This window comes from Paralichthys olivaceus, chromosome 5 (assembly GCF_024713975.1).
Source record: "Paralichthys olivaceus isolate ysfri-2021 chromosome 5, ASM2471397v2, whole genome shotgun sequence".
Classification (NCBI taxonomy): Eukaryota; Metazoa; Chordata; class Actinopteri; order Pleuronectiformes; family Paralichthyidae; genus Paralichthys; species Paralichthys olivaceus.
The window spans coordinates 9,345,247-9,449,485 of record NC_091097.1 but is presented as its reverse complement, the minus strand read 5'-3'; the positions used below and the strand labels follow the sequence as shown (position 1 = coordinate 9,449,485).

The 104,239-nt window shown below is 39.3% G+C and overlaps 1 protein-coding gene and 1 long non-coding RNA gene across 2 annotated transcripts; one reads left to right on the top strand and one right to left on the bottom strand.

The window, feature by feature from the left end:
• Nucleotides 1-27,918: 27,918 nt before the first annotated feature.
• Nucleotides 27,919-75,927, bottom strand: LOC138407751 (uncharacterized). Its single transcript, XR_011241091.1, has 3 exons — nt 75,392-75,927; nt 34,245-34,306; nt 27,919-28,233 (listed from the first exon to the last, which is right to left on the bottom strand). It is a non-coding gene; the product is annotated as an uncharacterized lncRNA (long non-coding RNA).
• Nucleotides 36,402-103,870, top strand: elfn1a (extracellular leucine-rich repeat and fibronectin type III domain containing 1a). Its single transcript, XM_069525145.1, has 3 exons — nt 36,402-37,076; nt 79,390-79,486; nt 98,161-103,870. The coding sequence occupies exon 3, from the start codon at nt 98,535-98,537 to the stop codon at nt 100,905-100,907; it is 2,373 nt and encodes a 790-aa protein (XP_069381246.1). The 5' UTR covers nt 36,402-37,076; nt 79,390-79,486; nt 98,161-98,534; the 3' UTR covers nt 100,908-103,870.
• The last annotated feature ends 369 nt before the right edge of the window (nt 103,871-104,239 follow it).

Here is a 104,239-nt window from a genome sequence, read left to right as displayed (position 1 = left end):
TGGCCGACACATGAAAACACTCATCAGGATCGTGTTCCTTTTCATGATTTTTCTTTTTTCATTTCTGCAACAACTTGTCTCCATCGCCCCGTTAATGACCCCATTTTATAAAGATTTGAGAAACACATCATACTTTGAGTCGCCACACATAGTGATAAACAACTTATCTATTTGAGTTCTTAAGGAAAAAAATCTGGAAATTGGCAAATTCTATCTACAAAATCTGTGTTGTACATTATTGTGCAGACTTTATGAGCAGATTATAAGAACTGCTTCAATCTTAATGATGGACAAACAGACATCCAAACCAAATGTCACTTAATATTGAGAGATTCTATTTATTTGTTGAAATTTATGCTTTTTCTGTTTTGTCAAGACAAATGTAACATGTTTGTTACAGGTTCATCTGACCTGAAGTCTGTTCACTAAAAAGCTCTCTCATGTATAATTGATGCCAAATCATTATTTTTAATAGTAATCATCATTAGTAGGCTTACTAACTGCGTAACCCAGATTTGACACAATACGAGGGTTACTATGCTTCATGTAATGTGTTGTACATTGTACTAAGTACATTTCTCGTTGGAGATATACAGTAAATATAATATACAGTAAAATACAATAATTATAATAGAAAATACAGACTTGCATGTTAAAATAATCCTTTTTTCAAGATGTCACTTTCACTGCAGTCAACATGTAAGTGAGAAATATTTGTGTGAACCAATTTATTGGAACATCCACACTGAAGGGAGAAGTAAAATATATCCAGTGACAGGAACGGAGGTGAGAACTCTGAGCACTATTAATATTTCCATCATGTTGAAAGTGAAAACTCGTCCTTTGGTTACCTAATATTTATGTTAGGCCTTCACCACCACCATCAGATTCCTTTGTATTCAGGTTAGCAGTATGTGTGCTGTGCTTGACCTTGTTTCTAGATTACTCATCCTTAGTCTGCATTGTTTTTTGCTTATGTTTTTATATTAAAGGAAATGCTATATCTTAACCGATTCAACAAGAATTTTTGAGTAATTAGCAGAAAAGAAGACTTGAAACAAATTGTCCTTATTAAGTGCTGCACTAATTTTGTTCTCTCACACTTAGCAGCAGTATTTGGCCATCACGTCTTGTATTTGTGATGATTACTCATTAGCGGTGACCTTCCCTGTCTTGACTCTATCTCTACATGTCCCTGCATGTTTGCTGTGCGGACTGAGAGCCAGACTCTGCCAATTATGAAAATATAATAGTTAATACAAGATGTCATCAGAGTCAGGAGTTATTGATGGGTTTCAGCTGACACTGTCTAAACAGTTGAGCTTATTTGGTTGATGAGTTCATTAACGGTAATCAGTTTCAACTGCCTCTTGACACGTGCATGTAAATGAAACACACGTAGTGCACACTATAGTGTTTTTAAAATTTTCCTACAAAGGGATCACTTGATTAATTCAAATAACTTGGTTAACTTGTGCCACTGATTATCTGCCTGGTTTGTGATGCATCACCTCATTAGATCAGAACAGCCAGAAGGCATTTATACAAGTCTGGCTGAGAAATTACATATTCTAAACAATTGAAATTGATATTCAGCAGCATGATGTGCAGCAGTATAATTCCTCAGTGAATTATTAGATGTATACTAAAACATGTTTGAAACTTCAGTTTGCTAATTGCATTAAAATAGTGAAGCTGAGAAAATAATTTTATGTCAGTGATACACTCCAGTCGCAGAAGAAAAAATAAAGTGCACTTTACTTATTCTGGAGGACAACAGAAAAATTGCTGGGGAGAAAGCATAAAAAGTACATCGCTATGTATTTTCATAGATGGTAATGGGGAAGTTATTTTTTCCTTGACGCCTCAGGAGCTGGACTCAAATGGCATCCATTAGTTTTCTACACTTTTGCTGAGTAGTCCCATGGAGGATTCACCCAATACCTTCAAATTCCAGTGGCACAGCTCAAAAGCCTCTCAGAAAGACGGCACTGTCCTTCAAACAGATTGTGCACGTGAGGATAAACACACTGATGCAAACTGTCCACAGTCTGCACTATCCCAGCTGGCTCTGAGTGAGAGGCGCGGTACACCACAATTTACTGATTTAATGAATTACTTATTTTATTATTTTAAACTCTTGTCTTGTAATGGGATTGTCATATTTTCTTCATTCCCTTGCAGGACAGTGTCCAACAGGCCACAGATGAAGTGACTGCTTTAAATCAATGGGGGGTGTTTGCTTGTGGACATGATGCTGCTCGGCCCTTCAAGACTGGAGCAAGGCTACTCCATGTGACGCAAAATCTTGTGTATTGATATAATGCAGTACTGCATCATTAATCATACACTGATTATATTTCATATTTATACAAGAGGTTATTTTACAAAGAGCTGCCAATAATGGGGCAAAAAGTACAACATTCCCCCAAATTGATATGGATTAGAACCATTAAACAGTTTAAAAAAGAAACACTATGAAGTAAAATCTTGTCAAACTTGTACATAGTTAATATTCTTCTGATGAGACAGTTTGATGATAAAAGTATAATTTAAAGTTTAAAGTTGTGCTAGAATCACAGGATGCTCTGTGTCCGATACATCGATTATGTGTAGATAATTGAGTACATCAGACAAACCAGATCATATGGCAGATAACCAGCAAAACGCAAAAGAAGCAGGCAAAGGCACAATAGAAGACAAGCTGGCAAAACAAAGATGATAGAATTCAAGGCTGCAGCGTGGAAAGCACAATGGACAATCTGGAGAGGACCTGAGTGGAAACAGGCTGGTGGTGTAAAGACTAAGAGCTGATTAGGGAGATGGGGGCAGGTGAATAGGAGGGCAGGAAAGAACTGAAGCTGAGAAGAGCAGAAAAGCTGTGATTACTGCGAGGCACGAGGGCGTGGCAGGGTCTGAAATGACAGGAGAGTCGGTAAGAAAGGCAGACAAAGAATGAATAGACGCACAAATGAATTCTGACACGTTCAAGACCACGCCATGGCTTTATGGTCCGAATTTTCCCACATCTGAATGCACGCAAGACTGAAATATCATCACCTAAGGCAGAGAGGTGTTATAATAGAAATGTGCGCTTATATTCAGGGAGCTGTCTTGGAATCATTTCCAATACAATGGTTGTGTTTTAATTTGGTGGTGTTCATAATTCCCTTTATAACTGGCCTGTTGTTTATTTTAGCACAGGCTCAAATAGTCATTGATTAAGTTTACATGGACACCAATATTCTGATGATCAAGACAATAGCCTGATCACTACCATGTAAACAGAATTTTCTGATTGACAATTAACAATAATTGAACTCAGACATGGGGAGTATCCAGACCTTAGTCAAGTTATGTAAACATGTATACATCTTAATTGCATTATAACGTCCTTTTACAGTGTTTGCAGCATTTTGCGTAATTGACATACAACACTAAGCAACTACTTGAGGTCCTGGGTGTAAGGTGGAAAAATATAAATGGTATTCAGATAGCATCCATGGCAGAATAACATCACAAGTATATTGGACATAATGTTGATGTGAGTCATAATCAGACTGTTACATGTAAACAGTAACATGAATGGAATGCTTCATTAGCAACTCAACATAATCGAATAATGTCCTTTTCTGACTAATGTCAATGGTCATCATAATGATGTACATGTAAACAGTCATTGTCAGCTCATAGAATCTGGACAGTTGTAGTGTCCACTTTGATTTGTGTTCACTGAAACACCAGGCAAATCCACAGCAGCTCACTATAGAGCTGTGAGAAGGTGGCTACATATTTAATGACTCTGTCTTTAATTGAACAGGCCAATCCCTGAAGAGGTGGAGAATGGAAAGCTTTTATAGGTGGCGCAGAGTGAAACACTCCACTACACTCGGACTCTATAATTTATTGTAATTAATTCACCCTGTAAACAAACAAACATCGAAAATTACAATTATGCAGGTTAATGAAGAACATTGTACCAAACAGTGCAGCTCCTAAGATCTCTCACATCCAAGCTGGGGGGGAGGGGACGCTGTTTCATGTTGGATCAAAACATACATGATATGCATATTTCAGAGAGCTGCGAGTTCTCACACATGCATTACTGCTAAGAGGGCAATTCACATCTGAATACTTCATGTGACGAAGTGATCCCATTTGTACGTCCGCTGCACATTCGGCTCAATGCAGCCGGAAGATTCAGTCAGCACGAGTTGAACCACAGAACAATCAATGAATTAAACAGGACTCGAAGCTTCGGTGAGAACGGGGCGCTTTTAATTTTCTCTCGCCCAGATCAGCCTCTGCACAGCACTCAATTTATCAGTAGTCTATCAGCGCTGCTGCCTGCAGGCAGAGGCTCGTCACAGGGAGCTCTGTTGTCTGTCGCTCGTCCTTGTGTACGAGTGGAGAGGAACTGAGAAAGGTTTTTTTGTCAGCAGACAAAGAAACCTTTTAATCACAGATGTGGTCTCGAAAGAGCGCTGTGGCAGCAGGTTCATAATGTTTGGGCCTCTGCAGGTCCTCATCTAATATTCTTAAAGGTGGGAAAAATATTGTGTGCTGATTTTGGGCTGAGCAAGGGAAATTAAATCTGTAATCTGCAAGCAGCCTCAACAAGCATTCTTCATTTTAGCACAGAACTTCTTTTCAGAGCTGTTTTTCCTTTGGTTGTTGTGGTGCCGGGACTTTCAGTGCTGCTGTTGTGTGTTATTTTGCATGATTTATCAGCAGCAGGATGACTGTTCACACACACACACACGCACACACACTGAGGATGGTGTCAAGACTTCACCGAAAAACAAGCAAAAACAAGAAGTGAACTGAACGAGGCTTACTTCACAGATATAAGACATTAAAGGGATAAATTCCCTCATTACCTACTCATCAATATGGCGATGGAGAGGTGGGTGAAGTGTCTTAGTCCACAAAACACTTTTGGAGTTTCAGGCTCACAGTCGAAGTAACTGGTGACTCCTGTATTGAATTTGGCTGTTTAGCCCACTTTTGTGGAATCAAACACTTCACCCACCCCTCCATCATAGTGGTGAGTAGAGAATGAGTAAATTTTAATTTTTCTATGAACCATCCCTTTAATGCTAATTGAAAATTAAGACGGTTACATTTTGCCCATTGTCACTGATTCCAGTGGCAGGATTAATCTCACATTTGGCTGGGGATCAGTTTGTTGTTTAATGGATATGAGACCATCTGGGTATTGTTTTTCATGAGACATAATGGGCACAATATTTTACTGAGACATGGCAATGTCTTTGTAGGCGACCCACCCTAAATTCATTCATCAATCTGGATCCCTGTGTTTGATGACTGGGTGGCATTTGGTGAAGACTGAGTGCAGGTACGCTGACAGGTCTGTGATTGTCCCTTGGCATTATTTAGAACAGCAGGAGACTCACAGATACATTGCACACACCTGAGAAAAGGTCACCGGGAAAATGGAGAACAGTGGCAAATTGCCTCTCCATCCCATTACTGTTCTCTGTTACAGCGATATGTTATCCACACTGCCACACTGGAGGGCCGACGTGAACTATGGGCTCTGACTTGGGACGAGAACTCTGACTGCGTTACATCAATCTGGCCCGGGTGTTTTCTACTTGTCAACAAAGTCTTTGTTTTGGCTCCTCGGGGGAAATCGGAGCAGTAGGAGGCCGTGGAATAATTTATACAACTCGTTCAATGTTTGATTAAGTGATTACCTCACATCCAGGTCTGGTTATATTGATAATTGTGGGTTCGTAATATTGGAAGTGACATTTCTGAACATGAATGAAGACCAGTGGTGTGTGTTTAGACTTTAAGGCTGTTATTTTTCTTTCCTGTTAAGTAATTAGGCTGTTAATTTATTTTTTTTGCATTTCAATTCTTATGTTGCTGATGGAAAAAAGTATAATAAATTATAAAAGCGATTTTGCAATCACAAAGATGAATATCCCTCCTCTCTCACTCCTGACGTTTGTAACTGATCCATTCATCTGAACTGTGAAAGTGGACTCTGTTTAAAGCTGCAGTAATACACACTTTTCAAATAGGATTTATTCAAACATTTATAATTATCATATTTAATATAGTAAGGGATTCTTCTGTTGATTAAATATGAATGTGTACTGCAAAAAAAATCTTCTGTGGAAGTGATTATATTGATGTTCTATAGTGGAGTTGCATTGTGGGCAACAAATCATACAGTCATACTCTATAGCTGTGCCCCAATTCAGTGGCCACATCTGTTGTCTACTAAGGCCACGTCTTCGTAGTCTGTGAAGGCCAAGCCGAAAAGACACAGTCTGTTCTGTTGAGCATGAACTACTTGCGTCACCAGCTGGTCCCACTCTTAGTAATGCATAAAGCTACTTTGAGCAGCTTCACTTACTGCAGCTATGCCCACATAGCTTCATCACCAGCGTGCGATGAATCCTGAGATAGGTCAGCCGGAGAAGGGATCCACCTGTGGAATGTAAGGACACATTTGTCTGCCATGTCTGAAGGAGCCTTCAGTATCAATGGGACAGTATCATCGGTCTTCAACTGCAGTCTCCGAAGGACACAGCCCCTGAATTGGGACAAAGCTGATATGTTTCTCAATATTTCACTGCTACTTTCTTTCTCCAGCTATTTTAGTCTCGATGACATCCATCCATTCTCCATGTGTTTTGCTCAGTTGACGGCCTTACTGATGCCATATGTCCTCACTGCTTAACCTGTCATAAGAAATCTGCAGCTACTATATAAGTAGAATTGACTTGACTGTGATGCACATGATACCAATATCGTTGTTCACCATGACGAAAATGTGATATTTGTCAAAATGGGCAAAGCTGTTTCTAAAACCATCTATTGCTATTCAACTTGGATGAGTAATGATGCTGTTGCAGTATTTTTCATTCTCAAGATTTCCTGCTTTTAAAAAACAACTCTAAGGTCAACAATTAATCAACGTGCCCTTTAAAATCGGATTTACATCCTAGTTTTTTTACACAAAAGTTAACAAAACACAACTTATCTCATGGCCCATTGCCATTCATGAACGTCATGAATAAACACTAACCTACATTCAAGTCATCTTTATGGACGCTATGATTTTATTACTCAGCAAATCAAGCTCCCCACCAGCCTGATTTTTAATTCTCCGGCAGCGCAACGCTAAATTAACATGACAGGAGCAATTTGGAGTGAGACTGCTCTGCCTGTCATCGTTCACAAAGGCATCAGAGCATCATTGGAAGTGGGTGAGCCTGTGTGTGTGTGTTTGGAGGTGTGAGGATTGAGAGGTTAGTAGCTAATGAGGTTAGGGCGGTGTGTACCTCTGCGGGTCTCTGTGGTGTTGGCTTTGGTCGAGAATCTGTTTTGAAAAGTCTCCCAGCAAAGCCTTGAATGTCCAGGGCTGTGTTTCTTTGAGTGTCCGGGGCTCGTCAGGCACAAAGAGCAGAAACCTGCCAGTTTAATGTGCTCACTGAACAGGAACATTGGGTTTGACTTTGACTGTTCTTATCTGCCTCTAGTAGTTTCCCTCAAACATTCTAATTTAGTCTCCACTGAAAGGCATTTTTGTTATTATTTTATTTAAATGACTGCCATACTAAAGGAAATACACTTTAAGAGAATGCCTTATTATTTCACTGGGGGCAGTAATGGTTTCTCACTATTTCATATCATTTTAACCGAGAGCCCTAAGACCACATACAGAATGAGGAGGAAGTAAACAGACATATTCTGTCATGTGGAGGATTTTCCACACAACAGAAACTGATGAATAAAGACTTACAAATATTTACATCAGCATATCACAGTTTTATCTGTCAGAATTACTTTATGAATACAGGCAATATCTTTAATATAGTTCAAGTTATTGTATGTCCACATGTTTTTATTAGTTGCAGGTACAACATGGGATGGAATAAGATGTTAGTGAACCTCTGCAGCATATTTTAGTGATATTTGCAAACTGCATGTTACAATTTCCTATGGAAGGAAAAGGAAGGGCACATTTTGGGTGGAGTATAACTTTAAGGTACAGACAATATTATCTAATTATTCATTTAAAAGTACCCTGCAGCTTGATCTTGATTCATTCATTAAAAATACTGACTCAAAATTACTTATTTTATTAGGACTAGGTGTTAGCTTTGAGGAACTGAATAGATATCATTCCCTCTGTAAAAACTTCTATGACAGACCATCACATCGAAGGTTGTGTCAGCATTTCACTCTGATTCACCCAATAGCATCAAATAAGTTAAGCAAAACCAAAAATCCGTGCGATAACATGGAGGAGGTGTGGTTTATGGCCTTTACTGCAGGCAGCCACCAGGGGGAAATCAAGATCATTTGGCTTTATTTTTGGGGCGTTGTCATGTCATCCATCTTTACTTATTGTCCTACTGTACAATCAGTCTGACGAAGTAATTATTTGGGCTATTTATTAAAAAATCATATGAAACTAAAGTTTGACACCAGCAATGCATAGTTACACAACTTGACCTCAGTCTCCTGGAGGCTTCATCATGGTCGATGCTGCTCTGTACCATTTACATCCTAAGCCAACACGCAGTGCCAGTGTGGGTACAGCATGGTAGTTTCTTTTCGAGGTCCTTGAAAGAAATATTGCATGAATTAACAAATATTTATTATAGTTTTATAATAAATACTTTTATTTATAATGAGAAATCAGTTTTCAGCTACTGATTTAAATATTGTAGAAATAATAACACATATGGTAGAAGAAGTTGGCTTTGAAGATTACTCAAGATTTATCATCATCATCATCATCATCATCGCTGGTCTGTTTGGTAAGATGTATCTCTAACTCATCTTTACCACGGTTTCATCATCCTGAAGCTGTAGGAAAATGTTAACGCTGCCCCGGCTGAAACGGAGTTGAGGGTACCACACAGAGAGATTTCCAATGATAGGACCATAGTCATAAATAATCCATGTCCACAGCCTCCGAGGAGATCAACAAGCAGGCTCATTGCTTTTGTTATCAGTCTTATTTCATTTATTTACTTTTTGAACCAGTACATATTAACCTTTGCTATCGACAGCACCTTCTCATAAAATATTTTGGCATCTGGAAATCTAAAAACTCAAGTCAATCAAAAATTAAAAAGTTTTGCCAAAAGTCTTGTGTCTTGTGAGATTCAATGAGGTATGATGATATTCCTGTCTCCTTTTTATATCGCCTTTTTATTCTCTATTGATCGGTGCAGTAACCCACCGTGTTTATATTCAAAGATACTTGATTTTTCAAAAATCTATTCGAAATGTCCTTTTCTCAATTTTTGGAGCAATAGGTTAATTTATTATAACAGTGTGACTTGGGTCAATACCCTGCAGCTTGTCAGATCAACGGATGCCAATATCAGTTAAGTGAAACATTAGATAAGCAACTGGTCCTTTCTTACATTTATCCACCTTGTTTTTCATCGGATGAGCTTTATACGAAAATAACTAGGAGGATTACTGTTGTAGATTACAGGGACTGAGTCATGTATGGGTAGAACAGGTATAAGCAGAAGCAGACGTGTTGCTATGGTGTTGGACTTGAAAGTAGTCTTTATGTTTGAAGGAACTCAAACTTGCGTGGGCTAAGTCTGTGCAGCTGTCATCCATCCGAATGCTGAGCTCAAACCACATTTCTCCGAGCTTTATGTGATCTAAAATATAATGTCTCAGGAGAAATGAGAGCAGTGTTTGCAGTAATGAAACTGGGAGAATTAGACTAAGTCAATGCTCTTTTTTTCCATAGAAATGGGGCTAAATTATAGGCAATAGTTCTCTGGTTGTTTTGCTGGATCGGAGGCCAGAATAAAATCTTCTGAGATCAAATGCGTCCCGTGGCATTGCTCTATATATTTCCTTGTAATTGGTTCACACATTTTGGAATTCTAATAGAGGACAGCCCTATATTTTAGAAAAATAGGCCTGCAATCTTTAAAGAATCTAAAAGCATCCAATATGGAACGGTGCAACCCAGTTTTAATAAGTTTATATATTATTCTTTTGTGAATACTTTGTCCTATTCCAATCCAACCTTGAGATGTAATTCTGGAATGCAAACAAGATGGATGAGAGGATCCCTGACTGACTGGGTTACAAAGATGCAGCAGTTGTTTACATTGTAAAGGTATTTAAACAGCATCAATAAAAAATGTTTTGCAATTACTTAGAAGGGTTGATTATTGATTTGATGAAAGAACACATCAATGCTGCTTATTGTGTCATGTTTCCAGATAAAGAGAGAGGAGCAAGATTCCAGACTTTACAGAGTTTACACACTGCAATGTCATCTATGAGCACCGGGGGCATGATCCCAAACACAATGAGTTGTGAAAACCAACTCTGTGGGGACCACTGGAGAAAGAAAACAGACTATTTATTATTCTCTCACTGGAGAAGCATGTCCCCCACTGGATGGGTGATGAGGCAGGTTAAGGTAAGAAAAACAAACACACACAAATAGTTTGAATTCCTGGTATTTTTTCAGACACGCATCTCAGAGGGTTGAACACAGTGGCTGATATACAGAGCGAGTACGATGTATGTGACTCAGCTCAGTTCACAAATTGTTTGCCCTCACTGCTTCCAAACTGTGTGTGTTTGCAAGTAATATATTTTTTAGGAACAACACCTGAGAATGTACCCAGCAGATATTGTTTGACTCTTCTGACTGTTCTCAACACTCTGGTCTCCCAAAGTGACTGATAAAAGAAAATGTGAACTAAAAACACCAACGAAGAAAATAAAAATATTTCAAAGTGATGCTGGTTGTTTGCTGTTGGATTAAATTAATGGTAAAATGTTAATTTGATGGGTAAGTAAATCATAGTTAGTGGCAGTGCTAGTGTAAGTAGATTTGTTCGTCTATTTATCTTTCTATTTTTACTATATTTTGAATTATATCCCTGTTAGATCACTTTGTACATGGGGTGAGTACTACACTAGGTAGGCTATGCACATATCACATAGTATGGAGTACATACTGCTGGCTGCATGAACAGAAGCTGATTCAGGAGCAGAGGAGAAGCAATGCCTCAGTGTGACGTGAAATTCAATGTATGTGAGCATTCCTGAATATATTGTATGTGAGCAATTACAGAAGTGCACTGCATCAAAGGTGGTGAAATCGCAGCACAATACTGTAGTTTCACTCTCACTTTAACTGATTGGTTACAGCCGACAGTATACGGCTTCCTTCTCCATAATGCCTCCTTCTGTTGCCGTTCCTCAAAGTCGGATGAAAATTAAAACGATAGAGTCATTGCTTTATTCACAAACCGTTGAAAACTGATCTGACTTTTCGATGAGTGTGACGTAGATTTATGATTTCTGTGTATTACCCTCAGGGATTCAATTAACAGAAGTACTTTATGTGTGGATGTCCTGACGTGATGAGTGTGTCATCAACCAACTAAAACCAAAGATTAACAAACATATAAAAGGCAGGAATTAATGGTAACCCAGTCATGCAAATCAGCGCAGCCCCCTCATGCTATTTTAAGTATGGACGCATCCTAATAAACTCTTGAGCACTTATCGTGATTAACTATTGCATAACCTGAAACTGTGCCAAGGGGTTAAAGCCCAGTTTTAATGTAGTTCAGGCATTACGGGGCTTCATTCTTGGGTTTAATCCAAAAGGACAATTTAAGCAAATTACTGGAGGCACATCAACTTGTCAAGATCCCCATTCCATCAATGAAAGCTAAAAGAACTGTCGCGTTGCTAAAGAGAAATTCATCTCACACATGTAGCCTTTGTTAATTTGCTGCGTGCATATCCTAAAATAACCCTGCTTAACCCCTCAAAAAGAGAAAACAGCAGATAAGTTCTTCTAAGGTAGCTTATTGTACATGGCTGCATTATGTCTATTGTGTTTATGAACTGTGACACTGCTCACTGTGTGGGCTGATGCATAGAATTCAACACGACATAATAACAGTGGTTTGAGCACAATTGTTATTTTTTAATTTTAGTTTGAGACGTGTTGATTTGAATTCCTGCTTCTACTGTGTTATATCGGAAGGAGAAGCGGATAAATATGGCCATGGGTTCAGACAGCTTTAGGCCTAAGAGTTTATTTTATTATTTGTCTTGGAACATTTTTGTGTTACCTTCACTTTGGCAGAAATTTGTAAATAAACATCCACCTTGAACAATCACGTCAGTATTTAACATCTTCCAGAGAAAATAAAGACTCTATCTGAGCTCTTGAGACAAAACAGTTTATATACAGAAATGATTTTAGAAGTGTAATCATTTGAAGGAATAACTTAAGTGAAGGCTTAAATTAGAATTAGTAGAATTAAATAAAATAGAAGCGTTAAACAGACAGAATAGTTTTTATCTTTTGGATGGAAGATCTCATGCTATATATATATAAAGCCCTTGACATATCTATACATGACTACTTTAACTCAATGTCCTGAAAAATATCTGATAAAACTCATCGTACAACAGCAATGAAAGAAAAAGAGAAAGTATATAAGTTAATTTTTGGCTCATTACCAGCATCGTCTCACACAAATGAAAAACACACATTGACTGTCATCTACACAGAGTGTCTGTGTTTGCTGGCCTCACTTGCTCCTGCTGTGTAACAGGAACTAATAAAAAACAACATGTGTGCTCACAGTGCTGCATGGGGAAGGTGATCCATCACTGCAAAAGGGTAAAGTGAATATACTGAAGATTATACTGTTTCATCTGGATTAAAAATGTGCTTCACAGTTTGAGGAGCTAAACCTCAAACATCACAAGCTGCACAAGCTTTTTTGATGAAGTGAAGCTGTTATTTCTGTTCTGAAATGAATTATTTTCTTGATAATCAGAGGGTTCAGTGAATAAACTGATCACAGGTTTGCAAAAAAGGTGGTTCGACTGCATTGATTTTGATACAAATAATGTAGGCGCACTATGCTTGATCAATGGACCACACGTCACAGTGCAAAATGTATTTGAATGAGCCCTTTTGTATTTTTCTAAAGTAAATATAAGAGGTATTGTGGTTTTTAAGCCCTGTGGGAGAAAGTTTGGGCTGCAGTCTGTCTGCAGACTTACAATGTTCTTCTGAAAGACCTCTCGTTTTTCTGCCAAAGAACAGTGCGTATACACACACACACACACACACACACACACACACACACACACACACACACACACACCACAGGTTACAGCAACAGAAACCCAGGTGTCAGGAAAAGGTGGTTTCTACTCTTTTGAATACACAAGTTTCCGTTCATGACCCCTGTTTTAAATTCAGGTTTATGTAGCTGCTATACAAAAGATGAGATTTGACGGAGCTCTGAACCAACACTCACTTCCTGCAGGTTCTTTGTCACATGCAAACCCAGTTTTTTTGGATTCAGATAAAAGCGTAATCTAATACATGGGAGTGCTGTATTTGCCTGCGTGCGTCTGTATTGTCTTTGTTCTTCATTAGGGACGCCCGGGCCGGACTGTTGTCCGCTCAGAAATTCTGGTCTGAGTTGATGGACACTGACTGAGCATAAATATTTAAGCTCTGTGTCATTTCACAAAACAAACACCATACCTATTGTGGGATAATAACATCATAATAACAATAATATTGTTTTCAACAACACAATGGCATTATTTTTTTTCAAAATTGTATTTTATTCAAACGGACAATTTGCATAACGTACAAAGGCAAAGGAGGGATTCACAAAGTGTCTTGCATTGACTATGAGTATTTTATACGTGATCACTGGCATGAAAAGTCAATGGATAAAACAGAACAGATAAAATGTGAGCCAAAAATTCTAAAGAAAAAACATTATTAAATATTTTGGAGAGTTCAAGGATTTCATCCCCTTTCTGTTTTCATTTTAAACTGTGTTTTGAAATCTTAAGTGCATTCATATTCATTATTGAATGTTTCTAATGTGGTTACCAGAGCGGCTTAATTCTTTTGACTGCCACAATCATCAGTGGACGAAAAAAAATGCATATTTTTTTTTTATTAAAGTGCTTAGAAATGCCTGAGGCGCCTTCTAATCTCAAAGCAGCATGTTGTTGAGGATAGAAATATGTTATTTTCAGGTCAAATTTTAATTCTGTGCAAAGGTTCCTATCAAAATCAAAGACCCACAAAATGTGTGTCGCTTCTTTATGTTCTCAAACGGGGATTTTTTTTTTTTTAAAACATTGAAGTTGTCTGATGTCACTGAGTCGGGAACTCAATGGAGCCTTTTATGTTATGTTAACTGCTGACTAATTGCTTTATTCGGCTCTGCTTCACTTACTCAACAGTGTTCACCTTTCCATTGAAACAGCTTTACTCTTTATTTGGGACAGTAAAAATGTACTTACTGCAGTGTACCTGAAACCTTTCCTCTTGCTGTAATATTGAGAGAGAAACTGCGAGTAAAAGTTGAGCAATCTCAACATTTAACTTAAAATAAATATTTAGCTTGGTAGGCGACGTGTGTAGGAGTTAGTTGAATGTTCATTTTAGAAAACTGTTTGGTCAAATACGTTGGCAGGTTTGGCAAATCCTCCCGCTGAACCAGAAGATATTGCTGCAGAGTTGCAGGAAAGCCCATCTGCATAGAAGACAGGAGACTGAATCAGGATGCAAAATGAGAGGACTGAGGTAAGTGCACAGAATAATGCATGTCGCTTCTTTTACCCATCAACAAAAAAAAAAAAAAATGAACAGCAGGAACTCATTTAAAAGTTTCAAACATAGGTGGAGCATGCGGTTCAAAAGAGGAGGTTTTAAATTAAGTGAGGACGGCGGTGGACTTGCCGGTCGGTAACCCTAAAATCCCTGCGACCACATCAGAGCACAGTTTATCAGGGAGGGCAGACAGGAGCAGAGTGTGTGTAGGGGGAGTGAAGTGTGCGGGGTTGGATGAGGTCAGGTGAATCAGGTAAGTCCAAGACCATGGAGGGAATTGAATATGACCATGTCATAGGAGCCAGTGTCAGTGCTGCACTGTCAGTGCTGCACTGTGGGCGAAGTGTCCACGGGGTCAGGGCTGACGATCAAAGTTTGGGGCGGACTACCTGAGTGGATACTTCACAGAGAAAAGCACTGAAAGAAAAACATGCACTGGCTCCCAGATGGCATGAAATGGAGGTGTGCATCATGTGTCATGTGAACACATTTTATTAAGAGATAAGGAGGGTTATATCTTTTAAATGTAATCTGGCAATAATCAAATATTTGATACAAAATGAATCTTGGCAGTTCCAGAAAACACCAAAGGCCCCACACCTCATGAGATCTGAATCTGCATGGGTCCTACATGCAGAATACAAATGAAGCCGAGGCTCCACAGATCAGTATATTATCTTTTTCTCACCAGCGGTAAGGTATATATTTATATATGTGACGATACAGAGTCTGAACAGCCTCAGGAAGTCTCAGTGGCTCCTTTGAAAAAAAAGGGTCCAGCACTGGTTTCTCAGCACATCAATCAAGCCAATGCTGAGCAGCTACTACTGCAGACAGACCTGAAGTATTGTGAAGGTTATGATTCTGAACTTGAAATGAGAAAGAAGAATAAAATGACATAAATAACCTCCCTGAGGTTGCATGCATCCACCAACCAGTGCAGTTTATGTCTGCATATTTTTTCACATACTTTCAAGAATCATAACAGGTCAATATGACCTTTGACCTTTGACCACAGGACTCTAATCGGTTCATCCTTGATTTCAAGTGAAAACACGTCATAGTTGGAAGAATTGCCTTAATGCAGAATTGAAACACAGTATGTTCATGAGGCCATGTTCGTGTTTTGTAAGACTACTGTGACCTTTGACCTTCGACCACCTAAACTTAAAGTGAACATTGATGCCAAAGAGATAGGGCTTTTATAAGGCAACAGTTTTGTAAGTTCCCAATGACTTTGACCTTTCTAATCACGTCATCCTTGGAACCAAGTGAATGTTTGTGCCAGATGTCATGAAATTCCCTGAGAGTGTTCCTGATATATCACGCTCACAAGAAGATGAGGGAATTGTGACCTTGACATTTGACACATTCATCACCATATCTAACAATTTCATTTCTGAGAGAAACTGAATATTTATACCAAATTTGATAAAATTCCATAAAAGTGTTCTATTGGAATATGATATTGTGTTCACAAGATGAGACAGACATGCAGATGGACAGGTGGACGAAAGGACAACACAGAATAAAAAGGCATGAAAAGTCAGGTATGTAACCCTTTATTGTTTTTTTCTTCTCTTCATAACTGAAGGTTTTTTTCCTCTAAATGTCACATATTAAAATTTAAACCGATGGAATTTTGGGCAGGTGTACTTTATACACTAGGAACTATAAGCAATATAATTTAAATGCATTTCCCACAGGAGCAGTGACCAGGGACACATGTAATGTGAGTAACAGCCAGAGGAGATGAGGAGAGACATCACAGCACAGGTCATAGATCAGAAACTCACATTGTGAAATGTGTTCATTGTTCCAGGAGGAACAACCTATCAGGAATGTTATGAGCAAAAGACTGGGGGAACCATTTCATAATATGATATTGTTGCACAGTAAAGATTTACTGTCACCACAATTTCAGTTTTGATGTGATGAACATCGAAATACCTAGAACTCTTCACGAGAACGGCTGTGAATGTCTCTCGTTTCAAACCACAACACATGTTTCACCCAGAATTTTATGTCCGACCATCATCGATGGAAGGAAGGAAATTGCTGTGGGAATATTCCATCAAAAACAAGCTGGTGTTGAATGATCAGCAGCAAAAGTCCTGAAAATGAAAGGGAAAGGTGGCATTGTTTTTGGAAATATGCTTTCTGCGCTGGTTGCCTGGCAACCTCATGATGACAGAAAGAGACTGCAACCCAGCCAAAAAAAATGTCTGGCATATGACCACCTATAAAAACAGAGAAAATCAGTTGCATGAAGGAAGCAAAGATGCTCCTGCAAAAATCTTTCCTTTAAAAAAACAACTCTGTAAGTCCATCCATCCATCTATTGTACTACTTATCATTTGAGGGTCACAGGGGGCTGGAGGTAATCCCAGCTGACATTGGGCATGAGGCGGTGTGCACCCTGTGCTGGTCACCCCTGTGCAGGTAACCACAACTCCACACAGAAAGACCACTCCTGGTCGTCCAGAGGTCCAAACCTGGAACACTCTTTCAGTGACCACTAGTCCACTGGTGCATTTGTGTTAAAATTTTTTACATTCTTCCACATTAAAATAAAATTGTGATAAGAGCAGATAATCTCTTTGGATTCTGTTTTCACTGTATCTTGTTTTTTTATGTTGCTCTGGGATATATTCAGTTTTAGTTTAAAGTTTGAAATAACAACAACTAATCCATACACCTTTTCTTTTTTCTTTTTTTTATAGCATTGTTTATTGTGCATCCCTACAAGTTGTGCGGGTGCCTTAAACTAAACCTCATCCTAACCAAACATGAAAACAAAACACAAAAGTGGGAGGTTCTTGTGCATAAGAAATATAATACTGGCAGCACCCCTGCACTGCACGACCGTGCTGCTGCAGAGAAACATGCAAATCAAAAATAAAATCAACAGGAAGTCCTCTCCCGATCATAAATAATGAAAACCAGTGTTTACACAGTAGAATTAATACAGTAAATATATTTTGATTTTGTTGGTGACTTTTCACTCAGCTTCAAAAAGGTCACAGACTTCAGGAAGGCAGAGCCCGAACAATACCAGTCCGTCACTTTTTTCCCCTTGACTGATCATCTGATAACATGTGATGTAAATACGACAAATAAAACATGCTAAGAAAATATGCTTATCGCTTTCTGACACAGGGTGAATGTCAATTGAGCAAAGTTTATCATCATAATGAATTTAAATGAGAACAATATTTTTTTGGGCTGATACAATTATCATTTCAAATGCCTTGCTATTCAGTGCCCCTCTCACCTGCGTGACCTCCCCCAAAGAGTGAAATGTCCTCTGAATTTTAAATAAGCAATATAAAGTTCCTTGTTGTGAAAAGGTCAGGAGGTCTCATTTTTCATTTAGCCTTTGAGACTGTCACTCACGTCCATGTTATTATTAGCAAACTAACTTTCAAGGTTCGTTGTGGTCTCAGTGCAGAGCTGATGACTTTAAGGATTCATTGAAATGTAGGATCTTTGAATGGAATGAAAATGCCATCTGTGCGACAAACACTTCAGGATTTATTGATGTAAGAAAGAAAAACTGGTTACAACGCAGACCTGAGTCTTTGAGGATCCCAATCACATCCTATATTTTTCACTCCATCTGCCATGTTGATTTGCCAGCTTTCCTACTACTTACTTTTTTTTTTTTTTCAGCACACACTTTGTCGTGCGATTCCAAAGTTTTGCCAAAGTAATATCTTTCAGTGGAACGGAGTGGACAGGGACGACTGTCTCTTTTCGAGAGCCAATTTTCTTCATCACTGCCGGCAGCAAATTTCACAAATAATGTAAATTCAGCACCTAATTGGCAGCACACCAGCTGTTTCTCATCAGAATAATGTATCCGTTTTTCTTTTACGAGAAGATTATCAATCTGGAAGCTCAGGCTTCAGTTTTCACATCACGTCAGACAGTGATTACGAGTACATGGACACCAATATTCCCATACTAATCAAATTAGGGCAATACTCTTAATAAGACACTGCCATGTAAACAGCAATTTCTGATTGCCTTAAAGGGATAATTCACCCAAAAATGAAAATTCGCTCATTATCCACTCCCCACTATGCAGATGGAGGGGTGGGTGAAGTGTTTGAGTCCACAAAACTCTTATGGAGTTTCAGGGGTAAACAGCGTTGCAGCCAAATCCAGTACAAGATGGAAAATAAAAGGATCTGTTGCTTATGCATAATTAGAAAGAAAAAAGCCAAAATGGTAAAGGTTTCATTAAACTTTTGAGGTTGGGGTCTTTCAAACTGGTGGAATAATATTGTACGTAATAGCATCGTGGACGTAGTGACATGAGTCGTAATCGGGCCATGCTCTTTTACATGTAAACAAGAATGGTCGATTAGCAACTTATGTGAACACCATAACTGAAATCTTATTCTGAACAAGGTCGATATTGGAAATATGATGTCCATGTAAACATGCCACAGTCCGAGGTTTTCAGATATAGATCTGGTCTGAACCTGCCTGATGCTTCCAAGCAGCCTGAACAGAGAGGGGGGGGGGGACTCTAACCAACAGGCAGCTCACTGACTGACTGATTCATTTCCTGCCTTTGTTGGTCAAGACAATATAGACTCCATCATATGTCGTCCACCTTGACTTCATCCACCATGCTGCACAGACTGATTATATTTAGATGAGGGGACGTTTTTGTGCACACATGGAGAACCGGAGGGTCTTAGACCACTTGAGTGTGACTTATTAATGATTTCTGAGACTCCGACTCTCACATACACACCAGGGAACATAAAAGGTTAATAGGTATTTTATTTCCTCGCTCTTAAGACAGACAGAGGCTGGAGGTCAGAATGCAATTCTTGCGGGGTATTAAAAAAAATAAGAGCCTTCTGGCATCGTGCTTTTTAAAGACTGAACAATAGCACTAATGAATTGCTGATGGCTGATTTAATGAGACCGCCTCCACTTGCACTGTATCTAAAAGTGAAGATATTCAGCCTTTAATTAAATTCTTGTTTGATTTTAATGAGTGAACATTAAAAAAAGTGTCACTGATCAATATCTGCTCGGTTCTCATGAGAGCTTGATAGGTTTCAAACAAAATTGTCAAGAACCCAACAACTGCTGATTATCTTTAAAAATAAAATCAGGTGAATAATGATGTGCAGGAAAAAATACTGGAGAGATTCAAATATGAACCTGATTATGATGCTAAATGACAAAATCTGTCCAGTTAGACAAAACTTGTGGAGATCAATCAAGATGTTGTTGAAATATATTTTACAGAATCACAAATGAAAACCATTAAATTCATTAAGAACTAGAACGACACTCAGAACAGCACATTCCTCAACACGTGTTTGCTTTTCTACTTCTTATTGGAAGAAAAAAAAAAAAGTTACTAACTAAAATGTTGGATGCTGCAGTCTTATAGCCCCACTCCAGTAGTTTATTACACCCCAACATTCTTCTGCCTTCCTCTATGAATATGTCAATTTTAGGCGAGTCTGCCACAAATGCGATGCTACCAAGCGGACCAATCAAAGCTCTTGTGGTCTGCGTTGCCTCGATGTGTAGTTAGGAGGGTGTGGCAAAGGGCTCCCTGTAGGGTACACATCCATGTGTCTACGGCATAGACACATGGATTCGAAGCAGAGGCGTGAATTGGGCTTTAAAGAGCCTTTTCTAATTACTAAGCCCCACCCAGAAGTTGACAGGATTGGTTTATTAGGTTTGCCACATCACAAGCCTGTCAGAGTGACACCAGCCCAAAAAAGTGATCACATAAAAGGCACTCAACGTCTCTACCCTGACAACACACTGATGAACTATTTCACTGACCCAACAGTTTAAGATGTGTTTTAGCATAAACTCTCGATAGTCTGGATTGAGACACTCAGCATTCCTCAGACATGCAGAACACACTGTACCCACTCACACACACATTTTCACATGAAAATATGAAACACTTAAATGCAAAACACTTCTGACACTCATAGCGTGGCACAGTCACACATAAAGCTTAACGTCACTCTGAGTGGATTTTAGACAGCACTCTTGGGTAATTTTCCTCCACAGCATGAAAAAAACAGTATTGTTAAGTGACTGCACACTTTCCATGCGATGTTGTAAGTTAAGGGATGTGACGCAGAGGGTATACAGCCTGTGTTGTGCTTAATTGCCGTTGCATATGTTGCTCCATCTTTTCTCCCCTTTTGCTTCCCTTTGTTCTCTGAAAAAAATCCTCCCCCACCCACTGTACATAGATTCTATATTTGTTTGCACATGTGCATGTCATCACCTCTTCCCCGAGAATCCCAATCGTATTTCTCGACATTGATGTTAGTCACTTGATAAGTTAATGAAACTTAGCATGTTTGTGTATGGGATGAAAATATATTTTAACTTAATTTATGGTAGTTTGTCCTGCGTGTACAGCTAATTATTGTCTCCTGCGTGCTGTTATTGATTACTGCACAGAAGCATGTTCTACATAATGCTGGTATAGGTTATGGCGATCAATTTACAAAATGAATCACTGGAATTCATAAAAAAGGTGGTAGAAGTGAACTTTTACAATGATGTAGTGGAGCTACTTGTTTATCTGGTCCGCACACTGTGACAAACTGCTCTCCCTTTGCCGCTCATGTTTCTGGGCTCGCTCACTGAGCTGCAGCTTCCTCACAGCATCACTTTAGATTCACACAACCGATGCTGCTGCCTCCTCATTACGTGATTTCAGTCGCCAGAGGTTAACTGCCGTTCACGCTGCCGTCATGATGCTCTCGCGACAGGGGGGCCGCAAGCTGTGTAGTTTTCTGCCCTAATGGAAACAGAAACTGTGAAGAGGTGCGTCTGGCATTTTCCAGAAGGATGAGAATGTGATTCATTCAAGTTGCCCTCTGGACGGTGCGATGTCATTCCGGGTTGTTCTTTCATATTCAGATAACATTTCCAATGTCTGTACGAGCCGCTGTGCGATTTCATGCTCGTACTCAAGACTGAGGACATCAGCCAATTAGAGGAATGATTAAACTGTTGATATAAAACCGCCCTCATGTCCGATCCTCCTTTTAAATCCTTATAGGACACAGGCTGTGGACAATAATCCGACTTCTAATAACATTTACATTGATATTACTCGTCTTCATCAAAATTACAGGCACAGCGGTTGATGATAAAAGGGAAGCATACTTGCTGAGTGCATTAAACCAAAGTTTTCTGCACTAATACATCCCTGCTCACAGCTGTACAGATGTTGGATGTGCAGTTAAACCTGCATAATGTCTTCGAGCTCGGTTGTTCAAACTCTGCTGGGCCATATCGGAGAACTCATAAACCACTAAACTGAAACTTAAAGTGATCATATCCTTGGTGCAGGCACATTGTATAAATACCATATTTGTTAAATCTGTTCAATTCTAATTATACCGTTCAAAATAATGCTTATAGTGTATTCATCCAATGCCACTGCCGTTTCTTGTATTGTCCCACAATCTGTCTGTAGTGAAAGTTGTATATAATGTAGATATCTCAGTATTTGTTATGTTCTTTTTTGTACTCATCACAGCACTTTTGTTTTCTTATCTTATAAATAGGTGCACGATATCAATACTGCATTGCGCCTTACACATTTACAACTTCATAACTAGAAATTGGCTACAAAAAAAACAGCTAGAAAAGTAAAATAATTTTGCTTAATATGTACTTTGGATCCAGTTTGTCTTAACATCACACCTGTATTGACTAACTGTACCAGCTACAACAAAACTTAATTTATCTGTTTTGTTAAATTTAAACGTCCCACATGCCTCAGTGGTTGGACACACAGTAACACAGTCAGTATTTATGAAAGCTGTACACAAGTTTGCCAGGACACTTAGCCAACACTGTTTAGAGTAATTATACTGGCACTTGTATAGTCAGCTAACTAGATAGAGGTGTTTATCTTCTATGAGGCCTCACAGATAATGTCAAAGCCAGTGAAGAGAGGGTTAATGATGTTTGTGCAGCCCTTATGTTTTTCTTTACAGTTTTATGTAAAGTTTGGGATGGAAGCGGCATCGTTTATATTTGTGATTGTATATTTCTGTCACCTCATAAACAAAGAAACTTATTGCAGGAGGATTTCATTTAGCAAACTGAACAGGATCAAATCACGCCTGTGAGTTTTACACTGCGAATGAAATCCAATGGACAAAGACCAGCAGCTTCCTCATTTGCACTCAGGTTTTTATAAATCCTTTAATGAGAATTTTGTTCATTTGGTTTGACCTAGCAGAACCAAACACTCTGAGGCATCCTCTGAAACTTCCATTTCGACTTCAATTTAATGCCCAGGCTGTTAAGGATTTAATGTTAAAAAAAACAAAAACAAAACAATGAGCAAGCAGAGGAAACTTGCGGAGGTAACAGAGAAAACTGTATAATTGAAAATGAAATCATGAAGCCCCCCTAAAGAGACCACAGCAATTTGCATAATAATGAATACTTGTGTGTTATTGTGCATTCTGTCACATGCTGTTTAACTGTGAACTTTGAAAGTTTGTTCCTGGGCTTTAAACCTCTCCGGTGTACCGCTGATGACTTCGCACGGAGAAGAGTGGCAGCAAAATAATATAACACCATCTCTCTCACATCAGACTTCTCTGAAAGTTCATTTGAACACATCTGTTCCCCTGTAGTGTCATCGAGTGTAAATTATGTGGGAGCAACATTTGTTAATGGCAAAGAGAACATTACCCATCGTTTACTTGGACATGAAATGGGTGTGCTGGGCTCTCTGCTCAGGGGACAGCAAAATTATATTCTAGCAATAAATTGAAAGTGTATCTAAATGTTGAATAGCTGTTTAAAAGCCACTCATGTTATTTTTCAATAAAAAACATTCCCATGTCGGTTATTCACTGTGTTGGCGTTGTTTTTTCACTCTTCACCTGGATAAAATATTCAGTATAGAGCTGCACCCACATGCAGATGTTGGCTGTGGGTGGGCAACAAGCAGACGACTTCATCTCCAGAGGTCAGAGTCACCGTGGTCGCCATTGTTCCGCTCTGACCTGCTCCGAGCCGAACAGACACCTGAATCATTCTAATGGCTTCATCATACAGAGCCAAAAGGAAGGATCGCTGTGATTGCACGTGTCTCGCTCTGGTGATATTGGTCTGTGTGGTGGCATCACAGGGTCATGCATGTCTGTGATGGAGGAGACGGTAGATTTTTAACAGACCTGAAAAAAAAAAAAACTGTTCAGAGAGAGGAAAAGTCTCTGTGGCGTCCACAGGGTTTCAGTCTCTCCTGCTAATCTAAGCTGTAAATACATTTCACTATGAGAAGCCTCACCTGAATTATATTTAGGTCAAGGAATGTGTGAATATTAATATAATTCAAATTGTTCACAGGTACAATAGCAAATCTCAAGCCTGTGCAGTGAATATGAAGATAGTTTAGCCTCGCACACATACTAGAAATGCAGGGAAACACATCTGTGTCCTCCAGAGGCTTATTCGAAGACCGATTGCATCACAGAGGCACAACCGGACAGTCCCATTTTAAAATGCTCCTTCAAATGCTGCCAACAAATGCATCCTTAATTCCATCCCAGAGAAACAAAGGCTCCAAAGGGTGGATCCTTCCCGGCCCAACGTATCCCAGCATTCATTGAGCTTCAGTGACAAACTGTTTTTCAAAGAGGTAAGTGACGAGACATTGAATACTAATGTATCACGCTTCAATACAATTATTTAAGTTTCTCGTCGTGTCCAACTTCAGTTCAGTTACTATATGCAAAAGCAACAAGGGTGAGATGGGCTAGTACAGAAATCCTCTGTAGACCAGACCTTCTCATTTCACCTCCTTCATGGATCAGGTACATACATTGAGACACGGCTATAGCCTGGCTTTTTCCAGCTAACTAACTAAATAAATAAATAAATAAAATAAACATAACAATATATCAAAATCAGTGAGCTTTAAAAGTGCTGATTGATCGAGTTACCTATATCGACAGAGCTATCTGGCTATTCCCACCCCTGTTCCCAGTCTTTTTGTGCTAAACTTACCAACCTCTGGCTGTAACTATGTATTTAATGGACAAAATCAAATTGATCTTTTCTTTTAACTTGAGAAATGAAATACTTCCAAAGTTACCTTTCCTTTCAATGATTTTACATCCTACTGAACAAAAAAGGTACGTGAAGAATACAACCTAGCTTTATGTTTAATTTGATGATGGAGCCGGTGGGCTTCATAGATGACTGCCTCCATATGCTGCATACCTCACACATGAAAGCTGCAGGCCGGAAACAAGGCAGGAGCTGTTCTCAGCGGTCCCTCCTACATGCTGCTTCTGTCTCACGGGCTCCCGGGTTTTTGCGTTTGTGGAACCAGACTCATACAGCATTAAAAGCCCTTGCTCTCTTTCATATAAAGTTCTATATTTTCTCCTGCTGCTTTCTGTGACAAGACAATGCATTTAACGTGAATGAATTAGTCTTAATTCGCAAGTCAAACACTCATCTTCGGTCATTCTCTCAGAACTGCACTGGGAAAAAGAAGATGTCTCTATTCGGCTCTGACGTAACGAGCAACTCGCTTTTAGCCGACAGCAAATTATTCACTGGATCATTATAGCGATACCAGCTGCTGCCCTTATACTTGCTGATTTGTGTAGTCGACACCTTTGTAAATACTGCAAGTGGTAGTATTCATAGCTCTTCCTGGAACGCTGAATAGTAATAGTGAGTTACATGAGTTTTTTAAATGTACATTAATTATTAAAGACCCTCCATTTGCGAGCTTACAGTAGCTGCTTTTTGATTTCCTCGACATTTCGTCTTTCATAACGCCAGAGGAGATGTTGTGATTTATTTTTCATTTGGCTTCTTAACAGTCTCCTTTAAGGGACCCCGCGGTGCCACAGTCACTTGATTCGAAGTGTTTTCCTCTGGAAGCAGCTCTCTCAGAAACTGATGTGCGATTATCTCCGCGAGTCACAAACCAAGAATCAGGTGCTGGAAGCAAATTAAAATTTGAAGATCTTCATGTGAGGTAGGAGGCCTGAGAGTGACTCTTTATTGAAACTTTGAGTCGCGGCAGAGGAACATCTGTCCAGCTGCTGCTACGTTTTAATAGTGTTCAGTATCTCTGTGCTGGTTTTTCAGGAACACCAGCAGGATATTAGTGACTAAGGAGTAAATGCATCATTAAATAATCCAGAGTTAAACATTTAGGACCTGAAACGTCATCAATATTTCATGACAAACAGTTGTTTGTCGGCCTTGTGATGGGCTGATTTGTCAGGGACGTACCCCACCTCTCACCCAACGGCCACTGGAATTGGCTCCAGCCCTCGACACTCAAGGCATACGTGGTGTAAATAGTGGATGGATGGATGGATGGATGGATGGAGCAGTAAAATATTTATTCAGAAATGGGAGATAAATCGCAGTTAAATTTTGGGTGTGGCAACAGCTAACATTCATACTAGACTGCAGTATAGGGTTTTATCAAACCAGTTTCTTGAGTTCTGTTTAATTAAATTTAGTTAATTGATTTCTTCAAGTTAAAACAAACAGCTTTTTAAGACTTCTACACACAGACTGTCAAAACTTGGCAACTTCAGAAGAACGCATAACAAATGGTTGTTCTGAATATTCAGGATGACTTGGCCATCACTAAATGTAGATGAGTTTAGTTTGCAGCTGCATTTATAACTACTTTTTGTACTTTTTGCTCTTTCAATCAAAACTGGCCTGTGGATGTTGCAGGTTGTGGTGCAGTGGTTTAACCTACCGGCCTTCAGGAGCTTTGCACATTCTACTTTGTGTGTTTCCTCCATGTTCTGCATTTTCCTCTCACTCTCCAAAGATTGCAGAGCTGCAGGCTACAGACATGCAGGTATGAGAATCTGTCACAGATGCTTACGTTTAATTGAAGGTTATGCTATCAAATTGTTACTATGCCACTGCTCTCCTCTATGTCGAGGTTTCAGAACTTAGTCAACTATAACTGACCAAACGATCAGATGTATGACTGACTCATTTATAGAATAGTATGCAACAGTCGGCCGAACATCCAGTTAATTAGTATTGGACATCAAGAAACAGGTGAATGAAGTAGTTTGTGTTTTGAATGATTTCATTTACTTAATGAAGTCGCAATTGAAAACATTGATCCTGAGTTGCCGAGCAGGCAGAGGACAATCTAATCTAATGTGAAAACGAAGCAAAGCAGGCTTTATTTCCCAGCAGGTAATGGAGCTACAGCACAAACTGTCCAAGTTGTAATATACTGGCTTTATAATGTTTTTGGGAAAATGCATCATAAATAAAGAAATCGTCACAAGAGATAATAATGAATGAAGAGATGTTCTGCTGTCTTTTCGTCTTTAGTAGTTGATGTGAATTGACAGAAAACATAAGGTGATTCCCTGTGCCGCTCAAAGCGTCATTAACTTTGAAGGTGGAATCCTTTCTCTTTGTTTTTTCATGGCTCTCTTGGATGATATATGCTTCAGTGATGAATGAATGTTGAAACATAAAAAAAGATCAATTTCAACCAAATTATGTCAACTACTAATATTCTTCCTCACATGGAGATAAAACTTGGCGGAGAGCTGTTCCAGTGTACTCTGGCAGTGCTACACCTATGAAGGCGACTCTTAACTGCCGACATAAGCATGAATAATTTGTCTAAGTGTCAGTAAGTGGATTAACTGCTAACCAGTCCTCCCTCTTATATAAAGTCAGATGGGATAGTCCTCCCACCCACTCCCCCACAGGTATCACTAATGGACAATGGATGGAAGTTTGAATATCAGTAATGTTGTGTGACAGTATTTTAACAGCATCCCTGTTGTCATCTTTCAAACTGGTATCTTGAAATTAATGCTATTGTAACTTCGAAAATCCAGTTTACTGAGCAGTAATTACCACATAACACTGAAGATTTGGAGATATTTTCTGTAGAAATTAAAATCTGGATGAAATTCTCGACAGAAAAAGAAGCCGTACCTGGCTGCATGAAATGTGCATCATTGTGTATCCATGTGTGAGTGTCATGCTTTTATTGCTTTATAACTTCAATAACACCACCCGCAATAATAGCTGAACCAGCTGTGTGTGAGTGCACTTCACTTGCCCCCCTCTCACCTTCACTGCCGCAGTGGCGTTCGAGGCGAAGGGACTTTTAGACCGAGTTTATCAAAACAATCCCTTTCCCTTCACCATCTGTCAGAAATCAAAGACCAGCTCACCACCTTTGGCCGTCCTCTTTTTATTCAAGCAACTCTGCTGTGCAGTAATGAAAAGTTTCACAGGAACTGAGGCAAGTATTTCTCTAAACACTTTCCAACCTCCACTGATCACACACTTCACAATCGGCTCTGCTTTTTTTCCGCTGTTACGTGAGCTCAGGAATCATTTAGACAACACGGTGTAGGCGGATGTCCTTTTGTCGGTATGCACAGCATCTGTGTGGGCTGCCCGCTGGGCTCGGCTCTCTTATGGATAGGGCACTGGAAGGCCCAGGCTCCCCGGCTGCAGTCAGACAGCTGCAGACTGGTGGGCGCCTCCGTGATAACTGCCTGCAGACAGACACACAAGCAGCAGCTACGATGTAAGGACACAGTTTGAAATGACAGTGAGACTGATGTGCATACAGAGCACATGTGTGCCTCAGTCCACTTCCCTGGCCTCTGACCCAACATCAGACTGTTTACATCCCAGAGTATGAGTCAGAAATTGTGACTAAAAAATCCTAAACCATGTAGGATGAGTTGTGTTTCATCAGAATAAATATACCTTTACCATGAAGCATTTGATTGTGATTTGATCTGGTTCAGCTTCATAAACTACACAGTCAAAAAAGAATTAGGGTCAAATTATTTTCTCTTTTTGGGAAATGTGCTTATAAACTTAAGTATTACTTTCACTCCCTCATCTGTAAATATGAAGCGACAGCCAGCAGCCTGCTTGCTTAGCTTCGCATAAAGGCTGGAAATCAAAATTAATCTGATGCATAACCTCTTGTAAAACCACAACATGCTTATTACGGCTTCATAATACAACAAAAAGCTGGTCATAACAATTTGTTTCCTACATACATCATGTCATAAAACCTTTGTGTTGTGAATGTTTTAATCCAAATCAGTTAATTTTTCAGGTCAGATAAAAAGGGGTTTGAGTCAGAAACTGAATTTTTTGGCATTTTCCAATATGGCTGTTTAAATGAAAATATGGAAAAGACACAATATTTAGGTTCTATGTGAGTCTGACTGCGTTTTTCTCTTTGTTATGTAGATGGATAAATAGATGGATGGCAAATAATAAATCATCAAATACATAGGGTTCCTTTAAAGCTTTCGCACAATGTGTTTTTAAAGAAAAAATCAGAAACAAGCGTAAATCCATGTACAACATTAAAATTTAGAAAAGGACAGAATATATATGAAACAACACTGAGGCCATACATCTATAAATATAATTACAACTATAATATTGTTCTAAATAAAATCAAAAATCTGGTTAAAAGATACAAGGAAATAAGATACATTGGCTTCTATTGCAGGTGAAATTTAAGATTAATTTAATTTGGAGGTTTTTTGCATCTGGTCAAGAAAAGGAAGGAAAAAAGGATGGATGATTCAGTAGTGGCTAAAATAAAACATTCTGAATCAATATGGTGGAGAGTGCTATGTACTTTTCTATTAATATCTATTAATGGATTCTATCTTAATATTATTCAGTTGTTAATAAAGTATGTTAAACTCAGAAAGTAAATGAGATGGTGTCAGCAGATTTTCTACACCTGCAGCATTTTCCTAGAAAATATGGCTCTGACATAACATATCAGTTAATATTATCGGCACCGTCTTTATAGCAGTTCCCATAATTACTACTAAAGAAGATTAAAAAGAACCTGACTGAGCAGCACAGGCTTCATGACCGAGAGGGTTTCCACACTGCGGCGTCTCTGTTGATATGCTGTATGTCTGTGCTGTCTAGTTGAGATGTTTCTCAAGACATTTCAAGTGATGAAAGATGGCGTCAATTCCACAAAATGAATAATTAAGCGGTTATTTTTACCCCTCTGGGGCATGAAGCTGCTGCCAGAGCGAGAGCAGACAGGTGAGAGGATTGCTGACTCTATGAACGATGGCATTGAGTCAGAGGAGCTCATGGTTTCACAGGCATGCAGCCAAGCTTAATAAAAGGCCCAAGCAGCGAACTACTCTGCATTCAAAGTACTCTGAAATTTGAATAATTCAAATAGAGTATTGTACAGTGTGTGTCGGACATCTTGTGCTGCTGTTCTATACGGTGCTGGTCAAAATTATTGGCACCCCTGAATTTCAAGTACATCATTCAGAACATCTTCAGAGACAAATGCAAATTAACCAATTTTATATGACCCGAATATTTTTAATAAGGGTGTTCAACAAAAGAGAATGAAAAAAAAACTTGCATAATAGTAAAATAATACAAACCAAAATTGTCCGCCATGAACAATTATTGGCACCCTCTTGATGAATTTAAATTAGTTCCCTTTTTATACCAAAATTAGCATTAGCATGTTTTTTAAACGCTGGTGAACCCAATGGAAAAAGGCGATTGAATGCTTTCCCATTGCCAGCAGCTGAGTCTGCCTCACATCTCAGCAATGGGTGACATTCTCTTATTCTGCAGGCTACAGTGGACAGAGAGTTTCTGGCAAGCAGGACTTTCTCAGAAAAATAGACAGAGAGCGAGCTGCTAGCCACTGGGCAGACGGATAAAAAGGGATCCGCTCCGTCTCATCCACAGGTTGGTGATTCTGTCGGCGTCTGAAACTCTGACTGAGATTCCTTGGTCGGTCAAACTTACTTCGGGTTCGCACGAAAGTTAGCATTCTACTTGAGTGTCATGTTTCCATCACTGTCCCAATTAGAGTTGGAGCCATTAAAAACCCATGACCTCTGCAAAGTCATTTACATGCAGACAAAGCCATATGTTGTAGTAGAGGTTTTTGTCCAGTGTGAAAGGGGCTTAACACTCACTTGTGTTTAGTTTTCACATGAAAAAAGGAGCAGATTGCCTCCAGTTTATTTTTGCCAATTAGAAAGACAAGAGATCTGGCTGCATCAGAGGTGCTATTATCATGCAAAAGGTGATAACCAAAGCTCTTGAAATCCCAGTTTCAGCAGTTTGTAAAGTTATTTAGAAGTTTCACAGTCTCTTGTTGAGATAAAACTTGATGAGAGACGTCAGCAAGGGTTGGTTTGAATTGTAAAAAAAAGAACAACAAAAAAACAACTCACCACTTCTAGAGAGCTTTGGGCTGACCCGCAGCAATCTGGTGTGGTGGTTCCAGCACAAACTATCTGCTGCATACTAAACAAAGTAGGGAGCCATTACTGAACCTAGCACAAAAAGCAAAAACTTATCTTAGACTTAATATTATCATATTCTGCTCATATTCATTTTCATTTGCAAATATGTCTGAAGATGTGCTTGAAACTCAAAGGCGCCATTCATTTTGATCATTACACAGGAGAATAAAGAAGAATCCTCATTGTTGGGTTCTTAATAAAGAAGTCAGCATGTCAAACCAACTTATTGACACCGGCTTGTTTTAAACAGACCTGCAGAGCCAGCAACTTGCTTTGTCAAATCACTGCGGTATTCACATTAAAATCAGTCCGTCACAGCACGAGTCAGATCATTGTACTTGCTGACAGTTGACAAATTGAACCTACAAGCCTCTGAATCATGCATTCAGTGCAGTCCTCCACTATGTGTAAAATACAGGTCTGACCATGTTTCCTCTCTTGCCGACAAGCTAATGGACAGAGAAGGAGTAGTAGGTAAAAAAAATGACCAAAGCAGCCACTCAGGCACTTACACAATTTAATTATACATGTCTTGCATTGCCTGCCAAAATAACCCCACAGTGTATTCCCCTGTAAGAGTATCGGTATAATACTATTTACAGACACACGGCTCCATTCTCTCGGCCGGGGCAGGAGTGGTCAACCCCAAACCAGAGTAGCTCAGCTGGGAGAGCTGAAAGTACCAACATCAGGTTTTTTCAGCCTCTCCTCCATCCACACCAGAAATAAACCTCATTTCAAAACAGAGTCACGGGGTACAGGCTGCATGTCACAGCTGTTGGAATAGCCGTGTCTCTTTTGTAAGGCTCTGAGTGTGGGTGGTGTGTTTATCCCACCGGTCACGCTGTGGCAGCTACCATGGGGCCTCGGCCCTCCTCGCTAAGTGTTGCCTTAGCTTGCCCACGCTCGGCTCTCCGGCGCGAAGCTGTCTGTCTCTCCTGGTGACCAAGCTGTCAGATATTTTCACAGGGAACATGGAGGAGGAGGAGGGGCACTCGGATGGAGCATAATAATAATTTCCACAAAATTGCAAAGAAAGTATGACCCTCACGCTGTGTTTCTTTGTTCCTCTGTTTGGCTTTTGGAGAAATTAGAAACCTTGACTGCTGGATGACTTAAACGCAGGTGAAGCAAAGTGAAAAATAAACTTCTTTATATAATATCTTGACTCAAGCAACATTTCACCCTGTAGAGCAACAGATAAGAGGATAAAATCTCAACGTGGTCTCGTCTTAGTCAAGAGGTGATTGATGTTTCAACAAAACGTTGCAAATCAGATCAAAATGTACGTGAATGAAAACTGACCCCTCACTCAACGAAGACTGCAAATCCCTTTTGTCAGCGGTTTAAAAGTTTTGGGGAACATACAGCTTGACATGTAAGATGATTTATTATCGCAGTTTATCATTCCTGACTAAATATTTAAATGAATGCAAATGGTACTCCCACAAAGGCTCATGGCAAGGGATCTCAACCTAGTCCCACTCAGTGCTCTACCTAGCATTTATGCAAATGATGCTTCAGCATTAGTTTTCTTAGTGCAGTTAGTGCGGAGCAGGTTACACTGGTGCCTACATAGATATTTTTCCATTTTTATTGCTTTGATTTGTTCTCGTACAACCACTTCTTTTTGTCCACTCAACAGAATTTTAGATGAAGCTAATAAAGAGCAAATCCAAAAACCTCTGTGGTTTTTCACATAATTGCACATTGGACCCTAAAGACTTTGAGCACTGGGTGATTATAATGAGTCTTTATAACTATTTTCTTACATTTTACAAACAATAATGAAGAAAATAAACAGCAGATTATCAGAAGCTGTCCTTGTTAAAAATTATCCCCACTTATTAAGCTGCTTAAACAGTTATAATCAGACTCAGTGCAAAGGCTCATGGGACTTTTAGGTGTCCTAATTAACTATAGCTGTTTTAATTGCTATTTTATTTTTCTGACTTAGTTTATGTGGTTTGTATGTTCATCAGTTTTAAGTTTTAAAAAAAATTTAAATTCTTTGTCTCCCTTAATTCTTATGTTCTTTGGCTGGAGTAGTTTGGGATTATTACTACAGTGTGGTTACTATTATTACTTTTACTGAAATACTTTCTCCAATCATATTTGTAGACCTGATATCTGTGCCTGTATCATGAAATCATGGTTGGTTTAAAAAGATGTGCGCAACTATTTGATTCAAATTTGTCACTGGGTAACGAGTTGGTTTTGTTTTATTTCTTTATTTTAGTGCAGTCACTCCAGGCAGCTGCAGCACACTGTGTGTTTCCTGTGTTTGTGTGTTGCCGTGATGACAATAACAAGCTATGTAACGCTGTGCATGCTGTGAATTGGCAACAAGCGACTGTGAGTGCAGCTCCCCATTTCTCCCACATAACACTGCGTCTCACTAGTAAGACGGATCTCCTGAGCTCCACTGACAGCAGATATTCCATTATATCAACCAGCGGTCACTGCCGACTCCCCTGAATTACTGCCAGCCCTGTTACTTGCCTCAGCACCAAATTGGCTTAGCCAGTAAATGAAGGATTTGAATAATACATTCCACCTATCTTTTCTTCTGCACCCGGACTGACTGGACTTTATTTAGTGACTTAATGTAATAATATAATCTGTTCATTTGCAGCAGTTTCTGTGGATTCATGTGAAGCATTACCAGGCTCCTCCAGAGCAGGACAAGTCAAACTGTCTGATAATGAAAGGAGGATTCCTGTGATTTTTGTCTTCAGGAATTCCCTGGATTCTCTCCGATTTAAGTCTAAGAAACCGTCTCGAAGTTGTAGATGAAGTTTTAGCCTCCTTGTTCTATAACACTATGCATAGTGCTTGAGAAAAACCTGAGTAAAACTGTCTGTAATGGTTTGATCCATTCCCATTGAAATTTGATAAAGGATGGAATGTTTGTTATTGTTTCTGAAATCTTGAGGGCAGTTTAATATTTAATATTTTATGAAACTTAAATATTCCAAATGTAAATATTGGATATGCATGAAAAAGCAAAGTACTAAATAAATAAGATGCATATCGATGAGAAAATTGTTTGTTGTGTATAATGCAATATTCAGACTTTGCTCATCCATTCGTGAAATAGACTTGGAAATCAGAGGCACAATAATTGAGACCAATGTTTGATTTTGGCATTTGATGGGGTTGTTGTGAAATGCAGCTGAAAGCATGTATAGATAATAATGAAATAAGAAATGAATCGCTGTGCTTACTTGTTCAGAAAGGACAACCATCCGTCAAGTTGAACATAATGCAGAGCTTCAACTTGAAACTCCTGAAGGCAAAGTGACAGAAGAAGAGGGTCAAATATTAAAATGTAAACAAACCGATTGCACCTCTGAGTCTACGCAAAGTTTATTCACCTCGTGTTGCATTCGTATGCATCTCAAAACCCACAAACCTACCACATCCCAAAAACTTGCTAAAAGAGTGATGAGCCGCCAGAGTATTACAGTATTAGAAATATATTCCCCTATACACGCTTCCCCTAGCTCTGAGCTATAAATCATTAGTATTGTGTGAACAATGACAGCTCTGTCCATTGGGAATCAAAGCTCATACCTGGACAACATTAAAGCAACTCTGGCCTCAAGGTAAATTCAGCTGGAAAGGTTCATTATAAAACCCCATTAAGCCCATACCATCTGCTGCACTCTGAAAGCTGCAGATTCCTCATGTTGTGTCTGAATAAAAAATAAACAAAACAAAGAGCCAATGAAGAAAACACAGCCTTCTACAGTGCATCCTGGGAAATATTTAGCATGTGAGGATTCAGAACTAAAGCAGAGATGCTGGCGTTGGTCAGAATTCATTTTGCGCTCATTGCTCAAAAGAAGAATAAGAAGGTGCCGGTTGTGGGTCTTGATATATTCCCACTTTTATTTTGTGAATTGTGAATTCAGGGTGTTGTGCAGTGGAGGCACCGGGTACAAAGGCGTCAGGGTCATGTTTCAGGCTCAGCCTGCTGACATTGAGGAATATGGGAGTATCATAGAGTGTGCGTGTGTGCGGGTGCGTGTGTGTGTGTGTGTGTGTGTGTGTGTGTGTTTATCTGTTGTGTGTTGTGTGTGTGTTTATCTGTTGTGTGTTGTGTGTGTGTGTGTGTGTGTTGGTGTGTGTATTTCTCAGTGCTGCAGCTGCAACCCTCTGACTTCCTGGGCCGGGCCGTCTCTGTCCACATTTCACAGCTCCAATGTGACTGCTGCAAAGACGTTGCAGCATCTGTGCCAAGTCCTCACACAACCACTTGCTCCCTCTCAGAGAGGAGCATCTGCAGCCTGGCCGCCGCTTCCCGACTGGCTCGGGTCATCCCCCAGAATACGTCATTACAGAGCACATAGGGCTGCACTCTCCATAAATTAAATCTGGGACTGCATTTACACAGGGAAAGACAATCTGGCTTTAACCCTTGAGGTACGGATCAGCTTTACCTTTATGTTTGCTTGCAGGTTTTCAGCTTCTTTTGTACTGATGTACAGTTTCAATCAAACTCATTGTGAATTCCACAGCAGATTTCAACATGTTGTGATCACATTTGTGTATTAAGTTGTTCATAATTTTGATTTTGATTTTTAGAAGGAAACAGTTGGGTAACCACAAATTAAAACATACCTGTATTTAAACATCTTTGCATCATCCCCTTGCTTCATGTAAGCACCACCTTGCATCACCCTGCGTGTGGGTGCCTGTCCTCATGGGTGGGAATTTGTATTCCGAAGGTTCTCGTGTTCAATAATTTATCATTGATATGTATTGATTTACTATCACAGGGACCCAAGCTTGACCTCTTCAGTGAAGTATGGTCTATACTTCAATAGCAGCCCTGGCTCCTCCCTCTGCCTACGCCCACTCCATTTAACCCTGAAATTTACAGACAGCCCTCTGTCTAAAGGGAGTCATTAATGGTTTCCCTTTATATTAGTGGGTCTGTGCAGTGCCATGAAACATGCCTGTAAACCTATTCATTTAGACCATACATAAATATAATAAAACATCATCTGCTTATATGAATTCACAATATTTTCAGACTATGTGAAGACATTTCCCTTTAATTGGGGCATCATTTAATTACCTAATAGTATTAAATGTAATATAGAAAACACATTTGGAATATTAAGGGGCCCCCTGCTGGTAAAACGAATGCAAGTTTGCATGAGGGGGGAAAAAAGTCTCCTGTCATGCAAAGACACATTAAACATACCCCCCAACCGGACTGTGAAATTGAGCAATTCAAAGGCGTCTCTGGCTTCGTGGCGCAGCCCGTGCACATCCACAGGGAGAGGGAGAGGGGGGAGGAGAGGGGGAGGAGAGAGAGAGAGAGAGAGAGAGAGAGAGTGAGAGAGAGAGGGAAAGAGAGAGAGGTGGGGGTGGGAAGAAAAGTTTGCTCACGGATAAACCCCCGTGACGTCGCTGACACTTTTCACTCCGACTGTCTTCATTAACCTGAAACTGGTCCCCGTCTATTTACCGGGACACGGACCATGGCGCGCTCCCACTTCCCTTGACGCGCCACAAGCGCTGCGTGTTGAAGCCGCCACCATTTATAGCCTCTCGCTGACAAACAATCTTATTATGAGATTTAAACTTTGCCTCGGCTAGACTGGAGGATCAACACGCGCTCCTCGCACTTGTCCAACTGATACAGTAATACCTCCACCCACCACCACATCCACCCAACCCGCCTCCGTTGGCTGTGGTTGGACGCCGGAGTCAGCTCTCGGTGAACCAGAGGCAAAGCGGGTCTGTCCAGCACAGGCTACATATAGAACAAGCGCTGAAAGGAGCTCAGCCTCGAATTAAATCACTCACGGCAAAATGGATCTTTGAGACTCTCCCCTGACGCAGCCGGCCGCAGCTCTGCGCGTCTCCAAACAGAAAACTGCAAACTGGGATTCTTTCTTTCTTTTTTCTTCATTTTTTTTAATTACCCATCATCAACAGAAAACATATACTGTCTCTTTGAGAATGTCTTCGTGGTGACATACGCTGAGCTGCCAGCTTTGCACCGGGAGGAAGAAGCTCTCTGCTCCGCGGTCGTCAAGCAGGTAAGCCGGTGAATTTACACTTTAATGTCGCAGCAGAGTTTCATTTAGAGACGTGAGGGTTTCTCTACTTTATAGTTCGTCGAGCCTGCGCACGAGGGGAGTCTGTGGCTGTAAATCTATAGGGTTACGACGAGGAGGATTTGAACACTGTCGTGTGTGTGTATGTGTGTGTGTGTGTGTGTGTGTGTGTGTGTGTGTGTGTGTGTGTGTGTGTGTGCGTGCAGCAAAGTAAACACAAACCTTACACAACAACGCGCAGCTCAACTTGTGCGCAGAAGTCGGTGCATTTCGTGTGTTGTTTTACAAGACGTGTCGTGCTGACGTGTGGACGGGACTTTGTTTGGCTTCATGTATGTTACAAGTTCCCGTTTTAAGTTTCATCAATGTATATGTTCATTCACCAACATGCCGGTCAATTTCTATGACAGAACCAGATACGCATCCACCGGGTACAGCTCCGGTTAAAGTACTTTACAAGTGGAAACCTCCACTAACACCGCCCGCATGACATGTCGCTTCAGCACCAGGGACAGCTCCACTTCACCTCTAACTTCACCCTCACAGACAAGTAAATTCATATTATTGTAAATGAGACTTTAACTTTTATAAGAAGGTTTAATATGAATAAGACCCTTTTATATAAGTTTCTTGAAATTAATTTTAATAAAAAGCGTTGTCCCTGCTCTGCTATAGGCTTATACTCAGCCCACACAATCACAACATGACAATTCCACAGATCTCTGTATGGTAAAACCTTGCATTAAGTCATGCCAGACTACATGACTCATGTAATTTAAAACTATTAGTTGATTAAGTGTACAACCTATTATGTTGTGATTACACACTCTTGTAGGCTACAGTTGTGCAGTCTCAGATTATATGAGGATTTTGCTGCATCTCTGCCATCCGTCTGAGAAATGCATACTGAATACTGCACCCTAGACATGTTGATGTTTTTCACTTGCACAGAGGGTTCATATGGATTGATGTCTCTTCTTTTTTTAAAAAGGTCTAATCTCTAAAGATGTTTAGCCAACCCTTTCTCACAAATGAAGATTTCCCTGAAGGAGGAGGAGGTGGTGGTGGTGGTAGAGGGTGGGTGGTTACGTGGGTGGGTGGGTGGGGGTGCTCAGTGGTCCAAAGCTCAGGGGTGGAAAAAAGCTGAAATGATGCCAGGTTTAATATAACCTACACCTGCGGTCACAGCCAAAGAAATGACAAGCCTATGGGAACATTCCTGTGGCTTATTCCACTCAGCTGCATAGTGGACGTAGGTGTGCTGTATCACCTCTTCTGCTTAAATAATGTTTTACTGCCTCAGTGGCATTTAAAGCAAGGAAGCATTTAAAAAGAAAAGCTCAAACAATCTGTCTTCCGTCTGTTAACTGCAAGCATTGTATTAACTATCAGAAGTTGCCCTTGTTCCGGTTATTTCAAACAAAAGATCAGCCCCATCTTAGTTGTCAGATTAGTGAATCAACATCCTCCAACTTTTTAATGTCTCGGGTTGTAAGTGTTTGAAAACGTCTTCATTTTGCTGCTGCTGCTAAAGCTGCCTCTCACATTAGCCCTCACATCTTCCTCTTCCCTCTGTCCCCGTCTCCCTTATCTTGATTATGCAGCTGGATGATTGAGTCAGCTATTTTGTATGCAAGTTGCTTTAGCTTGGTTCTTTGTGGAGGAGAGAGAGAGAGAGCGAGAGAGAGCGAGAGAGAGAGAGAGAGAGAGAGAGATGGCAAGAGAGGGAGAGAGAGAGACAGAGAGATCGTGCTGAGGATACTGAGAGAGAATTACAGCTTCTCATGATGGTGTGGAGTGGAAGAGAAGAGGCTGCCCTGTACGATAAATTGCTGTTTGAGAGAGACAGATATCCTATGGGGACAGCGGTTTTGGAAATGTGACTAACCCTCTCTAAATGGAAATGGCAGCACAAATTATAGTGTTGCACAGCACTACCTCTACACTGCAAATCATTTAAACTCAAGCACCCCAAACTCTCTCTTACCGAGATTCTCTGATATAAGCCTATTGTTCAAATTGATAAGGATTGCAGAGGTGACTCATTTTATATTGTGTGTGGGTATACATATTTATGTAGAGTTATGGAGATGGTTTTATAAAACATGGATTCCTGTTTAAAGCACATCAAATCTTAAAAAGTGGAAAAACTTTATTACTGAGTCCATTCAAGACATAAAATCCTTTTTATGTCTTTATCTATCATGTGTTTCTTGTGGTAACTCCAGTTACATTTACAAAGATGTAGTTTGCTTCTTCAGTGAAAAATGAGAGAAAAGAAAAAAAGAGCAGGAACATTTAACAGGCAACGTAAACATGTTTATTTTTGCAAAGTAACCGAGGCTTGGCCAGCGGCACTTTGGAGTGGTGACGCTTTGGTTGTATGGTTAACAATGTGTAAAGTGTAATCAAAGGGACCAGTCAGGGTTTGTAGACAGAGACTGTGAAACATATGGTACGACAGCGCGGCGTATTTCACATCCACGGCTCTTCACAGCCGTTAAACTCAAGCGGAGACTTCCTGCGCCACAAGTAATGAGTGGCGTTTTACAAGAGCTGTTGCACCACCTTGAGCGTCCCGAGTGACACCGAGCTCGGAGCTGTTTAAAATGAAAATGGGAGAATGAGCTGTTTTACCTCAATAAGATTATTATCGTGAAATTAGTCACAGCCCCCTTGTGAGTAAATGAGAGGAGTGAGAAAAAAAGTTTTCCATTTTCCATAGCTGGTGTTTAATGTTTGGGCTGATGAAGAAAAAACCCATAGCAGCAGCAGTTACATTATAGTTACATGCAAAAGCCATTAAATTTTTTTTTTAACAATCTGTATATCAGTTTAGTCCATTAGTGGGGGAGTCTGCAATTTCTGGTTCCCTTCATGTGGGATGTGCTGGAAATCTTGAATTTTATCACAATAATAACTCAGTTCACTGTTAACTCTTCACCATCCCATAACTGTATCAGATGTGAGTTAAGACACAGTCAGTTTCACACAAAATGCATAAAACCTTTGTTGTGAGGTGCTTAAAAAATGCAAAGTAGGAATAATCTTTGACCACAATTTGTATTAAAACTATTTAAGACACTGTGAACACATGCAAGCTCTTCTCTTACAGAACATTAGCTGCTCTACAGGTGTTGTTGCTGTGGGATTGCACTATGGGTAATTACCACTCTTTACCACAGGTGTCACCATGGCAACCACATCTGAAATCTTATGGATGAGGATGAACTTTTATTAAAACTTAAATCTTAAGGATGGGGATAACTTACTAATACATTGTACTATCACAATTTAACAGATGAGAGCTTTGACTCATAAGTCACAAAATGTTAACTTTCATTCCTCGGTGAAGGAGTTTTACTATGTAGTCTCTAAACAGAGCTAAACACCCCTCATTAATTTAGATTTGACAACATACGGCAATGAATGCATAATAAATGCTGCAGAAACACACTTAAGGTTGAATGTTTATGTCCCAGCATTTAAAATTCAGCAGCCAAAGGACAGCACAGTGAAAGGACATCACCATCAATGCCACTGTCAGAGTTACGCCTCAGGACAACAGTCATGAAAAGGAAACGCTATTCACAGTAACTTAACATTCAGCAAAGAAAGGCAATTTGTTGAAGGTTTCCAATATCAAATACAGGCTGGAACTAGTAGATAAGGCTCAAAATACAAAAAAAAACTGCAGCTGTCCTTGGACACGTTCTGTTCAGCTTCTGAAAAAAAAAAGATGCACCTTTGCTAAGATGTTATCTCCGGGAAAGCATGCAAGAAAAACATTAGCACACTGCACCTTGAATCAGCAGCTCATGAGTCATTAGCCGCATATTGCATTCACAGAGCTGTGGCCTACTCTCATCTCAAGACAGAACGTATTCGAGTTTACTCAGGGGAGTTTATTTAATGAAAGTGGCAGTGATGGCCCTTTGGATTCCAGGCGTGTTCCAAGGAAAGAAAACATGGTAGGTAGGTGTAACCATTATTGCTGAGTGCTTTCATTTCTTCAATTCATGTCTCATGCTGATTACAGTTGAGTAGAAAACGAGATGACTGCCACTTCTATGGTGCATGTTCTGTTTCATATTCGCTTAAAGACTGTGCACGAGAAGAAAGCTGGTGACAGGCTGGAAGCATCGACTGCACCACAGATTGTCAGGATCAACCCGCAGAAGTAAGGATTCACTCGAGGGTGTGAATCAGTCATAATTAATTTAGGAGTGCACAAAAATTAATCCACCCGAGAGTGCCAGAAACGTTTCTGTGTAGTTTCCCCAGCCACCTGCTGGCTGCCTTATGATAGACGAAAACCTTTAGTAAACAAGCATCACGAAATGGCAGAGTGAGGCATACTGAACATTGCTCTGTCTCTTCCTTGCCATCTTCTCAGCGAAAGTAATTAGATGCTTGGATGCAAAACACCGTGGCAGTGTATCTGCAGGCACCTGCTCCACTTGATGAATATCGTGCACAAGGAGAGCCCATTAAAGCCAGCGATACATAGCGGTTGTGTCAAAGCTCACTTCAGAAGCCGGATTTGTTTATGTCGGACGACCCAGGCTGCTTTCGCTAAATTCAAGCATTTTGTTACGTCAAATTACACGCACGATGATTAATGCAGTATAATGGGACGCACATTATGGTGTGTTGGTCACCTTGTAATTATAGACGTGGGACTTAAACAATAAATAACAGCTGCAAGGAGTTTAGAGATACAGGAACATAGAGACGGTCTGAAAATGCGCATGGCTGCTGATGCTCTATGTGGCCAGTATGCAACATATTTCCTCTGTGCATTGTGCACTCAACAGCACAAACCAATACACTGCACATAAACACACACCCGGCACAGCAAGGCTTCAGATAACTCCTCCACTCTTATCTATTTTATAAAAACCTGGACGTTTTTCATTAGTTTAAGGGCCATGACACATATTTTTGTTTAATTTGTACATTGGAGTCATTATCATCATCAACTATCTGCAATAAATACATTTACATCTCTAAGAAGAAATCAAGAAAAAACATGCTATGCTGTTAATAAGAATTCCTTGCCATTCGTTTGACATATTATTAAAGTTTTTTGAAATTTTACATTTTGGTTTTATGACTGAATGATAAAATCATCAATGTTACAATGATAGGAACCAGGTTTTGTTTTCCATTTCTTTTGTGATGGGTTTTTTATTCATTCTGAGCATATTAGTACACGTGCAACGACAGAAATTACAATGAGAAAAACATCTTTTGCTGCAAGTCTCTTTCCTTTGTTTTAACATCTGCCTTTAAATGAAACGACAGCTTTGTCAAACATCGTCATTCTATACAGTCACATACTCTGAGGTGCCAATTATGAAGTACTAGCAGTCAGGAAGGCCATATTTAGCCGTCATTAATGTGGGTTGCATATACGATTTAATTATGTCTATTATCCATTTTCTTTTGGTCCAAATGATGCCAGAAAGGAATGAAAACAAAGCGATCTGGTGACTATGCCGGCTTTACCCTTTGTGTTTGTCTGACAACAAAAGAGATGATGAATAAATAGCTGAATATCAGAATTAGTCTCGTAGACTGTATCGTCTAGACTGCAACTGCTCTTCGTTGATCATAGAAGAGATGCTGTCAAAATAAAGACACAACGGATCCTATACTGCAGCGTGATGACGGGAATGATGAATCATAGAACACTGTCCTGTCATTTCACTTCCCTACACAAACAAGCTGCAGCTGATGGGACAGAGGCCCGGGTTCATTTTTAGGAGCTTTGGTGACTTTTTATCTGGTGCGAACTTGACTTTGAACAACACTGAGTCAAACCTGATGATAAAGAGGGTTTTTCATGAATGAAACCCAACAGGTTCAGTGTGAATGCAACGTCAGGTGATGACAAATTATGTTATTCATTAATCGCAAATAATAATAATAATAATAATAATAATAATAATCATATTTGTAATCATTACATATATGATTATAATCATTATAATCATTACATATATATGTAATGATTTATGTTATTGCGTAGAGAGGTCCCATACATTTGTCTCTACATGAGTTCTGGTCCTGCAAGGTCCAAGTTTGAAGCTTTATAAAATAAAACTTAAAATAAAACTTAATTCTAAGTTAAGTTATGTTCAACCCATACATGTGTATATTTTATACATTTGGTTTATAACTGTGATTTTAAATCCAGCATTAATGTGTTTATAATGAAAGAATATCATATTATTTAGTTAACAGTTCAAAAACACAACATGTAAGTGTGCTTTAATTCTTTCTCAATGACCAGATAGACATTGTTTTAATGACTGAGATCTACTTTAATGACGTCCTCGTATTCTTCCTGTTTCACGACACACAAAGAAGCAAACACGTGATAACATGTAAACACACATCCGCTCTCTCTCTCTCTGAAAAGACAGGACACCAATCACATTAATTGGTTCCTCTGGGAAATATAAAAACTCAAGAAGCAGGTCTGCAAAGTCTAAGGTGTTCATAGTCCACTAAATTAAAAAAAAGTTCATTTAAAATTTGATTAACTGAGCTGTCAGTCAATCAAATTAAAGTCAACCGACTTGATATATCTCCCTCTCGACTGGTGTGATTAGTCACTTTGCAGTTTCCTTCCAATTATGAATTTTAAAGCAGCAGCCTTTAAAGACGACAGATGCTCTGTGAATAAAGCCCCTCCCACATTCTTTGGTGAAGGATAACGCTTTTCATCAACACAAGGAAAATAAAGATTCTGTCAGGTCAAAAGGTGCCAAAAGTGTCATCATTATAATCAATAGCACACTCCCCACCCTGTGAATGTTAAGTAACTTCAGTCTTTGTTTGTACACATCGAGTACACTAATGATCTACTGAGGAAATTAACCTGTTCAATGACTTCTGCAAACATGAAGCTTTAATTAACTTGTTTTTATTTTTCATCAGCGTTGCCAGCAGGCAACAGTGTGGGTCTTTGACCCTCAGTATTTCCGTCCTGCACTCTTTGACGAACACTTGTCGAGTAGCAGCTATTCCTCCGCCTCTGCATAGACAAAGATGTCTATTATCCCCTGATGCTGTTAAATGGTTATCCTTGTCTTTCTACATTTTTCACACTTTTGTTATTTATCCTCTTATGCAACTAAATAATGTTTCCCTGATTCTCACACTGCTGCCAGATGTGTCCCATTTCAGTGTCTTTGTGTCCAAAATGAATCATTCAGCCAACACATTTCTGTACTAATGTTAGAGGGGCCTTTTTGTCAAAGGTAAACCTTTCAAACAACAACAAAAAGCTGACTGTTTGGTTTGAAGGCCAAGTCTATTGGGCCCGCTCTGAAACTGAGCAGTTAATATTACTTGGATTTAGAAAATACAACTTGACCTTTCTTCAGTAGAAGTGGACTAACTCTGGACGTGATGTGGGTGTACAAGATGAGTTGGCTACATATTTGGTTAATTAATTAATTTTGTTCAAATAAATTTAAATTAAACAAAAAACTTTATATATTCATCTTTAATGAACCTATAACAGCAATCCCCTGTTCTTGGTGATTCCTATACATATACTTATGTCCATAAAAATGGAGGACATGATGGCTCCCCAAACGTGAAGCCAAAGTGTATCTACCTCCTCCACCTGGTGGCCGGCTGCAGTATAGGTCATCAACTCCACCTCCTCAATGTTAGCAGATGGGAATGGGCCCAAACTAAAAAGTCAAAATACACGTCAAAAGATGCTTTCTGTCATTTAGGTCGTTCTTATCACACTGCTCGTCCTAATGCCAATTTTCCTGGTAGGTTTGGATATAATTAGTTATTTGATTCAATAAAAACAGGGTAAAGTGTCATTTTTGACGGCTGAGACTGTTTTCTTCTTATGTGAGGGCGGGCGGTCCTTTTCCATGGCCATGTAATGCCTATTTCACAAACAGGTATATTTATCTGTGTACTACCTCATCATCAAGGTACCTTGATGGCTTCATATGATGCCTATATTTTTTGTTGCTAAGCAGTGGATTTCAGTTTCAGTCGCAGTTCAAAAATCAGTAATGCCATAATTGTTCAAAACAAACTTAAAGAACTCTGCCACTCCCAACGTTGCCATGTCTCTACTTAATCCAAGCACCGATGTAGAGCTGTGTTTTGCTGTGCACTCAATTGGCCCTCACTGGCTGAACAAACATTCTTTCGGTCTACAATCATCTGAAGTGAAAGCCACGAAAACATGGAGCAATCAGCTGATCAGTGCAGGACTCATCTACACGCTGATGCTGTGTGAAGGTCATCCCTTAATCTTTCCTCACACTGCTGCTAAAACCACATTGTAGTACAAACACCTGATGGATGACTGGAGAAAGGTGATTGCTTCCCTATGAGACAACTCTATACAAGCCATACAGATGACATACAGCAGGGCTCTGCATAACTGAGCGCCTGATGGGTGATGGGCGACCCCCAGCTGACCCGAGTAACAAGGTTACTGGTCAACATCAGACCGTGTTTGTATATGATCATAGCAACCTATATAAAGACATAAACCTATAAAACATCTTTGCAGGAGGATTCCAAGAATAAAAATCACTTAATCATAATCTCATTAGACATTTGATTCAATGATGGTTGTGGAAAAAGGACATTTCAAACACATACAAAATTAATAGAATAATGACTTAAAATTAATAAATATTAATCTCCATTAATCTCAACTTTACTTTCCGTGGTGGAATGTATATTTATATGTAAGTATTGTTATTCAATACAAACATACTAGAGTAAATGTCTGTTACATCTGTAATATGTATTTTTCTTATATATATATATATTTCAATATTTTCTGTTATTTGTACTTTTTAGAGTTAAAAACAAGTTTATTTATTTATCTATCAGCTTCACTTGAAAACACATAATGATCATTTTGTGTTTAATGTTTAATGGAAGTTTTGCACTGCTACTTATACAAAACGTTCATTTTCTATAGATGGCATAAGAGATGCATTGTGCCGTGTACGAAGGATAAAGCTGCACCAGTGATTGCGAGTGACGATTTTCACTTCCTGCATTAACAGCCTCTTGACAGAGGGCTCTTATCGCACAACAATCCCAGCATCTGTTTTACCCCTGAAGTTTTCTGAAAACCAAGTCTCTCCACTGCATATTGTTTTAACAGTTCTGTTATTTCAGGACCATTGATTCTCTAGTGAATGAGGTTTGAGCAAAGCTAAAAGCAAGTCAAGCTACGCTGAATAAGAACATGGCTGCTTTAACGACCAGCAGAGGAGGGCAGGGTGTTAATGATAAGGGTGACTGACTCATCAATAATGTCCATCATCCATATGTCCAGCCTTTGCAACCTGCACACGGCCTTGTTTGTTGTTGTTGTGGGGAACAAAGGTGAGTTTTGTGAGGAAATAATTAAGTAAAACGCCTTTTGATCGCTATTGACTCCTAGAGCGTGCAAGCTGCCAGAATACCCATAATGCATCTCTACATTTCAACTTAAAAGCCCTTAAGCGCTTCTGTCAGGATGGTGTATAGCTTTCAAGTTTTGGCCGGCCAGCAGCTTCGCTTACCTAAGCACTCGTGTCTTGTCATGATTAAAGAGTGCAACATGTTGCAAACTGCGTCCGTGCTATGGCACGTCACTGGCTGGAATAAAGGTTATTCATTTTGAATCTGGCTAAATCTACAGCCTGTCAGTGAGAAAGTGAAGACAGGACATCGTTACCATAGAAACTGCCTCCAAACTTGGAGCAAACATACCAGCATCCAGCATTCACACCATCAGCAGGCCACAGTGCACCATAACACTCATGCTGGAGAGCGTCGCTGCATACTTGATTTACTGTTCGACACCATCGCAAGGTTTTAATGTGATGCAAATTATTCGAAGAGCCTGATTTCTACACAGTCATCTAATGATGCCTCTAATAAAGGCCTTGGTGCTTCATCAAATCACTTGCGTAAGAGACCGTGAAACAACTATTACTACACATTACATTAATTAAGACTCACCCTGTTTGTCAAGAATTCCACTAAGTTACCTACATTTTGATTTTTTTATATTTTAAATGTGTCCTTTACAGAGAAGACTGATTGCAGGGAAACAATGCGAGGCAGAACTCTGGACTTTTAAGGCAATAACTGAACTAAGCCACATCAACCACAAAAAATAAATAAATAATAACTATGTGGCCCAGAGCTATGAAGTCAGGGCTGAGCTGTGCCAAGTTCCGAGAATGCCGCTACCAAATACAACAGATCATGAATCGGATGGGATGCAGGACCTTTCTTGGCAGCTTCCTTTCTGCTTACAGCAGCAAATCAGAAACGTATCAATATTTACCTGGATAACTGCCACGCTGAGAGCCCAAGTCTCTGAACAGCAGCCAGATGAATAACATCTTGTGAATATAACTTATTTCCCCCAACAGCAGATGAAAACCACGGGCAATCGTCTTTGGTGGAAGGAACACTTTTACAAACATACTTTTCAAAATGAGCATCATCCGGGCCGACAGCTGGCGAGAAAAGTGGCCCGTCCCCAGCTGCAGTGCATCAATCTGAAGCTCCACCTGTTGTCTCCTCGCTCACGCCTTCCATTGCTCATTAAACAGCGCTGCCTTTCAGGCCGAATCAGCTCAGCCTGGTGATTGCCCACTGTGAGACTAGAGCACAGAGAGAGAGAGAAAGAGAGAAGGGATCTGCGGCGCCAGATTTTCAGGCCTGTGAGGTGTTATTCCTCAAATAAATATGGAGATTGTGTGTAACGCCTGTGTGCCAATTATGCTTTCCAACTTCTTTAGTAAGACTCTTGGAAATGCATCGCGCACAAAGTGGGGTCCCCTGTGATATGATGTATGTACAAAATAAAAAATGAACAGGAGCTGGAGCAAAGACGCCTGGTTCTTTCAGCGGATTGTTGTCTGTACAAAAGAGGAAGTGTGTTGATCCCTCTGCACACCCACTGCTGAAGTGTCAAAGCCTGAGGAACAATAAGGTTTTCTTCTTATGTGAGGGTGGGCGGTCCTTTTCCATGGCCATGTAATGCCTATTTCACAAACAGGTATATTTATCTGTGGAGTACTTCATCATCAAGGTACCTTGATGGGTTCATATGGTGCGTTGATAAAATAAAATAATATTTTTGGTTGCTAAGCAGTGGATTTCAGTGTCAGTTGCAGTTCAGGGTACATTAACTAGTCATTTTGACCGAGCCTACAAAACCTTTTATGCGTGCTATATCACTGAATATTCAAGGTTTTTTTTAGTTAATGCATATTCAAACATCAAGCACTGTGTTTTCTCATGAATTGCAGCTCACAGGCTCTCTGGTTTAAATGCCAAAGACAAGCCCAGACACAGATCTCTACAAATACTGTCCCATGTATTATTTGACTGTTTACATATCGCTTCAGAGTAATACCTCTGCCACGGCCCAACAGGCCCCTTAAATTCATCCGTCTTAATCCGTAGCCGACACAACAAATTAGATTGTTGAATTCCAACCCTGCGTTCACGTGCTCCTCAGAAGGCCCCGTCTCACGAGTTGTGAAGCCTTTGATCCGACCTCGGTGTGTTCATGTGCTTTGAGGTCGGAATGTTGTGAAATCATGGACGTTGTAAACAAAAATGTGTTGTATTTGCATTAAGAGAATTTGAACAACACCTCTTACCAATATTTGTATAATAACGAAGAGATGAGAAAGCGGATCAGGTGTGTGTCAGACATATAAACGCATAATCACAAAATCACAAAAAGGTCCAGTGTCAATTGCTTGTAAAGGATGGACATACAATTTTCAAAAGATTTCATAAGTTCAAACTAAAATAAAAATGGTATTAATTGGTTCATGAGTGATGATGTCAACAGCGCAGCAACTCGTAAATCAAATTTTTGGTTGTTTTGACTTGATGTGCCATTCACAGTAAATTTATCAAGTTGCAAATTAATTTCTACAATTACTCACACACACATTAATATTCATGCATTATCCACATGTGTCATCATTCCACCAAATTTCTTGAAAATCCGTTAAGTAGCTTTTGCGTGATTCTATTGACAAACAAAGAAACCAGCAATCAAATGGACGGTGTTATAAAAAATACGATCCTTGGCGGAGGTGATGAATTCCACAGAAGAAGCAACTGAAACACTGTCTGACCTCTGACCTCCCCGAGGGAGTGTGGTCGAAAACTCTACTGCATCTGTAAGCTGACAGGGATGTCAGGGTTTCCTGACGCCTTAAAACACCTTTTCACTGAGCCAAGGTGAGCATGTCAACCTGAGGAAATCTGTAAAAACAAGACTTAAAATTACTCTTTAAAGGACAAGTCCACTTTTCAGCCTGGGGCTGAATCAATATTAGAAGTAATCCCAGAGTCCTCTGGATTTAGACACAGCATTCCTCTCCTGTCTGTAAACCTGCAACACCGATCAGAAGCAGGAAGGGCTGCAACCAGTACGATCAAAAGTTAAATAATAATGGAGCTGTTTACTGCTTTTGGAATTTAATTAAATGGTTTCTGCAGTTTCCCGAGATGGGTTAGCTCTGTTGTTGAGGAACAGAAAAAAGAAAAAAACGTTGGCCTGCTCAGGATGAAATGGATAACTGTAAATATATATGTAAAAATGTGAATGGACATTGAACTGCCAACATCATGTTAATGTAAAAAAAAGGCTAATTTATCATGAGATAGAACTGTACATTTCTGAGGATGGATTGTAGAAAGAGACCTGATTGTTGAAAGTGCCAAAAAAAATGAATGAATAAATAAAAATTGGATGCACTCCACAACCTGTCAGAATTTAAAATTGGCTCATCTGCTTTAGACAAAATACAACCTGCTGCCAGAACACTGGCAAACCTGAGTGGAGAAATGAAGCATGTTTGCATTCTTTAAATTCCTGTGCATGATTCTTTTAAAACATTTATGTGATGTGTAATGCTGGTGCGTGTATGTGTGTGTGTGTGTGAGTTCTTAGTTTCATTTGCATGATTTCACTAAACGCATGTCAGACTTTAAATTATAGTCTGCACTGTTGCATATGTATAGCCTCACCCCACAGTGTCATAGTGGAACATAATGGACCACTGCAGGTGCTCACCTTTGTATTTTCTACCTATTGAGTGTTGAAGAGGAATATTATGGTTGAATCAAGAGGCTGGGACATTGTCATAATTTTGTATGCAAGGAACGTGCTTGGAAAAGCAATCTGTGGTCAACCATGGTCGAGCAGGGACCACTTTATACCTCTGCATTGTATCAACACAATAGGGACAGCATAGCTATATGTTCCCTCTGCCACAGGCTGACCTGCAACTCCATACAAATGTAAATACACATTCTGGAGAGGCAACTGCCTTAATCAGCTCAGCAGTTATACAAATCATCTCCTCCATCATCTTCCTTCTTTTCTGCTTTGCAGTTATTTGAGTACCTGTTTTATGTATGTATTATGTATCAGCTCAAAATCGAACATAATCCGCTTAATTTCAGTTGCGAATGAAGAAACACACAGGTATAAATGCGTTTAAACTAAAGGCATCAACACTTGCAAAGACTTTGGTGTGAGACACAGACGATGAAAACCGCTTTGACTAAGTGACACAGGAAAAGCCACAGTGTTCATTTACAGCTAATACACCAAGAACCTGAAGACAGAGGGAGAATCATGGCCCTCCAGTGGTCAAAGGTTTATTCAGGGAGTTGATGAAGTGCTCCACAGTGTCAGGGCAGAGAAATAACTGGCAAATGAAGATTGGAGCAGAGTCCTCACCTCAGGATATAATGCAGCCGGGTCTCTGCTGAGTGGCACTGACTGTAGAGGATTTTCATCTGAATAAAATACAGCTTGCACTGCACAGGTAACAAGTATGTATTATGTGAAAGAGTGTTGTGTTTGCTTCTTCTTTGCTTGGTTTGGAACTTGAACCTCTTCTCACTGATTTGATGCAGAGACAGATGCACATTGTGAACTGGGCTTGATGAATAGCAGGACGAGTCTCTGTAGTGCACTTCTCTATGGGAATGGAGAATAAAGCGTCACGGAGAGGAAACATTCCTAAAAGCAGACACACAGTACATCACGGTACAGTGCTGCACATGAGCTCACCTCCAGGGAAAATGCAGAGTGTTTAAGGGGATATCTGTATAAAGAGTGTGTGCTCTGTAGCCAGCTGGGCTTCAGCTAATAGATTTACAGCATGATGTTGGACAGTCTGAATGTACGGGGCCGCACATATAACTCCCCGCACCATTAAAAGAGCAGAAAACACTCAGGCTCCTCGAGTGCATCATGCAGTGCTGGATGAACTGAAAAAGCTTGAGCAGTGAATATTACTACATTATATACAGTGTGTTTTATTCAAGGACAGGCAGGGCCTCCCTTGACGGCCGGAGTGCCTATTAGCCCTGCGGGTGGTGCGCCTGCTCAGACTTCAATCCTGTCTGCCGCCGGCTCAGTCCCTATGTCAATTCCTCAGTGCTGCGCCTCCAGTCCTTCCGAGAGGGGGGAGTTTTCAAAGAGGAACATCTGTTATCTCACAGTAATGCTGCTGATAGTATTATGACGTTCAACCCTTTTAAATTATCAAGCATGTTTTTTTCTTTTCTTTTTATCAATCTGAAGCATCACAGTGCTCATTTGTTTAATTCTAATAATATCGTGAATGAATTTGAGATAAACTAGCACATGTATTCTAAATGGAGCTGAAAGGTCTTTCCGTAAATCAATAATAAACTCAACCTTTCCACAGTAATTATGCATTTAGCAACACTATCATTCATTTCATTAGGGCAGAATAACATATTCTTGGAAATGACCCGTCAATGCGGGATGTAATGCAAAAATCGGGTTTATTATGATTACATTAATCAGGCATGAAAGAGGTTGAAATTTCAATTAAGTTCCCCTGATAGTCTTCTCAGATATGGACCTGATTAAAGAGAAAAAAGTATAATCCATTTTCACCGGTGTATAAATCCACATCAGAGGAAGTGGATTTGTCCACGAGGAGAAGTCAAGAGCGAATGTTGGGAATGTTGGGCTCAGCATCTTGTTATTAGAGGTTCAGGCTTGACTAACTGTATCCGTTTCTGTCTAATCTGATTTGCACAGTTAAATGCTTATATGTAGTGCTATGCATGTCACTGTACTTTTAATTAAAACTATTACAGGCTTTCATGTTTGATTATTCTTGCTTTAAGGTTTTTTTTTGCTATTCCTCTTTCTTATCTGCTCTGATTATAATTGTTCCACAGTGTAAATGACATTGACAAGTGCCTGAGACTGGAGGACCCACAAGCACCGCACTTTTTTGAAGTCTTTTTTCTTTGACACAGGAACCAATGATAACTTGCATAATTTACTAATAATCTTGTATCCAACACCTTTGCAACACTTTGTAATAAGACTAATATGCAAAGTGGACATGTTCATGGCTTCTCAGGATACAGATAACACGTAATTCACAGCTCACTTATCTTTTCCACATTCATTACAAGTGCGCGTGTGAAACCTGCCTGATTGAGATGAGGTGGGGGTGGGGGGGGGGGGGTGTTGAAATGCATAAATCTTTCATGTGGACGCCGTTCAAAGTGACACCACTGTAGCTCCCATCATACAAAGAGCACAGGGCGATTCGGTCTTTAAAAATTAAAACCGCCATGTACATCAAAGCTTTTAAAGTTTTTTTTTTGTATGTGGATACATCAGTGGGTAAAGGCTGGGTTGATAGCTAGCTGCCTGATGGATGGCAGGGTAATGTGAGGGCGATCTTGGCTGCCGTCCCTGCAGCTAGGACCACAGCCAGGGTTTGAACTGAGGCGAGACCACGCATAAGAGAGAGATGTTTGAACTCTGGATGCCGTTCTGTTTCACCGATTAAAAGTTGAGTTCACCGTGAGAATGAACTCCCTGACACAAAACGACTTTGACCTCGTGTCCCAGCGTTCGTCTGAAGTTTTTCCCTAGAAACATTTTAAACTTCAATTCACAAGTTCTTGTTTTTGTGCAGGAGTCGAATAGTAAATTGCAAAGTGGATTAAATCCTCATGGAGTAAGATTAGCTTCACCTATGAAATGTAGTTAAACAAAAGATGTATGGCAAGCTATTTATGAGAAGGTCAACAATTTCCGAACAGCTTTTTCTTCAACTCCTGCTGGTCCTACTGGACTAGTGTTCCTGTTTGAGCTGTAAAGAAAAGATTCAAAAGATTCAGTTTTTTTAATGCTTATATTGTAATGTAGAATTAAACAGGTTACGGCCTGTGGCAATGTTTTGATCATTTCACTGTTTATGTGTTGGTTTCTTAAATAATGAAGCTGTTAAAAGCATTTGTAATCCGTGTGAAAGGAAAAAAAACAAGATTAAGTATTTTTGTTTAACTATCTTAAGCTCATTACAACCCTCAGTGTTCCATGATCTGTTTAGCTATCAGAGCATTAATCTGCTTAAAAGTTGCAAGTGGTAACTTCTGCATTTATTTTTTTATAGTATATATTTTCTAGTTTTTTCACATCCTTGAACTTGATTGAATAAATAATAATAATAATATTAGTAGATTTTTAAGCAATCATTTTTTTTCAGTTGCTCTCATCGCTGGCCTCCACATTTTCAAGGACACACGGTGAGAGGTGGATGCTGCTGTGCATCAGCTGTGTGTACAGTGTGATACTTTAGTGACATCAAAACAAACCACATTGTTCTTAAACAGGAAGCACATTGATTTTTTTTTTGTAGCTCCCTGAAACCTCTTGAAGAATTTAAGAATCAAAGAGGAGATTCCAGTATTTGTGATATTTTTTTCTTCATGAACAATAACAGGTTGTAATGCGCCATAAAATGTATTTTTTATGAGTCTTTTCATTTATTTATGCTTGTAGTAAAATATAGCAAGTGCAGAATATTTATTGCATGGGATCTCAGCTATGCTGCTGAGAGATTGTGTATTTGTGTTACTCAATTCATGAACATGACTGCTTGTGTTCGCAAAAGAGACACAGTGGATTTATTTGTAATTACATCTTATCCCACGGGTTCACATTCACAAAAATCTTTGTATCTGCAGACTTTTTCAAAGTCATCTTTTTCCCATTCAGGTCCTAGATTTTTGTGAACTGCAGCCGTGTTGGTTTTGGTAACTGAAGAATGAGAAAACACACACTCTTGTGGAATTACATAACAAGTCCTCTCACAAAACTGGAGAGGTGCCAATAGCAGCTTTGAGGGAGCAGCTAGACCGAGCTTCTCTTCTCTTTTTAATGTGCTCTGGATACACAGCCATGAGCCATCGCCCTTCCCCTGTTAGCCTACATACACTAGTTTCTCCTCCTGGTTTTTTCTTGCCTTCTGGTTTTGGCCTCTATATCTGTTCAACTGTTCAACTGTACCCCATAACGTCAGCGTTGGTTTTAAATAGGCAAGTGTGAGGGGCCACTCACCTCCTGTATTGTTTTTATTAAGACACAGTGTAACTCAATGAAACCATGGTGAAAATATACTTCCTGTAGATCCACAAATATATTATATAGATAATAATATATGATATGAATCATATACATGGTAATATACGTGGTAATATCTTTTTTTTTTTTATTGTAAGCGTGTTGCACCTCTACTGTTGTATACTGCACCAATGTCCATACACGTGAGTAAGAAAGATATGAACAAATAACTGGTGAAGATTTGCTTTCCTGTCTCGTCCAGCATCATTATTGCTCTGCTGAATTGTTCTTCAGCTCCAAAATATGTGTTTATCTGCACGCGTATTAGAACTGCCAAGCACTTTGATTGCACGGGGTGCAGCAACCGAGGGCCACACAAATGCCCTGCCACTCCTGTGAGCGTAAGCTATCCCATGCTCTCCTTTGAATTACCTGTCAGCATCGATTACAGAGAGTCAGTGTGGATGGGATCTTGGATTTTCTCTCTCTCAGAATTAAGATAAGCTCCTGCCTGCCTGTTTGAGATGCCCCTTGTTGACCCACCTGTTGAGCGCAAGGCGAGATGTGTGTTCTGCCGCGGTGGCCGCATTATCCGGCAGCTGCACACACATGCACTCACGCCGAGCTATAGCCGCACTCACTGTCCTCATCTGTTCATTTCTCCCACTCGCCCCCGTCCCTCGTCTCTCCTCACCTTTGCTTTCAGTGCTTGTTTTTCTCCCCTCTCTTCTCTAACCCCCCTTGCTAAGCTGTCTGTCTGCTCTTATTCAACCTCATCTCTCTCGCCACACCTCGTTGACAGCGAATTCCAAAGAGAATGTCCTATTTCTGCTGTTATCCAAGCAGAGACAAAACATTCTGCTCATTTAGTTTGTGAAATTGGAAATTCAAATCGTCCGTTTCCTGATCGTTAGGGTGCACAACAGTATCCACCATGTCTTATGAAAACAGCTGATGTCAACTCTAATGTGATACTCCAAGTTAAGTCTGTCTTTTTTAATATCGAAAACTTCAGTTCATATTAGTTATGATGTGTTAGCATCATTCTGTGCTCAATAAATTCAGAAACGTCTTCTGCATGTTTCACCAAAACATGATGCATATTGATCCTTATTTTGTGAGGTAATCACTACTAGACAAACAAATATGTTTCTCTCTGGTTGGATGCAGTGTTTCTCAGGTTGAGAATTAACTAATGGTGGTGGCTGGTTCGTTGTATATGACTGGTGAACATGCAGAGACTCATGCAATTTAAAGGGAGAGAGTAGAGTGTAACCCTGGTTGTTTTTTATGACTGCTATGGTTCCCTAAATGCCTCAAATGCAGACCATGCTCATTTACTGCAGCAACTCTGACAGGAGCCAAAAAATGTGTTAGCAATAAGGCAGTGAGTTGAAACTTCTAGAAAATATAGAATTTGTGCTCCAGGATTTACAATTTGTCTCAGTTTCACACTCACACACACACTGTGTTTCCAGCAGTCAAAGAGAAATCTCTGCTTGAAACTGCCAAAGACGAGAGGGCAGTTCTACAATATCTTTGCAGGGCTTTGACAGGTTAAAAAAATATATTATCAAATTAAATTTACAGGGGAAAAAAGACTTTTCTTAACTCTGATCTAATCTCCAGTTTGTTTCACTAATACATACACAGCTTGATGGAGAAAGAAATTGATTTAAGGATAGAAAAGTAAATCCCATCTTTTCTTACGGGTTAATCTAAAGCTCCTTGCTACAGTTAAACTAGTTTAAACTATTTAGGGGTCATCCAAGTCCATTTTCCATTTATCAATAATGGGGGGGCTCCACACTGCATCACTACGACACTGGAATAAAGAATTGATCCTCTGGCTTTGAAAGGTGTTTTTTTTAATCTATATGGATTCTGATTAGACTTTCTAATATACCAATACAATAATATGTGACTTTGCAGTGTTCCCCAAACCATCGCTAAGGGTTTCATCAGGGGGAGAGAAGCCAGCCTTTAAACACACGCTTTCCATAATTTCAAGCCTAATGTTAAGTTGATGAGAGTTTCGTGGATGGCGGTCAGGAATCTAATATCATTTCAGCAGAGGGCTGATTACACTCTAAATTGTGTGCAGACTTTTCAATACGTTGGGTTAAGTAGATACTTTTTTCAGGGTTTCTCAGGAGATATTTCAATTTTACAAACAGTGATAGCACTTTTCGAAGGCAGAAGAAATTAGATGTGCATTTGTGACGTTCACCTGAACGACAAATTCGATTTTAACAGGAATAAAAGCTTTTTTAAATTAGATTTTTAAATGCATGTGTTTAAAGATTAACACTACCAGGGGAAAATGGGATCTGAAACATTTAGTGTTTGGTGTTTTTGTCTTGAAACATGGTTTGACTGTGAAGCTATTGTAACTTTGTAAACTTTTACTGTCACAATTTCTTACTGATTGTTATTCTTTGTTGTATGAATGTTTTAAGGTTAAGCTTGAGCTTGTTGTGCACATACCTCTGCAAAGGCTGATGGGCCACTATGTCACCATATTGCATATAAGCATAGAAAGGTCAGATTAATCCTGATCATGCAATGATAAAGGAAATAAAAAAATATTTATTGTATGACGCTCCTCCTCGGCTCATACCCCACCCTTTCATCAACTTTCAAGAAAATCAGTCAGTCAGACAAGCAGACAAAGAGCAATGAAAACATTAGGTCAAAACCGCCCATTGGTAAAATGAACCCAGCAATAATATTTTCATTACGTTTGTTTAAATCCCTTTCTGACTTCAGTTTGCACTCTTCAGTCAGCGGGCTGCAGGAGCCCATTGACTGAGGCCTCACATTCACATCCACGGCCGTTATCAGCTCATCTCAAACATGGCAGAGTAATTGTGTCATCGTCAAGCCATTTTGTTATTGTACTTACAGTTCCTAATCCCCCAGGTAATCCCATCAACTTCACTGCGGCTACAACCTCCCTGCTTGAGCTTTTCTGAGCAGCTGTCATCTGTTTCTATTTAACTGGCAAACTGTTGGGACAGATACGAGTTTATGGGAAAGGTGTGATGTGCTCAACAACTTTTTATCGGCAGAATAACTGAGCCCATATGAAGACGTGAAGACTCGTAAGGTGGGAGAATAACAGCCCTCTAATTGGCTTGATTCTGAGATTATCATTGTCCCCATTAGTGCCATTTGTGTACGATGATGTAGACTCAATTCTTCATCGCCTCCTCCTCTCCCCTTGGAAATGAACAATTATCTTCCATAAATTGATTTCTGCCATACGCCCAGTTCCAAATCAAACACACGTCAAATCATATTGCACGTAAAATGATTCTGTCCTGAACTGCTTTCTCTCAGGTTGTGTCACGTTGTATGCCGCCCACTGGACCTCATCCCGTCCTTTGTAAGAGCATACATGTAGGTCGTGAGGATATTCAAAACATTTATTTTTTCATGTTTGCTCACATCTAATCCCCCTAATCCATTATTTGTCATGCTCAGAACACGCTCCCTGTGTTTGAACTTCTGTATTATCCAACGTTACTGAGAAGGTCTTGAAGCTGTCCTTAGCAGCTGATACTCAAAAGCGCCCTGGGCACAATCCACCCCGAGGTTGACACCATTTCTTTGGTGCCATCACTGATGTAATGTGGTCAGGCTGACTCTGAGGGCCAGTGTATGAGCCATCTGTACAGAAAGCATTTTATAGTACAGTCCCTCTGCAACAGGAAAACCCACAATGCTAAAACCTTAGTCCAAACCAGCTGATATCTTTTAGAACACTTTATCCTGACTTTTATCCACAAGCACCTTTAAGTAAGCTATCTTACAAGGTCATACCATCATTGCGTTTCATTCCGTTTGATTATTCTTCACAGTTCTATTTTATTTTTATAAATTTTCCCTCCCTCTATTTATTTACCTCTAATATTGAACTCTTAAATCTTTAATTTAGCTTGAAAAGTATTTTTTAAATGTGCTTTCAGTTTTTAAATGATTTTCACATTTTTGTGGTTTAAGGCACATTGTGAATCCACCTTCTTTAGATAGCAAAAATTGCATCATGACCCAAATGACCCAGTCTTACTTTGATGGTCAAAGTCGTTATTCTTATTTTTTACATGTTTAAAAGTGCTCTAATCGGACTGTGCTGTTAAAAACCAATTGCTTCAGAGGTACACTAGAACATTTTGCTCGGTTTGCTTACTTGCATTCTCATTGAGAGGTGGATACAAATCCAAATTTATATTTGGTTAGCAAAGCTTGGTGTAACAACTGGAAATGAGGGAAAACCGAAAGCCTGACTCAGCCCTGAGGGAACAAAATCCCCCAAAAATATAAGTTCCGCAAGCTGAGCTTCAGCTAGTTACCAAGAAACTGCTCTGTGTCACTAAGGAATGTTAAATTTAAACAAATTTAAACCACATAATTATAAAATGTTAATTTCTGAGCTTTAGATGTGCTAATAAACAGAGTTTGATAACTAACCTTCTGTTTCCCACCTTTTTGCTGACAGCTGTTGGCTGTAATTTAAAATACCAAGAGTGGTTTCTATTTTCTCATTCAAATTAAGAAGGAAAACTAGTATAACATTTGATATTTTGCTTGAACAGATTCAAGTCTTTTTCTTGATTTTTATTCTTTCTTGCCGTATGAGCAGAGAGTTAAAACAAACAGGTGATGAGCTATGTAAACTTTTTTGTTTTTCTTCTGAATCATGTCAATCAGTTTCTAAGATGTAACTCTGAATTACACTGAGATTTTGCTGTAAGTCCTGTTTACCATGTTTTACAGCCTGGTGTTGAGGATTACAGAGAAAATCCACAACAAAGCAGAGCTGAATCTCTGTATTATGTCTTCGGGATCTTGAACAGCATGGGGTTTCTCTTCGTGCAGAACTTCCACCCGAATTTGGAAATGGAGACAAGCATTGTGACAAAAGAGCTGAGATAAAGCATGATGATTGCGGAGAGCCTTCAGAGCTCGATAAAGCACATTGGGGGTGCTGAGCCAGAGGCTGAAGTTGCTCTGCAGCTGCATATGCTCACCAGGTGTTGTCTAAGATTCAGTTTAGACCTCTTTCTGCTGCTGCCTCCAGGCTGTCCAGCTTCAGCAATATAAAGAAAAACCAGCAGCTCTTTCTTGCTGTTTGTTTATCCTGCCTGCCTCCACAGATTCACACCACAGAGACTTGCGCCCTGATCACCACTGTCTGAGGGAATGTTTAATAGTCTGTTACATGCATTGAGTCTGAGCCTCTTAAGAAAAACAATTCACTTGCTGTTGTCACACTTTTCCATTCCCACCTACTCACTCTGCTTGTTTATAAGGCTGGTCGGTGGCTCTCTCGCTGTGTTTGGACATTGGAAGTGCATCAACAAGACAAGCAAAGGTTGAGAAAGGATAACTAAAACAAAATGTTCAAATGTCATGATGTTCCTTTAACAAGTCTAGATGGGATATCAATCCACATACATGCAGTAACTCCTCTAAATTAAACAGCAAAATTCGCTGATGATCAGTGCCTCATAGAACGACACGTGCAAGTGATTTCTGATAACACTGAGGCTAATGTTTTTAATTTGACTTTTTAATAATATCACCCGATGGCATCTTTTGCTTGGATGTGTAGGATGTTACATTTCCTAGAGCAGCCAAGTGGTTTTGTGACATGGGGTTTTCGGGCATTTAATTTAAGTACTGATTTTTTTTGGAGGACAGTCTGCCTCTAACGTAGAGTCACAGCTGAGGGAACATTCCCCTAGAATTGTGTCCAAAACTAGGGGATTCATTGAAGACTTTGAGGAAGTTTAATGAAGAGTATTTAGGGTTCTCTGTGCTCAGAAAACCAACTGATATCCGTGAGGTTGTAAGAACCCTAATGAGTCTTATTACTAACAACATGAGATACATTTGATTTGATCATTTTGCAGTGTGCATTTTTTTCATCATATAATTGTACATGTAGATATCATATATCCCCTCAAGTTTCACTATAGCAGTCCTGATGCACATGTACATGACCGAAGCACACGTCTCAGAACAAACAAATAGATTGTGCAAGGTAGATTCCTGATGTTGTGCACAGAAAGAGTCATTCATTAAGCAGCACACTTAAACTAGTGAATTTTAACTGCCTCACCCTTCACACTGAGGCATGAGTCAATCACAACTTAAAACACAGGACGTCTCCTCCGGTCCTAAAGCCCCTAAGCCCCTTCATCACATCACATCGACGGAGGTATGTCAGAGTTTTGTCAGTTTAACGGGTTCATGTAGAGGGAGAGAGCCACAGACAAAAGTAAAGTGTAGCTCTCTTCACTTGGAGAAGACAGACCCTCTTCCTACAGATCAGCTGTTAAACTGACTGCTGCTTCTTTTCTTCCTCAAAGAAGCTGTAGCCCGTGTCTGCCTGCTGTGAAATCTTTCCATTTTAGAAATAGTTTCTTGTACAATATTCCTCTGAGTAAGTCGTCTGTTTGGTCTGGGGAATTCTTCAACTTCTATTGGTTTGTAGAGAAAGCTCCTTTTAGAAAACTGGCACAGAGAAACAAGTGTTCTAACAATTTGTGCGGTCAATAGAAACTCACAGTCCAGCTTGTAGGTAAAGCGAGGTTGGCTTTTGAGCAAGGCACCAACAGACATTTAGTTTTGATAGCAAGGGAACAGGTTTTAATAGGATATAGCAAGAAATTGTTCACATAAATAAAGACAGATCAAGGCCAATCCCTAATGTTGAAGTGAAATAATTTGTTGTTTAATCAAATGGATCAACAAAAAAAGTTTACAATCAACTTATTGTTTCAATCATTTTCAAGCAAAAATGCCAAGTGTCTTGGTTTACGGTAATAATGGTGTGGATTTGTAACATACGTTGTTCAGATAAAACAAGGAATTTAAAAAAACAACACTGTAAACTATTTATGTTAAATTCATTAATTTTATGTTTCAAAAATCAACATTTTTATGGACCACAAATGAATTGTTTGAGTGTAAATTGTCTAAACCCTTGGACAACTGTGTAAAACAATGATTTCACAAAGAAAGATTCTTTACAAACACTCTTTGTGTAGATCTACTTTTCTCTACAAATAAATTACATTAGAAATTGTTCAGGGAGCAGAATCGATAATGGAATTATTATCAATAAAATCTATCAAGTCCCTTCCCTTCAATTGGTGATTATAATACCATAGATGTTTTTTTTCAATGTGCTGACATTTGGTCTTCTTGCAACATTTCATCCTTAATACCAACAGTCATGGTGTAAAGCAAACATCAATGTTTATCAATGGTCGGGGGATACTTAGTGCTCGTCATTAGATTAGTCGGTACATTTCAAGCTTATTTACTGATTGGAGCATCATGAGCTGAAAGCCACCAAATGGGCGGCCATTAGGGAGTGAATGATTTGTGGAAGCATGGGTCCTGCTGACTTTGACAGCACTTGAGATTTCATTCTTCTTAAGGATCCATTAAGTAAACCTCTATTGAACAGACTGATTAAACAAGACCATGGTTGAGGATTGTTTAGTGTTGTAGCTACAATCACAGTCAGAGCTCTTTAATATCAAATATCTGTGAATCTCTACTTAGTAAAATGTGCACGTTTAACCAGTGAAGAAGATCCAACTCAGCCGTACAGTTTCGGCAACACCACCCCTCAGAGGTTTGTGCAGTAAACTTCAATTAACTGACACTGATACAGCGACATACTGTAATTATGTGTGAAGTTGGCCCAATGTAACGTTGATTGTTTGACTCTTGTAAAATAAAGGATAGCAGGGATAGTCTGCCAGTCCCCATCTATCCTGGAGCATTGTCCTGTCAAGCCTGACAACAGAAGACTGCCTGACAAGTGAGACAGGAACAATCCAACACGTCTCGTCTTTGTCAAGACGTTGAGGGCTGGCCTGATGTAACTCTCTACATGTGGATCTGAATCAATGACTGTATATCCAGATGGATGACATGACAGCTCAAACAAGTGACTCGATTGCCTCCTGGTGGCTGACTGCTGTACAGATCAAAAACCCTGCCCCCTCCATGTTAACAACTGGGACATGTTGGCCAAAGAAAAATGTTAAAGTCAAAAAATGGTTCCTCTTATTTTGATTAGTCGTTATCATGCAAATTTACATTCAAGTGCTTATTTCTCCCAGTATGTTTGGTTTTAAGTAATCATTTGATGCCATAAAAACTGGCAGAGAAGTTATGACTGACAGCTGAGATTGACTTGAGTTGGATGTATTGCCAGACCTCGACTGCAGTGGGAGGAGATGGTGATGCTTCACCCATCTTTATATAGCCTATAGTCATTGGTCAGGAGCCCCGCTGTGCTGGATAACACACAGGAAGCACTCACTTAGAGTTAAAGAAACCCATCTGACAGCACAATATGAGTGATATCAATGTTAGTTTATATAGCACACCTTCAGCCTGTGGTTTTTTAATTTTGTATATTTCAGTATATCATGTCTCTTGTTTTTAAAGGCCACATATATCACCTGGAAACATCTTCTACAGTTGGAGAGTCTTGACAGTTGAGTCCCAATTATTCAAAACATAACAGCGTCTGCGTGGCTATTTTTAAATCCATTATACATCCTTTATGTATTCTAAGTTTATTAACTGGATAAGACAGGAAGTTCAAACAAAACAATGTTGCTACAGTATTTACCTTTCGCATATGATGGAGCATCATACTCCTCTAGTGGTACTAGCTCCTATAGCTATTAAAACAGAGCACATATAGGAAAGAGTTTACCCTGACTGAAGAAAACAAGTTTTACTGATGTTTCAAATATGACTCTATTACAGAGCAAAAAAAAAAAAGACTGTAACATTGGTAAAATAGAGGTTACATGAGGTGGATTCCTCAAAACCCCCGAGCGAGGAACGACAGGTTTGTTACAACATGTTTTTAAATGCTTCAGTGATTCTGCATAAGTTCTCTAAAGACTTTAAACCAACCACTCAAACCACAACTCTGATACCACCGCCAAAATACTTTCACTTTGCTCCACACAGGACTCAGTCTCCATGGGCTGTCCGGCTGGAAACATTAGCCGTTTCATTAAGGGAGTGTAATGTGTATCCTTTATGTCACATGCCCTGGATAATGTGTCTGTAGTTTAGGTTACAGTCTGCAGTCACACAGCCGGTGATTTTCAGCCCTACCCCAAACAGGTCCTCTGAATCTGATGCTTCAGTACATTTAGGCAAACATCTCTTCCCAGTAGCACGATGATGTAAGCAGGCTTTTAGGTGGCTGGTGTGCAGCCAGGTAGAATGACATATGGCAAGGAGGAATGAGCAATCCGCTGCAAATCACACTTAGGTGAACACAATCTCTGCCTTGACTTTTAGGTTTCATTAATAATGCACTGTGGGCAAAGGAAAACATTCAGATGCAAAGACAAATACCTTTTAAATCCCACTCATGAGTGCTCTTGTTTTTTTTTTTGCTTTTTTTTTTTAAGGAAGTGGTAGATTCTCGTCGACCAAATATTTATAGCCACAGTAGCCCCAAAAAAGCCAGTTGACTCATTAACTTTGACACACTGTCCAGTTTGGCTCATGGAATAAAACCAACCAAGGCAGGTCTAGCAGTTGAGCAGAGGCATATCCAAACAGAGTCAGGTCTTCCCAGGTGAAGTCAGATAGACTTTCAGACAGTCGGAAAATGTCCTTAAAATGATCTGCACATTGCCTTTCACTTATGAAGGATGCAGCGGGAGATTGTCCAAGTCAGACTTGCGCACAACAACAGGAACATTTCTGGATCTCTAATTTGAAGGGTGGTGCCTGGGTTGAGTATTCAGGAAGCATCTACAATCAACAATGTCCTTATCGCCAAAAGCTCTTGAATCTTGTTGTGATCTGTTTGTTCATTTCCCAGTTCTGCATCCATCATGTGTTAGAAACATCATCAACATGATCACTCACTCACAGTGAATTCATCAGACGAGAAAATAATGTCCGCAGAAACTGACTCAGACATTTGCATTCTCACTTACAGCCCCTTCAGAAAATTTGAGAAGATTTTTCAGAGCTCAGTGCATGTCTGAAATCTTTTCTACAGTCTCCATTGAGCATTTTGTTCTCAATAATTCACATTCTTTAAATAGTCTCTACTGACAACTACGGCGCAGTGAGAAGTATACTGAGTTTCAGGTGATACAATAGTGTGAAAAACAGTGTGAGAAGTCTTCAGTCTGTTTTGTAGTTATTGTTAGCAACAGATTGACTGTATGTTTGATAAGAGGGTAAGGATTTTTTACAAGGAAGCTTCAATATGGCTCATGAATTCTTTAGGGTTTTGGTGTTTTAAAAGTGAATACTACAAACATGCTTAGAAGAGACTTTGAAAAGTAAAATGATGGCACCCCTCCGTTTCAGGTGAGAACATGTTTTATATAGTTTTTCCTTGCTGGAAGGGGTGGAGTAGTTAAATGCTGTGCATCTGAAAGAGCCAAAGAGAAACCCTGAGGATATAAATGCCTCCGGATCCCTCAAGTATTTCCTTGAGCCTGACTTTAGGGCGGAGAGCAGACTTCAAAAGGCAGTGACACTGAAAGAACCTCAATAAGGCATGAGTAGGTCACAAAAGCAGAAAGCCCAGTGGCAGCCAATGCAAGTAATAATCTAAAATAATACAAAAACAACCCATCAAATAAAGGGGGGGAAAAGCCTCTATGGGACAACAAAACAGTTTAAGAACATGAGTAATCCAAGAAAAACTTCTATTTGGAGGAACAAACAAAGCTGACTTTTTCACATATCAGGATCTGGATTAGATGTGTTGGGTTTTTAGGAGCTGCATACGCTAATGGTGCAGCACAGGAAACAAGTCAATAGATAAATGCGAGAGCAAAAGTGAAAGGAGGGAGAGAGAGTGAAATAAGAGGAGAGGCTTTCCTGCCTCAGACAGCTTGGCTTTTGTGTGATAGCTGCTGGCTGTAGGAGGCTGTGAAAAGATAAGGTTTGCTAATGGGGTGTTCAGGGGAACGTTTCACTTTTATCATACTTTACGAAGGTGAGCATGGAGAAATATCGAGGGCCGGCGCTATTCATGCAAGCTGTGAGAGGTTTGTATTGTAGCGACTGTTAGTGGCGCTTCCAAAGCCGTTAACCCTGCAAGAGAAGAGGCAGCTGCAACGCTGAGAGGCTGCTCTGAAGTGTGGTGTCAGGGCAGCCATGGGCAGCTTTCATTTTTACCATGAACACATGTCAAGTGTTGTCCTCAATGACACTTTGATATTCTCAGATCTACTAAATATCTTCTGAATGAAATTAAACATGGTAGTGTATGAGATATTTTTGATTAACTCTTAATAGTTTATGTTGGTTTGATATTCACAGTTGTATCGTTCCCTCTGAGGACCAAAGATACAAACCAACTAATTTACAGAAATTGATACACACATAAATAAATCTTAATATAAGCTACAAAGGTAGTAGAATTTGGGGATTTTCAAAAATGGTACCTTAATTGGTACTAATAAAGGATTATTTTATATATCTTATCTTAATTTTAGCTATATTTAAGCTTTAGTAAGAGACATATGCTACTTCCATCTCACATTTTTTTGTTTAATGACGCATGACGTACAATGACAACCACAACCAATTGCTGATTGTGTTTTTTTGTTCAGAATTTAGCCTTCACTGATTGTCAGTCTCCTCTCACATGAAATTCCTGCTCTTACTTTTTAGCCATGGCCGTTTCTTGTTTGCAACCTTCTCCTTTCTGCAACCAACTGCAGAGCAGACTATCTGCCTCCTGTGGTTACGTGATGTGCGTTTAGTACGGACAGGTATTCAAACTGAGTTGGAGCCAAAATGCTGGTGTGGACAGAGATCGTAGTAGTGTAGAATGTAGCTGTAAAACTGTGAAAGGGTTTGCGTTCTTGGTGGAAAGGTCAGACAGGGCCAAAAGAAGGGACGTCATCAGCACCACTTTCAAATCATATAATTCCAGAAACATGAACACTCACGCCATTAGACTATTGATCATTGAAACAAAAGGCTTTCATTGGACTGAGGGGTGGCAGCTGCAGCTTCAAGAAAACCAGGATTTCAGAGTAGATGGACAACTATTATAGAAAACACATTGAAAACAGTTCTTCATTAAAACCCTTTGGATGTCATGCACTCATATATAGAAAATCCATTGACCATAATAGTAATTTAGTCACAGGTTACAGTTTATTACTTTTTTTTCCAAATGGATTTTACTTTCCTGGTTGCAGTCAATTTCAATAAAATACCTCCCCGCACACCCCAACTTGTGTTTTGTATTTACTCAATAATTCAATGAGCAGCATGACACACTCCTTCCTGTTTTTGATCTTAAGCCAAGAAAACAAATGAAGGAGCAATATTGTTACTGCAGGATTTAGCATTGTGATGCATGACCTCATCAAAAAACACTTCTATTGGCCCCCTCCTGTATTGAGCTGGATTAGTCATTCATTGATGTTATTATTTTGTTGTTCGCCCATGCCAGAGACCTTTAGGAGGCATTAAGCACCAAGATAGTTTTTCACTTATGGCCTTTAAACTATGTATGAGACAGGAAACTATATAACCACATAATGGAGAAAAGTTGTTGCAACAAACATAGTAAATATTATTAATGTCATATTGTGGTATTTCTGATCTTATTATTGGATAATTCAGGTCACATGACACATGTACTCAATCAGATCTACTAACAGACTAACAGTTTCATTACAGGAAGAGCTTGTCCTGGGCATTTAACGTAAGGCAATAATGTTCTAATTTGTAACTGATGACACACCAATGATCGGATGCCACACAACAGGAGTAGGTGCAAGCGTGCAACGGACGAGACATTTCCCATTAGCAGCCAGCCCAGGGGAGTTCTGGAGGCAAAGAGGGAAAAGCAAAGCCCAGGAATACAGCCAGCACACTGGGTGTTGGAAAAAATACAGCAGTACAGCATGGAGGTGGATGGCTGAATAAAAATGCAAGAAATGTGAAAATTGCAGCTAAATCACTGAGAAAGAATTCTGCTGCCACAACTCAACTAAATCTATAGTGTGGCTAAAGAGGAAACTAAGAACTGCAGAGTGGGGAACAGGACTTATAGCTGAAAAGAACAAATAAAGGTTTTCAATAAAGTCTGACTGATTGATTGACATCAATTGAATTCATAATAGAATATTAATGAAAATCAATATGAAGTATAGTATCTTTCACACAAAGCTCAAGAGTTGGCTGATTTGATCAAACTAGACAGTTCCAAGTTGTTGGATTGTACTGAGCAACGTTTACATTGAGAGAAATGACAATGTTTCACGCAATTATAGACAATAAGAGTATGAAGTACTATGTAATCTGAAACACGATCATCCAAAGGCTACCACAGATAAGAGCAGGATTACAAAGTGAAGGATCATGAAGGACAATACAAGCAACACACAATGATAAACTGTGGTACACGAATGCTACGCGGGATGAAATGAAATACCAGAACACTGATGTTTGACTGAAGAAGGTGGATGATAACAAAAAAGGACCACATGATGTTTCCCACAGAGATTTTGTCAAATCTCAATGCATTAAAGTAGCTAACAGCACAAGTTGCGTGACATTTGGTATTTTTTTCTTATCATTTCTTAGCGATTAACAAAAAGGCAATGAGTTGAACAGAAAAGATCAAATTCCTGGTAAACAAAAAGCTCAGCTGTTCCCATTAATGTGAATTTCTTCCGCAAGCCATTCTACTGCTTTTAAATGCAACACAACCTGAAATGCTACATGAGTCTGTCCTGTTAAATAATTTAAATATTTTGGTAAATCGTCCAAAGGTCAAGATGGGCCACAAAATGTCATACTTCTGTTCAACCTCTTCTCACCATCACTGAAGTCCTATTAAATAATTAAAATCCTTTTTGAGGGAAAACAAGATCGGGAAGGGATGAGAGGCAAAAACTGGGTCTGCATCTGTGCCTCAGCATTAGTGATGAGACATTGGCCACAGTGCACAGGGAGCTCTTAAGTAATTAATGGGTGGATGGAAAACTATGAATTCTAAGATTACATGAATTTCTGTAAAACTTACAAAACTTTTAACCACTTACATAATGGTGAAAAATCTCTCTTGTGCAGTGTAGGAAATAAACATGAGAACAATTTAACAATTGTTAAAAGGTTGTAGGCACTTCTATCAGTTTTTGTGCCTTTATGTCCCCGAAAATGAGTTTCACTCAAATAAGCACATTTCCTATTTATTGATTTATTTAATCTGCTAGCAGAGTGTACTAATGTGACTAAAATGGACCCAAACATTGTTTATGAAAAGACTTATGGTTGAAGACGAAGTGTCAAAAATGGTGGAGACGCCCAAATGATCTGTGCTTATGTAAAAAAATGCAACTATTCAATTAAGTGGTGCGTCTCATTATAGATTAAAAAAAGGAAAGACCAATAGCAGTTTTAATTTTTTGATGAGGGGCTAAATATGAAGTTCAAAAGACCATCATCCATTAAGATATTTGGACTGCGGAACAGATCCAATTACATTACCCTGGAAATAATGGAAGGAAGATTTAGTGACCTATTTCCAGAATTAGAAAGAACCGAAAGTTTAGTTTTCTCAGCATTCAGCAAAAAGTTTAAACTGGCACAAACTTAGGATTCAGCATATTTTGATATTATTATATTATTAAAAATATATGCTGTTGCAAAATATATAGAAAATATAACATATAGAATATATAGAATATTACAATTTGGCTTGATTCACTGATCAAATTAGTAAATTCACTGTAAAACAATTAAACATGTTTGAAAGGTTTATTTAAATGAGTCTTCATTCTACTGGTCTTGGCTCCCAGTGACCAGGTTAGACTGAAAATTGTGTTGTATCTAAATTAATGACAAGCACATTACGAAGTAATTACAAAGCGTATACAACTTAATGCACTATAATTAAAGCACTTACCAAGAGGTTAAAGTATTCAAAGAAATGTTGCTAAAATGATTAATTGAATAATTCTGGCTGCTGCCCAGAATTTAATAACAACTTGAACATTTGGGTCACAAATAAGGTAATTTAAGCCAGCTCCATTTTTGTTTTATAACTGTTCACTTTGCATTTTCTTTATAATTAAAATGGGTTCAGTAAATTAAATACCAACATTATGTTCTTATTATACATGTACATAGAAAAGCCATGCAAAAAACCTTTAGAAAATAAGGGTAGGTGGCTAATTTTCCAATTGCACTGTAGATTATAGAGAAAATAATACATTATTCTTATGGAAAATAGTAGAAATGTTCCTTTATCGATGTTGCTGTTGTGCAGTTTGTTTGTTATGCAACGACTTTGAATCAGAGCCTTGGCTCCAGTGTCGACACTGACGCTTCATCAGACCCCATACTGCATTACCAGCTCCACTTAAACTCCTTAATGAATCAACTCTGGCACGGCTTATCAAATGAAGACACTGAATAATGCCTTTAGTGCAGACACTATCCATTCTATGAGTGCTGATTGAGGAAACGGGGAAAATAGCTGCAGTACACAGATTGTTCTCATTTATGGTGTCGACTTTAAATGCATTATCATTCAACTGATTCATTTCTAAACCGTTCTGATGACGTGTGATTATTTGCATGAAATGTTTTTGCAACACTTAGTTCACTGAAAATTGAACCATGAAATTTTACACCAGGGCTTCAAACAGGCCTCTCACAGACAACAATACTTGCACATGCATGTATCTCAAGTTACTTTCTACTCTTTGTATTATAGATGATGTCTGTTCATTTTCCCTTTTTAATTATTCAATTCATTCGAAGGAGGCAATTACATTAATCATCACTCATGTCGAAGGAGCCGCTGGTCAAATTCAACAACTGTGGCCATTCTCTTTATCGAGCTCAACTTTGATAGATATTTTTACATATGCGCTTCAGACTTCTGAAAATAGAAAGCCAAAGCGCACCCTTTTCAGCCAAAAGTTTTGCTGAGTCATGACAATTTATCCTCACAAGCGCTGACATGGGTGTCTTAGCGCTTGGCGAGTAAAGGCGGAGTGCTGCACTGTGATTTATTGAGTGGGCCCACTGCAGAGGGAAGCAGGGGGAATAAAGTGCTCTCACCTGGAAAGCCAAGCTCACTGTGGTCAGGAGAGATTTTCTGACGCTTCACTACTCACCTTACTGTAAAAAGAGCCGATGAGCTCTGAACGCTTCCATATTCATGAGTGGATTTAATGGACAGTCGCGGGGAATCATTTCCGCAGAGCCAAAGTGATTCTTAACGTTTATCAGTGCTGAGTGTGAGAAGAACGGGAGCGAGCGCGCAGGAGGTTGCAGCGCTGACCTGCTCTAAATAATGAACAAAGCCGGAATGTGTACAGTCTTTCTATCGTCTGCATGTTCAGTTGAGTGGCTGGGACACGACCCTGCAAACTGCTTGAGCAGTTCGAGGGACACGGTGCGAGGGCAGCCTGCACACAACCGTCTTCCGTGGTTTGTGGCCTCACAGGTTTCCGTGTTAACATATGTACAGCGCAGCCCCGTGGGTCCAACGCTACCTCACCCCCCATGCATGCCGAGCATCACGAGAGGGCTAACTAACCCGATCCACTACACTTCCAAGATATGCACCACCTACCAGTAAACGTAGGGGTTTTTTCCCCACATCATGAATTCTATCATCTTGAAGTTTCTGAATCGGTGCGTGTTTAATAATAAACTTAACCACTCGGCTTTACAGCACTCCGTCATTTTGACAACGTCTGCAAACAGCTCGAGGGCGTTAAGGGAGCTCAACAGGGATGCAGTGATTCCAGGCTTTTACATTTCACAGTCCTCTAAGTCTCCTCTGATCCCATCAATTAAACTGCAAGCTCCCCTTTATGGAGGGATTATACCTTTTTGTCCTTAACACAGTCAAACTCTGCTTTTAAAGCTATCCACTAAACCCTGACTTCAATCTCAGCAAACTGACATGAGTGTGTTAGTTTAAATTGCATAGAATTGACTGTAATGTATGGTCATTACAGGAATTCAGGATTAAAGTAAGTCAATTTAGATTAGAGACTAGGTGCCATGACAACTCTGGAATAAACCACTTTAAAGAGGAAAACTGGTAATAAAGTCAATTTCTATTTAAGGTTTTCCAATAAAGATGTCAGGAAGGTTGTAAAGTGCTCACAGTGAACCCTGGGACGTGTCATGGACGCCCTTTGCAATCCTCAGAATCACAGTTTGAATCCAGGTCTAATAATGGCACTGATGACAGTGCTCATTTTAAATTAATGAAGCTGGTGGAAGTCTGTTCCTCTCCAGGTCTAAAACTGAGCCATGGCAGCGGTGCATGTTTTTCTAAATAAGATATTTATTTAGGACGAAGAGAAAAAAGTTGCACACGAATGCTAGGCAACCTCATGTACTGTATATGCTATTTCCCATACTCTTTGTGGTTACACAAACACCAATTAATGTATTAAAGCATATATACTGTAGGTTGTCATGCTGGCACCAGTTTATTAATTGCCTCTATTTCAGGAAATGTAGAGTGTTATTAGAGCTAAACATTAATACAGTATGTGCTTGACTTGATGCATCTCAGTAGTGAAAGTGCACAATGTAGCATGAATCCTTTATCTTCCTGAAAAGAGCCTCTGTGCATTAGTCTGTTCTCATTATGCACATGTTCCTTACTGTCCTTCTCAGGCAGTCCTAGAGCACCAGTGCACAATGCCCTCTTCAGTTGGTCCTGCCCCGAAGAAAATCTGCTATAAGTAATAAAGGCAGTGGAGTAAAACCACGCGGAGCCCCTGTTATACTTGTCATCCTTACAATTCTACCCCACTTATTGCAGATAATAAGAAATTACAGCCCGTGTCACTCAAGAGGTCTGACTTTGGCCGAGGATAAAAATCATTATGGTGCATCAAAAGATGTCCCAGAGGAATAATCCTCAAAGGCAAAAACAGACATGGGAGTACATCAGTGTCTTTGTCACATGCAGCTACGTGAGGCCACTCTCGCTCACAGATTATTCAGAACTGCCCCGGAGGCAAGGAAGAAGAAATCAAGAGGCAAAGATCAGGAACTAAATGTATGATTCCCCAGGCAAAACAAAGTTAGTGCCACTCAGGCTCCTCTGCTGCTGCACCCAAGCGTCCCTTCTGCTTGCTACAAAAGATTACGAAAGCACCTTTGAAATTAAGCGTTAACAGCGTGTTCTTCTTCAACTTGGCAAAGGTTAAGTGCACTGCTTTTACATGGTTTACATGTGATGTGCCATGTTTTGTAAGAGAATATTATAAAATAAAATGAAAAGAGACGCCGCCGTTGATCAACAACAATGCCAAACATGCCTTCACAAAGTATGTGAGAGCAGGGGTCACATTAAATGGATCTATCCTGAAAGAGTATAGTTTTTTATTTTCACATTTGCTCAATGAGTTGCTCCCAAGTTCAGTGTGGGTGCTTGTAAGAGCTTATTGGCATCACAACGTGAAAGTCTGTAGATTAAATGCAGCAGAAAACTGGAGGTTAATGAGATTAAATGAAACTAATAAAGCTCATATGAGACGTGGCGCTTCTGAATTCAGAACCACAGCACAAACAGATGAGAAAATAGCTTTGAGGTTTCCAAGAACAAAAAGCTGAATCTATCAAAATTATTAAATTTGTTTTCTTTTTGCCGAAGGTAAGGCAGGCAACGTTTTTATTTAGCAATGAGAAGTCTTTTATTTATTACCCTTTTCCTCTTATATATTTCTATTGGTTTTTATATGAGGCATTGAGATTGGTTGGTCTGAGGTATATGTTATATTTCCCAAAGATATATTGTTTTATTTTAAATATTAGAAATACAGTATTTCCTAAATTTGCTTAATTCATTAAAAGGAAATATTACTTTTATTTATTTTATTTCATAACAAAAATAAGGGACTTTTAATTCAGTGCAAAAAAAACTGATTTAAATGGATAGAAAGCTAAGATTCAGCAAATCCATTTTATGCCCTCCATCAAATATTTCTTATTTAGTAAAGCATGTAACTAAATTCAAATGCTTAATAAACAGACTCTTAACTGTGAATTAAAAGATTCCATTTATTCTTGTAAGACTGTGGAAGCCACTGCACCTTGATCTGAATATTTTATAATTCCTTTCATTTTTGATAAGGTACACGTATGACATATTTTCAAAAACATGTCAAAGTTGCAGTTTCTCACATAAACTAATCTCTTTGTAGTCTTGTGTAAAACAAGAAGGCTCAGTGATCATCGTGTTCTCCAGCAGTAAGGTCTACGACCCGCCCCATTCTGGTTTTTTTCTTCTCCTGTGGAGCCATTACAGCCTCATTACGCGTGCCCTAGGAAGCATTCCATGCTACTTTAATATTGAATGAGTGAAGAAGTAGCACACCAGTATGTTGCCTACATGAAGCTATCAGAAAACCCATTCTGTCTCCAAATGTGTTTTTTTCTTCCTGTAGATAGCATTTTCAATGGTTGAGGGTACAGTAAGTATTACTGCGGGTCTATTTTTAGAAAGGCAATTTCAAAGTTTACTGTGTGCATACGCACTGTTTAAATGGAGAATTCTTGAGTGTGTGTGTGTGTGCATTGCTTTGCTTAAGGCTTGTTATTTGCGGGTTCAAGAGGCAGCACGTACTCCACATGTTATTCTCCACAGGGGAAACCAGCTGGGTTGCTCTCTAGCTCCATACCTCCAGGCTCCTGAGGCCGAGCCACTCAGATGTAAAATCCAGAACTTCCCATCTTGAGTATTAGCAGACAGGTTGTAAACCTAATAACTTCATCCCCTGGTTCAGTTATTTCATGGTCAGTCAGAAAGCCTGGCCTGTGTGCAGATCATACCTCGACACAGGCCAGGCAGTGGTTTCCTGCGCTGACATTTTTACTGCAATTATACGATTGATGCCATTGGAGGTTCAGTCAGTAAGCTTAACCAAAGTGACCCAGTATCATTCGTGACACGCCTCTTATCTCACTCTCTGACATCAGAAAAGACTTTTCAAATACCACTGATACTTTTATCCACTCGGTTGCTTGTGACTGTGCAGCATGCTACAAAGATTTATTTTTCATTTGTGCACCCTCCTTTGCTCTGCCACACTTTCAGGTAGTTCAAAGTGCTCTTAGATTGACAGCTTTTGATCAATGAGGTGCATTAGAGGAGATTTATTCAACAGCAAAACAATGTCAAAATCAAACGCTGTTTAACTTAACGCAAGTTACTCTGACTCTGAAAGTATATGAGGCCCCGATCAAACGATATGTACAGTGTTTGGAAAGCAAAACTTTTGTCGCTAAAAAGTTGTACACTGAGATTGTTTTCAACTTGTGTTTATGGGTGTGGGTGTGATCATGTCACCATTCTTCAGTACGGTAGACACCTAAAGCCGCATCTTACACCCAGTAAAAAGCAGTGGCAAGTGTGATGGAGGTACTGGTTTCAGACTGATGCAGTTGTCTTTTTCCTGTCCAGCACCAACGTTGCTAAAATACAAAAGCACTTGCATTCAGGCAACTCATTCACGTGTTGGTCAGGTATATTGTTGGCATATAATCTTGAGACAGCAGGAAGAATTTATACTTTTGACCATCAACAACCTGGTCTAGTGTCATTATCAACATGTATCTACATACGTGAGTTTCCTCTGAAGTGAGGTGTTTTTACCACCTGGCAAATCCTCATTTTTTAAAATAAGATGCAAACGTATCAAACCTTTAAAAGACAAAAGGAGATTTGATTGGTTTATTGTGTTTATAGTCAAAACACACCAATACTTAACTAAGAAAACTCCACCCTGATTATTTTAATCGAGGTACTCACTCTTGGGAGATTTCCTCATCTAGAACCATTGAAGTCAAGCTGAAAAACTTGGTGTGACGCCTCCTCTGAGCAGCATCCAAAACATGGCAGCTTCCACCTGCAACAAAGCACATGACATAAAGATGAGTAATGATGGTCATAAATACTAACAACCCTCATTGGTTCCGCTAACAATCAAGGTTATGATAAGATATTTGTGCCATGTCCAATAAATGCTAACTTTATGGTGCAGGGGCGTACAACATCTCTTACTGCTGGACAACAGGAGAGTAAATCTTCTTGTATGGTTCCTGGTTCTGCACACGACACGTATCGCTTTAATTGACAAACAAGCACAAGATGTTTGACCAGTTTAATACACAAAGATCATTTGACTTGGGTTTACTTCTTTTTGGATTCTTTCAACATGCTTTAGTTTTCACTGTCGTGCATGTGTTGATGCATTGATTGATTTGTTTGTTTGTAAGCAAGATAACACAAAAACTACTGGACTGATTATCACAAAACTTCAGGGAATCTGGGATATTTTTTTCACTTACTTCAAAATTGAGTGTTTTTGAATTATATCCAAATTTCCCCAGTTAATTATTTATAAATCTTGATGAAATAATCTAGCATATTCAGCAAATTGATATTTATGACAGTTTGAAATTCAAGAGGAGTGTTGGACCTTGGCAGAATGAATGCTTTCAGTGCTTGTCTGGTTTAAATATGTATCACTTGAATAGCGAGTCTGATATCCCCCTCCCATCATGTTAAATTTGGATTCCAAAGCTTCCAATAAAGACTGCCACATTGTGACGGGGAGCTGACGTGGGACAGAGTAAATTGATTAAAATTGGGAAGAGCAGCGTCAAGCAGTGGACCAAAGCAAGCTATTTTTGTCCTCATGTCCATGAGCGCTTCTCTGCACGTCAGCAGCCGAGCAGAATCAGTCAGATAAGTGCTGGAGCTCAACCTTTCAATGCTCTGGGTCAGCATCTTGGAGACGTGACAGAGATCCCAGCTCCTCAAAACCAAAAAGGGCCTGTTTCTCTTCACCAACTCCACTCTGCTCCTCTCAGCACCCCTTTCCTCCGTGACTGCAACCTATCCCGTCCTCACATGTACACCGTGTCTCAGGAAAAGCACGATGAGAGGCTTTTAACAGCCCAATGGGATGGATATTACCCCACTTCTCCCAAAAGAACACACAGTTCACATTAATATGGAAATCCCCTCAATATCTGTTAAAAATACACATGCTAGAAACAGGAAAATAACATTATTATCATCCAAGCTGCTCTTTATACCGTCTGCTTCCATCTAACCGTGACCTGTGACCTGTGAGTTTACTGGTACAGTACGGCCTGTGATTTTCAGCTTACAACTGACTTGAGCCGAAGGACATAGGCCAGATGAGCGGCCAAGAAGAAAGGACCCTTCCCCCATATTCACCTACACTATAACCACAGTGAATATAAGAGCAGCGACTGTATCCAAAATCAATACTGCTGCAGGATAACAAGCAGGCAGTCAAAGCAGAAACATAACCTCTGTGGTTGAGCAAATTCAAGTTTGTTGTTGTAGCCTCATGGGAACAATAAATTCTATTTTAAGTCATGTGCTTATATGGTCATGAGCTGAGTCTTTATTCATGGGAAATGGTTGTATAAGTACATGATAAATAAGTTAATGAAATATAATAATGGCATTTTCCAATTTTTGTTGTTGTATGGAATAACAATATGAGATTGAATAAGGGTTGACCTGACAGCCGAATGTTTAGGATTCATAGGCCCTATTGGGTTTGATTCCCAACCCGTTGGTAGTCTCTCACCCTATTAGCTGCTTCTCTTTTTCATTGGCAGTATCCAATCAAATCATAATAGCAAAAAGGACGAGCTATTAGACCCGTAACAGGGAAATTTGCTGTGTTGCAGCAGCGAAGGAGAGAGTAAAGATTAAATGCAAAAGTACAAAAGCAAACATGGAATATAAACATGGGGAAATATAAAATATACAATGTAAACAGGATACACATAACGTTAAAAGGGATTGCAAAGGCAGTGACATTTTCACTCTAAGATGATTTTTGATTTTGCTCCAAATCATCATGTCCAAACACATGTCTTAATTTAAAAGCCTTTAAAGAACAGTCATCAGCAAAACATAATTGATTTATCAACCTGTTTATACAACCTAGAAACTACATTGTAATGAAAAATGGTTATTTTCCTCCAAAAAATTTGCTATGCTTCTGCTTAATTGGATTGACTTTCAGTCTCTACTTAACTTGTATAGATGCCGCCATGCTGGACGTGTGTGGGTGTGTTGTGGCCTTTTAAAGTCCTGTGGGGAGAAAGCAAGAAATAAAAAGTTCCTTCTTGGTTGATGCATGGCAGCAGGGGCAGCTGCAGGACTGACCCTGCCAAGGACAGAGAGCTTCCCATGCCTCTTCAATGCCCCAAAATGGGTCATTGAACAGCTAAATGGAGTCATTATGATGAGTAATTAAAAGAAAACTGCTGAAGACTCCCAAACTTCCCTTTTCTCTTGGTTCCGCTGCCTTTTTTGTGTTTCCACTGGCCTTTGCTGAAAGACAGCTGCCTCGGGCCACTTAAACTATCACCCTTTTCACTGGAATGCAAATAGTAGCCTTAGCGGCTAATTGAATGGCATTATCTATTGTTCTGTCATTTACTGTAAATCCATCCATTTTGCAGATTTCCATTACAGATTATTGGAGACCGACTTTCGCCCGTGCTTTTCCATCTGATACAATATGTCATACACTCTGAATCACAGGGAACGGGACCACAGAATTGTTTCATTAAACCAAGAGCAGTAATATGAATACTGATTGCGCAGTAATCTGACGCTTGTCTTCTGCACATATTAATATGTATGCAAGTGGTAAAATTGCAGCCTTGCATCACTGAAAGCTATAGAAAAAGGGAAAACAGTATCATTAAAGCACGGATGAAGCATGGGTTCAAAAATGAGGAATCATGTTTCATTTCTATTTCACTTACTGTAGTGAATACAAAACATTCATCTCTCTCTCTTAGCTTTTCTATCTCTCTCCTTTTTTTAACCTCCAATAAAAATGCATGAGCATGTGCCTGTGCAGCCTCCCCCTGAGCGGCGTGAGAAGCACATTCCAATGATGGAGGGAGGAAGGGGGAGGATGGATGTTTGATTAATGAGAAAAAAATAATTAATTAGTGAAACTAACTTGGGCAAGACCAGGAACTGAAACAGAGGATTTCATTACCTTGTGCCTGTTAGATAAGGTTAATGAGGTGGTGCTGAATGTTGGGCGAGACAAAAAAGAAGACGAAATGAAAAAGAACATTCATAAAATGCTGTTGGATTCATTTTGGAGACTGCAGTGCCAGAAGAGGGTTACACTCTGAACAAGCAGCTTTTTATTACATGCCACGTTAAGGCTGGCCCCAGTGGACTCGACTCGTGTGGATTCTTAAACTCAAGGTTCAGTGTGTAGGATTTAGTGGCATCTGGTGGTGATGTTGCGCATGCCAACGATAGAACACACCTCCCCCGACCCTTCCATCTCAGGTAGCTTGCAAACATAAAAACGCCACAGGTTTTCAGTCAGCTGTTTTCTGCTTCTACTGTTTGTATCAGTCACTTTTAATGGAGCACGATTATTAATTGCCGTTTGCTGCATAACATGAATAAAACTTTAATAAATAACCTCATCCATGGACATGATTTGTGCCTGACTTGCATCAGGTAAAATGTTATCAGTAATGCTGGTGAAGACAACAACATGATCCCATGCTGCTTCATCAAACTAGGTATTTTGTTGTTTTGACTGAGAGACCCCTAGTGGCTAAGGTTACATCTTTAACATTTAATCCATGACACTGGACAAATACTTGTTATACCATGTTATATGAAAAGGTTAAGTGTTTTGTGCTTTTCTGCTTGAAAACAAACAGCTTGATCGGGAATAACAAGTTAATATAAGTAATTTTGTTATTTTTTCCCAGATCCCAGAGCTCCCAGAGGAGAACTTAAAGAACATCTGTAGCTGTAGGAAGCCAGGGATGATCTCTCTTGCTGGGGACTTCAATCCAGAGTACAGAGGTGAGTGCAGGTACTTGGTTTGGTCACGCTGGTGGCAGCTCCACATAAGCAAACGGGACTGTAAGAGGATCACTTGGAATCCATCGCTAATCCACTAGTCAATTCACATGACAAGTGCAGTACAGAGGCAAAGACAAGTTACTCAAAGGACATGTCAGCCTGAGAGTGGACAGTCTGAATATAACGGTGGATATATGACACATTCATGTTTTCCTGTTTCACATCTGCTTTTTTACATGAGCACCAGAACCTGAAGTGTTCTGTACTGTAGGATTTATTATAAGATTGAAGCTAAAATTAAATTAGGTAATGTTGAATATTTTCATTAATAAAATCTTGGAAGAAACGTTAGAGATAAAAAATCTCTCAAGCAATGGAGAATTCTTCCAAATTATAAACTTGAGTTGTAAAAATAAGTCTAAGCCACCACAGTTCACAATAATAACAGGGAAGAGTTGTGATAGAGTTGTATTTGCACTCTGAACAACTATTGCTAATGAAGAGGTTTCATGTGGCCTTGTAATCTGAATCATCACTGTCCCACTTTTTATGCAGACATACTAATAGCCCCCACAACCTTTCTTCTTAACTGACTCACCAGTGGCTGAACTAGTCTGTCATGTAAAGCAGAGCAGATGGGGACTGGCCTATGGCTACATTAAGGCACATGTCATCTGATTCAACAGAAACCACAGAGTTTTTCTAAATTTAACACTTTCCCTCTGACATTTATTCAACTGTAGCTGAAAGTGGACCCTGTAAAATACCAGGTTGAAGGATGGTTACCATTAACATTTCTGTTTCAGCTGGAGTCGCTGCCTCGATATCTTCATTTACTTTGTTTTGAGAAAAGAGCAGAAAGAAGTTAAATGTAATGTTTAGTCAATTATGTCCTAAATATATCTACATGTACATCTAATAGAAGTAGATATATTGTCACTTAAATTAACTGTAAACGATTTCACAGAGTCAAGAACTTAAGAGGAAAGACTGGTCTCACAAGAATAGCTCAATTTTACTGGTAGAAACTATATTGGTTACTTCTCACATCTATTCTAGTTGTTAGCCATGCACGTAGCTTGACTGAGCTAATAAAAAGTATCCTTTACAATGGCAACTGTACCTACAATAATAAAACGAATGGGAATACTACTTGTATGTGCTAAGTAATGTATTATGTCTAAGAACAGAACTGAACTTCTACAACATTGTCTCAGAGATGCTGGAAGTCTCTGCCAATTGATCCCAAACATGCCACAAGACTGGATGGCTTCTGTCCAGTTTACGGACTTGTTTAGATTTAGTACATTACTTAGATTTCATAATTTAAATTAACTGGACAGATAAAAGGAGCTGGTGCATTTATGAGTGCAATGATAATAACTTTGGTACAATGATAAGAGCTTATTACTGGTGAACTTAAAAAAGAAGAAGTGCTGGTGCAGTAAATGATGCTACTAGCATGGATGCATCCTTTTTCTTTATCTTTTTTTCTGTAATTTCTAACTTGTTAATATGTGTGTAAAATATGCAGGCCATTGTTCCAGGGCCCATTAAACAAAAATAAAAGTACAACAAATGGAGAGATACAATATTAAAGAATGATAATAATGATCATACTGCACAAAGTTGTGTAGATATAATGGACTTGTTTGAAAACTGGAGATAATGTATTCAGTGGTTCATGTATCATCATCTAAATCTGCTTAACAAGATCTTCGGTGTATGAGCTGATCATGAGCCAGAAAGCTCCTAAATGGAAATTGAATCTGCTGTTTTAGTGTCATCACTGACCAAAGAAAACCCGTTTTACTGTATTGTTAATGTGTTTCTTTAAAAAGGGGTTTGTTTTTTTAGCTCTTTGGCTTTCATGTTTATGTCATGTTCAGTGTTTTTCTTCCAAATGAGAGCAGCCGTTTGTGGCGTATTCATTGAAACTAGAAGTTGAGTGACAGTAAGCCTTTGTACATATTGTCATGTAAGGAAAGGTATTTTTGGACAAACTTCAAACATTAAATCACTGTTGGAAACGTCAACCGAGAGCTGGATGAATGGCTTTGATTTAATCCCTGCTGCCTTTCAAGTGCGGCCAGAGGGATATTTCTTATTTCATACTGTCCAGCAAAATTCCAGCTTTTCCGAATCTTATGGTATAAATAATAAACCACATAATGAATGCGATGAGCAAATCCATCCAATACATACGATTTATTGTCATCCTGAAACAAGTTTAGCAACAGATTGAAGTGTGGTGCAGCTCGGCTTTAACCACTATCATTAAACTGAGGATATACTGCCATTGCTACTGAGGTTGAAGTCTGTTGGTCCAGAGCAGGAGAGGGACCACAAAACTCCCAGTTTAATTATTTTATTTTAAAAGAGAGTGTCCGGAGCAATATCCTTTTAGGGGACCCATATTTCCTCGTATCCCTGCAGAGGTATATGCCTTTACTTCACTGATTTGTACATGACATTCACTGTGCCCAATGGGAAATGTGAAAATCCTGGCAACCATATTTTATTGTAAATGTGTTGTTCACACCATCATGTGCCTCTAGTTGAAGGATTAAGTATTTTGTTTTGCATTTGTCAGTCTTTTTATGCTCTTGCTGCTTCAGTGTTTTCCCTCAAAAAATCCCTATGAAATTTGGCATAAAACATACAATATGAAAAAGTAATTGATCACTGTGATGATCATTATCCTGTCCAGGTCACGACAGCATTACGCTTTAGCCCCATCAAGCTATCTGGTGCCAGGTCCTCCATCAACCTGGATTCCTAATTGATGGCTCCACAGAAGAGTTATTTGAATGGATTACCGTAAAGAGCATCATGGATTAGCCTGTGAGAGCAAGGATCCCGTGGGAGCCTTAAATTGGTCACATAAAGTGATTATAAAACATCCGTATGGCTACCTATTACTGATCCCCCCCATCAAAGCAATTTAACCCTTCCTCGTTTGCTCGGTGCATCGATATTACTCTGACATGTTCTACCTCATTCGCATGTTGGCTGCACTTGTGTTGGTTAGTGCACACTATGATGTGATCAATGCCTCTAGGATTGGAACACAGCTTGTTGTAAATACAGCATTGGTTTGTGTCACTTGGACGTCAGTTAGGTAACATGGCAACTGCGTAAAAAGACATGTTGCTCTTTTACACAACATTGATGCAACATGCTGCAAAATGTATCTTTAAGAGACTATGTGGCCAGTTTACAGCTCTCGATTCACGTGATGATATTATTACTGGACACTACAGCACTTGATCAGGATAAAAGAAAATCTGACATGCAGTCCTGCCTCCTCAGTTTTTCTGCTGTGGTTCTACGTTGGTGCGTTTCCCAGAATCTACCTTATCCACTTGCCTTGCCTGGGCTGTCCTCAGCGCTAATGTAGTGTCATTTTTCGTGATCACTTTAACCACTTTACGCTCCTTCAGTCCATTAATATTTTTGATGAGAACTACATCTATCAGAATTATGGCCTGTGTAAAATTAAAGGATTTTAACCAGAAAATATTCAAGGATCCATATCTGATTAAAATATGCATTCAGTAAACATCCTGTGCATTCTGTGTTCATCAGTGTTATTTTATTTGTCCAAACAAAATTTTGCTTTCATTCTACGTGATATGCATATAAGTTTTCAAGTGATGAACCCTCCTCTTTGCCACAAAATGGGCTGGCACTTTTTAATGAAAGTAGCAAAATAAAGTAATGGCCATAAAGCTTTATTATTTCAGTAAATACTAATAAAATAAATGTGGTTGCAAATGTTTTGTGGGTTATGCCTGAACAAATACATATCGCATATTCATTTCATTTACCATAAAGTAATTCACAGGCAAATACAGTAAAGTGTTATTTCGCATGATATTGTCACTGCACTCATTTGAAAAGATGGGATATGCCATTTTCTGTGGCGGACAAATTGAAACCATCAGCTTCAAATCAGGTTATATGCAATTCTCATAAAAGTTGTAAACATCATAAAATATCAAGGTGAAAAGGTTAAGACTGTTTCTTAAGAATTTGAAGATCAAGAGCCACAAACCGTTTATGTTAATAAACAAAATACAGCCCACAGTGTATCCACACAACAAATACTGGAAAAGTCTAAATAAGACTCAGTCAACAGAACAGCAGTTCTTATAATATTGTCTCCATTACTTTCATGGAATCCTATATTTTGTTAATAAAGACGTGCACAGTCAACCCGGCTGTGACTCTGCAATGAGAGAGGCAATCATGTAGAAAATGAATGGAAGTCAAAACAGTACTACGTGGTTTTGACAGACAGATGTCGGCCATTCATTACAGACTCTCTAATGATTTCTCTCCACATGGCTGATAAAACACTTTGGCACCTCTCTCTACAAAGACGGGGACTTTTCTCAAATCATGACACCTCAATTCTTCCCTCTAATATTAAGTGCCATTCATTCAGTCGCGACGCAGAAGACAAAGCCCTGTGCCTGGATGCGAATTTAGCTTGTCAGACTGAAGCAATAACACGTAGCACAGGCATGTTTAATGCATTCGTTGTTCTGAAAACACAGACTCAGGCAGGTTCTCCAGTGCGAAAAGAGGATAATTGAAGCTTGGGGTTTATCGCCCTTAGAGTAGGATTAAAACCTGAGGGCACTCACCTTTAAAGAAGGATCTCTGGCCATCTGCTTTTATATTTCCTCTAGTCAAAAACTGTTCTTATGAAGACTTAAAATAAAAATCCTTTAAAATGTCTCAGTGCAGCGTTAACCTTCTAATTTCTTCTGAGACTTTATCCAATACACTGTTTCTATGCCTGCAAGCTAGTATTAGATTTCACAAAAAAGGGGGTTATTAACATTTTACAGACGTATCACAAGCATGTGCATTTTTCTGTGCCAATAAGGTAATTCTTATGTGATTATAATATAAAGACAAATGTGGAAGGTGCCTCGGCTACATAAGCTTCTTATGGCACATTTACTCTATTAAATGCATTTTAAGAAGTTTTGTTTTGCTCTGAAAGATAACAGGACTGCAGCATAAGTGACAACAGGCCACTTGCAGGTTGTTTTTATTAGTTTTTAATCTCTCTGACTCAGCTCCTCCTTCACAATGTTAATTCATCCTCTTTTTTGATGTCACTTTTTAATATAAGTAAAACATAATTACCATTTTACAGGAAGTGACCCCATTTCAGGAACATTTCAGGTTTGATTTATGTGTTTTACATCCCCATTGCGCTTCTTGATGCCTTCATCTCTTTGGAAGATGAAAATTGCATCTCAAATGGATTATAGATTAGTATCAGTGTCTGGCTGTCCAACTTGGGCGGTAATGTGTCAGGATTGTGGCACAGTCCTGACGACAACAAAGAATTACTCATCCTGTGGATTTTGAAAACCTGGCTGAAGGTACAATTAATCCACAAAATGAATAGTAGATTAATGATAAGAGTAAACAAGTCAATAAAGTTTCATTTATCAATATCACTGGCATCCTTTGAGCCTGACTGTGCTCTAACAACAGCCACGCGTACCCAAGTGAGCTGTGCAACGGCTGCATTTACTTATACAGTGTTTACAGGTATCAGTGTATTACACTGACTAAACTATTTAATCTGTTGATTTAATTGCCTCATTCCTCTCAATTGCAGAAGGTGGATTAATGTGCACTATAATTAATTAAATAAACAAATGTAAATTGTTGAAAATCTATTTAAACTGGAATGTTACTCAGTAGAGTGCTTACCTCCAGTAGAGTGCTTACCTAACAGTCCCTTTATGAAACCACTAATTTCACTACATTCAGATTTTGTGTGAGTCTGCACTAAATTGCACACACTTATAAATATCAAACCATCCTTTCATACAGTCTTCCTTTGGGTTATGCCCCACCCTTGCAAAAAATACATGGAAAATATAACTTTGGCAGAGGTAATGATAAGATTTGAAACAGCTGTGTGTGTGTATATAACCATCCCCTTCCTTTTATATCAAATGTTTTAAGATATCTTTCATATATTTGATGTACTACTACTTCAACTTTCCAGTTAGCCTTGTCTTCGAGTTGTACATATGGAACATTTACCTATTTTTACCATGACCTGTATCCCATTTCGTGGAGATACTGTATCTTATGATAAACTTGCGCTAACTTATTATAAAGTGACCTTGCTTTTACATTTACAGTCCCCTCAAATGTGCACATTTTATCAAATCAAGCACTTACCTAAAAGCGCAGTAGAATCTGAATGAATGTGTCATAATGGAAGCAACATTTCAACAATGCATGGCAAAATGATTAATCACACACAGCATCTGTCCACCATGTGACATATCTTGTCATATGACCTTTCTACTATGTTGTACAATGGTAATTGCCTCTGGCTCATCTCCTTAGTGGGTTATGACACAGATGACATTTATTGACAAGCCACCCGTGTGCAGGTACTTTACAGTAAGTGTGTAAAAGGCAGTAGATGTGGATGAGGTTATCTGTGAAAGAGAGGCTTTTGTTTTCCTGTGGAGGGTTTGTATTGTCTGTGGTGGAGGCTTCTATTAAACCCCTCATTTTAGTGTTTCTTATAATGGGAAATCTATTCTGATAAATTGCCTGCGATGATTGTGGAATCACATGTGAAAGCTGCTCGAGCACTAGACTGTACGACTTCTTTCCCACTGATTAGTATAAGGGCTTACTACAGTATTCTTCCTATGAGCAAAGGCAAAGATTCCTGTGTTTCCCATGTGCAATTGTGGAAGTAAATTCAAAAGGACAACAGCAATAAAAATGCAAATTCTGGCCAATGCCATCAGAACAGTTTATGTCCATTTATCTCCACTAATGTCCATCAGCATTCAACAGCCTTTATTTGTAGCATCCTCCAACCTAACTGCAATAGAAGTCCTCCCAGTGGTCTACCTGTCATCTCACGCACCGGAGAAACATTTCATTCCTTTGATAGTCGAGGACGATCCCTCTGTTAGATCCCCAACCCCCTTGTTGAGCCGGAGAGAATTTGCCCTGTCAGAAACAATAACTTTCCTTTCCAGGCACAGACAGTTTTTATTTCAAAACATTGCCATCGCGCAAGGTTGTTGTGCATTTTCCATTGCCGTGTTTCCTTTCATTCCTTAGATAGATCAACTTTCTGCATCAGGAAAGTTAGACTTCTCCAACATCTTTGCTGAACAACAATTGATTTTCATTCCTGTCACTTAGTTCTGTTTCAGTAAAAGAAGCTCATTGATGAAAATGATGCCATTATTGTCCAAAATCCGATTACCATCAATTGATCAACACCCAACCATACAGAAACACTGTATTATATACCAGACTGACTTGCTTCTGGAATCTGTTGCTACTGCCGCTCATACCTAATGTCAGTGACCCCCCCAATCTTAAATGCAACCACCCATGGATGGATCAATAAACATGCTTACTATAGGCAAAGACCTCAGGGGTAAGGGTTTCTGGGGGCAGCTCCATGCTACAGTCAACTATTATGTTGTTTGCCGTCAATCAAAGATACTCATACCAGTGGTGACTCATGTCTAGGGGCTTTAAACCTGTTGCATGACCCTCAGGTTCGCACCTGATTGGACCCTGCATGTCTTCCCATGCTCTCTCTCCCGCTTTAACGCTTTAACTCTGTCCTGTCAAATAAAGGTTTAATGCAGAAAAATGATCTTAAAAACTAGAATTGCACTCCATAGAGCACACACCTCTATCTAACTGTACCCTTATGATCTCAAATTTAAATTCCCTAAACATGTTTTTTAATAAAGATGGTTCGCTGAGGAAACAAGGAAGATATTGATATACGCTCATTGTTAAAGAAAGTCAAACATTTCCTGGATCCACCTTCTGATCTGGATCAACATCAAAATTGAATGGCTTCTTCTGTGACATATTCTGCATCCTACCACCAAGTTCTGTGTTAACCTGCCAAATAGGTTGTATGTAATCTTGCACACAAACAAACAAACCAGCCAATAAACAAACAGACGGGTGAAAACGTCATCTTCATGGTGTACCTGATACAAAGAGGCATAAAATGAAGATGAGAGAAAGAGAAACCACGTTTCAAATAAAAACTTTTTGTCCCACAACATGTTTTCAATAGATTCCTGCAGATCAATATTTGCCAACAATTCCACACCGAGGGGAGATGAGGCAAACAAGCCACAAAGAGACACACAATAACCAACAACTGATGTTGCTGAACATCATTAGTGGCTGTGGCTATGTGCTGGAATCACACCAAAACACATCAACCACAACCCCAGTCTTGACATACATGTTGTTGGTAGCTGGTAACTACTACTCACATCCACAGCCCAAAATCAATTGGTGAACTAGTGTTTAACTTCATTATTATTGTATGACACACCAGGCGTTTGAACACAAAGCCTTGTTTGTTAGATCAAGATTGGGTATTTGTTTTGCAAGACATGATGAAACTGGTTCTGACATGAGAATACAAATTACAATCAAAGTCATTGTGATGATGCACATGACGATATACAGCACACTTGGCCAAGGTGCCATAGGGGGAAATTAAACTACCTGGAATTATTCAAACAGCTATGTTTCCTGTAAGTTTAGCTCCTCTGGAAATTTACAGTTTGATTTATTACACAGACCCTAAATTTGTCTGCAGAGTTTTTTTTAACTGTGCATTTTAATCAGTTAAATCGTGTCAAATATTGAGCTTGCTTGTGGATTTGCCAGTGGGATTTGTAGCCAAGCAGCTCTTCCCAAACAGAAACCCATCACTGAACTTCTCTGAAGACTGATGACTGGTCTGACTACGCTACATGATGAAATGTATGTGTTTCTGAAGTCAGAACTTTTCCAATTAGTAAACTCTACAGCTCCTATAGTGGATTGTGTTGAGCCAGATTGCATCAATTTTTTTTTTTTTTTTAACCTCAAAAACAATGTCTGGAACAGGAAAGATAAATCAAACCATGAGGAAAATGTTTCCCATTGTTAAAAAGGACTTCCTGGAGTGTATTCTCACTCATGTTTGTGTGTGTCGCTGTGGCATTTTATGGATGTCAATGAATATTTCACATACATTTAATCAACATGCAGCGATATACTAAGAATGAGGAGCAGTTGGGCCGTGGAGAGTTTTCAGTGCAACTGGAGATGGAGTAAAGATGTTCCGACCGTCTACACTCAGGACAGCAACATTGAGTTTCATGTCATCATCACCATTCTGCTGCTTACTACAGTCCCTTCCTGTATTAGCATTTAAGCACTGTATGGGAAATTTTAAATGCTTACAAGTGCATCTTTCAGTGTGTTTCACTTGAGCAGAGCCATAATAAATAAAATACATACGTATGCAAAAAAAAAAAAAAAGGTTAAAACCTTGACATGAGTGTACAAAGGTACAATTCCCTAAAGTTAAACAGACTTTTCAAGATGTAGATGTATTTGATTGAACTTGTCTCTCAGCCCTCTGTGCGGGGCTCAAAGTGATAATGTCCTCTCCCTAAATGTGTCAGATGGTCCATCAGGCCGGACAGGTAGAAACATCCAGCATGGGGAATGGCTGCTCTTGTTTGCAGCTTGTCAATCAGGAAACCGAGGCAAGTTGAGCCGTCAGTCACAAGCACGGTCCTGCTTTCCAGCATAATTGAATTAGCTCCTGTCACTCTGTGAAGGTTAATTGGTGAGGAAACCTTGGCTGAGCAATGCTGGGGTAATTGACAAAGATAAGAGTAGATGTCTTATCTCAGATTTTGTCAGCATGTCTGAACTTTATAATTTCTCATTAATCTCAAAACATGAGATATTAATAAAAGCGTAAACATGACTTGAGTTGACCAAGCAGCTCGATAGAACCCGATCCATGAATAGTGTGTCGCCGTCATAAGTTGATGTCATGTTTAGGGCTGCACAATTGCTCCCACTTTAGCTCAACATGTCGTGAGTCAGCAGCGAGGGACATTGCATGCAGACTCTTGGCTCGGAGGGCAAAAGACGGTGCCGAGTCGATGGTCAGTTGATGGCCTGGAAAATTGCGTTTAAACCTTCAGGTGTTATTCCAAGTTGTATCTCATTCTGAAACGCACAAAATTAAATTAAACTCTTCTTTGCTCCTCTCTCTTTGACAAATTCTCTCTACAGCTCGGTTGCTTTTTTATGCCCAGTTCAGTGTGCATCCTGTAGAGCTGAACTGTTATGATTTTGTTAAAGAATAGTATTTTTTCTATCTTTACTGCACCAAGCTCACAGCACTAATGTTGAGCAAGAGCTGTACAGGGCTGAGTACAATGCTACTTTCCACTGTTTTGTTTTCTGCTCACTGTCGTGCGGGGCTAAATAAATTACACTGCAGCATTCCATCGATGCATCTGTTTCGATCAGCGCTGTTTGATACCATGCCATTCTCCATAGCTTATCATCTTTATAAGAGGTGTCACCCAAACGAGAGCTTTTAGTTTGTAATGAGATTTTTTGTTCCCGTCTAAGCTCTAGGTCGTGAACCTGCTGAAGGACTTGTGATACACTGAAGAACAATAGAGTGAGATATTGGGAATGTACAAGAGATGGCAGGGCAGTAAGTCATTTAAAGTTTTACAAAGTATGACACCTGTGTGGAATACCAAGTAGCAAGTGGGGCTGAATGTAACATTGGACTATACCTAGAGGCAGCTTCAAAATTCAGATGTAAATCTGTAGCACCTCTGCACTCAATGGCCTTAATTACCAAAAAGCATCTGTATTTTGACATTTAGCACAAATGTATCATCAGCATCAAGTGAAATCAACCCTCACTTTGGCAAAATGTATTATCCTGATGCTAATTTGCAGTTTATTAGTGTGGGCCAGCGCTATCTGGGAGCAGTAAGTCATTATTTGTCCTTATTCACTTCTGCTAAACACTAATGTGTGAGATGTGAGATTACAGAGCAAAGACACTAAAATGAAGGTTTATATATACTAATTTACTTTTTTACTTTACTTTTTTTATTTCAACTGTGTCAGATGTGTTTGTTTGGCAGCTGTTTCTATTTTTAGAAGTGCAATCATCAGTATATTAATTGCTTAATCCAAAAGAGTGTAGTAACAATTATTTTTCATTAATCATTCATTAAAAATATTCAAAAATCAGGAGAAATCCAAACATTCTCTAAAATCTGATATTATCCTTGTCTTAACATCAGTGGAATATTTTTCATATAACACATATCATAAATTGCAACATGTGAGGTGGTCACACACATACTACAACTCAGTGTTTATGGTCCCTAATCCTTCTACCTTGAATAGCGATACATTGAGTTATTCATTGTGTGGGGATATAGTAAGTATTATTTGAATGTGTGATGGTAAAGAAAAATAAATAAATGTTAAAATATGCATGTGCTTACAATGTGTGTGACCCTTGTTTCACATAAAGACAAGTGGTAAAAATTTTCCTTACGCTAAACTCACACATATGTGTCACATTAACTAGTGACAGTGGGTAAAACTGAAAGCAATACAGTCAACTTTCAAACTAAAGTGTATTTGTATGATGTAGAGAATCTGCTGTTAAATCAAAAAGAAGTATTGTTGTTTTCAAATAGATCTTTAGCTCATGTATGATCAACAGCTCTTCTCATATGTTATATGAGTCCAAATCCAGAAGGTATCAACATATGTATGACTTGACTTCAGCCTCAGGAGGTCACATTGAGAAATAACGTGCTGAAAGCGTCCCAAGGCTTTGAATAAAGAAGCAACACAATAGTTGAGGCAATTGTTGTGTTGGGATAAAAGGCTTCGTGTAGAAAACTAATTTGCATTAAGGTAGTGCACAATACTCATCACTGGAAAAGGGGCTTAGGTTATACTATATAAAAAAATTCAATTTGCTGAGTTCTAATCCACAGAAAACGACACAAAGTCCAACGAGTATATCACGGAAGTCATAAAAAGTGCCAAACTTTTACCAAACTAATGTATGACTTTAATATCTTTCGATATAACCCAAGCATATGTGCCCTCGTTCTCCCTCTCTCCAAAGTAATTCAGTACCTCAATGAGCACAATGTTTTCCCGCCCCAAGAGAAGTAGTTCCATTTCATCTCAATTGATTCTTCACTTCTGTTTTCCCATCTTTACTTTTTTCATTCTTGCCAGCAAGAAGTGCATGCATTTTCAATGACATCAAATAAAGGGCAGTCATTGGTATGGATGAGGAGGGTCCTCAGAGATTGAGGCACCTTCACCGCCACAAAGCACCAGATAGGAAGCAGGGGGTGAAACAACAAAAAGGACAGCCTCAAACTGTAAAAACAGCTCCATTCAAACCACGCTTTTGTAGCCACTTGGAGGAAGAACAGAAACAAATATTCGTTTAGTATGCACAGTGAAATTGTCTGAACAGACTTAGTGACAAACAAAGGAGGAATGAGAGGCAGAGATAGCCAGAGAGGATGGTGAGTTGCAGTTAGGTTGGTGTGAATACAATACCATTTGTCTTTGTGGGGATGTAGACACACTCGGTTCAAGATCATTTTTTTTCTCAGTGTGATGGTCTGGGGCTTCTGTCAAAGTTTGCCTTGAAGCACTGGCTCTTGTGATGGAGCAGCACTCCTGAGGCTTTGTGTGTGAGTGGACAACTCTCCTGCTTCTCATAGAAAGGCTCCAACGAGGCACAGAGAGCTACTGCAGCCCAATGATTTCTCTTAAAGTGCTGCCCAGCCTGTCACTACTATTGCAGCACCTACTTCAAACCTCGCCTCAGCATCTGACCTCCTGGCTGATTTCCCACTAGATGGCTCTAAAACAATCAGAACCTCCAATTTTGTTGATTACGTGCTGCTAAACTAGAACAACCGCCATGTAGTTTTGTCTCTCACCAACCAGTCAAGTTGCAGTGCACATCCATGGCTGTCCATAAATGTATATACAGTACATAAAGTGAAGACATGGAATCTAATAAAAAGCATATTAGCACACTATTAAAATAGCACAGTGACATTAACCTTTAATCGTTTGGATATAAAATGTCATTGTTTTATCCTGGTAGATATTAATATGTCATTTTGTAATAATTAGTGCAATAATTCTCGTGTTAGAGCCACAGTGACCTTGTTCTTTCTTCCAAATTCTAATCAGTTTATCCTCAAGTCCAAGTTTGGGATGTGAATATAATGTGAAGAAGTTTCTATCAGACGTTACTGAAATATCACGTTCATGGAAAATGATTCGGCATAAAAATCATTGCGTGAAAAAGATTTAAAGTGCATTGTCAAATTTAGTATGATTTGCAACATGCAATAGGTTTAACATTAATAAACAGGTGAACAGCTCTATGTGCAGCAGAGGTGGTGCAGCTTCAGGGTCTGTGGAATGAGCTGCCACAGTTCAATTACTGCAGGTCACGTTTACAGTTTCAGAAATAAAAGCTTCAACCAGCATCACCTCAGGTGTAGTCCATGCAGACATGTTTGGAACGAGCACTGTACTAGTGCTTGTAATCCTCCACATTTATAGCGACATTTAACCTTTTCCTGTCTCCGCACCGATGACAGCTGTGGCCGGAGGCATTATGTTTTTAAACTCCTTCGTACGTATATTTGTCACACTCTCGTGATATTTCAGGAAACACCTTGAGGGAATTTCTTTAAATCAGCAACAAATGTCAATTTGCACTTGGTGAGCTGATTGAAGTGATGACATTTTACATCCAAAAAGTCAAACGTCAAGCTCAATTTCACATCATAATTTCTGCAAAAAAAATATATATATTCTGCCCATTATTTAAAACCATTGCTCAGGACCAGAGCAGAAGATTGCATTTTGAAGATTTGATTAGATACTAAGTAGGTAACACCCATTTTTGGAGCCCACATTAAAACTGTGGAGAATGTATAGATCTTTAGTGTCAACAGGTTGAAGATGTGTGTGTAGCAACATCCATATTTTAAGCATAAGTAGCTGTATTGGCAATCAACTTTATTAACCATGTCCAATTTGTCCTAAATCTCTTCTTAAAGTCAGATAGTGATGAACTTAATTACTTTAATTAAATAATTAGATCACATGAATGAAAACTGTATTTATGGACAGATGTATTCAACCGTGAGTCGGTCGATCTAAAGAAAAAAAAAGAAAAGAAAAGGAGCCAATGGTTTACTTATTGAAGTATGACTGGGCCCCAAGCAAGTGGAACAGAAATTTACGAGGTTGTTTTTGAATCACTCTTCAAAAGCAGGGTTTCAATAAGTTACCCACAGACCAGCAAAAGAAAAAGAAAAGCCTTCATTACCCAGCGCGTAAAGTCTAAATGGAAAAGAGACTGTGGAATGGCTGCCTGTGTCTGATAGGGGAACAGACTCAGCTCTGATGCCTTGGGTGTTCTGGCCTGCTGCACTCAGGGTTAGCGCTGGACCTTACAGATTGCTTCCATTATGAAAAGTGGGTGTGTGGTGGCAAACAGACCAGAGCTCTCATGAGGCAACGCACACTGCTCTCTTCTTTAGGCTCAATTGAAGGTTTGATTGTACAATACAGTGTGATTTGCATAAAACTAAAGCACTATAAATAAATCTCACTGTGGATTGTTGCTTTGTCCGTCTCTTAACAATTTATGACTCTTCACGGGCGGTGAGTTTGTCGGCACATGTCGTGGATATATTGGGACACTATAGTTGCAGGAGTTAAGGTACAGTTTTCAAATGTAAAATCTGGTAAAGGAAAAGATACAGTGTCATGCATCAGTGTGAGTGTGCTTGTGTTTCTGTGTTTACTCTAACAAAGGGAAGTCATCTGGCTGTAATTTATGCATGGGTTTCAGTGGTGAGCCAGTGAATCAGTCAGAGGAGTGAGTCACTGTGGGCAAACAAAACACAGCCAATGCATTCTAAATGAGTGGAGACTTCTCTTTAACTTAAACCTCCATTTAGCCGCTAAAGGCTCTTGTACCATGTGCCATGCTGTGAGCAAGCGGAGGTCGGGTCAGATGTGCTCAGTCTCTGCCATGCGGTATTTGCGATAAAGGTCAGAGACTGGGGAATAATAACAAGACACCGTTTTTCTTTAAGAGATCTCTTGCCTTGCCAGATATTCTGCTGTATTTTTCATATTCATTTCATGGAACATTTGATTTGGAACCTCTTTCCTCCCAGGGGCCTTGAGAGTGTTCTTTTCTTCACTGCTCCTCAGCCGTGCTCTTTTGTCATCATGAAGGTGGTTTTGTAATGGCAGCCTCTGGCATTCTGTTGCAGGGTGCGCTGCCACAGCCATAGCTGACCAGCGCTTTTACTTGATCACCCCATTCCAGTTGCAGATGACGTCTCTGTCCTGTGTCAACCAAGGAAATGCACAATTAAGAATCGTTTCTATGCAACTGTCTTTCCTCTGTGTACGAAATGCAGCCCATGTGCACGTTTCAATAAATCTCTGGTCATGTAGGCTACTTATATGAATATATGGACAGCAGATTGTTATAGTTGTACAGGTCAGCAAAAGGGTCTGCCCTCAGTTGTCGGTTTTTCCAGATTCATATTGACAATACAATATTAATGCCAACTGCCACAAGACAAAATATCCAAGTTTATCAAAAATGGTCTTTGCATCCACTGCAAAGCATGCGGGCATGCTGTAGTCTGCATTTGGTAAAGAGTGGAAATGGAAAACTGGAAATTGCGAATTGGCAATGAAAAGATACTGAACGAGCGTCCTTATTTACACTAAATTTATGAAACATAAAGCACAGATAGGCTAATGCACAAGCAACATTCACATATAATCTCACCCTCTAGGCTCAACTCAAATCTATGTGGAACATTCAAAGCCTCATATTATCTCACCAATGTTCCAGTGTATCAGTTTATCAGCAGACAGTGCAGTGCTTACTGCCGGCATGGTTCAGAACTGGAATGTTTTTTCCAGATAACATGCAAATGAATCATTCTATTTTAGCTATTATTATTATTCTGTTAAAGATGTAATGCTGTGTTATCATACAGAAGGCAGCTCTGTAGTGTCGATGCATTGGAAATGTGAAATATTGAATGTGGAGAGCACAGTGATTTGTACTGGTTCATTTAATAGTGTCAACTCACTGCAAGGAGAATGTATGATTGAACCCAAATTGGGGGAAACCTTAAACTTTAACCAACCCCAGTTTGTCAAGTACAGGTCGGGAGGTGCAGTGAATGTTTGTTAGCTCTGAATGTAAGAACAAACTTTGAAGATAATCCAATGTTTTCCAACAATGTTGCAATATTTACATTTTGACTATAACTTTTGTATATAACTAACCTTGCAACAGCAGCAAATTGTTTACTTATTCAGGAATTCAGGAAACATGTATAATGAATGTACGCAATCTGAAATCTCGTTATTTTCTCTGACAGCATATAATTTGTATTCCCCAAAATATCTGCTTGTAGCAGCTAAAGCATGATTAACATTGTTCATGGTTGTATTTAGGCACTTGCAACAAATTGTTTATGGTAATACAAACACTCTGGGCTTCGTTTTTTATTGTAGGCTTCCTTTATCAGCATTTAAATCTTATGTTTTGTCTTATGTCTTTCCCTTTCACAAACCATAGTGCACTCAGGATGCAAATCATTGTCTCTGGTGTCAAAGATCTGAACTTGAACAATTACTAACTAAAAACAAAGAGAAGTATTTTGAGAAAGTAGAAGCGAGAATCTTTAATTCACAGGGTCATCGAGTGGTGATGAACGGTTTTGGACCCAAACCAATTCAATCTGCATGTTAGGCAAAGTAACACACATGATATTACCCTCAGCTAAGACCATGGTGTCATAACTGGCATGAGTCCATATCTGGTGTCTATAATAAAAAGGACGAATGGGTGATTGTGCTTCTGTAATGGGACATTTGCATCGCCAGCTTGATGTATGATGAGCAGGACCACAACACTAGTGTGATTGTAACATGATAAACCTTATTCACAAAAGGTCAAATGACAGCAGGAATGGTCTTCAGGTCTGCAATGGTAGGTGGGGTTTCAACTTGAAGTATATTCTCTCTGCCATGAACTGTCACACTGAATCTCTTATAACAGTGCGATTATCTCGTGTTGTGTAGGGACATGTCCTCTAACACAAAAGTCCCCTCTCACCCCCTGTGTCACCACATGGCAAATAATCCTGGCCTATGTCTGAGCAACAGCTGATGATCTAAAAGACAAGATCAATACCTGAGGTTATATTTTCAACATTCAATATTTCCTCTGTGTCTTCATCTCTAACACATTTTGATCATTGTTTCAATTTCTAATAATTTAGCAGCTATTAGAATTGTTTTATACCAATTAATTACTGCTTAAAAACTACTGCTTAAAAAAGGGGTGTCTTTAAACAACCTTATAAATTAAAAATGAATTAACAAGATGAATTGAATAAATAATGAATAATAATATCATCATATCTGTTTACTTCACTAGATAAATGACTTTTCATTCAACAGTGGAGGAAATAATTATTTTACCATATTTTTTTAGATTTTAGACCAAAACTAATCTAAATTGCCGAGAGATAATGAAAATCCTTTATATCTTTGTATATGAAATCCTTTCTCACACATTACAGTATAAACATCCCCATGCTGCCTGTTAAATTCAATACAATCAATTTCTTGTGAGGTCCCCCAGAGAAAAAACTCTTCTACGAGTTATCTCTAGAATAAACTAAATCTGCCCCATAATATCCTGAATAAACATTAAAAAGCTTGTATTTGTGTTATGTTAAATAATTTTAAACAAATGTAATATGCCAATTCTGATATGATCACAATCAAAGCACACACAACACATTTAAGCTCAAGCTTGATGACAGCCACACTAATTATTTGATATGAGGTGAATTAGTTTAGATTTGATTCCAAGTAAAGGTTCAGTTAAAGTTTCAGGTTGGATGTGGTGACTAATGTTAAGTAACCTTTGATATTGACATAGCCAGTTTGCTGACTTTACGAAAAGCAAAACCATGTGGAGGACAACAAGTGCTTGTGAGGCTATCATATGTGTTTTTTAAGAAACAAGATTAACTTGAAGTGTCAAAAAAGAAAGAAAGCAATAATTTAGAGATTTCCTGTCCACAGTTGCTTCTTCTTCATTTACACAGCATCATTTTTTCCCCCATTTTCTCACCATGGCTCGTCTTCCTTTTTCAAACGATTTTAATTCAATTTGGAACGCTCTGGTAATCACACCTTGAACACAAGTTCCGTCTTTTCTCCTGTATAATCCAGCACTCAAAATAATTTTTAATTTATTCATAAAGGTTTTCAGAGGAAAAAAAACCTAAATACATTGATCCAGAGAGTCATTTCATGTGGTGCTGTATAATTGATTTAATGCAGCTTCTTAACATTGGCCTCCCTCAGTTGCATCTGACAGCCCTCAGGTTAATGGTGTGAAAAGAGGGACCCTGCTTTTCCCCACCTGTCAAGTGGTAATTGGCCAACGGTTTCCTTTATTAGCATTCTGCCACAGGGACTGAAAACACCTCTTAAATTGTGTACAAAATAATTGCTGGAGCATGAACAAGGAGAGCTTGCAGTAAACATGAATGCCAGGAATTGAGAGCAACATTTCAATACCAACATTTACAATAAATGTGCATTTCCTATCCTGATAAAGTGTAGTCTAATTAATGTCGCCTTTGTGTTCTTGTGTCTCCACTTTGCAGGTTATTCCTCCAAGCACGCGAGAGAGACACAGGGAGGAAGACAGTGACAGAAACAATAAGATGAGACCATTTAATGATGGTAACCTCTAAGGAACAAAGCACAAGCCGACCCGAGGTGGTGAAATCTCTTTTAAACCACCGCCACAAGTTCACTGCAGGAAACCCCTGATGAAAGAAACTCAGTACAAAGGCAGACAAACATTTTTCTGACTGGTACATGGGGACAACACCATCCATCAATGAAGAGGAGACAAATAAAAGGAGTGTTTCTGACCCTGAGAACAGTTGAACATCGAGCAGATTTTCCAACAGGATCGTCTCTGCTGTGCTGAAACCACAGTGGTATCCTCTTTCATTATTTTTTGGCCCTGCACATGACTCTCAGAGAAGCACCAATGGCCTGCAGCTTAGGCGTGGTGATGAGTGCCTTGTTTTGGTCTGTAGCCATTGTATATTTGACTCATATTGGCAAAGTCAGTGGAGACTGCTGGTTGATTGAGGGTGAAAAGGGCTTTGTATGGCTTGCAATTTGTAGCCAAAACCAACCACCTTATGAGGCCATCCCACAGCATATCAACAGCACCATTGTGGACCTTCGTTTGAATGAAAACAAAATCAAAAGTATCCATTATTCTGCTCTTAGTCGCTTTGCCAACTTGACCTACCTGAACCTGACAAAGAATGACATCTCCTACATCGAGGACGGGGCCTTTTCTGCTCAGTTTAACTTACAAGTCCTTCAAATGGGCTTTAACAAGTTGCGGAACCTGGCAGAAGGAATCCTCAGGGGTTTAGGAAAGCTGCAATACCTCTACCTCCAGGCAAACCTGATAGAGACTGTGACACCCAATGCCTTTTGGGAATGCCCCAACATAGAGAACATTGACCTGTCCATGAACCGAATCCAACAGTTAGACGGGTCCACGTTTACCAGTCTGACTAAACTGACCACCTGCGAGCTGTACACCAATCCTTTCAACTGCTCATGTGAATTACTTGGTTTTGTCAAATGGCTCTCAGTTTTCCCAAACAGGACGAACGAGCGGATGGTCTGCGACTCCCCACCTGGTATCTCCGGTTTTAGTTTACTGAGTCAGAATCCGAACAATCCAACATATCGAAATGCACTCCACATGCTCAAAACTGTGTGCACGGATGATTATGTGACACCATTTATTGCTTTGCCCACCGAGTCTTCAACACCCCCACCAGACTCAACACTCTGTGGGCTGGAAGACTGTCCATCAGGCACGGAACCAGATGACATTACCATCAGTGCAACTTACAGCACAGTGGAAGTAACCCCTTTGATGAAAGTGAAGCAAGTTACGAATACAGGTGCCACCATCACAGTTCAGATCCCTCATCCTTACAAAAAGATGTACATCCTGGTTCTGTACAACAACAGCTTCTTCACAGATATTCGAAATCTCAAAGATATAAAGGAGGATATCGAACTCAAGAACCTTAAACCCCACACTAACTACACATACTGTGTGGCTTCAATACGAAACTCTCTTAGACGCAATCACACTTGTCTGACTGTCACTACAGGCCCTCGGATTGAGAAGGACAGAGCTGTAAACAATGCAACTGCTACTCATTATATTATGACAATTTTAGGCTGCCTCTTTAGCATGGTCATTTTTCTTGGGGTGGTCTACTATTGCTTGCGAAGAAAGCGTCAGCAAGATGAAAAGCACAAAAAAGCAGGTACCCTGAAGAAAAATATAATGGAGCTTAAGTATGGACAAGAACTGGAAGGGGGGACTATTTCTCGAATGTCACAGAAGCAGTTGTTGGCTGGGGAGAGCATGGCGCGTATGCCATACTTACCATCTGCTGCTGAGATAGAGCAGTACAAATTTCAAGAGATTAGTGATACTCCTAAAATGATGAAGGGAAATTACATGGAGGTGCGAAGTATGGAACACCATGAACGCAGGGAGTGTGACATGGGAATGCCTGGAAACAGCCAGGGGTCAGTGGCAGAGATTTCCACCATTGCAAAAGAGGTGGATAAAGTCAATCAGATAATTAACAACTGTATAGATGCTCTAAAGTCAGAATCCACCTCTTTTCAAGGAGTGAAATCTGGAGCAGTGTCGACAGCAGAGCCTCAGCTCGTACTGATATCAGAACACCCACAGAATAAGTCCGGCCTTCTGTCACCAGTGTACACGGACAGCTACCATCATTCTCTGCAGAGGCATCGGACCTCTGACGTCTCACCAAAGAGGCCCAGCACTGCCACAGGAGGGCCCATGCGAAGCCCCAGGCCTTATCGCCCTGAATCCAAGTACATAGAGAAAACCTCCCCAACAGGAGAGACCATCCTCACTGTAACACCTGCTGCCACCATCCTGAGAGCTGAGGCGGAGAAGATCCGTCAGTACAGTGACCACCGGCACTCGTACCCCGATGCTCAGATAGAGGAGCTCGAAGGACCTGACGGCCACAAGTCCTCCATGCTGGAGCCTCTCACTCACTCCCGCTCCAGAGACTTAGCATATTCCCAGCTGTCATCTCAGTATCACAATCTAAGCTATTCCTCCAGTCCCGAGTACTACTGCAAACCTTCACATAGCATCTGGGAGCGGTTCAAACTCCACCGAAAACGGCACAAAGATGATGAGTACATGGCTGCAGGGCATGCACTGCGTAAGAAAGTCCAGTTTGCAAAGGATGAGGACCTGCACGATATTTTAGACTACTGGAAAGGTGTGTCAGCCCAACAGAAATCATAACCACTTTAGATGTTTTTAAAATGGACCACACGTTGCAGAAATGACACAAGAACTTCATCTGACTATTGAATCAATGGAAACTTCCATATTATAATCAACTACTCACTCGCGTGTATAAAATTCTGTTTTCGACTGTGAGAAAAATGGGGTAAACATTCTTTAAATTTGTCATATTATGTAAAGCATCCAACGGGAAAACTTTTAACTATTAAAGAGAAAATATATATTGCAAATTAATGACATATATGTTACAATGGATTATAGGTTTTTGGGTATCGCATGGCCAAGTCCTGTGACAGTGGATTTGCTGTTGTGTAATATGAAACTACTATATGAAGATATGTTTAATGAAACCTCAATATTTTTTGAAGAATTATCTGGACCTTTTATTGAAAAATAACTTTTTTGGTTTCCTTCCCTCCCTGAATTTATTTAATTTAATGAAACTATGTACAGATATTGATTTCTATATTTGCAATGTTTGCTGTGTAAATGGAAACGTATTACTGGACGAGCTGGGTTTATCAAACGGAGCGTTGTTTATTTGGATTATCTTGTTGCTAAACGCCGGCATGTCCCACTTCAAACTTGTCAGGACATTTGTCATTTTAACCTTTGCCGCCTGATGTTTTCTTTCCTATATGTATAAATATTCTCATTTTTCTTAAAGCTTTTACATGCATTTACATGATACAGATGGATTCAGTTTTCAAGTCCCCTTAAATCACACAACGAGATTTCCACTGGCTGGCATGTGATAGACTTCGTGCAGAAAGTTGCAGTAAATCACATGCTGTACTGAAGCTTGGTCATCAGTGTTGTGAACCATCGTTTGTATCTTTAGTACCAAAGTAGAAAAAGCTGAAATGTTTACATTATCTCTGCACGGTCTGGGAATCATAGGAACATACAGCAGTAGGTCTATGTTGACCCCCTTTTTTTTTTTTACTGTATCAGTTACTTCTTATAAAGTGAAAATATTGGGAAACAACAATTTCCAAACACACAAGATGGTAATGAGTATGAATCAGTAACATTTCAAAGGGAAAGCAGCTGTACTTCATCACCTGTTGTTTGGGTACAGACAGCTGTTCTTCCCTGCAGGAGAGCCCGATGGATGAATGTAACAGATACTTATTCTGATCTGTCTATGGCAGCTTTTATGTGTATTTTCAAGGAAATATTTATTTGCTGTTATTGCAGACTGTTCTGTTTTGTTTGTTTCTTCTTTGCTTTAATATTTCTTCCAGTGTATTATATTGCATAATGTTTGATCTGATAAATGCAGGAAAGTAGTTTGTAATTCGGCCGGGCCTTGTTGCTTGCTGAAAGGTTTTGTTTTATTTTCAACTGCTAGGCTGTTAAATCTTTTTTGTATATTGTGAAAGCTACATACCAGATGAATATCAACATGCTAGAGTAAAATTTGAGAATGTGAAACTGAATCCTCTGACTTACTGGCTGTGAATTTGTATATCATGATTTCTTTTTTATTTTGTCTATTTTAGTTTTGTTGTTTTTGAGTAAATAGAAGATTTAATGATTTTTCTTTGTAAGTTGTTTATATAACTTATTCCAAACAGGCTCATAATGATTCATTGCATGTTTATGATTGAATGATAGGTGTTAAATTTCCCTTAATACAAAATAAACAAAAGTTTATTTGAAAGTATATTATACTAATATAGTAAATCGTTGAGTCCAGGGCTAAACCAATATTGTAAAAAAAAGATACTGATTGTTATTTTAAAAAATTGGAAATTGTTAAAACAATCACAATGTATAATTATTTGTCCCAATTCAAGGAAACAAACTTCCCAAGTAGCAGCAGATCTTCTTTATTTTAACAGATCTGCTCCTGTTAGAAAAGTGTGTGTTGTTTGAATTAGAATAACCAGCAAATCAGCACGAGAAAATATAGATCAGTGTGTGTTTTCATCCACTAATCTTACGTGACTATTAAGAGGATTGCTGATGGTGCTAATTCTCCAGTTGGGTGCCATTAAATCATTGTAGAAGGAGAGGCTGTTGAAAACAGAACAGAGATAAATCATTTATTTTGTTCAATACATCGAAAATTTCAGCTTCTCAAATTTTAGGGGTTTCCACTGAAGTTCTTTAAGACACAAACGGGAAATGCCCATGAATGATGGTAATGCAAACACACTCATTGTGGTCCTTTCTTAATAAATTAGAATACAACTAATTAATACTTTATCATGGTGGCCACTGTAATACAACTCTGTGGTGCTTTAAACAAACCACAAACACCATTTCCCTTTTGCTCATATGGCATAATGGATGACAACTTCAAAATCAGAGTGTAAACAAATATTAAACATGACCTCATCAATGAATTAAAAAGAGACAAATAAAGAAAAAATACAGCATTAATGATATATTGGTATGCATGTACTGTGAATTGAGATAGCAGGGAATTACATATTTTATCTGTTTTATTACGTTCATTGTTGCGAAAGTGTGTCATGACGCTGTTATTTATTCATGTGAAATGAAGCATTCATGAGCCTGATGTGAATGTGTTATGTAAGCACCTTGTAAAATGTAAACTTGGTTGTCTGACTTAATATTTCAACCGCCTTAAGATTTTTGGGATACATGTACAAGTGTATAATTCCTTTTGTTTTATGTTGATACCGTTGAGTCTCCATTTGTTGTTATTTTTATAAAAAAGTGTTTCAGTATCCTCTGAGAGCTGTCAGGTTTCTAGTTCATTTAGCTATTTAGCGACATGTTTTTTATACTGCATATTGTAGCACTTATGTGTCTAATAAGAGTTTAAAGTGTTGAGAAAAACCTTTAGAGATCAACTGTTGTTGTTCAAGTGCATCAAAAACAAACAAGAGCACAAAATGTGTTTATTTTGTAATTATTTCTTAATACTATGTTATCTGCTTTCAGACAAAGTACTGTGAAATAAAGTTAAGGGTGCACATACAGTACACACTCGGCATCTTTATTATGACTTCATCACTTTGAAGCTGCTCTAACAGGCACTGTCCGCTGGATCTGGCTCTGTCAAGTTCAAGGCCTTTTGCAGGTGTTGGAGAACAATGTGTCACCATTGTCACAAAGTCCAATATGACTTCATGAGCAGGGTTATGATATTTTTTTAAAGAACCGTGATAAGGCTCTTTTTTTTTATTCATACTTTAATTATTCTTTATTATTTTACAGTGCTTGAATGTAAAACTATATCCTCCTATTTATTTTGTTCTGCACTCCACGCCCTCTGCTCTGTATCAATCTGGCCAATTTTAGTTAGTGTTGTATGATGCAATGCATTTGCTACTGACTTTCTCTGGACACAT

Coding starts and splice junctions, on each gene's coding strand:
- elfn1a (XM_069525145.1), top strand. CDS start 98,535: ATGACTCTCAGAGAAGCACCAATGGCCTGCAGCTTAGGCGTGGTGATG.